Genomic DNA, 144,179 nt, shown 5'->3' with positions numbered 1-144,179 from the left:
AAATAAATAAAAGGAAGAAAATGAAAATCTGCATGTCCACATCTATTTTTTTAGTCTTTTTTCTTAGCTTATAGTCTGTCTATTTGAATGTGCTTTCTTCACCAAAGAATTTTTTCATATTATTGAACATTCTTTAACAATACAGTTTTTGATGGTGGGTTGGTATTTTGTTGTGAAAATGACATGATTCATTTAAATAATTCCGAATGTTCAATAGAGACTGTTTCCCACATTTCTTTCTTGTTCTTTTTTCTTTTTCTTTCTTCCTCCATTCCTGTCTTGTTTTTGTCTTGGCTTATTTTGAAGCAGGTCTCAGTGCTCTGACTTGTTTCCAAATGCAACCAACTCCACTGTCAATTATAAGGTTTGAATACTTCATGGGAAAACAGTACAAACTCAGAATCATTAGCCTTTTGATATTTGTGTTCTCTACCCTCTATTCTTTCCAGACAGTAGCCTCTTCTCTCTTCTTTCTCTTTCTCAGACATGGTTTCCAACTGTCTCCTGAGATGCCCAAGAGTTCACAATTATTCATCTCTGCACACTTACCCTGCAAAGCAAAAAAGTTCTGTGGTCAGCAGAACTAAGCATCTTGACACAGCAGTTCAGGGGCCATCTGTTTCAACTCAAACATGTCCCTTGAAAGTTTCAGCGATGATTTATCAAAGGGTTATGTAGTCTATAACTATTTCCTTGAGATAAATTCCTGGGTAGAATGGCTGGATCAGAGCAAAGTGTGCATTCTTGACGACTGTTAAGAAGGAGCTGTGCTGATTTACTTTCTGCCAGGGCTCCTGAGGAGTGTGCTTTGACTGAAATAATTAATGAGCTAGATTTGGAGAAACATTTCTCTGGTTCATTTGTCATTCTGTTCCCTGTCAGCTCACATTGCAGTAAAGAATCAAAGTTCAGTCTGGGTAGCCAGACCAATATGGATGGTGCTATGCTTTGAAGTGTTCCCCAAAAGTTCATGGTATTGGAAACTTAATTCCCAAATTCATATATTAATGGTATCTGGAGTGAGGCTTCTGGGAGGTAATTATGGTTAGAGGCGGTCATTGGGTGGGACCCTATTATGGCATCAGTAGCTAGCTTTGTGAGAGGAGGAAGAGGAGAGACCCAAGCTAGCATGCTTGCTCTGTCTCATGCTGTGTGGCCCTCTGCCATGTTTTGATGGAACCAGAAGCTCTCACCAGACACTAACCAGATGCTCAGGCTCTTGGATCTTCCATCCTCCAGAACCATAAGCCAAATAAACTTCTTTTTTATTTTTTTTAAACTGGACTAGGTATTTTGTTATAGCAACAGAAAACAGACTTAAAAAATGGAATCTAGAGAGACCAGACTCTGTATAAATGTGATGGAAGAGCTAAGGAAGTGCAGTTCTGGAAGAAGTTGGTTAGAAGATCAGAGCGGGGTTACCTGCCAGGGACCCTGAAGGGGAACTGTCTGGCGGGTGGCCAGAAGCTGGCGTAGATCAGATCAGTAGCACAGGCAGTTGGGCAGAAAAACTGGATGTGAAGCAGAGGAAAATGGACAGATAGAGTACAAGAAGGTGAACTGGACCCTGAATCTGTCTTTCACTGTATCTGATGCCAGGGGTGCTGGAGACCTGTTGAAGTTGGTGCCTCTGGCAGTGGAGTCCTGAACATTCACAGACAGGTCTAGGAGGTGATCTGGTGGGAACTGAGGGAGATGCATATCCTGCTGGGGTATGGAACAAGATGAGCCAGCATCAGCCTAAGGCCTGCACTGAACTTCCAGACATGATGGCTGCTTTTTAACTTGAAGCTTCCAAACCTCATTTAAATTTCCCTGGCAGATAGATAATCCCAACTTGGAGCCATAGAGGGAAAGGACTTTGGGAAGCCTAGTTCCAGCTTAGCTAAATTCACATGGAACTATTTCCACATACTACTACTGCAAGTAGTGCTGAAGGACTTAGTTGGCACAAGATAGAAAAATGAATCTACATATGGAAATCCGTATAAAAGATATGAAAATACTTCCAATCAACAATTAGAAGCCATTGATAATGAAGCTGTTGTGTCATGAAGAATTTATACATTTACAGTACTTGAACTTGTCTGTCACACCAATTCCCCTCTAAACCCAAGGAACCTATTTTATTGCTATCATAGGATACTTGTCATATGTTCCAAACATGGGTAATAAATATTGTGTTTTAAGAAGGGCATTATGATAAATGAAGTAAGTCAGGCACATTTTAAAAGACAAATGCCATATGTTCTCACTAACAAAGTTGATCTCATAGAAATAAAAGGTAGAACAGTGGTTACCAGAGGCTGGGAAGGCAAGGAGGGGAGATGGACAGCAGATAGTTAATGGGTAGTGGCACAGTTGTATAGAAGGAATAACTTCTAAGAGTCTATGACACAGGAAGGGTAACTATGGTTGGCAATAATTAATCGTACATTCCTAACTAACTAGTAAGGTCTTGGGATATAGCTCAAGTGGTAGACTGCTTGCTGAGCATGTGTGAGGTCCTGAATTCAAACCCCAGTACCTCCAAAAACAAAAAAAAAAAGACAGCTATTAGACAGTTTTTTTGAGTGTTGCCAACTCAAAGAAATGATAACTGTTTGAGGTAATGGACACACCAAATACTGAAACATTATACATCACATATGAACACTAATAATTCACACTGTACCTCATCAATATATACAATTATTATGTGTAAATTACAAATAAAAATATATTTTAAAAGTCTGCTTTATAATATTAAAGAACTCAAAGTTGTATTAAAGATCCCTGCTGTGGAAAACACCTCCAGGGGCAAACACAAATATTTCCAACTTTTTCCTGTTTTAAGGCATAATTTTTTAAGCTTTGTTAGTAACAGTGACAGTGTGAGATCCATAGTGATAGAAGTGAATGAGAGAAAGACAGAACCAGCATAATATGGGAGTGGGAGATAATTTAAGGCCTCTGTCTTTGTGTACTTTTTCTTATTAGGATGGTTAAATCCCACATTATTACCAGGATCAGTGACAGAGATTCCTGCAGGTAGCAATGACTATCTACAATGATTCTTTAATATTTTTCTAAACACAATTTTGTTCATGATTTTGTCATGAGGAATCCCAAAGGGAGTCAGGTATTACTGGCACAATTCTAGGAAGATTTTTGTTGTTCTCACACGAAGTTATGAAACATACAAATGATCATGATTGCTTTCAAGTGAGATGCACTGGCCAGACTTCTGCAGGGAATGACCCTAGACCAAGATTTAAGGTTAAGGTCGAAAGTCACACCACCAAACTGGGTTACCAAAGGAGCTGCTGCCCACACAAGTAGACCCATTGCCTCAGAGAGCCGGCTTCTTCAGCCTTTCGAACCATTTTGTGAGCCCTCTGTATCCTTAAGAGCCATCTCTGCATTTACACTAATTATGGTGTACATACAGTAAAGACCCTGCCTACTGCACGACTGCACTAGAATCTGGGGAGAGCAGCAGTTGAGTTTTTCAGCTCTGAGAGTTAACTAGGACAACGTAGATTAAGGGGTTCAGCTGAAAGCACCTGGCTCGGGGTCACTCTATTTCCCCTCTCTGTATTCAAACCAGTCAATCTCACCTAACTTCATTGTTGTTGCGTCTTCCCCATGGTCTAAGGAGCAGCCAACTCTTGCCACAACTGCATGTTTTTCTCTAAAGCTACAACCAACTGTAGTTTGCACCTTTCATTAAATTTCCCAAAGCAGGGGGAAAGTAGGAGCTTGGTCCACCCAGGCCTGTCTCTCCTCTAGTCCAGAATCTCCTGGACAATTGAGTCTTCTCTCCTTTGGGCAAAGGATAATGTCTTGCTAATGTTTGGCCTTGATTGACAGGGCATAAAAAGCATATGAAACTGTGTGAACTGCTTCCTGTGTGGATCCAGAGTTGGGGCCTGAAGTTTATGCAATTCAGGAGCCTTTTTGAAGAAAAATAATGCAAAATTACAAAAACAAAATTTTTTATTAAAATGAACACTTAGAATTGGAAAAGAAATCACAACAAAGTACAAAATTTCACAAGCTGACAAGTATCAGAAACTTCACATGTCTAAAATACCTTTCCTCCTATTTTTAGCTACTTATTGTAAAGTACCTGTGGCAAAGTCACCACATTTATTAAAATGAAGCAGCGTTTGTGCAAATCACATTTTATTTACCATAATTTCCATCTTTCTTTCCTGTTTTAGGGTATTTCAGTTTTCTTACTCATCTTTATCTTTTCTATTTTAATTTTCATGTTTTGTTAGCTATTGTGGTTCTTTTTATAATCTGTCTTCAGCAAAGGATTTAGTTTCTGTTATAATAACAAGAGAGTTTTTGACAAGTTGAAGTTTCTGCTAATTCTTATTTTTGATTTATATTATTGGCTTTCACCAGGTTATTTCCTTCCTGTGATATTTATTCTGTATGACCAGTGATTCTGAAAACAATATATAAAATTAATCTGAAAGTAAGGCCTGCATGAGCCATTCAGATACATTTGGAAATTGTTACTAAGTTATGTTACATAATTGGGCAATCAAATTATACTTAAACTACTATTGACCTATGAATGAATATGTACAGTTTTTCTTTTTTAAAAAATGAAATGCTTCACGAATTTGCTTGTCATCCTTGCTCAGAGGCCATGCTAATCTCCTCTGTATTGTTCCAATTTTAGTAAATGTGCTGCCCAAGCGAGCAATGAATATGTATAGTTTGTCTCTGAAATACTGTTTACTTTTTTTTCCCCCTCTCTCTAGGCCATTTCTGAGCATGGGTGGCAACTTTGCATAACATCTCATCAGAAGCTGACACACTTCCTCATGATGAGAGATGAAATTTGACACTTTGGATTGCATAAAACATGAGACCTCACAAAGCAACTGTTTGTACTATTATTTGTACCCTATAAACATAAAAATTCTGACACATTCCATTTTGCACAATTTCCAACAAACATGAGAAAATTGAATGACAGATTGATTATTGTAAATACTGCAGTGTGTGTTGCTAATAACAGGAATTTTACTTGAGGGTCCTCTGCTGACAATTTTACAGACCTGATGACTGGAAAAATGTCCCACAGACAGTCATTGTTTTTTCTCTACTACCCTCATCCTTGCAGTGCCAGGTGCTGTGGGGCCCTTTCATTTCCTGGGGTCTCTGGTCAGGGTCTTTATGCCTCAGTGTTAGGTGCAGTGGTATTCCTGGAAGCCATCTATACACATACATGCACGGATGTGACTGTGAAATGTGTAACTGTGTCCTGAGCTCAGCCAATGTACATGTAACCTTAAGTCTCCTTCACGGGTGCCCCAGAATATCTGTGGCCACTCCAAAGCTCTCCTAAATTAAGGAAAATGTGAGTGAGGAAAAGTCAGAGTAGAAAGAGATGGTGGAATTGACCAATGGAGGTTAAAAATCTTATTTTTGCAAACTTCACCAAACATGTTAAAGACATTGCAAGAACCCTTCCCAGGGCCTTTGGAAGGATTGAGGTAGTGAGAGCTCTGAGAGCTTAAGCTTTATTAACTACATAGTAAACCTCCCTCTACCTGTCTCTGTCTTTAGTGTCCTGAAATTTCAGGATTTAAAAGAAATGAGGTATAGGTACAGCCTATCCCAGAGAGGAGATACTTGCAAACTTGTCAGGTTCTGCAACAGTAGGATAACAATATAAGAGGCTCATTATGTCCATGAATGAGGGTAATCACTCCAGCAGCAAAACTCTTTCTTCTTCTTGCCTATCTGGCCTCATTTTCAACACGAAAGGGAAGAAGTCAAAGCTTGGAACAATCCGAGATTTTACTCCACTATAGCAGATGACACAAGACTCCTGGGCTAGAGACAAAAGACTTCTCTACTCACTGCACAGGAAGCAACATATGCACCATCATGCATCAGTGTACATTGCCCCATGTTCCATTGGTGAGATAGAGGAACTTGGATGGATGTCTGCATCCAGTAAAACAGATGTAGTGTTTGTGTTACAGGAAAGGAACTCTGAGCTTAGGGAAGGCAAATCCCTTGTAATGGACAGAAAGAAGCTGCCTGTTCTTTGCTCCAGATAATGGTGCTATCTCTGTCTTCCAAGGTTGTTCACTAGACAGTATTACTGAAAAGATAGACTGGAACAAAAGGTGACCTGTGTCGTGATCATAAAATACCCAATTCATTAGGTTCATGGAAAATCATCTCCTGACGTAGTTAAAAGCCCTTTTGGTAGCAAGAAGAAAAGCCCAAGATGACTCTATATAAAACAACTATTATTTTCCAGTTGACTGAAATTAGTCAACTCATTACTGAAAGAGGAAATGTAAAATGGGAGCATGAAAGAACTCCTTTACTTCAATGTGAGTGTTGGGAATATATCCCTCAGATATGTTAGTGTTTAGGATTTCAGGATTAAAGAATCCTATATGACCCTGAAATGTCCAAATCAATACTATCTTTAATTTTTAAAAAGCTTATAGTCAGGCAAATTACGCTTTAGTTTGGGTAGAATCCGTAAACCAACTACTTGCTTCATGAAGTATGACTTATTTTTATTTTTTTAAATCTTATATTTTCCAAATCTCTGTTGCTAGGTGCAAATCTCAGTTCAGCCACTAACTAGTTATGTGATGCTAAGAAAATTATGTAACATCTTTTGGCCTCAATATTTCCATTTTCTAATGGAAATTGGCCTAGATGAAATGCCAAGGCTTCTTCCAGGTCCCAAAGTCTATGACATGTTTGCTGTTCAATTTTGGAGACTATGTCTTTTGTGTGTGTGTGTGTGTGTGTGTGTGTGTGTGTGTGTGTGTGCATGCGGGCACATATGCACACACGCCTGCATGCTGGGGATTAAATGCAAGGCCATGCATGTGCTAGGCAAGTGATCCACCACTGAACTACATCCCTCTTTTTTGGATCATGTTGGGGTTCTTTAGAGAACAGAACTAATAAAATGTATATATAAAAGGAGATTTATAGATTGATGAGAGGCTGAATGGTTCTATGATGGTGTCGGTAGGCTGAAGAACTGGGGAAACCAGGGGCAGCTCAGTCCAAGATACTGGAAGCCTGGGAACAGGGGGAATGAATGATGCAACCCCAGTCTGAGGCTGAGGCTTACAATTCCCCTGGTGAGTCACTGGTGAAAGTCCTGTTCAAAGGCTGAGGAATCTGCAGTCTAAAGTCCACCTATGATGGGCGCTCCTGCGTGATCCAGCGTGTATAAGAGTGAGCTTTACCCTTCTTTTGCAATTTGTTCCATCTGGGTCCCTGCCCTATTGGATGGTGCCATTCACATTCCATTCACTGACCCACATGTCAACTGTCTCTGGAAACCACAGACACACCCAGAAGTGTGACTTATCAGTTTTCTAGGTATTTCTCAGTCAAGTTGATGACCAAGAATAATCATCACAAGGATTTGCCATGTTTATCTTAGGGTTTTCATTTTATTATCAACAACAAATATCAAGAGTTTTTCATGTTTAAAGCCCTCTGATTTCAGCCTAAAATCTAAAGATGAATGAGACATATGTTCTGTCCATAGAGGATAGCTGAAGATTCTGGCTATCTATTGATGCTTAACAAGCCGTCCCCAAACCTAGTAGTTTAAAACAACAGTTATTTATTTTGCTCATGCATCTGCAATTTGAGCCAGCTGGGCTGGCTCAACTGGGGCCAGAGGACTCATTTGTAAACAGGCCCACTGACCAGCAAATTGCTGCTGGCTGTCACCTGAAAGTTTAGCTCCTTCCCTCTGGCAACTCAGCCTTCTTCACAGTATGGTGGATCCCAAAAGGGAACATCTGCATTAGTCAGCTTTCCTTTACTGTGACAAATTACCTGAGATAATGACATATATGGAGGAAAAGGTTATTTTGGCTTACAGTTTCAGAGGTTTCAGTTCCTGGTCACTTGGCCCTGTCAGGTTTGAGTCTCTGATGAGCTAACATATCATGACAGGGAGTGCAGAGAAGAGCAACCTACTCACCTCCTGGTAGGGAGAAAGCAAAGAGAGACAGTAAGGGACCAGAGTCCCAATATCCACTTCAAGGACATGTTCCCAATGACCTAAAGACTTCCCACCAGGCCCCACCTCTTTTTTTAAATTTTTTTAATTGTTTTATTATTTATATGTGCATACAAGGCTTGGGTCATTTCCCCCCCTGCACCCAGGCCCCACCTCTTAAAGTTTCCATCATCTCCCAATAGTGCCATGCTGAGGACACATGGGACTTAGGAGGAATCCAGGTCCAAACTATAGGAGCATCCAGAGAGAACAAAGAGCTGTGCAGCTGCTATAGTTTGGATTTTGAATATCCTGCAAAGGCACATGTGATGAAGGTTTTATCACCAGCCTGATGTTATTGGGAAGTGATGGAAACTAAGAGGTAGTTCCTGGCAGAAGGTATTTAGATCATTGGGGCATGCCTTTGAAGGGGGTTATAGGAGCCTGGTTTCTGTCTGTGTCTCTGTCTTCCTGTCTCCCTCTCCCCCGTCCCTAGCTGTGAGCAGTTTTGCTCCACCACATGCTTCCGCCATGGTGTGCAGCTTTGTGTGATGAAAACCTCCAAAACTGTGAGCCAAAAACCCTTTCTTTTTTATAAGTTACTTATCTCAGGCATCTGTTACATTAACAGAAAAACTAACACAATATCCTTTTTTTTTTTTTTTGTAGGACTGGGGTTTGAACTCAAACTCAGGGCTTCATACTTGCAAAGCAGGCACTCAGCTGCTTGAGCCATGCCCCCGGTCCATTTTGCTCTGGTTACTTTGGAGATGGGATCTTGAGAAATATTTGCCTGGGCTGGCCTCGAACCTCGATCCTCCGGATTACATTCTCCTAAGTGGCTAGGATTACAGGTGTGAGCTACCAGCACCTGGCTGACAACAGCCTTTAATAATATAGCCTCAGAAGTCATATCATGTTATTTCTGCCTTATTCACAACCTGCCTGGATTCAAGTGAAAAACATGAGTGAAGAAATGATAGGCATAGACCTGATTTCTCAGTGGGAGGAATTTTTAAATCTCATCATATTGGAAAATGACCACAAGACTTCAGTGTCCCAGAGATGCCAGACCCTAACTGGACTGAAGTGAAATTTTACTGACCAAGGAAAAATGGACTATTTTAACTAGTGTACAAACGTATGGCTCCTTTCATCCTCTGCAGAGTTTTCAATTTGTAGTTAGCATAACCACCTGGAAACCTCCTTTATCGTACTTTATTTTTTATTTATTTATTTTTATTATTTTTTTTTAATTCACATATGCATACATTATTTGGGTCATTTCTCCCCCCCTGCCCCCCTCCCCCACTATCTACTCCCTTTCCCCCTTCAGTTCCAGGCAGGTCCTGTTCTGCCTTTATCACTAGTTTTGTTGATGAAAAGAGACAAGCATAATAAGGAAGACAACATGTTTTTGCTAGTTGAGTTGAGGATAGCTATACAGAAATATTCCTAGCATTGCTTTCATGTACACGTGTTATGACCCATGTTGATTCATCTCTAATTGATCTTTACCCTGGTTACTGATCCCCTTCTCATGATAACTTCTGTTGCTTTAAAGTTTCTGTATTAGCTCCTCTGGAGTGGGGACATCAAACGCTTTCATGTTTTGGGTTTTCTACCTATTTCTATATCACCAACATGTGCTCTCCCCTTATCATGTGATCCAAGTCCAACCACATTGCTGCATTTGCCCTAGATCTAAAGTCCACATATGAGAGAATATGCAATTTTTGGTTTTCTGAGCTTGGCTGACCTCACTCAGAATGATGTTCTCTAGTTCCATCCATTTACCAGTGAATGATAACATTTCATTCTTCTTCATGGCTGAGTAAAATTCCATTGTGTACAAGTACCACATTTTCTTGATCCATTCGTCAGTAGTGGGGCATCTTGGTTGTTTCCATAACTTGGCTATTGTGAATAGCGCTGCAATAAACATGGGTGTGCAGGTGCCTCTGGAGTAACCTGTGTTGTATTTCTTTGGGTATATCCCCGGGAGTGGGATTGCTGGATCATATGGCAGGTCTATGTTTAGATTTTTAAGGAGTCTCCAAATTTTTTTCCAGAGTGGGTATACCAGCTTGCATTCCCACCAGCAGTGGATTAGGGTTCCTTTTTCCCCACATCCTCACCAACACATGTTGTTGGTGGTGTTTTTGATGATGGCTATTCTAACAGGGGTGAGGTGGAATCTTAGTGTGGTTTTGATTTGCATTTCCTTTATGGCTAGAGATGGTGAGCATTTTTTCATGTGTTTTTTGCTATTTGAATTTCTTCTTTTGAAAAAGTTTTATTAAATTCAGTTGCCCATTTTTAATTGGTTCATTAATTTTAGGAGAGTTTAGTTTCTTAAGTTCCCTGTATTTTCTGGTTATCAGTCCCTTGTCTGATGTATAGGTGGCAAATATTTTCTCCTACTCTGTGGGTGGTCTTTTCTGTTTAGAGACCATTTCTTTTGTTGTGCAGAAGCCTTTTAATTTTATGAAGTCCCATTTCCATCCTTTTTCTTAGTTGCTGGGCTGCTGGAGTTCTATTGAGGAAGTCCTTGCCTATACCTACTAGTTCCAGAGCGTTTCCTGCTCCTTCCTTTAGTAACTTCAGAGTTTCAGGTCTGATATTTAGGTCCTTAATCCATTTTGAGTTGATACTAGTATAGGGTGATAGACATGGATCTAATTTCAGTTTCTTGCAGATGGATAACCACTTTTCCCAGCTGTTGAAGAGGCTGTCTTTTCTCCATCGTATGTTTTTGGCACCTATGTAAAAAATGAGGTGGGTATAGTTGTGTGGATTCATATCTGGATCTTCTATTCTGTTCGACTGGTCTTCAGGTCTGTTTTTATGCCAGTTCCACTGGTCTTCAGGTCTGTTTTTATGCCAGTACCATGCTGTTTTTATTGCTATTGCTTTGTAATATAGTTTGAAGTCAGGTATTGTGATACCTCCTGCATTGCTTTTTTTGCTGAGTATTGCCTTGGCTATTAGCGGTCTCTTGTGTTTCCAAATGAACTATAGAGTAGATTTTTCAATCTCTGTGATGAAAGTCATTAGGATTTTGATGGGAATTGCATTAAACATGTACATTGCTTTTGGTAGTATAGCCATTTTTACTATGTTGATTCTACCAACCCATGAGCATGGGAGATCTATCCATCTTCTGTAATCTTCCTCGATCTCTTTCTTCAGGAGTTTGTAGTTCTCCTTATAGAGTTCATTCACATCTTTTGTTAAATTTACTCCTAGGTATTTGATTTTTTTTTGAGGCTATTGTAAATGGAATTGTTTTCTTATATTTCCTCTCAGTTTGTTCATTGTTGGTGTATAGAAAAGCTAATTATTTTTGTAGGTTGATTTTGTATCCTGCCACCTTACTGTAGCTGTTCATGGTGTTTAAGAGGTTTTGGGTGGAGTTTTTTGGGTCTTTAAGGTATAGGATCATATCATCTGCAAATAAGGATATTTTGACAGCTTCTTTACCTATTGTATTCCTTTTATTTCTTCTCCTTGCCTAATTGCTCTGGCTAGGAATTCCAGTACTATGTTGAATAGGAGTGGGGGTAGTGGGCACCCTTGTCTCGTTCCTGATTTTAGGGGGAAATGGTTTCAGTTTTTCACCATTAAGTATGATGTTGGCTATAGGTTTGTCATAAATAGCCTTTACAATGTTGAGGTACATTCCTTCTGTTCCTAGTTTTCTTAGAGCTTTTATCATGAAGTGGTGTTGGATCTTGCTGAGGGCTTTTTCTGCATCTATTGAGATGATCAAGTGGTTTTTGTCTTTGCTTCTGTTAATGTGTTGTATTACATTTATAGATTTGCGCATGTTGAACTACCCCTGCATCCCTGGGATGAAGCCGACTTGGTCATGGTGTATGATCTTTCTGATGTGTTGTTGGATTCGGTTTGCCATTATTTTATTAAGGATTTTTGCATCGATATTTATTAAGGAAATTGGCCTATAATTCTCCTTTTTGGAAGTGTCTTTGTCTGGTTTTGGGATGAGAGTTATATTGGCTTCATAGAATGAGTTAGGCAGTGTTCCTTCCCTTTCTATTTTGTATAAGGAGAGTTGGTATTAGTTCTTCTTTAAATGTCTGATAGAATTCAGCAGTGAATACATCAGGTTTATCATACTTTAAATCCCCTGACATCTCCCTTCGGTAAGTTCCTCAGTTAATTTATTTGCTGGTGTGTATGCCCTTGCCTGGCATTTTCTCCCTAAGGTTCGGTAGTCTTTGTTTTGTCCTTTGACAGGTAGAAAAACAATTGCTAGGCAGTGTTATTAACTTTAAGTGCTATTTACAACTGAGTTTTCCTCAGGGGATGAGTGAGGTGAGGGTGACAGGGGCTGACTTACAGGGGACCATGATTCCATTTTCTGTGCCTCAGTTCCCTGTAACCACCTTGCTTCAGTGCACAAACCTAGAATCAGAGGGAAAAATGGGTTGCTTGGAACTTGTACCAGTTTGGGCTCCCTATTTAAGGGAAAGAATAGAAATTCTCTCCATGGGGCTGGAGATGTAGCTCAATGGTAAGCACTTGGCTAGCAAGGGTAAGGTCCTGGGTTCAATTCCCAGTACTGCCAAAAACAAAATAAAACACCTTCAAATTTTTATTGCAAACAGCAAATATTTATTTAGAATGAGAAAACAGATCCCAACCAATTACAAATATAAAGTAAGTGAGGAATCCTACCTACTAGTTGGAAGTGTTCATGCAAGTGCTAGCCAGCTTGAAGCTGAAGCTTTCTTAGATTCCAAGCAAATTTCACTCCACAATGACCCCAGCCTTTCACACCTCCAGCAGCTCAATGCTTCCAACTTTCTTTGAGGAACAGGAAGCTTTGTGACTGAGGAGTAAGCAATTGCTTATGTAGGCAAATGGTTCACCAATGAGAGACTAGACCTTTTTCCCTGTGGATTAGCCCCTTCCACGGAAATTAATTAACTTCTCTGTTTTTTTTTTTACCTTCTTTCTTTATCAAATGTAATCCTGGGACTTGTAGGCTTGCCACCTGTAATTATGTAAGAGGTATCAAGTGATGTGAGTGATGAAATTTTAAATTCTATAGTTGTTAAGTCTGTGAAAACTCCTGTGATTATTGATGTTGGGTATTAGCTGTCTTTACGCTAAGGAAATCCTATCTACAATCCTCTCATTAAAAAGTAGAGTAACCAGCATGGAAATATATGCTATGTGCCTACGGCATTAAGTGGTTTTAAATGATGACAAGCAAGTTTTCATCATGGTGAGTGGAAGGAGTCTCTTTGATGGTTGCTTTTAATACCTTCAGAGTCCTGCCTTGAGGGTAGATTTTGTATCTCATCTATATGCCTTTCCCTTAGCATTTTGCTGAGTTAATAGCAGGCTCCATAAATGTTTGATGAATAAACATACACATTACAAAAGAATTCCATTTTGTAGAAGAGGTACCTAAAATTGCACTTACAATGCACTTAAGCTGATCCTATTTATTGTCCTTCCTCCCTTAAAAAAACATAAAAAACTTTTTCTGCAGTCTGGCCTTTGCGACCATTAAATGTTTCCTCACTGGAAATTAAGCCCGTTTATTAAAGAAAACTAAGTGAATAATGGCTTTGTATTCCAGGATTGGGAGAGCAGCCTGGATCATCTGACCCCATAGGGGTTGGTGATAGGGAAGGAGTTGGAGTGTGGAGGATTGTGAAGCCCTGGACAAGTCTTGTGATTTTGATTTAGGATATAGGGAGGAGTCAGAGGAAGGTTTTAATCACCGTCTGCCAGGCTATGGAGGATTTGGAAGCAAGTTCAGGTGCACCAGTTTGTTCTGGGAGCTATTATAACTTATACCATAAAATCTCTGGTGTGGATTTATGCCCTGCAAGCTGGTACTCCTCTCTTCTGGGGCTTCCAGTGCCTGTAGGGTTCTTTCGAGCCTTCCCTTGTCCTGGGACCATGTGAATCATGTGAAGGCCCCTCGTGAAAGCTTCTGAATAAGGAGACTAGGGGATCCATTTCTGGACTGGTTCAGCCATCTTTCCAGACCCCTGGGCCCAAGATACTCTAGGATCAGTGCTCTTGAGTATTAAACTAGAGTTTAGAGGGACAGTCTGCAGTCCCAGGTACCTACTCCAGACAGCCTTATATCCTTGAAAGTCACCCGAGATCTCAGGGCATTCTCAAAGTCTCCCTGAAAGTTAGACCATGCTGTTATATGGTGACTTGGGGACTACAGTAGGATGACCCAGAAATCTGCCCTCTACTCTTGAACAGGAATTTTGGTATCCCTTTAAGGGCACTCCTTGGCCCTGGAATTCTGTACCCCACAGTCATGCCTTCCTTTTGTTCTGAGAGTGGATGATTTCTTGCCTTTGTTGTGCTGTGGGGTATCAGGCAGTCAGCTCGGCTTTGTCATAGCCCTTTGTAGCTGTGATTCAAGTAACATTTCATTTTGAGAAATGGCATTTCTTTAAGACCCTGCCATAAGATGAAATGAGATGACAATGTGTTTTTAAAGTACTTAAAGAGAGTTAGATACACAAGTGAGGTCACATATGTTAAATGTTACATGGAGCCGTTGACAGTCTACGTTAAGATTTTTGGCCTTTAAGTAAATTACAAGTGAGGGAAGAGGTTCAATCACATCACCTCCTGACATAAAACTCCCTGACATCCTGTGCAGAGCAGCCGTGCTATGGATTCAGAAAGGCAGAATGAGTCACTTGTGGGGTCTCTGGGTTGTTTTTCCTGGCTCATTGTACATGGAGGACAGTTTCGCCACCACTTCGCCTTGTTTCTTTTCCTGTCATCTTGGAATTATACTGGGGTGGGGGTGTTGGGGGGAGCAGATTTGTTTCTATCCATTTTATGTTGTCACATACTATATTTTTATCACATGCAACAGTGTTTAGGTAACAGTATTTCTAGTCCTCATATGCCCTATCGATTTTGATTATGTTTGATAAAAGTCCCAGCTGAACAAAATATATGAAATAAATTCTTTTGTAATATGTTATGGTGGATTTGAGTCACTTAGAAAAAATCCATATTCTGTGATACAGGATTTTTTTTCCCTTTTTAAAAAAATTAATTGTCCTCCTTTCAATTCTTCCTTTTTTATTTATTTAAGCCAAGCTAGTATCTAAATCTACTTTTAAAACCCAATTATGTTACCAAGGCCTTTTAAAAATCTTCTTTTAATTTTTTTGCTTTTTATAAAAGCAATTAATTTTATTTGAAGAAACTGTATAAAAATGGAAAAAAACTCTAAAGGAAAATCTTTTTTTTTTTTTTCATTTTTCTTTTATTATTCATATGTGCATACAAGGCTCAATACCCAGCAGAAACTATTTTGCCCTTATCTCTAATTTTGTTGTAGAGAGAGTATAAGCAATAATAGGAAGGAACAAGGGGTTTTTTCTTGCTAAAGGAAAATCTTTAAACTTAACCTCCCTCTTGTAACACTCAAGCAATAACTTCCCTTCTAACTTTAAACACAAGAAATATTGAGGCCATAAGGCACACATATACAGTTGGGAAATTAATTCATATGATGTATTTATACTAAATAAAATTGCTTTAGTTGTATATGCTTTAAGGTTTCTTTTATATCTTATCATACATAATATCCCATATTTCATATTATAACATACATGCAAGCATCTTTTAAAAATCATTAACACCTGAATTCTTGAAATCCAAAACAAGGCCTACCTCATTTATTTGGGATTGGTAGTCTTCTTCTAGACTTCTTGTTAGTCAGCTTTTTTTTTTTTTGCATATAATTAAAAGTAATAAAATTTTATTCATAATGTATTAAAAATTAGGTAGTACTAAAATTTCCCATCCTTCTCCACCCATGTGCCACTTCCCAAAGGAAAGAAAGAAAGGAAAGACCTAAGAGAAATACTTTTTAAAAATCTTTAAGGACTGGAGAAGAGGCTCAAATGGTAGAGTGCCTGCCTAGCAAGCATGAGGCCCTGAGTTCAAACCCCAGTACTGAAAAGAAAAAAAAATCTTTAACTGTTTATTTCCATTTTTTGCTGTCATTTAACTAAAGAACATTCTAGACATTTTCTATTGTCTCCCTGTGAGTCTTTAAATCCTAATGAGAATTTATCTTTTGTACACCATGCCTCCCTACTTCCCCTCATTACACATACTTTATCTTTTCTCATTTTATTTGTTTCAAGATCTTTTTCTTACTGAATATCTGCCTTCAGAAAACTGAAACTAGATCCATGTTTGTCACCCTGTACAAGTATCAACTCAAAGTGGATTAAGGGCCTTAATGTCAGACCTGAAACCTTGAAGCTAAGCAGGGAATACACTGGAAGTAATAGGCATAGGCAAGGACTTTCTCAGTAGAACTCAAGTTCTACTAAGAGTAAATATCAACAAATGGAACTACATGAAATTAAAAAACTTCTGTACAACAAAATAAATGGTCTCTAAATTGAAGAGTCCATCCACAAGAGTGGGAGAAAATCTTTGCTAACTATACATCAGACAAGAGACTGATAATCAGAATATACAGGGAGCTCAAAAAACTAAACTCCCTCCAAATCAATGACCCAAGAAAGAAATGGGTAACTGAACAGAAAATTTTCAAAGTAATAAATCCAAATGGCCAAAAACACATGAAAAATGCTCACCATCCCTGGCCATAAAGGAAATGCAAATCAAATTCACTCACCTCACTTCTGTTAGAATAGCTACCATCAAGAACACCAGTGACAAAAAATTATGGTGAGGATGCTGGGGGTAAAAGGAACCCTTATACACTGCTGGTGAGAATGTAAGCTAGTACAACCACTGTGGAAAACAATATGGAGGCCCCTTAAAAAACTAAACATAGATCTGCCATATGATCCAGCAATCCCACTCCTAGGGATATACCTGAAGGAATGTGAGTCAGCTTACAACAATAAACACCCATGTTTATTGCAGCATTATTCACAATAGCCAAGTTGTGGAAGCAGTTAAGATGTCCCACTATCAATGAATGGATTAAGGAAATGTGGTAATTATACACAATGGAATTTTACTCAGCCACAAAGAAGAATGAAATCATTTGCAGGTAAATGGATGGAATTGGAGAACATCATCTTAAGTGAAATTAATCAGGCTCAGAAAGCAAAAAGCCAAATGTTCTCCCTCATATGCATATTATAGACCTGAAACAAATGCAGCGATATTATGGGACATAGGTCACACTAACAGAAGGTTGTGCAATGGGAGGGATAGGGAGAGGGAAGGAGACCAAAAACCTGAATTTGGTTGATGTGCTCTCTGTACAGGAATGAATATAGAAATCTTAAACTGGCCAGGGCCGCCATGGGAAGGGGACTAGGGAGGAGTGAAGAGGACTAGAAGAGATGAACCAATTGCAGTTGTAACACATATATGCATGGAAACAACACAAGGAAACTCTCTTTATCTCAAACTAGCAAAAAGGAGGGAGAAGGGAGGGATGGGGAAAGGGGTAGGAAGATGAATGTGGTACAAACAATGTATACATAAGAATGTAATTACAAAAATTATACCTGTTGAAACTGTTCCACGAATTAGGGGAGAGGGGATGAAGGAGAGTAGTGGAGAGGGTGAATACAGTATGATATATTTGATACATTGTAAGAACCTTTGTAAATGCCACAATGTACCCCCAACCAGCACAATAATAAAGGGAATAAAAACATTCAATATCTTTCTTTTTTCCACTGTAGCAGGGATTGAACCCAGGGCCTCACTCATGCTAGGTCAGCACTCTATCACTAAGTCATGCCTCCAGCCTTTTCCTTTATATTTTAATTTCTGCTTCTATTTCCCAATATTAAAACTTTTTTTTTTACAAAATCAATCAGCATTTATATTATTATGTTCTTAGCTATAGAGATATATCCATCCAGTCTGTCACACATTGATCAATTTTACTTTCCATATACGTGTGTGTGTGTGTGTGTGTGTGTGTGTGTGTGTGTGTGTGTGTGTGTGTGTGTGTGTGTGTGTGACAATCAACCCGGGAAGCCGAGCATCCAATGGATAGAAATTCTAAAATATAGGTTTGAGGCTGGCCCTAGCAAAAAGTTAACAAGACCCCATCTAAACCAACAAGTCGAGTGTGATTGCCTGCACCTGTGGTCCCAGTTAGGTCCCAGTTAGTATAAGGTCAACCTGGGCAAAAATTTGAGACCCTACTCAAAAAAATAACTAAAAGCAAAAAATGGTTGGGGGCATGAGTTCAAACCTCAGGACCACCCAATTTTTTTTTTCTAAAAAAAGAACAGGAAAAGTAGAGAGGATGAAATTATGAGTAACTATGACAATAATGGTAATACATTCAAGATGGAAAACTTCCAACAAAATGAATGAGAGAATCACAAATAATATTCCCAAACTGAACCTTAAAATTCAAATAGCTCTCAGAGAAAAATAATGACTCCTGTGCAAAGGGGATAATATCAGAATAACATCAGCTTGCAGATAGAAAATGGAACACTGCCTTCAAAATTCTAAATGAAAATTGTCCTCAAGCTAGAACTGTATTTAGTCAAATGATCAGTCAAGGAAAATTGAGGAAGTGACATTTAAGGGAGCTTCTCAAAAACCTATTTCCCATGCACCCCATTAGGGAAGCTAATGGAGACGTTATCCTAACAAAGTAGCAGACACTGTGTGGATACTTCCAGCGCTAGACACCATTCAAAGTGCTTTACAAATACTGTATTCCTCACCACACTCCCAGGAGGTGAGTATGATCACTGTCTCCATGTTACTGACAGAGATTGGGCACAGTTTGGTAAGGTGGTTTACTCATACCTTGCAAGTAGCATGTGGAACTTAGTAGGCACAAAGCTAAGAATGAAGATATGGGACCCAGGAAAAGGACACCAGAAGCATGGCATAGACAAGTCTCAGGATGATCCAAGGGCAGCCCCAAGATGCCCAGTTTTAGCACAGCTGGCCCAATTAGGAGCTGAAGGATGAAACTCACAGGAAATCTACAAGAAAGGGAAGTGATCCATAAATGTCTTTCATTTTGGTACACCATGGACAATTTTCATGACTCTGTCTTTGAGTATTTCTGATTAATTTTAGTTTATACTTTGGTCTTGTTAGCAACTGAGTGCTGTAAAAAGCAGCCTTCTGATGGCTCAGGCACCATTCTCACCTCAGATAAGCTACGGCTCATTTTTTTAGAATGAGCTAACCAAGGTTTGCCTTCTACTCCTTTTATGAAGGTTTTTGCTTTTAAGTTGCAATCACACACGTATTGAGAATAACATGTGTGTTTTATTTAAATGAAGTAACAGTTGAAGTAATTGTGCATAATTAATTTAAATGATAAGATCCAGAGAAGGTCCCCAGAGGGGCAGCTGTAACAGTTTAGTATGTCAACATCTATGCAGGAGGTGTGAGTGCTGTGGAGAACCTATTCCCTCTAGGTTTACCTGATGCCTGAAGGGTCAGCTCCCCAGGGTTGCTCAGTGTAGATTGGCTGCTTCCAAAGCTTTCTGAGGTGGGTTCCTGAAGAGCTCACTTGGTTACTGCTTCCATTTATAAAAAGGGCTGGAAAGGGAGGCAGAGGACAGGCTGCAGGATTCTTGGGGTAGTAATATTTTTCCTCTAGCCTTTGAGGTGGGATGTTTGATATGTTACCCCTCAGGAGAATAGTGGCCAAAATTGTTCCTGAGGTTTGAGTAACCCTGAGTATCTAGAGGAACGGAGATAACAGGTGTGTATATGTTTTACATATATGCACACACATTGAGTTATAAGGGTTGGCTCACGTGATTATGGGTGCCGGCCAGTCTCAAGATCTGTAGGCTGAGTGAGCATGGTGGATACCCAAGGGCTGGTAGTTAGTTCCAGTCTGAAGACCAGAGGCTTAAAAAGAAGCTGACAACCCAGGTCAAAGGTATCAGGCAGGAAGGATTGTCTCTTACTTGCAGGAAAGCAAGTTTCTCTGTTTTTTTTTCCATGCCTTCAGCTGACAAGATGAGACATAACCCACAGCAGGGAGGGCCATCTGCTTTACTTAGTTTAAAAGTCAATCTAACCCCGACCACTCTCACAGAAAAATATTTAGCCACGTATCTGTGTTACAGGAATCTTGAACAGAGACACGGGACACCAAGGCTTTTCAGGAAGCAATGTGGTTCAGCAGATTTACAGCCAAAGACTGAACCCCAAGAACAAAGGGGTCTCCCCTTATATACCCTTGCAAGCAGGTTACAGAAGCAAAAAGCAAGGTTTCACCCATATATGGTTGCATGCAACTCTATTGGCTACTTCACCCCCAGTGCTATGTGACCTTCTTCACATTTAGATTTTTTTAAGTTTTATCTCCCTTCCATGCCATTCCCTCCCTGCTGCTACATTATCAGAACACAGACTTCCTTGTTTCTTTTTTTTTTTTTTTGGCCCTCCTACCTGCTACGTCTGGACACCACATAGCCTAGTGACTAAGTTGACACATATAATTAACTGTCATACCCTGGAACCTAGAACAATGGTCCCATGGCTTCCAGAGCTGCTGATGGTTCAACTGACAAAGCCTTTTGTTCTGTGGTGTTGGAGGTGCTGGGTGAGACCTCTGCTTACCCACCTGGTGCCCAGAAAAGCAGATGTCAGGTTCCATGGTAGAGGTGAGGAGGCTGGATGAGAGAAGGCATCCCAGCCAGGTGGGAAGGCATACACTTCTGAGGGGGTACAGCATCTGCTCTGGAGGGACCTAGAGGAGGAGGATCAATGTTGCCATGTCCTGACCACTGCTTGGCTGTCCATCTGCATAACCAAGAAGACGCTGGGCAGTAGTCTTCACAGTGGAAAAACAGTCCAATAGGCCACAGCAGCATTCAACTCTTCCATCTGCCCAGAAAGGGAACTGTACCCTCAAAATGAGCTTGTGCACACATGCCCACACATCAACACAAGCAGTGCTGAAAGAGAGAAGCCAGTCTGAAAAGGCAGGTCTCAGACTTCCTTCTCTTTCTTAAGCATCCAGCTTCTCTTGGATAAGGTGCAAGCCCAGAACTGACATTAGGAATTCACTTCCTGAATTTCATTTTTAACTAGGAAGAGGGAGAGTCAGTTTAAACCTGGTGAGATTTACACATTACTGGCTGACTGAGTGTCACTGATTAGGCTAAATTCCTAACCATCTTTGCAATGAGGAGTGGGATCAGAAAGCCTGTCAAAGGACATAAACCAGCTTTAGGCTGGCTGGTTGCCCAACTGAGATTTTTTCAAGCAACCTGTCACACAGGTTAGTCATCAAACTGAACAGTGGTTATGTACAGGAGTATAGAAAATGACAAGAACCTTCTAAATATTTGACCTTATGGATTATTGTAATATTTTATTTTTATAATTAGTGTGCTGGTTGTGTAATTATACAATGACAACAATAAAATTTAATTTAAAAATGCAGAACTAGATTAACTGATGGCCCGTCATTTCCAGTAGGTCTATGGAGGTGGGCACACGGTCAGTGGTGCTTGCTGACGGAGCCACTGCTCATCAGGAGGACAGGGAAAGGCCAGGGAGCAGAGGCTGCAGATCAATGCAAGCTCATTACCACTACTAGAAAATCAATTGGAGCCTCTTCTTGACAGGTGATGAGTGCGTAGCTTCATCCTGGCAGGTAAGACTTTCAGAGGGTGGCCATTCAATGTATTATCCCAACCAGACACTTTGAGGGGAAGCAGGCAAACTAGTGATAATTCCACTGCGAACAGGCCGTGGCCAGGCACACAACCTTGAGTATCTGCTGAGCTCAAGAAATGGGGGTCACCTCATAGCTGGACCCTTGTGCTTCAAGAGGGGCTGAGCACCTGAAATGGTCCATGTAGTGACTTTTAAGGATTAGAAAAGGCTCTAGGTAAGAACTGCCAATAGAAATGCAAAGTAAGAAGCATGTAATTCAAAAATTTTACAGTAGATGCATTGAAAAAGGAAAAGAAACTGTGAAATTAATTTTATTTTTCAGTGCCAGAGATTGAATGTAGGACCTGGAATGTGCTAGATAAGTGCTCTACCACTGAGCTACATTATCAGCCCTGAAATTAATATCTCTCTCTTTTTGACTGTTCTGGGGTTTGAACTCAGAGTTTTGTGCTTGCTAGGAAGGTTACTCTGCCACTTAAGCCATGTCCCAACCCTTTTTGCTATTGCTATTTTGGAGATAGGATTTTTGTTTTTCTTTTTAGTGGGACTGGGGTTTGAACTCAAGTCTTCCCATTTGCAAAGTAGGTGCTGTACTGCTGGAGCCACACCTCTAGCCCATTTTGCTTTGGCTATTTTGGAGATGGGATCTTGCAAACTATTTGCCCAGACTGGCCTCAGACCATGATCCTCCTGATCTCACACTCCCAAGTAGCTAGGATCACAGACATGAGTCACTGGCACCCAGCTTGGAGATAGGGTCTTGCTTTTTCCCCTGGGCCTATTTGGAGTGTGATCCTTCTATTTATACTTCCTGCTGTGGCTGGGATAGGCATGTACCACCATGCCCAGCTTTTTTCTGTTTAGATGGGATTCTTACAAACTTTTTTTCTGGAACTGTAATCTTCCTAAACTCAGCCTCTTATGTAGCTTGGGATGACAGGTGTGTGCCACTGCACCCAGCTATTGGTTGAGATGGAGTTTCATTAACTTGTTGCCCAGGCTGGCCTCAAACTGCAGTCCTCCCAATTTCAGCTTCCCAAGTAGCTAGGCTTTCAGGTATGAGCCACTGTCACCAGGCTCATGAAATTAATCTTAATAGTATGCTGTATTTAACCTAATCTATCCATGTGGCAAACAGACTTTCATCCTGCAAAGATGTACGCACCCTAATTTCTGCCATTTGTGAATGTTACCTGATATGGTCAACGTGCAGATGTGGTTAAGATAAAGGTCTTACCAGGGGCTAGTGGCTCATTCCTGTAATCCTAGCTATTTGGGAGGCTGAGATTGGGAGGATTGCAGTTTGAGGCCAGCAGGGGCAAATAGTTCTTGAGACCCCCATCGCCAAAATAACAAGAGTAAAATGGACTGGAGGTGTGGCTCAAGTGGTAGAGCCCCTGATTTGCAAGCACAAAACTTTGAATTCAAATTCAAGTCCCATAAAAAAATTAAAATAATAAAAATAAAGATCTTGAGATGGGGAGACAATTCTGAATTATTCTGTATTATCTGGGCCCAGTCTAATCACAAAAATGGTTAAAAGCAAATCCTTTTCTGGCTATAGTCAGAGGAAGATGTGAGGACAGAAGAATGGTCATGTCAGTGGAATGTTGCTGGTTTTGAAGATGCCGGTGGTGGGGAGGAACACAAGCCAAGGGGTGCAGGTGGCCTCTGGAGATTGAGCTGAGTAATTCTCCCCCATGCCTCCAAGCAGGGAACACAGCCCTGTCAATGCCTTGCTGTGAAATTGCTGAGGTGCATTTGAGACATCTTGAACTGTGAGTTAATACATTTGTGTTTTAATAAACCACAAAATTTGTGGTAATTTGTGATACTAGCAGTTGGTAGTAAATATAATCCAACACATTCTCTTTGTAACATTTTGTCCTTATAAATATTGTTAATGAGGTTCTTTACATTCTTCGGTTTTGTAGTCTTCCAGCTTACGTGTATCTTAAACTTAAAGCACGCCTAGGATCTCAGTTCAAGCCAGCCACAGGTGACAAGTGCTGCTATATTAAACAGGACATTTGCCCCAGAATTCTGAAATCTGGCTCCTCAGGATTGACTCAATCCAGCTGCAAGCATCCACGCAGAGCACCCTTCTACAGTAGCCCCATTTCCAGCCAGTGGCAGTTTGCGTGTGGATTTGTGTGTACATGTCCATGTATGTGCTGATGGTGGGGGAGGAGGGGAAGAGGGGGATATTGCCATAAGCATTTATGCTGGGCATGTGCTGCCATGGGCCAGCAGCCTTGGTAGATATCTCGGATGCCCTGGGGGTGGGCAAGAAAGGACAGCTTTTACATGGGCTAGTTGTGCCCAGGAGGAGCCAGCTTGCCCACCACCTCCCCCAAAAGACCCCTTATTGCTGTCCTTCGTTTTGTGGCCTTGGCCAGCAGCTATTTCTGGGTCTTCACAGAGTCCTGTTGACTTGTGGAAGGCTGACATTCCTTTTTGATCTCCGTTCCTTTGCATCTGCTTTGGAGCTGCCCCAGGGCACAGGGCACAATTTGGAAATAGAACTGAAAGAGGAATGACAACACCACTCTGTTCCTCTGAGGCAGGGCAGGAGGCATCTTTGTCTGCATCCTCCTTGGATCAGATTTTCACTGAGGGGTTGGTTGCATTTCCTTCCGGATTCTTCATTAGATTGTGGAGAAATATCACAATTTGGTAGACTCCCATCGAATTCAGGCTATGTCCAAGAAGTGGGCACCATTCATACAAAGGGTTAGCAAGCATGCTAGAGAGCACTCCTCGGCTTTCTGAGAGCATGACCCACAATGGTCAGGTCATACAAGGAACGGGCCAGCCTGGCTGCAGGACTGAGCAGCCAATACATCTGTTTAATTTACTGGCATATTCTCTTCACCAGGAGGAACATCAGCAGTCAGCAGTGGATGCTGTATTCCTACTTCTCTTATAATGACTGTTAATAATATTGGATGTGCAAAAAAGACCACACAGGACATATTGCACTTGCTACAGTCGTGCCGCCATCACAAAGTAAGCAGAAAATCCCTCCTTCCCTCTCCCTTCCTTGCAAAGTATATACTATTCACCTCTGATTAGGTTTCCTGAGAAATGACCCACCGCCTACCGTCCACTTGCTTCTCCTGGGTCCTCCCCTTCTGATTGCAATTCATTTATCTCTGGCACTTGTTGTTTCATATTTCTGATTAGACTCAGGTGAAAAATAGCGTGGCAGCTGAATTTACTCATGCATTTTTCTCCTGTAATCTGTGCTGTGGATGATTCTGAAGTGCATTCAAAGGCATTAGCCCCCTAATTATGCATTTCCACAGGATCCTCTGATATGCAGATAAACAGCCCCTGTGTGGGGGAAACCTCTGTCTGGGGGCGGGGGTAGCAGCACACTGGAGATGAAACTCTTATGACTGCAGAAAGAATGAATGGTTAGTGTTTGTGGTCTGGTCCTTCCCTGGGCAGATTAGTAGGTAGTCTATAAAGAATCATATACAATGGTTTACATATAAATAAAACACATTCATTAAATGGTGTGGGAAATTTCACCGGAAAAGCAATCTTAATACCACCGCATCTTTATTTTTCAGCCTATGAGTTGAGTATAGGTGGCTCCCTTAAATTCTCTCTCTTTCTTTCTCTCTCTCTCTCTCTCTCTCTCTGTGTGTGTTTGAGCACACCTGGAGAATAGAGGTGTTCTCAAGAGGATAAAAGTGTGAGAGCATGGAACACTCTTGCTCACCCTGCCATTTTTTCTCATCCTTCATCTCAAGGAGCACTTACAGGCTTTGTGAGGCTGTGACCCACAGGTAAAAGCTCCAGCCCTGTTTGTCATTACTGGGTTGCTACAAGACAAGGTGTGATCTTACACTGATTATCTTATTCTGAGGAACAGTGGGTTGTAGGGTGGAGGGGTCCTTCTAGGAGGAGCTTAGTAAATTTTCTCCCCTCCTTGGGTAAATGCCCAGGGTCCCCATGGTGCTTCACTCTAAGGTGCTTGGGGCTCAGATTGAGCAGTGGTGCAAGTAGCCCCAAGCACCTTAGAGCAGCTGGTTACAAGCTTATACTTGTAACCAGATTCTCTGGTTTGTCTAACGCCCTCCAGGCTCTGGCTGCAAGGCTCTTCTCCGGGCTCTGGCACTCCAGGCTCCAGGCAAATTCATGACTTGCTTTTCACACAGGCCCTCGAATGTCCCCACTGTGACTTTACCTGCCCCACCATGTTTCAGATGCCTCCTGCTGTCTACCTCCACATATACCATGAATACCAAGCAATCTGTCAGATTTAACTCATCTCACCTCTCCATAAAGTCACACCTCATCCTGCTAGCTCACTGCTACCTCTTTCTCCTCTGAACTCCTGTAACATGTTACCTGTCCCTCTCATGGCAACTTCTTACTCCCTTTTGTAACCATTTCTACACCAGAGGCCCAACTCCAGGGGTCCCACATGTCAAGTCCAGCCACCTGCGTCAATATGCCAAATAAGCAGACCAATGGTGAAGGGCAGAGAAAGGAAATTTATTATGCAATATGGGTGCACCATGGGACGAGGCAAAGTAAGCACTTCAGCTCATATTCAGGGTACAGCATGAGCTTGAGGTTTAAATAGAGGAAAAATTGGTGCAAGGGGAGAAAGGCATAATTAAATAGGCAAAGCATGGCCTGGTTGATCATTATTATCTCAGTTCTGGTTCTGCAAGGGATTCCAGAGAAGTTATCTCTGTTTTCACTTGAGGGAAGCAATCTGGTTCCCATGAGATGATTACTCTTGCTCTAGGATGCAGCCTTATCATTTATAGGTAATCGTCCTCATTTGGGGGCTGTCTGCCCTGCAAGGCTCTGCTGTTTCTTTTCTTGGGGGTAGTTTGAATCCCTGGTTATAAAGGTGCTATCGATCAGTCCTATTCTTCCTTGAATCCAAGGTGACTGCAGAGGAGAGAGACTCAGGGTAAAGGAGGGAGAATAAAATGGAGGCAAAGATGCCAAGCTTTTCTTCTGCTTTCAGTGATGTGATGCAGTGGACAGGGCTCTTACTAGAACTGAACACCCCAAAACTTGGAGCAAAACAAGCCTCTTTTTTTTCACAAATACCCTGCATCAGGTATTTCAATATAGTGATTAAAAAGCTAATACAGGGGTCCAGGGAAATTTCATCTTGCTGACATTCCAATGATACCAGAGAGGGCGTTTGTACTAGCTTTTAAGCAAGAAAAGGCAAGTGGAGACTAACATTAGTTATGACTTGTGAAAAGCCTGTCATTTATTACAGAGAATCCTTTTAAGTCATGGACAAAAATACATCCTGGGCAGACAATTAATTTGTGTGTGTCCATCAACCAGTGTTGGTTCCAGCTTCAGAAGAGATGTATGTTTGAAAATTCAAAGGTTACTGCTTTATTGAACAGAACCAAGTGTTCACTTATTAATTAAAATTTTATTTTAAGTGAGTGAAGTAACTAAGGAAAACCAGCAAGGCTGTAGTTCTCACAGTAAAGAAAGAAATTAATTTGGGATGCAAAGGAAAACATACACCATACAGGTGAATATTTAAAATGCTTGATTTAAAATTTAATAGGAAATAGACAATGGATTCTGTGGACTTTAGTCACTATGGACAGTGAGTAACTAAGGAAAAATCTGTACTAATTTTTTTTTATTCATTTATGTACTAATTTTTGGAGGTGATTTTAACTAAGCATAAAAGCTATCAAGATTTTTTTTTTTTAAGTAGCATCCCTAGCTGTATAGGAAGAAAGGAAATAAAAAGGAAATCACTTCACTCTTTACATAGAAAGTCTTTCCTGAAGAAAAGTAGTACAGTGGTTGGGGGTGTCAAGACAAAAGAGGAGAGTACTTTAAAAACAATAGTGTAACTGGACTGCTGCTAATATTTAGAAAGACAGTGAATTACAGGAGTTGAGCTGCAGAAAAAATGGCTCAAGATTCTATTTTCAGCTTTTCCACAGGTCACAGTCTGCTAATGAGAGCTGTTGGCAGGGCATGGGCAAGCTTCCAGCTGAACTGCTTGTATGAGGCTCTTGTACAAAAAAGCAGAGGCCAGGCGAACTTCTCAGAGTTGAAGCAGCAGGTGGAACAGCCTCTGGGACACATTTTCCTACATACTGTGCTTTTGTTTTTCCTTTCAATTTTCAATTTGATGTCCATTAGGAGAAAATTTACCTGGTTGGATCATTTATTTTATTTTATTTCATTATAGTGTTGGAAATGGAACCCAAGGCCTTGCACATGCTAGGCAAGACTCTACCATTGAGCTACATCTCCGGCTCCTAGTTGGATCATTTAGACAGAAGTTATTAAATTTCATTTGACTAAAGGCTGTGTGTCTACTAGCCATGCAAAATCTCTTTTCTTTCTTTCTTTCCTTCCCTCCCTCTTTTCTTCCCTCTTTCCTTCCTTCCTTCCTTCCTTCCTCCCTCCCTCCTTCCTTCTTCCCTCCCTCCTTCCCTCCCTCTTCCTTCCTTCCTTCCTTCCTTCCTTCTTTCCTTCCTTCTTTCCTTTCTTTCTTTCTTTCATATTGGGGATTGGACCCAGGGCCTTGTACATTCTAGGCAGGCACTCTACCACCAAGCTACATCTCCCTATTCTTCCCCTCCCACACTTTTTAAATGTATTTTGGGCAGGGTCTTGCTAAGTTGCCCAGGCTGGTTTTGAACTTGAGATCCTCCTGTCTCAGCCTCCTGAGTAGTTGGATTTAAAGGAGAATTACCACCATGCTTAGTTTGAGAAGTGTCTTTTCTCTCAGCACTCAGAAGGCTACTGTGGTCTGATGTTTGCCTTTTGAGTCTTTGCTCTATGTGGTCTTCTTTCTGAACCAGCTAGACCTATATCCTCCCTCCCTGAGGCCAAATTCTGGCTCTGAGTGTGTATGTGTTTATGTGACCTTAGGGATATGCAGTGTTAATTTTATCTCCTTCTAGTGTCCTGAGTCAATTGGCCTTGTCCAGGTTAATTTCACATCTTGATTATTATTCTGGAAATTGGGTCACCCTAGCAGTCTCAGACAGAGCCACCTCAGCTCCAGTTTATTGTGGAACTGTTTTGCTCAGGGACACAGAGGCAAAGGACTGCAAAGGCATCTTTCTTCTGAGTTTCCAGTGGTACTTAGAGGACTGGCAACATCAGGCTTTGCCTGCTGTGCCCTCTTATCCCAAAAAAGCAAACAGCATAACGTGGACTGTGCATGGCTAGCAAGACCACAAGATCGTAGTGGTAGCCTGGTGGTACACTGGTGCACGTAACTGAAAGGGCCCTATTTGATGTCCCAAAGAACACCACCTGCATTGGGTCCTTGTCACAAAGTCACTGTCCGTGGGTGGGGAGATAGATCAAAGCTCTAGCTGCTGCCTAGTTGCGGGAGAACACCCAGCCCCATGGGATTGCAGCTCAAGCAGGTGCTTAGATGGGGATCCTCGGAAGTTCTGATTTCTGAAGAACTTGCATATGGGAGCTTGGCATTATTACTTTGAGTAATGATTATAAAAGAGAAGCCAAAATCCTGGACAATCTCCTATGAAGAGCTTCACAGAAAGAAATAAATGACAAAATGCCAAATGTTGACTTTCCAGTTGTTTAGTTCTACCCGAGTCCTTGGGCTTATGAGTTTAGCCAGGCTTCCCTGGTACTATCAACAGTTCCTGTCAGGAGCACTAGGCAAAAGTCTTGCTTTCACTTTTCCTTGGCTCTTACTCTCAAATTCGTCTAGTCTGTTCCTTGTTATTTATTGATGATATGTGTTTTCAATCAGCATATTGGTTATAAAGATTTAGAGTCTGGAAAACAATTTGCCAATTTGAGGTTATTTCCTGGCTGGATACATCAGACTATCACTCCCCCTAATCCAGTGGGTAATTGTAGCAGCACTAATAGCACCAGCTGCTTCCGTCTCCTGGTGTGGTACAATACAAATATGTATATCATCTCTGATGGCGTCTAGCCAAGAAATGATTGGACCTAATCCTTTGGATCTTATTTCCAGTTCAAAAGGAATATGGGAATGGGGGAACAAGCTTAATGACAGATGGCCTAAGGACAACAGGCGAATAAATCCAGAGGATGGGACTTCAACTAGATTAGTGGTATGTTTTCTTAAAAGATCCACCAATGTGCAATCAAGAACATTATTCCATGGGGGGAAAGGGGGAGAAATGACCCAAACATTGTATGCACATATGAATATAATAAAAAAAGGAAAAAAAAAACCCAGAACATTATTCCAGAGATTAAAAGAGATTTATGGAACACAACAACCTGATATAATGGTCATGAATTGGATGCTGGTTTAGTTAAATTTGAAATAACAGGCATTTGGGAGACAATGGGAGGTATTCAAAAGGCATTAGGGGAAATTTACTGTGGAAAGATGACTGACATATTATTTTATATTATATACATATAATAATATATGTGCAGAGGGAAAATATGGAAAGATATATAGGCATTATCTGTGATAATTTCAGATTATGTTTTAAGTTTTTTTCCTTAACAACAGAAGGATGGTCAAAAAAAAAAAAAACACACATGAAATACCTTTCTGGGCAGCAGTAATGAAAAGGCACCTTGAAGTGGGGCAGCTTGGTGACTGGTGAGCTGACACAAAGGACTTGCCAATACTTGGCCGCCTTGCAGGGGACATACAGGAAAACCCCGCAGAGACTATAATTCTACAGCCTCGTTGCCTCACGCTTTTCAATTTGAGGCACAGGTGAACACTTTACAATTTGCCACAATATAATTGAATGGGCAGAGTGACTCCCCACCCATGATGGTGGCTGAAAAGGAGAGAGGAAGGGGGTAGAGCCTGCTGGGGTGGGGGTGGGGGAGCACAGTTTTTCTGATGGGAAATACCCAGCCAGTCTCTTCAACACAGAGTCCTGACTTCGCTGGTCACCTGGTAAATCTTTTGGACAGATTTTTATCAGCAATGCTTAGTTGGGAGGAATACGAGGTAAATAAATGGCACATGGCTTTTCTCCATCCACTCAAACATTAAATGACATCTGTACATTGAAATAACCAATAATGTTTTGATGATAAACGTAAGCTAGGGAAGAAGCTAACAGCAAAGGGGGGCCAGGGGGGGAAGATGGCTTGCTGCACTGTAATTTCTACTCTGATTTACTGGGTCACATGTCACATGTGCCCTGCAGGAGGGAGGTGGGAAGGCCATCGAGACACATTGTTCCTTAGTGAAATTGCTTAGGCACAAATCAGATAATCTGGCCTGTCTGGTTGAGTCCCAGAACCTAGAGGTACCAAAATGGCAAAACTGCTCCCAAATATTGTATGTAGATAATCAGATTTGTGTCTTCACTTAGTGTAAAACTAGCGATGTTTTCCATGAAATAGCCTTGTTTGTGAAAGGCTGTTTGTTGTTGTGCTTTGCAGATTGTTTTATACCCTCAAAATGTACAGTGTAAATGAGATGGTGGAAAAACTTACATGTGTAAAAAGTGGAACTCTGAGGGGAAAAAACTGACATCATGTGCTCTGGAAATTCAACACTGAGGTTTAGTGTTGTCAGTCTCAGCGTGGTGATGTCAGCTAGCACTATTGAGCTCCATTTTTCACCAGTGTATAATACATAAAGAAGTTAAACATGTTAGCTTGAACATTTATACATCAAATATGGTTGAATGGCAGCAGTTTCATGGATGTGATCTGAGAAGTATCTCTCTATCTCCTTCTCTTTCTCTGAAAGTATTGGGTTTGAACTCAAAGCCTTATGCTAACTAGGCAGGCATTCTACCACTTGAACCACACCCCAGCACTTTTTGCTTTAGTTATTTTTTGGATAGGATCTTGGGTTTTTTTCCAGGGTTGGCCTCAGACCTGGCTCAGACCAAAATCTTACTTACACCTCTCTCCTAGCTGGGCTCACAGGTGTGTACCACTATGCTTATTTTTGTTGAGATAGAATCTCACTATCTTTTTGCCTGAGCTGTACTCAAACCACGATCCTCCTGATCTCTGCCTCCCAAGTAACTGGGATTACAGGTGTGAGCCACTGAGTCTGACCTTGTGGCTTTCTCTTTAGAGGAACTTAGACATGAAAGTCCTATTTAGAGGACTTAAACAAAAGAATAGCTTATCAATACTTGCAAAATGATCAAGACCAAGAATTAAGAGGATTTTATTTTGAAGTCAGTAACAAAAACATTGGTTAGGACCTTAAGGTTTTTTTTGATTGACTACATAGGGTGAGTCTTTCCTACCAGATGAACCATATATTCAAAAATTTAAGCCACAAGGAGGAAATCAACCTAATGACTACGCACAACTCACTTTTATCCTCAAATATGATTTTAGTCATAATGATGGCGATACTTTCAGAGAAACGTGTTGTTAGGCGATTTTGGTGTTGTGCATCACAGAGAGTGTTCACACAGCACTCAGTGAGGTCCCTTGATGCAATCAGGCGACGTGGTAAACATGAGACAGATGCAGCTGCTGCTGGTGCTGCATGGCATACTGTTTTAGAGAGAGAGAGAGAGAACTCTAAAAGAATGATTAAAAAGTATACCATAGGGCTGGCGGAGTGGCTCCCTAGCAAGCATGAGGCCCTGAGTTCAAACCAAAAAAAAAAGTAAAAGTGTAGTGTAGTAAATACATAAACCAGCAATGGCTGTTGTTTATTGTCATCATCAAGCATTATGCAGTGTACATAATGATATATGCTATACTTTTATATGACAGCCAGTGCAGCAGGCTTGTCACAAACATGTGAGTGATGTACTGTGCTGTATTAGGATGGCTATTGTCACTGGGAGATGGGGTTTTCAACTGTATTGTAGTCCTGTGGGACTGTCGTGGTTTATGCAGTCTGTTGCACAGACTGCTGTATGCAGCACGTTGATGTGCATGTTGAAGCTGCCTGTGATTGTATCTACCTTCATCACCCACCTTTTTCTTGAAAGTTGACTCTGGAGGTTTTCCAGAAACTATGTGCCCTCAGACAGCGACACGTGAGATTTAGATGAGCATGTGAACAATGAAGACAACTCCCACAGACCAATCCGTGTCCGGGCAGCCACAGCATCCCTGGCACAAACAGACAACTGCTCAAAGCCACTGCTTTGGAGGACACAGGGATCACTTAGGTGGGTAAGCTCTGGCTGTGTTCCTTTTAAAATAAGACACATTACTTTATAGTCACACCTTGGGAGAGGGCTTGGGGCTTAGAATCCCCAGAGAGACATTTGTCCCTTCTGCCTGAATTTCACTCAGTCTCATTTCCTGATTGAGTGGTTGTGGCCTGCAAGGTTCTTTTGCAGGCTCTAAAGAGACTTTCTCTTTAATCAGTTAGGGATCTTATTTTATTTTATCTACTCTTTAGTGATCACCATGCTTCTCAGATGGTCTGTGTTCCACTCGCCGTGTCTAGTACAGAGATGAACTGTACTGTTCAAGACACACAGCACAATACTGCTACTTTCTCTCCATGCTAGTGGCTTTCTGTTCTCAAAGGTAAAGGAAAAATCATGACTTTGTGGGTACAGTTAAATAAAAGATCAAAACTAGTGCCAACAGTCCCGAGAGTGACGAAAGTTTGGGTCTTGGTCCTGAACTAACTTGCCAGGCCATCCTAGCTAACTTCATTACCCTTTGGCAACACAAATTAGGGTATTATTTAAATTATTCTGTCATTCTTAAATATTTGATTTTATGGAGAGGGAAAAAGAGAGAAGATAATTCAGAAATGGGTAGTTGAGACCGAGAAAGACAAATATCGCATGCTCTCTCTCATATGAAAAATCTAGTCCTTAAAAATGAATGACATCAATTAAAGCAAGTTCTGTTTAAGGGTGAATTCTAGCTGGAGTAGGGAAGGTGAAAGGAGAGGGGGGAGGAGAGTGCACATGGTTGAAGTACTTTATACACATACATGAAAATAGAACAATAAAATCTGTTGAAATTGTTTTAAGAAGAGGTGAATTTGATTTCTAGTTTACATTGTATGTATGGAAATATCACAATGACACTTAATATATACTAGTAAAAATGAAAAATAAAAAGAAGAAGAACGAAATGGGTAGGTTAGTAGGAAAATGCAGGTTTTAAAATGGTTGTAGCAGCTGGTTGCAGGTGGCTCACACATGCCTATAATCCTAGCTACTTATGAGGCAGAGATCAGAAGGATGGAGGTTCTGAAGCCAGCCCAGGCAAATAGTTTGAGAGACCCTATCTCACAAATATCTAACCCCCCCAAAAAGGCTGAAGAACTGCTCAAGTGGTACAGCACCTGCCTAGCAAGTGTGAGACCCTGAGTTCAAACCTCAGTACCTCCACCACTCAAAAAAAAAAAAAAAAAAAGGTTGTGGTAGTAGAGTTATAATTTTGGTTGGAATATTTTAAAAGCTATTTTCCTCTTTATGAGAAAATATTCTAATAGAAGGACAGCTCTGAAGTGTTGCTCTCAACACCTAACTTTTCTTAATTCTGTTATACATTTGGACATTAGAATTCATGCAGAGTTAGTTATTTGTGTTGGCATAAGTTCATGGTCACCTTGAAGTATGTGAAGATTGGTTGATAAAGTGTCTGCGTCACTGTGTTGAATGAGAGTTGAGCAATTAGGCAAAAGAATGGCATTCACATGCAAATTAAAACAACACTAAGATTCCACCTCACCCCTGTTAGAATAGCCATCATTAGCAACACCACCAACAGGTGTTGGCGAGGATGTGGGGGGGGGGGTGGGGGGCGGGGGGGTGGGGAAAGAACCCTCTTACACTGCTGGTGGGAATGTAAACTAGTACAACCACTCTGGAAAAAAATTTGGAGGCTACTGAAAAAGCTAAACATTGATCTACCATTTCATCCAGCAATACCACTCTTGGGGATATACCCAAAAGACTGTGACACAGGTTACTCCAGAGGCACCTGCACACCCATGTTTATTGCGGCACTATTCACAATAGCCAAGTTATGGAAACAGCCAAGATGCCCCACCACTGACGAATGGAGCAAGAAAATGTAGTATCTATACACAATGGAATTTTATGCAGCCATGAAGAAGAATGAAATGTTATCATTTGCTGGTAAATGGATGGAATTGGAGAATATCATTCTGAGTGAGGTTAGCCTGGCCCAAAAGACCAAAAATCGTATGTTCTCCCTCATATGTGGACATTAGATCAAGGGCAAACAGAACAAGGGGATTGGACTTTGATCACATGATAAAAGCGAGAGCACACAAGGGAGATCTGAGGATAGGTAAGACACTTAAAAAATTAGATAGCATTTGTTGCCCTCAATGCAGAGAAACTAAAGCAGATACCTTAAAGCAACTGAGGCCAATAGGAAAAGGGGACCAGGAACTAGAGAAAAGGTGAGATCAAGAAGAATTAACCTAGAAGGTAACACACATGCACAGGAAATTAATGTGAGTCAACTCCCTGTATAGCCATCCTTATCTCAACCAGCAAAAACCCTTGTTCCTTCCTATTATTGCTTATACTCTCTCTTCAACAAAATTAGAGATAAGGGCAAAATAGTTTCTGCTGGGTATCGGAGGGGGGGGTGGGGGGGGGAGAGAGAGGGGGCGGGGTGGGTGATAAGGGAAGGGGTGGGGGGAGGGAGGAGAAATGACCCAAGCATTGTATGCACATATGAATAATTAAAAAGAAAAAGAAAAGAAAAGAAAAAAAATGGCATTCACAGAATTTTGGAGTTAACATGGTTTTCGGGCTAATGTTGACTGGGGTATTTGGTTTGTTCATTTTGGGTGTCAGACATCAGTTAGCATCTAGCCTGGGCCAGACTAAGATTGCTCCTTAGTGAAGTTGGGGTATGAGAGCCCTCACTGGTGACATTCTGCCACCTTGTGGCCAGCTGTGGACTTCAGCATTGTGCATGGTCCCCTAAGTTAGGCAGGCTGTCTTTGGGTGAACTGACAGAAGCAGGATGTGCCAGGCATTCTCAGGTTTCAGGATTGAAAGCATCATTCCTTGGGTTCTCTTCATTATTTAGACCTTTGTGTGATTATAAATTGCTTGTGTTGCACCCCTGCCCCAAAGGAGAGTCCATATTCCTCTCATTCTTTAAGAATGCTCACAGAGTTGATGGGGTGACAGAAACAGAGAGAGGCTAAGTGTTGGAAGTATGGATGTTGCTTCTGCTCCTAAATCAATTCCTGTGTCAGGTAAACCCCAGATCTGAAGGTAAGAGACAGGGTTCTCCCTGGTTCTGCAGATTAAACTGCTTATCCCTGGGAAAATGAACTAAACCCCTCTGTCCTCAACAAATTGAGTCTCTTACCAGTGTTACCTAATTCTGCTATTGCATTTCTCAGCATCTGTCTGCGGTAGATAATATTTGCATCCTCGTTTTATAGATTATTGAGATTCATGAATATTGAGTAATTTGTCAAAGGCCAGTCAGGTGAGAATCAGCCAAACTGACTTCCAAACCTAAGCCCCTGACTCCTTTTAACTCTCTGCCCTACACACATGAAGCAAGAGTAAGATCAAAGAAGATAAAACATACAAAAATGAAAGCATTTCATAAGGAGAAATATCTGCCCAGATGTTGGGTGAATTAAAAAAAAATTACAGTCATTACTACTATTATGCATACTGTTAAGATTATTGCTAATGGCAGGCAAAAATATTCTATTTGCTACATGGAAGAGAAGGGTGACTTCTTGAAGGGAAATATCCAAAACTGATTTGCAGTTTTTATTAATGATCTCTCTAAACCACTCATTTTTCCATTTGATATACAGTTTCAAATAAAGAGGATCCTAATTAGAGATTCCATTTTTGGGGAAAATAACTAGTTTGTGAACTAAATATATATGTGAAAAGGGGGACTTGGATGGTTGGGGAGATGACAGCTACACCAGTGGGATAAAGTTCTGAGATTTTAATCTGTCTGCAGTTGCCTAGGTGAACTGAGCAGCCAATGTAGATTAAAGAGGGGCAGTGCTCAGTTGTCCTTTCTGAGGTATACAGGACTTTGCTTTGTGTTCTGTGGGGTGGGGCTGAAGTTACGTGGAATTACGGGGAGTCCTGCAGAGATCCACACATCCCTCTAGTCTACCAATGTAAATCAGCATTTGCATCAAGGAAGTAAGTGATGTTTGGGGTAAGAAACAAACAAAAAATGGATATATCCTCCTTGTCTCAGAGTCAATGTTGAGTTATAAGAACAAATTTGTTTAAGAAAAACTGGCTATAAATTACAAAGGGACCCCATTGAACGCAAAGTATCTAATGGTGTAACTTAGGTAGTGCACACTCACACTCATTTCCCACACAGTATGCTCATAAATCATCTCTTCAACAGGTGAAATCCAGAAAGAGACCCAGCTGTGACCAGCAAGTCTTGGGGACAGATCCTGTTTGAGATGCTGTGACTCAGTGGAGCAGGCATGAGGGTCTATCAGTCAAGATGGCATCTCACTGGCCATCTTGAAAATGTATCCCCATGGTTTCAGGGATGCCTGCTTTGCCACCTCTGTGTTGGAAACCCAGATAAAAATTCTTTTATAAGATAAAAATTGCTGACATTTGTAGTCACAGCTGGGACTGCATGAGCAATAAGTTAAATATTTACATTTTTGCTCTTATGAACTGAATCTGTATCTGATTCTGTATCTAAATTTTGTCCATTATCTATCCAGATTGTGTATTCAGAGATATTCAGGGACTAGAGGTTGAAAAATGTACATTGAGTGCCTTCCCCTCCTACACACACACACACACACACACACACACACACACACACACACTCACTCACTTTTACTTCCTACTGACCAAACCTTAATCACCTGTCTTCACCTAGTTGTAAGGGCAGCTAGGAAATGTGGGCAGCCATGCTATTTTAGCTGAAAATGAGTATTCTCAATACTGCAGAGGAAGGAGAGATGGATTATTAGGAGACAGGTAGCAGGCTGGGCTCCATCTATTTATAATTCAGAATATTTTATGGATCTTTACAAATTAAATTCTACTCATAAGTAATGATTCCTTAGAAGGAGGATGAATCCTGTCTTTGCTTTTATCTAACTTGAGTCTGCAGGATCTCAGAACAGGATCTTTCTGCCAAGGGATTCTTCAACAGTTTCTGTAGATCTCCACTGGGATGACCAGATCATTGGCTGCCCAGAAAGGTGGTCCTTGTGGTCTTGAGCTATTTTCCTTGTCTCTGAAAGTCTAATGAGCAATATACATTCATCTGAGCTGAATCTACAAGCTAATCATCCTTTGAAATGAATTCTTATTAATACAATAGGTAACACTGCTTCTCACATTCAATCAGGCTGGCAGTTACTTAAGTCTTTGATTTTAAAAAGTGGGGAAAGAATATCATTATTTATTCAATACATGCAATTTATTTGGCAAAGAAATAACTAAAAAAAATGAGATTCTTGGGGTGCCATGGGGAAAGAAGGACACAACAAAAAGGGTCTGGATGAGTGAAAAGTTTGGATGCTAGGTAGCTAGGCTAGGACTGTGCTTTTCTAACTTGCTTTGCCTAGAAATGACCTTAGAGATGAAGATAAAATTACAAATATCTGGCATTGAAGAGGAAGATAGCCTTGAAACAGGGTTGTAAAACATGGTAAACTGTCAATTAAAAGCTGTAACCTCAGACAGAGCTGTGAGGAATTGCCCATTAGAGCCATGCAAAAGTTCAGGACCAAGATGAAAGGCACCATGCAGAGATAAGCACCCATTCCTGCCTTTCTTTGTGTCCACTTGTAAATAAACTTTACAAAGCAGGCCTCCCCTGCTGCTCTTATCTAAACCTTAGGTCTCTAACCCACTACTAGCCCTACTTTATGGGAGAGCACATTCCTTGTAACCTGATACCCTGCACTGCCTTTTAAATATCCTGTGAATCCTTTGTTCGGGGCTCAGACACTGGTACACGTCTGGGCCCGCTAGCGTAAAAATTAAAATCTGAGTTCTCCACTCCTCCGAGTGTTGCTTGGTTTCTCCTCTGACAATATTGCCACAACAGCGTCACCCCCAGAAATTCTGACTCCACATAGGGATTGGGATAGCATTTTGGGTTTTTTTTTTTTTTTCTCAGTACTGGGGTTTGAACTCAGGGCTTCAAGCTTGCAAAGCAGGTGCTCTACCATTTGAGCCACACCTGTAGTCCTTGGGATAGCATTTTCACAAATATTGGACTAATGGATACTAATGGCCCAAAGTCAAACAGAATTTCAAAATGGAGTTAAATTTTCCTTTGAAAAACAATATGAGCAAGTCATTAAAAAATACAAGGTTTGCTCTAAACGCTTTATTTTCTAGGTTGCTGACAGATCCAACATTTCTCTTCTTCCTTCTGGATTTTTTTGTACAGCAGGGCCCTGAGACTTCTTGCACACAATTGAATATGAACTCAGAGGTTAATGATTTGATGAAGGGCTCTTAGCACTCTCTGGCAGTTCTGATCACATGACATGCCAGGCACCAATGGGCATGGAGAAAATACTCTTAGTTTCCTCCTTACCATGGCAACCAATGCATACTGAAAACTGCCTGTTAGTTTCTGGGCTAGCAGCTATATGAGTCCACCTGTGTCATAGCAACAGGAGAAAGCTGCAGATGACTTTGGCTTTCCATGCTGTTTCCTGGGTACAAAACTGGACTCCAGAAGTTGGCCATCAGAGATAAATGGGATGGGAGGGGAGAATCTGGGACTTAGCAATGTCAATGGCAGGACATCAGTGTGAACTGAGCTATCAGTGGGACCAGTAGGGAATGAGATGTGTGAATCTTTGGGGAAGGGAGTGGATCACATTCACAAGGTAGCTGGAAAGACAAGCCAGTAGGTGAACTATAGGTTCTTCATTCTACATGGAAAATCAAGATTTAAGGAAATCTTATCATACTTTGTCTTCCAATGCTGGGGTGCTGTGGATGGATGGATCAGTATTGCAGCCTGACTTCCATGCTGGTTCCTTCTGAAGTTTATCGAGCTCTTCTGTGAGCCTAGCAGTCCACATTCATTTAATTCCTAAGACTAATTCTGTGAGAAAGACATTACAATCCCTGTTAGTGATCAAACAAATGCTCACAGGAATAGATAGAACAATGGAACAGAAAGATCAATGGAACAGAACAGATGGGTCCACATAACCCTAACACATGGGACTTTATTATATGACAAAAGTGGCATCTCTACCCAACACACATATGGATGAAGGATCAGATTTGACTGTTCCTAGAAGAAGAAATACAAAATGGCTCTTATATGTACAAAAAGATTCTCAGCCTCATTGAACAAGAGAAATATAAATATAAACAACACTGAGATACCACTTATTTTGTAAAATCTTAAAAGGTTAATAATATACTGCACTTGTGGATGTCCGGTGGGATTATTAATCAGTCAAATCTCCATGGAGGGTAATTTGTCAATATCTTTCAAAATTATAAATGTATGTGGCTAAGTTTTGGCAATTCCATTTCTACAAACGTTTCCTACAAGTACACTCATACATGTGTGAAGTGACGTATGATGAGGCTGTTTGCTGCATCATTGTTTATGTTTAGCAAAAAATGTACACTACATAAATAGAAGACTACCAAATAAACTATAGTAAAGGGCTATGACATATACAAAATAGCAAAAATACTCTATGTGGGATTTTTCAAAGAGCCCCAGGATATATTATTAGAAGAAAAGAGCAAGGTATGGAACAGTGTATATTCTTTGCTGCCATTTGCGAGTCATGAGTACAGAGGGTTGATTCCCCTCCCCACAAGGCAGAAACTATGGCTGCTTCTGAGTAGTTTGTGGGCGTAGGACACAATCTGTATTTGCCTTTTGCTCATGAAATTGCTGGCCATCCCCTGATTAGCTGAATAAACCCTCTTCCTCAGGGACATACAGAGCGTCCACCTTTCTTACACTTGCCATTAGTTCTGCTTCTAACTGTACTGATAAGAACTCTGATTTTTGATTCTTTGTGAACTAGGATTCCTCCTTTCCTCCTGTGGGACATTAGCATTCAAAGTTGCTTTATTCATACCTGGGCTTTGGGTTCAATCTCCAGTACTGAAAAACATGTTGGTAGTATAAAAGTACACTGAAGACATAAAGAAATCCTGTTTAGTTCTGACTGTGGAGCTAGACAATTCATCTTTAGTTAGTCAAAAATACCTGATATGTCATTTAAAGGCTTTTTACAAAGTAGACCTAAGTGGTTAGTGTATGAAATCCTGCACAAGCCTTCACAAGCTTGCTGTCATGGCTCAACTACCTTTGTTATCTCCATTGGAACCTGGACTTGCGATTACTGGAAATAGAATGACTTTGTAGTGGGAACATGTCACTGGTTTAATGATTCATTATTTGCCTTTGCCCAGAGATCAAACATAAGATAGGAAACATAGAAATACAAACCATTATGTATCTCTCACATTTTTTGCTCAATTTTCCGTTATTCTAACGAAATGCCTGAGGCTAAGTACTTTATTAAAAAGTGGTGCATCTAGCTCAAGCTCTGGAAGTTGAAGAGCACAGTGCTGGCACCATCTCAGCTCTGGAGAGGCCTCATGGCTGATGGAGAAGCGTGAGCAAGAGGACACATGGCAAGGTGAAAGCCAGAGAGCAAGGGGAGGGCCAGGCTTGCTCTTTTATGACAACTCTCTCACCAGAACCAACTCAGGGGTCCCACAAGAGCAACATTAATCCCTTCTGAGGGCATGCTCTCAATGACCCAAAGACCTCCCTCTAGGTCCCACCACCTCTCACATCGCCAGACTGAGAATTAAGCCTCTAACACATGAACCCAGATCACAGCATAAGTCCTTCAAGGAGCTAATCAAGAGTTGGTCTACAGATTTCACTACAACATTTATTTCACATTTGTTAGTCACAAAAAAAACGTGAAACATTCATAATGGCCGACTATAGGGGATAATTTAAATGATGGTACATCCATAAAATGGAATGTTCTGTAGCAATTTTAGAATGAAGATATAGAAGAATATTTAACATGGAAAAAAGTTCATGATGTATGACAGGATGAGAGGAAAAGCTGGCCTTAAATAAATCACGACAGTGGTCTCATTTAAAAAGTACTACAGACACTGACTGGCTATATACCTCAGATTGTTAGTACTCGTAGTTGTTTTATTCTTTTGGTTTTTTGAGACAGAGTCCCACTATGTAGCCCAGGAACTCACTATATAGCCAAGGCTACCTAGTCTTAAACTCCTGATTCTCTTGCCTCAGCCTCCCAAGAACTGGTATTACCGCCATATGCCACCACCCTGGCTTTAGTATTCATTTTTCTAATGGGAAATGCATAAAGTCATATTTTTCTTTTTAAGATTATTAAAAGTTTCCCAGGTGTGGTGGCATACACCTGTAATCCCATCACCTTGAAGGCTGAGGCTGGAGGACCAAGAGTTCAAGATCAGCCTGGGCTACATAATGAGATTCTGTCTCAAAAAAATAAAAAGAAGACTGGAGAAGTAGTGGTAAAGCCCTGCCTAGCATTCACAAGGCCTTGGGTTCAATCCCCAGTACTGAAAAACAAAAACAAAAATGAAAACAAACCTGGGGTATTGGTTCAAGTGTTAAGTGCCTGCCTGGCAAACGTGAGGCCCTGGGTTTTTCTATAGTAGACATGATTTCTTTTGCAGCGAAGCATCTTGTAAAATCTACGAAAACACCTTCCTGAGCTCCTCTCTCAGTCCTCTTGTAGTGGTACACACAAGGGACTGGGAAGTCAACTCCTGGGCCCAAATCCCTGCCTTGTCCTTCCAGACCCACTCCAATTCTGGGTCAATTGCTGGGAAAACTCTGCACCTCTGTGGAGAACCTTGAGTTGGTGTCTGTACTCTACACCTGAGCAGAGGTGTGGTGGAAACCTTTACCTGGAAATTCCCCTTAAGCATATTACTAGTATTACTGGCAAGAGGGAGGAGAAGGCTTTGAAAAAATTAATTTCATCCTCATGTCATTTACAGGACTGGAAAAGAGCACCCCACCTACTGCCAGTTTTAAGTGGAATTTTGATTGCATTCTTTCTAAATACTTCAGTAGCATTTAAGAAAGAGTGAAAGAGAAAGCAAAAGAAAACTTTTTCGAGTATCCAGGTGCAGCCTCTGTGAGCAGATTGTGTTCTGCACATCTCCCTCACTGGAGGACTCCATAGTCTGTTGCTATGGAAACAGTAGTCAAGTGAGACTGCGACAGGGGACCTCGCCTGAGTCCCCAGGAACATACTGTTTCCTTCTGCGTGATTCCGTCTGGGTTAAATAGCTGTGAACCCCTCACCTTGTGGATAACCTGCCTCTGTGGCCAGACATTGACAAACAGATGGTTAGAGAGCAAATAACTCTCACCGGTGTGAGTGGTCCCTATCAGAATGGGCTACAGATATTTTGACGGGTAAGAATTAGGGACTTTCACACAAGTGTTTTCAATAACTAGCCAAGCTTTCCCATTAGTGGGATTAAATTAATTATAAAACTGAGTAGCGAAATTATTCAGTTGATGGATGCTTCCGTAATTTACAAGCTACTGGAGGCACTATCTGTATTGGAGCAAAGCTCAATGCGCCGCGCATGTGCAACAGGCTTTCCCACTGTACCTTCAAACTGCTGAGTGTTTTTACATTTCCGTTTCTCAATTCATGTTCCTGTCCCACAGCCATCTGAGGTCAGATGCTAACGCTACTCTCATTCGGAGACTTAGAAAAGCCAAGTGATTTTTCTCAAACTGCAGCAAAGTTTTTTTTTATGTAGCAAGCGCAGAGCCAGCAAATCACATCCTATTCAATGGCGTGACCTCATGGTACTCTGACTACTCTGTCATTACCTTTATCACTGCGTTCTTCCACTTTGTGGCCTGAAGTCAACAATATTCTAATCCTCTGTGGGGAACAATAGCTAAGAAGTTCCCCAAGACTGTGAGGGAGAGAAAGGGTCCACCACACCCATACATTCCTGTTCATATTTTCTATGAGAAAATATTCTGAAATATATAAAGAATGGGTGACACCTAGAATTTTTCACAAATATTCTGAAAAAACTGAAAACAACCTAGATGTCCATCAATAGTAAAAATGGATGCATGAAGGCTGGTGGAGTGCATCATGCCATAGAGCCTGCCTAGCAAGTGTGAGGCCCTGAGTTCAAACCATAAAAAAAAAAGTGTAAAATGGATGCATGGCTGATTGAGAAAAGCAAGAGACAAAAAGTACTTGCATTGAGTGCATTCATAATTCCACTTATATGGTGCTCTACTTGAACCATTTGTCTGAACTAATCCCATAAGGCAAAGAAAATCAGTCAGGCTTGCCTGGCAGGATGAGGATGGGGGGGATGACAGGACACTAGAGAGTTTTCTGAGATGATGGAAATGAGCTACATTTGATTGGAGTGATAGTTACGTGGGCTTATACATTAGTCAGGACATCCAATTGTACATTAGGATCTGTGTGCTTGTGCTAAATTATACCTGGATGAAGTCCAGTCCTACCTTAGGACTATTCAGCGTCCTCACCAAGGAGAAGGACTTCACCAGGTGCATGTTATTGAACTTCCTGGTCTTCAGAACTGTGAGCTGAATAAACTTTTATTCTCTTTCTTTTTTTTTGGCCAGCCATACAGAATTTTATTTTATTTTTACTTTCTTTAATAGTTTGAAGTTTTTATTTATTTATTGATTGATTAATTGGTTGGTATTGTGCCTGATGGGGGTTTACTGTGGCATTTACAAAAGTTCTTACAATATATCAAATATATCATACTTGAATTCACCCCCTCCATCATTCTCCTTTATCCCTCCTTCCCCCATTCCTGGAAGTTTCAACAGGTCTCATTTTTCTGTTTATGCACATGTTCATCCTCCTACACCCTTTCTCCACATCCTTTCCCTCCCACTGATACCAAACCCCCAGAATGGACCCATTCTGTCCTCCTGTTCTCCACTTTTGTAAAAGAAATAAAGAAGACATTTTTGTTTGTATAAGATACAAGATACAAGATACAGGCAGTTTCCTTGTGACGTTTCCATGTATATATGTATTATAACTCAAATTGGTTCATCTCCTCTACTTTTCTCCTTTCTGCCTCAGTCCCCTTCTTATGGTGATTTCAAGTTTTAAGATTCTACATTCATTCTTGTATAGGAAGTACATCAACCATATTCACCTTCTTAACTTCTTTTTTTAATCCTCCCTCTCTCATATGTGACCTCCCCTGTTTTTCACAATATTTCTGTATTTGTATTAGGTCTATGTTCCACATTTGAGAGGAAACATGTGGCCTTTGGCTTTCTGAACCTGGCTAACTTCACTTAAGATGATGTCCTCCAGTTCTACCCATTTACCTGCAAAATTTCATTCTTCTTTATGACTGAATAAAATTCCAATGTATATAAATACCACATTTTCTTAATCCATTCATTAGTAGTGGGGCTTCTTGGCTGTTTCCATAACCTAGCTACTGTGAATAATGCTGCAATAAACATGGGTGTGCAGGTGCCTTTATTGTAACCTGGCTTACTCCTTTAAGTTTAGCACTAAGAGTGATATTACTGGATCGTATAGCAGTTCCGTTTTTAGTTTTTTTGAGGAGCCTCCATACTGTTTTCCATAAACCTTTATTCTTTGCTCAGGTTTTGGTATTCAGTGGTAGCAACAGAAAACAGACAAAGACACTGGCTCACTTAATCCTCACAAAAATGTGGAGGAGATATATTTATGTGTATTTACTTATGGAGAAACAGGCACAGAGAGGTTACATAAAATTCCAAGATAATGGAACTAGCAAGTGGTGGGACCAAGATTTCAATCCTGGCAGGTAGTTCATCTCCAGATTTGGACTCTTGGCTGCTGAATTGTACTTTCATACCTACCAGAAGTAGCAACCAGCTTGTTTTTAATTTGTAGTTTCACTGGAGCTTTTCCAAATAGGATATCAGAACAATTGCTCATATTCACAGAAAGAGCATTAATGCTTAAAATATGCCTATTTATGCCAAGTCTGGTGGCTCATGCCTGCAATCATAGCTTCTTGGGAGGCTGAGATCCGGAGGATTGAGATTTGAGGCCAGCCCAGGCAAATAGTTCATGAGACCCTAAACAACCACAGCAAAAATGGACTGGAAATGAGGCTTAAGCAGTAGAGGGCCTGCCTTGTAAGTGTGAAGCCCTGAGTTCAAACCCCACTCCCACCAAAAAAAAAGTCTGTGTTAAGTATTGGGATGCCTTCACTAGTTTCATTTAGCTTTAGTGTAGTCAGCACTACTGCATTGTAGATGATCAAAATGTCAGTCTTGCCTTGGAGGTGGCTCAAGTGGTAGAGTGCCTGCCTAGCAAGCACAAGGTCCTGAGTTCAAACCCCAGCACCACACACAAAAATACAGACCAGACTCCTAAACTTTGCTAATTATTATACAAGACAGGCAAATGAAAAAGTGAAAGTGATCCAGTCATTAGGATTGAGGAAAGACTTATCCACTCTACTGTGGTAGTTGTAACTCCCTGCATTGTTAGGTATAGAGAAGAACTAACAGGGGCACAAAGTATTAACTTTCACTGCAGGGAATGGGTGTAAGGTGGAAGATTTCCAATTCCTATATTATATCCTTACCTAAGTATGCATTTTGATGTGATGAGGTTTTGTAACAGTGATGCAGTCTTGCTTATGTGAAGGTTAGTCATTTTGCAGTCTTCATTCACTCCTTCATTTAATAAGCAAATATTCACAGAAAGTTTACTGGATGCCAGGGACCAGGTACTGGGGATACATAGGGGCTGGTATTCTAGTGGTCAGATAGGCATGTAGGAAGCAATTATGGAATGAGGTATGTGCCCTGGAGTGGAAGGGTTTTAGATTAGACCAGGAAATACTGCCCCATACTCTCCTCTTAGCCATATCTTGGGTTTCAAACTCTGCCCATCTCATCCTGCCCACCCGCTCTGGATTGGATGATCCTAAGTGATTAGAAGGTGAGAGGAGATGAAACATTTCCGAATGGCCTAAAGTTTTTCCATCCTTTTATTTTATGGCTATCACTAGAAATAGGCCCAGCACATGGTAAACACAGGCCCTGATCCTGCATGGTGTGTGTGTGTGGGGGGAGGGCACTGGGGTTTGAACGCAGGGCCTGCACCTTGAGCCACTCCACCAGCCCTTTTTTGTGATAGGTCTTTTCGAGATAGGGTCTCACTAACTATTTGCCCAGGCTGGCTTCGAACTGCTATCCTCCTGATCTCTGCCTCCTGAGTAGCTAGGATTACAGGAGTGAGCCACCTGCTCCTGGCATGATCCTGCATGTTAACATGGCTTGTCAGACACGAAGTTTTTCATAACCTTGGTTTCTCATGGTAAAGTTAATATCATCAGTAGCCATAGGACTAAACTTTAAAGTTGCCATTTGAGTATTTCCTCTGTTCCATGTCTCCTGGTCTTCATGCCATCATTGTCCTTCAATTTTTAGAAAATACAGAATGGTTAGGAAGGGCTGACTCAGGTAGATTTACTTTTTTATTTTCCAGGGTCTCTTGAAATGAAAATGCAGTGTAGCTCACTACTGAGCAGGGTTGAAAATATTTGCTCTACAGGTGGGGCAGTCACATTGCCCATGTGTTATAAAGGAAAACACAATTTTTATCCCAAGCTTGTATGCGCTTTAGTGCCACAAAAGGAATGAGTAAGTATATACCTTTCTTCTTGCATGATCTTAAAACAAAATTAAGTAACAGGCTATAAAGAGTCTTTCTCAGAATCTTATGGCTCGTTAGCACCACAGCGTGCACTGGAACCATTCTTGGGTGTCCTGTGCTCCTGCCAGTTTAAAAGAGGAATGATCACCTCCCTTTCCCTTTCTCTAGTACATTCAGAGCAGGTTAATCCTTCCTGGCACTCTGTGTCCTGACTGGCCTTTAATACCTTCTAGAAGCAAGCCTGATTTTTGGAATTGTTCTGTAAACGGAAGTCAGCCTCACTGAGCAAGTGCACATACAAGCTCTTCATAATGTCCTACCAGCTTAATTAAACTGCAGAAGCAGAAAAGTAGTTAGGCGCCAGCAAAATGAATGGATGTAAGTCATCTGCGTAGTTAGAGATCTTGTCACATAAACCTAACAGCTTGGGTATGCTGATTTTCCAACTGAAAAAAAAAAAATCAAAGAAAATTCTCACATATCTCCACTCTAATTTTGGTTCAGACCCTGAGTCATCTTCAGAGTCAGAGAATTTGTTTATAATCATACAGAAACACCATTTCTGCCCTCATACTATGTTTTTGTAAACCAACAGAAAACAAGGAGAACAAGATCAGTACAGCAAAATTTCATCTTCACTGAAATTAGGAAATGCTCAGATCTGAAACCATAATCCTGTGTGTGATAAGGGGCTTTCAGATTAGTGAAAACTGTACCGGGGTGAAGACAGAGGGAGAAGTCTGGAGACTTTGAACTTTGAGGGGGCAGAATTCTCCAAAGGAAACATCAGAGCTTGAAACAAGGTCAGGATGCATCACTTGAGAACAGCGTGTTGTCCGCACTGAGTGGCCTCAGATACATAAGAATGTACAGCCATCTTTGTTGATAATGGGCAGGTAGGTGGAGGATGAACTGTGTGTGAGAACGAGTAGCCCTCTAGCTTCTACATCTGCCCAAGAGGAGCGAAGAAATGAACTGTGTACCAAAAACTCCATCAGGTGGTTTCACTGGGAGGAGGGCAACATTCAGCCAGCCCAGAGCCACTCAATATACACAGGTACTAATGGGAAGGTTTCTGGAGGCAACAGTTCAAAGTGTCTGTTTGCCTAGTCCTTAGCCTCACTATCCTTTCTTCAGTGACTCAGGAATAACATCGCTCCTCTCAGTTCAAGGATGGACAATTAAAAGAGAGTCAATGAGAGACCTATGTGAACATTTAAAAACATCTCTCTTTCCAGGCATGGTGGTTCATGCCTGTAATCCCAGTACTTGGGAGGCTGGGAAAAGAGGATCATAAGTTCAAGTCCAGTCTCAAACCAAACCAAACGAACAAAAAAACCCCCAAAAGCATCTCATATGCAAACAGAGATAGATGAATAAAACACATTAGAAATCTTGCCAAAGCAAGTGACAATTAAGGCATCATATTTCTCCAAAAGGCAACGTGGCATCATATATTAATACCAAAAATACACTTCACCTAACCTAGGCGATCATCCTACAGAACTTTATCCATCAAAGTAGCCACAAGTACTTGAAATATGGAGCAACTTAGTAACTAAATTTTTGTATTAATTTAAAAATTGATATTCATTTCAATTATTGGAAAACTTAAGCATGTTTATAATAACTTTTCAGCTTAAGTATTGCCAATAAACACACAGTGCCTTGATGAGATGTGCAGCATCCCACTGGAGTGATACTTTTCATAAATATATTATGAAAGTTGTGGCTAATGGAGTGGTTCAAGTGGTAGAGGGCCTGCCTAGCAAACGTGAGGCCCTGATGCTTTTTTAGTACCACCAAAACACCTCCCAAAACAAATGTATTATGAAAATTAATCTTACTCTTTTCTTTTTTGCTTTTTTTACATGGCTAATAGGAAATGTTAAATTATAATAGAAAACAAAAGAACTGGTTTATTTAAAAAAATGTACACACGGTTCAAAGTAGGAAAACACAAAACCCAAAATCAAAAACCAATAAATCCCAAATCCAAACCTGCAAACAGATATTCAGTGAATGTATATTCATACAGGAATGTTTTAACATATATACATAATGTGAAATGGGCTAGAGTGAATTAAGTTTTGTCAGTGGGATTGAGGGATTGAGGAAATAGCCACAAAGACTGTTATAGAAAGAAGCGTGCATAGAAATGTCAGTAAACTCAGTTTTGTCAAACTGCCATTCCAATTCTACATAGATGCATGTATTTGGAAAATATATCCTGAAACCGAAATTAACAAAAGAACAGTGATTACATCTCAGGTTTTTTAAGCTGGGTTGTGTGTACGTGGGAATTGGGGACCATGAAAAGAAGGAAAGGAAGTAGAAAGAAAAAAATCTGTCAGTCACCTTTTTGTTACAGTGACAAAATACTAAAGATAATCAGCTTTTAAAGAAGAAAGGTTTATTTTGGCGTACAATTTCCAGACGTTTCAGTCAGTGATCACTTGTCTCTGTTGGCTTGGCCTGTGGTGGTACAGTATATCATGATGCGAGTGTGTTCACTTTGTGCTGGCTCAAAAGTAGAAAGAAAGAGCAGGGGCTGTCCTAACATCCCCCCTGAGGGCACACCCTTAGTGACCTAACTTCTACTAGGCCCGATCTCCTAAAAGATCTACCGCCTCCCAGCTCGCTACAGGCTGGGGGTCAAGCCTTCAACACAGGGGCCCTTGGGGAACATTCAAGATCAAACTTCAACAAATGTCCACCTCTCCTCTTCCCCTAGCATATATATTATCTCCTTTATGTTGAATTGTACACATGTGTGCATACACCTATAATAAGCAAGGAAGAAGGGAAGGATAAAGCTAGAACTATAATGGTTTGCAGGAATGTCCACGATCTATTACAGCTAAAAAGAAGGAAGGTGAAGGTAATAAGTAAATAAACTTATTCTATTTGTGTAGCAGTAACAAAGTCCCCAATTATCTATGTTTACACAAGCAAGGAAAAAGGAGAGTGTGCTGGTCAGTTAACAGGAACAAAATGGGGTGTGTAAGACTGGCAAGACAGCCAGTGTGAACAGGGTGGGGAGAAAGCTGTTTAGTCATATTTATATATACATCTTTGCATTTTCTTTTCTTTTCTTTTTTTGCTGTACTGGGGGGGGTCACACTCAGGGCCTTGAACTTGTTAGGCAGGTGCTCCACCACAACCATCAGCCATTTTTACATTTTTTTTTTTTTGAGGTAGGGTCTTGTTCTATGCCTGGGCTGGCCTGGACTGTGCTTCTCCTAGTTTTGTTTCCATGGCTAGATGGGATGACAGCATGAACCACTGTGTGTAGCCATTGGTTGAGATAGGAGTCTTATGAACTTTTCCCTTGGCTGGCCTGGAACTGAGGTCCTTCCGATGTCTGCCTCTAGGTAGAATTGCAGGTTTGAGCCACTGTGGACAGCCTTTCTACTCCATTTTTTACAATATGCATTTAAAAATTATAAATGGCTATTACCCTTTTACTATTTGAAAAGAAAACTTAATAAATAGGGTAGCAATTGTTTTCCTTGAAACAAGCAAAGAAGCTCAGAGAAGAGTGACAAACATTCAGGAACAGTAATGACAAAAGACAGAATTTAAAAATTAGTTTGCCAGACAGACACTCTAGAAGCAGCAAAGAGCTTCTTAGGTTAAAATGGAATAAAAAAATTCAAAGAGTCAAAAAGGATTAGAGAGAAAATAGCAGCTATAGAAGACAAAGAGAAGCAAAATATGAATAATTGGCACTCTTGATATACTACCATAGGCTATAATAAAGTCACAGAGCAAAAAAGACAGGCAAATATACATTCCTAATGACTAAAAACCAAAAAGGTACAAGAAAATCTGATACAATCAAAGTTTTAATATATCTTTTTTCTTTTGTGCAATATTGGGGATTGAACCCAGAACTTTGTGCATGCTAGGCAAGCACTCTACCACTTGAGCCACACCCACAGCCCTTTTTTTTTTTTTTTTTGTATTTTGTTTTTTGAGATAGGGTCTTGCTGACTTTGTCCAGGCTGGCCTTGAACTTTCCTCCTGCCTTCATCTCCCGAGTAGCTGGGATTAGAAACATGTGCCATCATGCCCAGCCTAAAAATTAGAAATATCTACTAGACTATCTAATTAGAAATATTTACTTTGAGAATAAAGAATCTTTGGAGTTTTAGCTCTCTCTTTCACCATCAAAAAAAAAAAACAAAATAAAACCAACAAAAACACTCAAGCTTTTACACATTTTTTAAGAAAAATTACTTTTGTACACGAACAGAAGAGAAACAAAATAAACATAAGGTATTGCAGAACCATTTTCACATTTAGTGTTTCTTCCTTGTGAATCACTGACTCAGAGGCATCAATGTCGTTCCCCCCACAGCCCATGGCACAATGTGGTCTTTATACTGTTAAGAGTAATGGCGATGAACCTTTCATTAAAGAGCACTCCACTGACATCTCTGGCATTTTCTTCTGAGACACTGACACCTGGTAAACAAGTTTGTTACTGATGTCTTCCTAGTCAATGAAAGAATCAATGGAAGGTGTTCAGATCTCAGTCAGGACTTATTTTTCTTCTTCAATTGGTCTTTATATGGCTTTTTGACTGAGGGGTAGTTGTTTTCCAGTCTTGTTGCCAGGAATATGACCAAATTTGCACATGGACAGGACTGCAATTGTGCTCTATCACAGGTGGACTCCTTGAAGACAGACACAAATATTGTGTGCCTTTGTAGCATAGTATTATTTCTATAAGGTGTTCACAATCTCTCCCTATGACAAGACATTCATCTATGACAAGACATTCATCTATGGTCACTGACATCATGCTTGTCACAGGACTTGCTTTGGTTAATGGAATGTAGTGGAAGTGAAGATGTCACTATCCACAGAAGTTTTAAGAGCCATCATGTTGTCTCATCTTTCTTATCCTTAAGACCAGCATAGCCTACACAGGGCTGCTTTTTTATCCTGGGTCCTTGAAATGTGGACAACAGCCAAAATTGACCACTATAAACATGTAATATGAGTGAAACATAAATTTGCAAACTGCTTTTCTGAAGGACTCTTGGTTTGTGCAGGACTTCTGGAGGGTAGCTGATGGCTGCTGATTAGCTTTCCTTCATGTGAGGTTCAAGTTCAAGGTATTGCAGGTAAGTGAGGTCACCCTAGCTTATCACCATAGCAGTGACCTCACCTGAGATGAGTTTAAAATAAGCCACTCTTGCTAGACATGGTGGTACATGCTTGAAGCCCAGCACTCAAGAGGTCAAGGCAGAAGGATGTCAAGTTTAAGATCAGGCTGGGCTACATCGTGAGACTGTCTCAAAACAAAAACACACAAATGAACACAAAAAATCACTCTGGACTACCTATAGACAAATTAAGCACTAGGAGGACATGGCTGAGTCATAGCCCAGCTATTGGGAGTGACAATTTATACCTGCATTCTCATTAAATGCCTTGAAAAAAATCTGAAGTCAGAAACCATTGTTGGGACTGTAGACAATGCCTCACTTTGGGACATCATAGGAGTTTTTAGTGGAAAAGGATGGGTTGAAGAGGGAAGAGGTGGAGGAAAATGGTGTAGCTCTGAAGTGTTTGCTCTTGTTTTTCTTCTTTCCTTGTGATTAAAGCTGATTTCATGAAAGAAGTTATCAATCTGTGGACAATAGCTTCTTCTTTTTCCTCCAAAGCAGGAAATTCAGCATCTGCATCCAGAGTTTCATCAGAGAAGTGGCTGAACTCAAAATATATTAGGGATCTGACTGCAGTTAAGTGTTGGTGGATTCAGCAGTTGGCAACAGCCCTTCAAGGAGTACAGGCTGTGGTTTCCTCCTGGGATGACCTCACCAGGCCCCATGATTACAGTACTGGTGAAAAGTAGAAAGAAGCAGTTAGTTGAGTCTTAGACGGCAGAAACAGTAGGTAAATAGAAGATGCCACATTAAAAATGGCACAGGACGGAAAGCTGATTTCCATTCTTCACATTCTAGTTAGGGAGGGTTAAAGGCAGGCACCACACAGGTAGTTCTGGCCCTCAAATTCTGGGTTCCCTGAAAGGTTCCTCCCTATCCTCCAGAATAAACAAAGGGATAGAATTAATCCTTATAAAACAGCTAATCCTTATAAAACACTTATACATTAAGGAGAGTAGCTGGGGTGAGGATATTGATTTTGTGACTGGAAACTGTAGAGGGTGGAGGTGACTGGCATGGGCCACCGGTGGCATCTCACCTACCACAGCCCATCCTACATGCTCAGGACAGCCTTAGTCCCCTTAAAAGGAGGCAGTAGACAGTAGTAATTAAGGGTGTCGACTTTTGCTGCAGGCAGACCTGATTTCACATCTCAATTGTGCTGAAACTAATTTTGCTTCAGTGGACATAGTCCCCTCATCCCCATTATATCAAATGCGAAAAAATGTTGACAGTGCCCAGTTTACACGGTGATTACAATGCTGAAGTGAACTATTTCCTACCAAGTGCCTAATGCACAGCTGGGCACATTAAATACTTGAGCAGTACTATTAGGTTTTTGGTTCCTAGTTTTATCAGCGAAAAGTCAAAGGGAAAGGTTGTTAGAATTGCTGTGCAAGTTCTTATATGAAAATAAATTTAGTTATAAAGTTGTGAAACTAAGTGGATGGGGTCTTTGGGTCAGATTAGATTATTACTAAGGGATCATAAAGAAGTTTTAATCAAGAATACAATACCCGTTCAACAGACTTTGGCAACAAGGTAATACTGTGGCTGTGTTGCCAGGTGAACTAGAGTTGAACGCATTCTCTAGAATGTGATGGCAGTTGACATCCACAGGGGTGCCGGAGAGTAAGCCTGGAAATGGAACAGAGCACCATTTGTTTTCATAATTAACGAAGTCTCAGAACTCGCCTTCTGTTCTTAGCTTCTCTGCCCTGCTCCACAGCCTTCACTTTCCAATCTGCTCAGCAGTACTCTGACTCTCAGCTTTCTGTGGCAGCGTACGCTGTACATGCAGGCTGGACATCTTACTTCCCCAAAAGCTGTCGTCCTGTGGGAACCAGGACACAAGGGACAGGATGTAGTACCGGCAATGCAGGCTGTCATGAAGCAGGCAGTCGTCCCCGCAATCAGGGCTCTCACTGCTCCGGAGGCGATGTCACGCTTTCTGGAAGGAGCGATGGAAGCTGGGAAACATGGAAGAGGGTGCGTGAGATTAGTGTTGAGGCTATCGATTAGAAAGCCTACTTCGAGTCTCTGACAACTGCTTCACCAATGGCGTCTCGAGTCAGTTGAAAAGAAGTGAGTCCTAAGTGTCTTCCAAAAGACTCACAGAGAATTGAGGGCATGGCAAAGCAAATGAGTTGCCAGAAGGGATCAGCCAATCTGATATCTCCAGCTCACCTGTCACCATCAACTTTGATGCCCATGGCAGACAGCATAATAAATCACAGCATTTTCCCATTGCCCTCAGAATCCTTTCCTAGGTGGCTGTTGTAAATGTATTAACACTGGTATACAGGTGAGACCTCTGTGTCACCCTTGGGTTGAGAAGCAGCTGTATGTGAGAGCACATTCTTCCTGAGGTAAGCCTGGATACACATAGGAGCACTAGGGTTTGGTGGGGGGCGGGGGATGGGGGGGGAGAGAAACTACTGTTGAAGAGCCACTTCCCCTCGACATGAATAATCTTACAGAGCAAGACGGAGATCCAAAGTGTGTGTATGCCACATCTGTTGTTGAAGAATATTCTTGTCACTTACTGAGTCCGCCGATCACTATTCCTAGGGAACCGATATTGGCAAAACCACAGAGGGCATAAGTGGCAATTGTCTCAGAACGAATCTGTAAGCAAGCATAAAGCACCGATGTGTACATGATCTGATCCAGCTTAAGAAACCTGAAAACCCAGGCTGGGGTTGTGGTTCAAGTGGTAGTGTGCTTGTCTGGTAATCACAAGGCCCTGAGTTCAAGCCCCAGTACCACCAAAAAAAAAAAAAAAAAAAAAAAAGGAAAGAAATCTGAAAACCCAATTGGGCCTCATATTTTGACTTCAGAATTAATATTGACAAATAAATATACAGTGTATGGTATCAAGTGCCCATGGTTTCTTGGACTTTTTTTTCTACCATTTTCCATTTTTTTGAGGGAGTGTGGAAAGGGGCTGTGTGGATTTAAGAAACATTCTACAGTGGATTTGGAATTAGTGGTCTTGGCATCTAGAAATGGTCCTTCTTGCTCATTGATTACTCCTAATATTCCATATGACCCGGCCTTCTGCTGTAATATGCCAGGCACAGTACTAGCTGCTGGAGATATAAAATTGGTCCCAGAAAATATTCATATTATATTGATCTGACAAAGGACTTATTGAAATTATATAAAGAACTGCAAATAACTCAATAGGAAGACAAACACCCAAGGGAAGATGGATAAAGACATTTGAATATTTCACAAAAGATATGCAAATGGCACAAGATCCCCAATAACACAAAAAGATGATTAACATCATTAGTTGCCAGGGAAACGCAAATTAAACACAATGAGACACCACTCTACACTTACTGAAATGGTTAACATTTAAGAAGTGACAACACTAAGGGCGATAAGGATGTAAAGCAACTGGAACTCTTAGGGCTTGCTGGTAGGAATGTAAAATGGCACAGGCTGGGCTGTGTGGCACACTGTCACCAAGTTAATGCACACTCCCTGTATGACCCAGCAGTTTTTCTAGGAGAGACAAAACTCATGCTCACAAAAAGACTGTTCATGAATATTTCTAGCCGCTTTACTCATAATAGCCCTGCACTTAAAGCAACTTGAATGTCCTGCAACAGGAAAACGGATAAACAAATTGTGGAGCTCTGTGAAATAGAGTACTACTCTGCAAGAAAAAGCAAAACAACATTTACAGCGGCATGAATGCTAAGGGAATCCATTTGCTGAAACAGGCAAAAGTAATTGCCATGGTTTCGATCTTAAACATTCCCCAAAAGCTCCTGTGTCAAGGCTTGGTCCCCAATGCAGCAGTGTTTAGAGGCCTGTGGGAGGTAACAGATCATGAGGACTTTGAGCTCATGACTAGATTAATCCAGTTAAGGATTCATAGCTTGATGGACTATGGGGGAGGGGCTCTCTTTTGCTTCCTGGCTGCCATGAGGTAGGCAGCTTTCCTCTGCCATGTGCTTATCCAATGGTGCTCTACCTCACCACAGGTCTAAAAGCAACTGGACCATGTGACCATGGACTGAAACCATGAAACCAAAGAAACCTTTCCTCCTTTAAGTATCTGAGTTACCACATATATTTTGCCACAGCTACAAAATGCTAACAGTAATCTACAGTGAAAGAAAGATCATTGGTTGTCTGAGACTCTGTAGGAACATGAGGGAAATCAAGGCATTGTATCAGTGAAAAGGAAATTCATTCTCAGGTATCAATCTGGCCATGGAATGTGCTTGCCTTTGTCAGCTCTGATCGTTCTGTGGGGATGTCAACATGCACACTTGGAAGTGCGAGAATGAGCAGGTCTTTCTCAGGTTAGGTGAATTTATAAAAGCATGCATGTGGCCTACTAGCTCTGTTCCAACAGTTGAGCACTGCTTAGGGCTTAGTCATTCTCCCTCAGGTTGAAGGCAAGAGGCACACTCAGTCTGGCAAAATACCCACACAACCAGGATGACAAGTTTCTTTTCCAATATCCTAAACATGTACGATTTGATTCAAAGAACAAACCAAGCAAATGCTATGTTCAAAAGTAGCAGTTTTTTTTGTGCTATCTTGATTTTTGAAAGCCTACATTCAAGGATCAAGTGGTTGAGGCAAGTTTTTTTTTTTTTTTTTTTTGCTGATTATAAGGCCCTTTCTTCTCTCATGGGTTCTAAGAACTTCTGTGTTGATATTTTCAAACAGCATGCATACAGCAGGCAAGAAAAAAAAATATCGAGTGTTTGTGCAGTCCGCAGTTCCTGGAAAAGCTCATCCTCATCCCCTACCCTTTCTAAGTGCTTTTCATTTTGTTCAATTGGCTTCAAAACCAGGCATGCTTATTAAGAGACTCTGGGCAGAATGATGGCACAAAGGGCTTGCATTTACTCTTCCTTATTTGGGGGTGGGGATGGGGTGATGCACAGATATAGTCATGTGTGGTTTTATCAGAAGAGGCAAAAGAGGCTGGGATGATTCCATTTTGCATTTGTCCACAAATGTGGAAGATTAAGCAATGGAAAGAGATGCACTGCACTAGGAAACTAACAACACATCCCATGACTCTCCTTTGTGTGTGAGTGAAGATCTACATACATGAGCAAGGATGGTCATTGCTAAGAGTGTTCATCAGCAAGGGACTAGTAAGATGAGTTGTGTGCTAGCTATGCAACACAAAGTGATGCCACAGGCGCTGATGTGGAAAGGTATCTGAGACGCTACTGAGTGCAAAGTGCAAGGTCAGCAACTGCTCGAGGGGGAAAAGCTGGCTGGCAGAGAGATAGGGAGGAAGACTTATTTCCCCTGTATGCATCATTACTTGTAAATGAAAAATAAACATGCAAAGCATTATCTTTAAGAAAGAGGAACTGGCGGAGTCACAAAGAGCTTATTGTCTGGATGTGGGTGCTGTATACATGCTCTAACCCAGGTCAGCAGTGTGCTTCAGTCAGGTGGCAGATTTTCTAGGGCAATGTTGGGACACATCCCATACTCATGGTTGGCAAGCAGAAATCACTGGGACTCTTCCCCACTCTGTTGATTGGAAATTAGAAATTTGGAGTAACAAATGCTGATTTCATCACGACTCAACAATAGCAAAGGCCATTGGGCTTGTGTTTCCACATGGATTCTGTGTACCTGCCTTGGGCTGGGCTAACCCCCAAACCAAATCAGTTCTACAGTTCATCTCCACCTTCCTAACAATCTTTTCACAAGACTGCTTGGTATTGCCAGAACTGGCAGCTTGCTTTACTCATTAACAAAACTATTTTCTCCTGGCAACTGACAGTTGGGGATAGAAAACATTTCACTTAATTTAGCCTATTGTTTACTTTTGGCAGGGAAACAAACCGGTTTAAGTGGCATCCAAACAATGAGACAATTGGCCGAGTTCCACCCTGAGGTTAGCTGAAAAATAAGCATGAGAAACAGGAGCCCCACAGAGTCCCTGTTCACATCAGGTGTGGGTCAAAGTGCCCCTGACCACAAAATATGTCAGTACTCTCCTGGGGTAGGCTGTTATTCTGGTGTGATATGTGGGAGGAAATTGGCTTGCTTGGTCTTTGGGAAGCTGGAGTGGTGGTGGTGGTGTTTGGGATGAGCAGTCTCATGCCTAGGCAGCATGTTTTTCCTCTCCTTTCCTTGCAAAACTCAATACGTGCCTGAGATATTAATGTCAAGTAGGTATTTCAATGAGTAATGGTGGTGGTCAGAAATGTCTGTTATTTCCCTTAAGTTTCCTTGTGTGACAATTCTGTTCTTCAGGGGAAAGAAGTAGGAGATTCAGTAGCAAATACAGCCTCGCTCAACTTCCTCATCCCAACAAAGTCCAGGCAGATGAAAACAGCTCTTTGCAGGCTCTTGATCTGAGCTTTTTACCCCCTCATCCCCTTGGACAGTAGCAATGGTATCTTACTATCTCTTGAGGATGGCCAGACGCTATGTGGCACGTAGGCAGTTTCTCGGAGCTCATAAAAGTCCCTTAAGCAGAAAGGCAGAGCTCATCATGATCACTAGACTATTAGCTCCATGAGGCTAGGGCCTGCTGTAGTTTGGTTCCTCAATATTCACAAAAGGCCTATATACTAACAGGTTTGGTCCCCAGAGGTGGTGCAACCTTTAGGAGGTTGGGGCCAGTAAAAGGAAGTAAGGTCATTGGGGATGTGCCCTTGAAGGGGATATTGGGACCCCAGCCCCACTCTTCCTCTGTCTTTGCTTCTCAGTGGCCATTTGGAAAGCAGGCTTTCTCTACAATATGTTCTCACCTTCATATTCTGCCTTACCACAGGCTTAAAAGCTACAGCACCAATGGACCATGCATGGACTGAAATCTCTGCGACCACAAGGCAAGATAAACAACTCCTTATTTTAAGTTGATTAAGTCAGGTATTTTGTCCCTGTAACACAAATCTGACTAACAGAGGGTTTCCTAACTAGTTTAATGCTGTAGCCTCAGTATCTACCATGTTGCCATAGAAGGTATTTGATAAATATTTGTTGACTGATTGAGTCTAGTCCCAGGTCATATGACTCTAGCTTTGTATCTATAGTTCTTCAAAGTAAATTATCATAGTGGTATGAATTAGCACGCTCTCACTCTCTCTCTTTCCCTCTTCCTCCCCCACATACACACATCATTAATTCAATGTAACTGAAAAATTACAAGGTGCTATGTGCACTATAAGCTCTACAAGATCAGGAATTTTTGGATTGTTTTGTTCTAATATAATTCAAGTGACTGGCATAGTGCCTGACACAGAGACACAAGTAACAGGGTAACAGACATACTTATAACACGAAGGCATGTACTGAAAAATCAGACTATTTACTCACCGACATATACTGCTGCACACCATTTACAAATTTGGGTCCAGCCTCTTTTCTCAAATTGATCAACTTTGAGAGGTGCTCATAAGCCACGAATTCATTGAAGAATGTCTTATAACCTATGAGTTTGGCAACCATAAAGCTGTCTTGCCAGTCTACTCCCATCATGAAAGAAAAGGGCATGAAGATGTAGGAGCATATGAGCTGCAAAACCAGAGGTAGATACTTTGTTAGAAGAGTGGTTTTCTTCTAGGTCTTCTGCTTCAACCTCAGTGACAAGATGGTTCCTGCCACCTCTGTCTCCTCAAGGCAAAAAAATTCCTCTCACATTCAGTTGCACATTTTTATCTATCAGGTGTTGCTATGGTTTGGTTTTTACTCACCCAAACTCCTGTTTGTTGGTTGAGCCTTAGCTGCCAATGTAATTGGCCAAATTGAGAGGTGATGGGGCCTTATGGTGGATTAACAGCTTTCTTGTAAGGCTGCATCAGTTCTCCCTGGAATGGTTTAGTACTTGAGAGAGCAGGTTGTTATAATGTGAACCAGCTCCTCTGTCTTTCTTCACTCCCTTTGCATGTGTCTGCTTGACCTTTCTGCTTTTCTACCATACCATGCCGATGCAAGGAGCAGCACATTGCCTACACCAAAGTTTGGGCAGAGGCAGCCACCTGACATTGGCTTTCCAGTCTTCAGAACTGTGACCTAAATAAGCTTCTTTATAAATTACCCAGTCAGGTGTTCTATTATAGCAACAGAGAACAGACTTATCGAGGAGTCAAAGCTGGAATTGGGTCATTTGAAGTGACCTGGATTCTTCAAGAAAGGGTCAGGAGAGAATGACTGTTTGGAGGAAGATAGAAAAGCTGGGGTGCAGACAGATGGGGACTACCAGAGACACTCCTAGAGTGGCTAAGAGTATGCCACAGGTAGTTAGGGAAGGCTGTCCAAAAACTAATTTTTAAACAAAGATAGGCAGAAATAAAACAGAGGGTGGAAGTATGGTGGAATTATACCTCAAAACTCAGCTGTGGGAAGTCAAGCATGCTTCCAAACCAGGACAGGGCCGAATTCAGAAATGACAAGAGGGCCAGGAAGGCAATCAGATTCGCAGCGATGTTGGCCACCAGAGGGATGGATGAAGACGCTCCCTGTGTTGCAGCTTCTAGGAGATTCCTTGAATCACTTTAGCAAAAAATAGCAATTCTAGAATTATCAGGAGTGTTGATGGGTGGTGTCACAGAGGAAGAAATGGCATAATCAGAGCTGCTTGGGTGAAAGGCCAGCCCTCAACCTGTGCCTTGGTCAAAATGCTCACCAGATCCCAAAAATCATCACGGGGCTAATTGCTGAATATAGGTAATGAGAATGTGGGATCTGTTATATTATCTCTTTGGATGTTTTTGGTGGCCCTAGAGATTGAAACTAGGGCCTCATGAATGCTAAGCCTCACCCAACCTCTGAGCTACATGCCCAGCCCCAAATGTACTTTTAAAATCAAAATTGGGAAATGATAAAATAATATAGGTTTAAAATTATTTATTAAAATTAGCTATCAGAGAATCTAAAATATTCATGGCATAAAAACTAACAACTTGGGCTGGTGGAGTGGCTCAAACAGTACAGCGCCTGCCTAGCATGCATGTGGCCCTGAGTTCAAACCCAGTGCCACTAAAAAAACCCCCAAAACCAAAAAACAACAATAGCAACAAAAAACTAACAACTTAAGGAAGGCCTTTACTTCATTTAAGAAACAGAATGTGGCCGGTGGCTCACACGTGTAATCCTAGTTACTTGGGAGACTGGGATAGGGAAAACAGTGGTTTGAGGCCAGCCTGGGCAAATAGTTTGAGACCCTGTCTTGAAAACATACAACACAAAAAAGGGCTATCGGAGTGTCTCAAGTGGTAGAGTGCCTGCCAAGCAAGCCTGAGGCCCTGAGTTCAAATGCTATTACTGCCAAAAATATTAAAACTAAAAAAATTTGCATGGCTGCTGACTTTATAAGTGGATCTACAGGTTGAATATATTTTATCTGAAATGCTTGCGACAAGTTTCAGATTTCAGTTCTGGAATATTTGCATATACATAACAAGCTATCTTGGGGGTGAGATCAAGTCTAAACATGAACTTAACTTGTATTTCATATATACTTTATATACATGGCTTGAAAGTAATTTTATATAATATTTTAAATAATTTTGTGCATGAGATAAAGTTTAATGGCATGGAATTTTCCACTTGTGGCACCGTGTCAGCACTCAAAAAGTTTTGGATTTTGGAACATTTTGGATTTTACATTTCTGGGTTAGGGATGCTTAACCTTGATTTGTATTTTTTGGTAACTTGCTTTTTTACTCAGGATGACTTTATTTCCATGCAATTGAGGGAGGAATCTCAGACACATGTTAACAGATGAATTATGCAAGTTAATGAAATATTTTACACATCTTAAATCCCAGCCCTTCCCCCTTTTTCCTTCTTTTTCAAAGGAAAAGAAAATGAGGCAAGTTTCTTATTTTTTGAGACAAAATTCTAACAGTCTCAATCCAAGGCTCAGTGAACACTATGCTGTACGTACAGTGAACTACTTTACAGGGAACAGGTAAGGAAGCGTGTGAGTCTACATGAAAGGCTGTCCCTGAGTGTTGAAACAAGGTTGTTTGGTAAGGTCTAAGAGTCTGGGAAATTAACAATATCATAATTCATAATTTGATTATGAATTCAATTCAATCATTATAATTCAAATTGATGATATCATAATATCATAATTCACTGTGATTTCTTGTTATCAGTTTTTTCTGTGCTTTGAACTTGGATTCACTGCCCCAGCTTGTGTAGTCACAAACTAAGCACTGTGAACCACTTACCCACTTTCCATTTTCATGGCATTCTTGAGCGTTATTTTGGGTTTCTCTGTCTCAGGCCACAGGAGTTTGGCAACAGCTAGTGATGCAGGTGCTGACATGACTGAGGCCGTTAGCAAGTGGGTCGATGACACCTGCAGTTTCAGAGGAAGGCAAACAGGCTTAGCTTTTTTTTCTCTTGTGCCCAGAGAAATGGTCCAAAAGCCTCACAGGAAAGAGATGGGGCAGGAGTTGAATCTGTGCCAGAGAGCAATGTTTCCTTGGAGGTTTGGAAGGTCAGCTTTTCTCAGTGAGCTGTCATGGCATCACCTGAGAGCAAAAGGATAGGGAGGAATTCCTGTCAACTGGCCTCAGCCTTGGAGAAAAGCACAAAACCATAACCTGATCACTTCAGAAGAGAATTAATTCTGCACTGTAAGAACTTTCAAAGAAGACTCCTCAACCTCTCTGCTGTCTTCTGGAATACTCAACTGTCTCTGAAGCTGCTGTTTCATTACATCATCAGTTCAGATAGGGGACACCTGGGCTGGAATGGGCATGGAGAGGACTTCTGACCTACAGGCAGGCACAGATAATCCCTCTCTACCTGTCTTTTGCGTTCCTGAAATTCTTTGTGCCTTTACATAATATTCATTCATGCAGAGTCTTTTTGATCTGGATGTTATTTCTATTTTCCCCACTGCAAGTCTGTTGTTGGTCTGTGCCTTGCCTCTCCTCCCCCTTCCCCCAAATTATTTCTGGATTATCTTCCCTACATTTTCAGAATTCCAGAATCAGTGCCTCCCTCCCAATCCCATAACACCTAGCACATTTCTGAAGGCAGCAGTCTTACAGTGGGGACCGTGAGTTATCTGGGAATCACTCACTCACTCTGCTATTCCTAAGGTAGCTTTACTTCTTCTTCCCTCTTCCTAGGAACTGGCTCTCCCAGGTCTGTATGGAGACCCCAGTGAAGTTCAATTGTCTTGTAAGAAATCCTAGCCAGGTGCTGGTGGCTCATATCTATAATCCTAGCTACTCAGGAGGCAGAGATCAGGAGGATTGTGATTCGAAGCCAGCCAGAGGCAAGTAGTTTATGAGACCCTATCTTGAGAAAAATCCATCACATAAAAAGGCTGGTGGAGTGGCTCAAGGTGTAGGCCCTGAGTTCAAGCCCCAGTACTAAGAAAAGAAAGAAAAGAAAGGAAAGAAAGAAAGAAAGAAATCCTAGAGACCTGATTCACACAGAGTTGACTGTGTTATTAAATTTCTCCACTGGGGACTGTATCAATCCTGCACTAGTAAACTGTATACCTGGGGACAGACACATCATTCACAGCATTCCCCAGCCCTACAGGGCAGACCACCAGTTCTCAAACTTCATTCTACATTGGAAGCTGAGAAGTTTTTAAGCTGGGCATTGGTGGTTCATGCCTATAATCCTAGCTACTTGGGACTATTCGAGGCCAAAACAGGCAAATAATTCACAAGACCCCGTCTCCAAAAGAACCAGAGCAAAATGGACTGGAGATGTGGCTCAAGCAGTAGAGCACTTGCTTTGTAAGAGAAAAGCCCTGAGTTCAAACCCCAGGCTACTAAAAAAGAAAAGACGTTTTTAAAAATACTGCTGGCTGAATCTCATTCCAAGAAATTCTGATTTAATTTGTTAGGCATATGGGTCTGGAAATTAGGGCTTTAAGAACTCCCAGGTGCAGTAGGTTTGAGAATCACTGCTTCAGATTAATTGCCCATAATCTTTTCTATAAAGGGCCAGAGAGCAAATAATTTTGATTTTGCTGGCCACCACTAGATTTGTCTTTGCTGGCCACTGAAGACAAATGAAAGTAGCTAATTTCTAATAAAACCTTAACAGAAACAAAGGCTAATCTGGATTTGGCTTGTGGGCCATAGTTTGCTAGCCCTGGCTTTTGATCACCTTTATTAATATCAGTAATAGTTTTGTTTTTCTTCGCACGTGAAAAATTTCAGACCTACAATTTTACTTTTGTGTGGTGGGATATAATTCACATTTCGGTAGCAGGAAAATGAAAGTGAAGTCCCAAATTCCTTGGGGTCACTATGTTCAAATGATAAAACAACTGTGAGTGGGCAACTTTTGCCACGCTGCAAAAGGGAGACTTTTTTGGCTGCACTAGGGTTTAAACGCATGGCCTCACGCTTGCTAGGCAGGTGCCCTACCACTTGAGCCACTCCACCAACCCTTTTTTCATGTTGGGTATTTTCAAGATAGGGTCTCTTGAACTATTTGCCCAGGCTGGTTTTGAACCATGATTCTCTTGATTTCTGCTTCCTGAGTAGCTAGGATTGCAGGCGTAAGCCACCAGTGCCTGGCAAAAGGGTCACTCTTGTGGCCTCCTTTTCCACCAGCAATGGGAAACAAAAAATTAGAAACAAAAGAGAAATAGCAACAAAAGAAGAGGTTAATTTGGTATAACTTAATTCCAAAACATTCTTACCCCAAAAGAAATGTATGCACCCAAGACACTTCCAGCAATTGTTGCAAAGCCAGCTGTCATGATGGCATGGAGTTCCGACTTGGTGACATGTGGTAAATATGGTCGAACCAGTAGTGGAGACTCCGTCTGGGGATGGAGAAGGGTGATTTTAGGGGATTGTGCTAATCTACTCAACAACACATTCTCTAAAACAGTGTTTCGGGTGATTTATCCTAAAGCAGAGTTTTAGGGTGATTTATCATAAGGCTCCATCAGACCACGTGGGAGCTCTTTAGAAATGCAAATTCTACAATTTACCAATCAGAAACAGGTAGGGTTAGCAATCTGTATTTTAACAAGCTTTCAGGTGATCTGATGCAGGCTGAAATTTGAGAACTTACAGCATTGACATCTGGGTCATTTAAACTCTAGGTCAGTGCGAATATATAGTCATGGGTAAATCTTGCAATTGGTGAGGCTCATCCTACAGTGCCTCCACCCAGGCTGGCACTGAACGCTCTGAGGACGGATGCAGTGTACTTTTCTCAGGGTTGATCAAGTCACTCTGCCCAGTAGCCTGGCCTTGGGCACTAGGGATTTCTAAACTACCATGTTCATCTTGAACAAAATCTCAGCCTGTTTCCTTAGAGAAACAGAGACACCTCAGTACACACACACACACACACACACACACAAAACCATCAATAACAAGAACAGGTGCCCGCAGGTCCTTTCATAATTGAGAATCAGAGACCCTTGTCTGATGCATGAAAAGGAACTGGACAGGCTTGAATCTCATTAAGGAGGACAGGCAGCCTGCAGTGTGGGCTCTCCATCAATAATAGCAGTACTTTTAGCATATTAAGTATCAATTTGAGCACCACAGAAGCATGTGTGCAATTTTACAATTTTCTCCTCATTATTTCTAATTGTTCCATAAGATTGAATGGTTGTGCCTCAATTTATAGACTAAATAGGAACGCAGTATGTGAGCCCTCTTACCCCACAGGTACTAGTAATCAACTCAAGACGGTGCCCTAATTAGTCCCAAGAGATTTTATGACTATAATTATTATAATTTCAACTCCTATGGAAGGAAGTGTACCCTCCCACATATCACTAAAGACAGCTCCAAGCTAGCGAGCCAGGCTTAACAGGAAGGCTCAGCCTGCCTGGAGCAATTGTAAGTCTGGGATTTGGGGCCAGATGTTTTTCTGGGTGAGTTGATTTTTGTTTCAAGTCCAATTCCTTTGGGCGGTGGTGCTAGTGAGTATTCCCACTTGGCTTCTTTGGCGTGTGATTCTATTCTCCCTGAAGCTGTGTATCCCGAGTGATGAGTACCTCATTACCATTTCCTACTTATCCACCCCTTAGGAATGCTGCCATTTTGAGGGACATCCCCTGGCATCACATTTCTTTGTTTAAATGTACTTCCGGCAAAAGAATATTTATTCATGTCAGGGAAGTGAAAAGTGGAGCTTAAAAGCTTATCTTGGATGAGAAGGAAAACCTCAAAACATTTTCTTCAGGCTCAGCAGACAGACCACTGGGCAGTTCAGACAATCTGAGAATGAGCGGTGCATACAGCTGAATGTGTGTTGGTGGGAAGCCTTTCCTTGTCTCCTTCATTGCCATAGGCATTGCAGTATAGGTCAGAGGCTGCCTGCTTCCTGTTTACAGCTTCAAGATAGTGAAATTGATTCAGTGAAGAGCTACTGGCCTCTGAGGATTGACCAGAGACCACAATAATTCAATAAACCCAGAAAAGATTTGCTGAGAATTTGTACATGAGATGTCCTATGCTTTAATAAAATGACTAACTCTCCTCTCCATAAATGTTCAAGAACCCAACTCTACACTAGCGTACCCAGACTTTTGGAAGGGATTTCTCTCTTTCTCTCTCTCTGGAATCTGGACATTGCCAGTACTAGGGGTTCCTTATTTTATACCCTTCTCTCCACACTGAAAGAAATGATAATGCCCCAATATTTCTTTATTCTGTGTTTTGGAAGGAGGCTGTCCATTTCAGCAGGTGCTTTTCTTTTGTTTTTTGATATTTCAACTTACCTGTCCAACAAATATATTGCCAGCAGCAACTACAGACTCAATAGGAGATGAACCCATAGTAACGAACATTGCCCATCCGACCTAAAGGAAGAAAGGTCAGGGAAAAACTATTCGTATATTAAGAAAAACATCAAAGTAGGCATAAAAATCTTTTAAATACAGTAAAACATGGAGGCCTTGCACCAATTGTTGGCAGGTTAGTGACAGTGCTAAATGTAACTCATTTAGCTCATAGAACATGCCAGTTAAATTCTCTTGTTTGAGTGGTAACTCTGGGTCATTGTATATATTTTTGAACAATATACAAATGAGTTTCTATAGGTATCTTATATGAAAGTAATAAATGATAGTTGCTAACATTCATGGGAGGCTTTTCTGCATTCCAGGCACTGTTGTACCCTTGATCTGGGTAATGCATTTAATTTTGATTATGTGATATGAGTTTTATAATAAGTCCATTTTATGGGTGAGAAAGTCGAGGCTCAGAAAGAACAGTTGTTTTGTCAAAAGTCAGACAACTAAAAAATACTGGGACACAGTTGAAGTGTGATTTTTGTACTTCATTCTAATGAATATGGTTCATGGGTTCCAATTTTTGAATTAATCTTTTGCAATAGTTTGGAACTGGAATGTCCCTCAAGGCCCATGTGTTAAAGGTGTGGCTGTCACCACATAGTGCTATCATAGTGCTATGGTGGAAACTTTGAGAGGTGGAGCCTAGTGGGAGAGGGTGTGTCCTCAATGGGGATTGTGGAACCTTCTTTTCACATCCTGGACATCAGGGGAATGGCTTTGTTTCACCACACTCAGCCTGCCATGATGTGCTGCCTTACCACACCCAAAAACAACAGGGTGAATGGACTGTGGACTGAAACCACTAAAACTGTGAGCCAAAACAAGCCTTTCAGCTTGATAAGTTGATTATTGCAGATATCTGTCACAGCAATGTAAAGCTGACTACCACACCTTTCAACCAGAGTCCACTTCAGGATGTAGATTTCCTGTTGCATTCTCTCTCTTTTCTTTTTGCTTAGACATGCGTGCAGTAATTCTAGATGTTAAAATCAACAATCAGAAAATTGTGAGCCCCAGACCTCTTGCTGTAATTTTGAATTCTGCTGCATTGTTTTTCTCTCTCCCCTACCTTTTCTTCTCTTTCTGTGTATACAATGATTTATTTATAGGATCAAAGGGGAGTTGTAGCTGTCCCCCAAGTTCTGTTTGCACCTCTTTGCTCTCATGAGCATCCAAAGTAGCTTACAAATGTCCTTGTTTCCTGATCTAACTCGAGGTAGTATTCATTTGCTTGGTCAGCAAGAATGAGATTAACTGTTCCCCTTTTTCCTCCCAATACTGAGGATTGAATCCAGGGACTTACCTTATTAGGCAAGTGCTCTACCACTTGAACCCTTTTGATTTTAAGAAATGGTCTTGCTAACTTTGCCTGGGCAGCCTCTAACTCATGATTCTCCTGCCTCTGCCTCGTGATTTTCCTGCCTCTGTCTTCTGAGTTGCTGGGACTGCATGGGTGCACAATACCCAGTAAATGCTTCCTTTTTAAAAAAATCATGTGCTTATAAAACTCCCTCCAGGACAAAAAGCAACTTCTTGCTTTGATTTCTCTAGCAACTCCAAGACTCAGAGCACCTACTTTGTTCACTTCCTGAAGATAAACAGTGACTGTGTAAGACAAGGTGGGCAGCCACAAGGAAGGACTGATGCTGCCTTCCCCTGGTATCTGACTTCAGTTCCTTAGCTAAAGAAGTAGCTGCTCTGGTGAGTTACAAGTCCAAGTCCTATTATAAGTCCCTGAGATAAGATTCCCTATGCGGATACATGCAGAATTTTGGGGTTTGAATGTAACTTGGATGGTGATGGAAGTGATTCTTTGTAGGAAGAGAAAGGCATTCTGAAATGCCTGGATACAAGGCATTTAAGACTTTGTACCTGAAACAATCAGCTCCACACCTGCCACTCAGTCCCTCCCACTGCAGTACCTTCTTGATGATCCATTGCATCAGTCCTAGGTAGTAGAGCATGGACATCACGGTGCTGAAGAAAACCACGATTGGCAGGACCTGTGGGTAGGGTAAGAGGACAAAAGTGACCACAGGTCAGTGTTGAATCCAGTGGTACTGCAAGTCTCCCACTAGGTCTCCTCTCTGCCTCCTTTTCTCCACCAGAAATATCACACAACACAGAAATGCCTCTTGAATTAAACAACACTTTTATCGGCATTATCCTTTTCTACAGTCTCTTATTCTAATTGCTTCTGGACAGGCTTGAGTATTGCAATGGTTTGAGTGTGTGCCCTAAACATGGTGAAAACTTAACCCCCAAGTTCATGTTAATGTTGGGGTCTTTGGGAAATTTTAGGATTAGATGGGTGGGTCCCTAGGATGGCAGTATTGGCATATTTTATTTTTTGTGGTTCTAGGGCTTAAACCCAGGGCTCCATCCATGCTAGAGCACGTTCCTAGCAAGTGCTTGAGGATTGAGCAACATCCTCAGCCTCTATATGAGGAAGAGAGGAAGAGGGACTGAGCTAGCACACTTTCTCTGCCTCACCATGTGATGCTCTCCACCATGTTATGATGCAGAAAGAGGCCCTCACCAATATTGGCACTTTGATAATGGACTTCCTAGCTTCAGAACTGTGAGCTACATAAGCTTCTGTTCTTTATAAATTACCCAGTCTCAGGTATTTTGTTATAATAACAGAAAACAGACTAAGACAAATATATTTCATAGGAAACTTGACATTTCCGTCTTCTGTCATGAGCTTCTTACTAAGAGAAAGAATGCAGTTTTGGGAAAATTTATAACAACTAGATTGACAATTTGAAGTCCATTGACAAATATTCTTATTGTTTTGATATTAAAAAGACATGGGCTTCACCACTAATTGGCAGAGTAACCTGGGTCACAATTAATTGTAAGCCACCTCAGATCCTTATGTACAGTATCTCTGAAGGTCAGATAAAGCAGGCTGGTGCTTGCACATAATACTTCTACAGAGTGAATTTGAAAATAAGAATTCTTTTACCTATAGATTTTTGAATCACTAAAAAAATTACATTTTGGAGACTAGCTTAGCTCTGTGTTAAAGTATTGTGTTTTCCTAGATCCTGTTTTCTGGTGCTCTTTGGGAGCCTTCAGTGCAGCCTGTGTTTCTACAGGGAACAATGTCCACCCTGCACAGACCTCACAGAACTGGGGGCTGGGTCTCTGCTCAGCCTCACCCTACTTTACCCTTCCCCACTGTTCTCCAGCTAAATGGCCAGAGACAAGGTGCACCAGAGGCACTGAATGACCAGGGACAATTTGTACAGGATCTGATTTAGAAAACTCTATTAATAATTTATATTAAAAGACATTTTGTGCCAGTAGTCAGAGCTTGCTCACTACAAGTCTTTTATTAGCTTTAATGGGTAGACAGAGCTTTCCTGAAGCAGGAAGGAGTTCCAGGTGCTTTTCCAGGGCTTCAGCATTGGTAGAAAAGAATAGAGGCCACTGCTGGGGGGTGGGGGAGATGACAAGGTCTGAAGATGCTCCTGTAGTCTCGGTAGCAAGTTACTCCTTTGTGACTTTGTTTTTTCTTTTCCAATTCTGAATTCAATTCACAATATGAGCATATTTCTGTATCACTCTGTGTGAGTTGACCTTTCAGATATGGCTTAGTTATCTCAGCACCAAAGCATCAGATCAATAGTGTTAGAAAAGATTCAGACCCTGATAGGATTATTATACATTATATACTGTATTATACACTATACCCCCAAGACTATGGAAGATTATTGTGTGTCATTAAAAATAAAAAATATATAAGAATATCTAGCATAAAAGTTGGCCTAACTGAAGCCAGGGTAATTTGGAGTCTGGAAGGGAGAAAACAATTTAGAAATGGAGAAGCTAAAACACCACAAAAAAAGAAAGCTGGAGTAAAAGTCAAATGCAACTTTCTGACTCAGACACATATTTGTAGGGGCATCCCAGATGAGGGGAACTTTCTGGGGTTTGTGGGAGCCCTGAGAGGGAACTGTGTCTGGACAGGAACCAGGTTGCCTCTCCTCTGTAACTGATTAGGGGAAGGCCTAACCAGGCAATGACTACTGTGCTGAAGGAGAGATGAGAAAGGGTCAGTGTAGGGATGGCTGTAGAAGAGCAGAGGCTGAGGTGGTTGACTGGCTGTCCCAGTTATCCTGGGATGGAAGACTTTTCTGAATGTAGAGTTGTTGCTGACGTTGTACGTGGACGCTATTGGGGGCCTCATGCCTGCGCATTTCCAGGTATACATTGTTCTTTTCCCTGAAGTCCCAAATACTATTACCCCATAGGATTTTAGGCAATACTACAAACCCCCCTCCCACCAAATATTTGAATGTTTCTGACCTCTAGATGCTTCCCTTAAGGCTATACAGGAGCAACACAGTACACTGAGTTCAGATAATATTATAAGTGAAAAAGGACAGTGATGTGTTACAAACCTGTAACACACCCAGCAGTATGCACCTGGTTTTGGGCCGGTCTGCTTATCTACAAACACTGAGAAGCTAGAAAAGGCAGAGACTACATAGAAAAGGGGTCTGGATTTACCTTAAATGCAAAGAAGTGGTCTGTGTATTTCTCACCAAAGACAAATACAGCACCAGCATCAGTGTACTCCAGAAAAGTCTGAGGTTAAGAAAGAAAGAGTTCATTATAACTAGTGAAGTGACATCATAAGCCCAGGGACATTAGGCTCTGCAGAGGATGAGGACCCTGCAAACTTCTAGATAGACTTGGAAAGTTAATATTTTCTGATTTGCCCATCCAATGGGCATGGAAGCATATTTTTAAATCATACCTGCATACAAATTTCCTGTTATTTCTGACATTCTCTCTTACTCCAGGATGCCAAAGGGATGAGCCGAGTGTGGCAATTTGCTCTAGCAAGCCATAACTGGTACATGGGTAGCACCAGTTACTACTGGATGTAAATGAAGCCAATTTCTTAGAATTCTGGTGCCCCTAGGGCAGGATAATGGGGTAAAAGGGGTAGGGTGGTGCTGAAGTAGAGGATACAGGTCAAGGGTAGCAATAATATTAATAAACTAGACAGACTACATATTTGACATCAACAGGTATTTGTCTAATTCATGCTATGGAATTAAAACTGAGGTCAAACACTGCAAACAAATTAAACTATTTCTGACATGTTTTGAGGATTACATCCAAATGTTAAAAGTGCTATAAAAGCAAAGTATTCTTTTGAGCCACTTACCTGAACTTGTTTGCCCAACCAATCAAAAGCAATAAATCCAGGCTTAGTTCTTAGAATTAAGAGCCCAAGAAGAAACTGCAATCCAATTCCCCAAAAGACAGGTCTCCAGTAAACCTATGCAAAAAGATGAAGATCATCCCTTATTGTGCTAACATAAGCAATAAGTGCAATGAGGCCTAAACTAACAAACAAAAAGTGCTAACAAGAGCAACACACCCAGATGTCCAAGAGGCCACTGCTTCCTTGTAGGCATTTTCCAAGGTGGCCTGTGACTGGCCTTCAGGAAGTCCAAACAGCCACAGCAGAGAATTTTTTGATGGAACCATACCTTAAAAAACTCAAGATTGCATTCACTTTTCCTAAATCTGAGTGGAAACCTTCAGTCTTGGGAAAGTATGTAACTACTAAGTCATGATAAATAACTTAGACACAGACAGTAAACTAAGAAGCATCGCTAGAGGAGGAAGGCCCTGGCTGTCCCAGTCATACTGTAATATATATATATATTGCACATTATGTAAGTATAAAAAATTATTTCTCCCAGTTAAAATGGAAAGGCAGAATATGACTTCTTTGTGTTCAAGGCTTGTTGATTTAACAACATATAAGTGAATTAAATGAAATTCTTCCTGGGTGAAGGGCTCTTGTTTCACTACAGAAGGAGTCAGTGATCTTGAATGCAGACCCAGGATGAACTCTAGAAATGGATACTCATTTGAGTTCATTTTCACTGCAGAAATAAATGGCCTGAATGGTATCGAAGGCACAGGAAATGGAGATGTTCACCTGCACAGGCCAAATCATTTGGATCATATGAGATGAACTTGGTCTCTGATTAATGCTTTTTCTTTGGGTCAACCTTTTAGCCAGAAAAGTCTTCCAGAGCTGGCCATTGTGACTCATGTGTAAGAGCTGCTAGATTTCAGAGTTCCTGTCCATTTCATGGGTTATAGAACAAAGATGAGAATTGAGTTCAATGGGAAAAAGCTGTGTAAGGACAAAGTTTGAGACCAAAAGCCCAATTGTAAATGGAACTTTGATAAACCTCAGGATTGAATGTAGAATACTGTAATAGGTAACTTACAGTCTGGGAAAATCTGGGTCAAAATGAATGAGTTTTTTTCTATATGTGTTTGATGGGCAGGGGTACACAAGTAGAAACTGAATTTGTCAGGGGAAGAAGGTTTCACTGATTGTGTAACTGGGAATTACTGAGACAGGAACATGAGATAGTAACAGATAATACTTTTGAAAGTTCCAGAAGAAGGGCACTCTCGCCACCTTGAATAATAACAGCAAAGTAAGAAAAATATTGAAGAGTTAAATTATTTCAGTTATTATTTTGAACTATTTACTCCTGGAAGCAAAAAAAAAAAAAATTCCCCTCCCCCCAAAACCAATCAGTTTCATACTTACTCTGGTTGGGTGCTTGGAAAACAGAAATGACAGGATAAGGAACATTACAAGCCCACCGAAGGACACCAACTGCTGTTTACCCAATTTGGCAGTGTCAAGGATCAGCCAGAAAATAATCCCCAGGATCAGTAAGCTCCAGATCACCCTGGGAGACAGAAGGAGGCACTGGCATCATTTGTTGTGTTAACCTGAGCATTGTAACAAAGAGAAAAATGCTAATGAAAGCAACACACCTTGACTTTACCTCAGCCTAACTTTTTTGGTTGTGGTGATAATGACAAATAGCCAAAAAAAAAAAAAAAAAAAAGGCAATGTGTCTCTCTCACTCTATGACTCCAGACCCTATATGAGTTCAAGGATACACAAAGGGGCGAGAGAGGAGGCCTGGTGAGTTCTTTGACAGAGCTACTGTGATTCTTTTTTTTTTTTTGCAGTACTGGGGCTTGAACTCAGGGTCTACACATTGAGCCACTTCACTAGCCCTTTTTTGTGATAGGATTTTTCTAGAGGGTATTGCAAATCATTTTCTCGGGCTGGCTTTGAACCTCAATCCTCCTGATCTCTGCCCCCTGAGTAGCTAGGATTACAGGTGTGAGCCACTGGTGCCTGGCTCTCCTTTTCTTCCCTCCCTCCCTTCTTCCTTCCTTCCTTTCTTACTGTTATGTATCCCAGATTGGCCTGGGACTCAACCTTGCCTTCTGCCTCTTGAATACTGGGATTACAGACAGGTATCACCATACTCAGACTGCTACAGGAATTCTTCACCTTGCTCTGGGGGCTGGGTGAGGTGTTGCTTTCTTCCCTGTTTGGGAGAACTTAAAATGTGTTCCCTGTAGTTGGGGGATCTCAACAGCTAAATCTGACTTTGGGTTTCGCCTTCCCTGGGGAGTCTAGCAGATGTGACAAGACTGACTTACTTTTTGATGGCAAAACCAGAAAGACCACTGTAAGGGGATTGCACAATCCTGATTTATTAGGATGAGGATTTGTGAAGTGTTTTGGTAGATTCCATGTGGGTATCTCAGTCCTGGGACCCACCAAGTAGGGCCACCTGGAGGGAGAGGAAATTCCACAGAAAGAGGCCAAAGGGAAAGTCTTTGGCAGTCACTGCAGGACATGGAGCTCTCTAGAGAGTGTCTGCTTTAATAGTTCCCAAGACCCTTACTCCCTAGGGGGCCAGTCCCTCCGGAGTCAGACCTGTTCTGGCTCTGATCTCTGTTTGGCTTTGACTCTGGTAGAGAAACAAACAGCAGGGAGAAAGGAGAAATGCAATCTAAAGCTGACAGGAAGGAAGGGGCACTTGGGCAAATTGCTGGCTTTCATTATTGTAGGGGATGAGACATTTTTAATATTAAAAATATGACTGTGACTATTAGACCATCAATTAAAACTGAGCAGAAAGGTCATGGAATTTTGGGCACTTTTATACACAGTATTGAATAGATAGTACCTACTGAATAAAATGGGAAGAATGATGGATGGGAAGTTACATTATATTTTAATCACTATCTATGGGTAATACATTGGTTACACACTCAAGTGTTCTTAACCTCCAGGCAATTCCTAACACTCTAAAGTTGTTTGTTTGTTTCTAAAATCCTAATTTTTGTTTTGGTTATGATGAATATTCAAACAACATTAATTTTTCCAGTCCTTGGGGAAAAAAAAAATCCTAATTTTCTTTTTCTTTTTTTGGTGGTACTGTTTGAATTCAGGGCTTCACAGTTGCTAGGTGGCTGCTCAACTGCTTGAGCCAGTCCCTCAGTCCACCAAATCCTAATTTTTAGGTAGCAAAAGTCATGGAAACAAATAAGAGGAACTGAAAGCCTAACTGAAAAACTATTGGATTCATTATCCAATAAAGAAATGAAAAGGCCAGGCGGCTCAGGCCTGCAATCCTAGCTACTTGGGAAGCAGAGATTGGAAGGATCTTGGTTTCAGGCTAGCCAAGGCATAAAGTTAGCAAGACTGCATTTCAACCAGTGAGTTGGGCATGGTGGTGCATGCTGCTCATCCCAGCTGTGCTGGAAATCTAAATGGGAGGATTGTGGTCGGGCCAGCCTGGGCAAAGACTCAACACCCTGTTCAAAAATAACTGAAGCAGAAAGGAGTGCACACCTGGCTCAAGTGGTAAAGCACCTGCTGAGCAAGTGTGGAGCTCTAAGTTTAAACCCCAGTACCACACACACAAAATAAATAAATAAATAAATAAGAAACAAAGAAAAGAAGATAATGAGATGACAGTTGACTTGAATTAGCCAAAAATAGATTAAAAAAATGTTTAAGCTCATCACAAGGAGAAAAAAAAATATATATATATAAGTATATATATGTAAATATATATATGTAAAAAAATAGTCAACCATAGAGGAACTATAAACTTAAAAAACTGAGATTGGATATATTCTATAGTCCTCATTTTGTAAATAAATTTTAAAGGGACTACATATGACTGGTACAAGAAAAAAATGTCACAACAATGAAATTTCTTTGCAGACATGTCAGCTATCTCCATCATCTTGTACTTATAAACCAGCCCTTCTATTTTTTTTATTTCTTTTTTTAATTCGTTTATTCACATATGCAGCATATGTTGTTTGGTTCATTTCTCCCCCCATTCCCAGCCCCCTGTCTCTCCCCCGCCCTTGCTTCCAGGCAGAATCTGTTCTGCCCTTTTCTCTAATTTTGTTGAAAGAAAACATAAGCAATAATAAGGAAGGCAAAGCATTTTTGCTAGTTGAGATAAGGATAGCAATACAGAGAGATCCTACCATTGCTTCCACGTACAAATGAAACTAGCCCTTTAAACAGGGGCTGAGATCAGATTTGATTCGTATTGCTGATCGCTGTCCTGTGCCAGGATGGACATTGCTGATTGATCCTGATGTCATTCCTCTGACAAGCCAAAAGGAGAGCTTAAGCCTTCTCTGCCATGACTAAAACCTTGCACTATTCTATATTCTTCACTGCTTCATGATAGGAACAGAGGTGTCTAATATAGTACATAGACGGTTATTCAATTAATGTGTTTTGGACAGCATTTTATCCTTTAGTAGTCTTGAATTAAGATGATTGTAGGGACACTTGAACACATTTCATATGAGTCATCACTTCATCTAAGTCTTAATTTCCTGTTTGTAAAATGAAGCATTAGATGCCTCCCAAGGTTGTTCCTAGCTTCAAAATCCCATAAATGAGGAAGCAATTTTAAAACAAATTTTTGTAACAGTGTTGGAAAGGACTAATAACCCCCTCAATTGCAATAAGAGAACCAATTGCATTTACCACTTCAGCCAGAACCAGTGGTTGTTCAGAAGCCTTCGCCCTGGAGACAGGAACTCATCAATTCGATGTTCATATTTGGCCATCAGGTGGTCCCAGACAACAAAGAAGATGGCAGCCACCGTGATCACAAAAAGAGGAAGGGCTCTATGAAAGTTCAGCACACAGGCTGTAATCACCAGGGCCAAGAAACCTGTCCAGGAGGCAAAGCAGAATTAAATATCACCAAGGCCAGCTAAACTTGATCTGACTCAGGCAAGGGGAGGTTTCACCAAAACCCCATTGAATGCTGGGATGCTTTATATGGTCCTGGTTTCTCTCCAGAGAGATTTTGCCCTCTTCCCCCATCAAGTCCTTAAATTTTCACAAGGAATGCTAAGGGAAAGAGTACCTTCTGAGTTCTGAATCCTGATTCTTGATCACTAGACCTCTTTCTTAGCACTAATTTTTGTTCCCCTTGTATTCAGACTCAACAGGTGAGTTACTATCAGAGAAAGGCCAAGCATTGGAGCAACCACTGGCAAAGAGGTACTGATTTTCCTGCAGCTCAAGTTTGGCCTAAGCTTAAAAGCAAAATAGACCAACCAACAATCTGTAAGTGCCACACTGTCTAAGGAAGGAGGCAGGGCAATAACTATGGTGGGTGCTTTAGAAGAGCACATTCATGGATAAGAATAAGGTCTCGAATTCCGAAAGGTCAGTGCACAATCGTCTCCGAGTCAAGTCTGGCCTGCCTCTTGGTTTTGTAGATGGCATTCACAATTGCAATTTATCCATTTATATTTGCACCCCACAAGTATGTTGTACTGGAACATAGCCGCGTCTTTCTGCTCACACAGTCTATGGCTCTAAGTACTACAACGGCAGGAGCGGCATGGTGTTGATGGCGAGCTCAGTATAGCGCTGCGTCTAAAATACTGCTGGACTGGTATGGGAAAGATGACAACCCTACCGTTTCCTGCGTTGGCTGGCTGGGCACCAGCAAAACCCTTGACCTTAGTGGTTTAGCAATCTTGGACTAATGTCTGTGGGCTTGGGGAGGCGTTCATTTTGTAGTCTGAGTGTTATCCTCCTCTCACCTCACCCCCACCGCATATTAGGGATTGAACCCAGGACCTCACCCTTGCCAGGCAAAGTTCTCTACCACCTGAGCTACATCCCCAGCCCTTTTGTTTTAATTTTATTTTGAGATAGGGCCTTGTTAACTTTCCTGTGCTGGCCTCAAAGTCACAATCCTCCTATCTCCTACTTCTGAGTAGCTAGAATTACTGGCATGAACCACCATGTCTGGTTACAGACAGAAGGTTCTCTGCAATGGGCTGTGGAGCACTTTGCTTTGGAGAGAGTAGAAACCAAAGACATTCTTGTCTTGCCTGTAGGCAAGAGGAGGGGACCAAATGGCCTAAGCTGTTTATATGTGTTCACTTCCTCCAATTAGATTTTTGCCTGATGATGATCACCAGGTCTGCCAGTTACCCAGATTTTCTAGGTTTTCATTAACCAATGCACTCCTCCAAAATCAGATCACAAGAAAGGTGCTATGGTTTGAATGTGTCTCCCCAAAGTTCATGTGTTGGACGCTTAATGCTCACATTTATATCTTAATAGTGTTTGGAGGTGGGCTCTTTGGAGGTGATTAGGATTAGGTGAGGTCATGAGGGTGGGGCCCTTATGACATTATTAGTGGTTGTAAAAAAAGGGAAAGAGACTTTGATGCTGGCTAGCATGCTTGCTCTGCCTCATGACCTCCATGTTGGGTTTTTTTAGGGGGGGGTTGGTGGCACTGGGATCTGAACTCAGGGCCTGATGCTTGCTAGGCAGGCACTCTACCACTTGAGCCACTCCACCAGCCCCTCCCCCTCCATGTTGTGACACAGTGAGAAAGTCTTCATCAATTCTTGCACCTTGATTTAGATTTCTCAGCCTCAGAATTGTGAACTAAATAAATCTCTATTTTTTATAAATTGGCTAGTCTGAGTTATTCAGTTATAGCAGCAGAAAATGGACTAAATAGGTGACTTGAAAAAATGACCTGTTGGCCTCATAAATGGGGCAGGGAAGTAATTGGATTTCTTGATTTATTTTTTGAGATGCTTTGGTGAGGTCCATGGAAGGGAAAAGTTTATTTTCTTTCTGCAGAAAGCTAATACTTGGAAGAGTCCTGAAAAACTCCATTACCCTTTGGTATTTACCAGTTAATAAAATGCCCCCGATGATGTAACGAAGAATAGTTTTGTGTTTTCTACAAAAATCACAAACTGTTTCGTACTTCCTTTCCAAACACCTGCAACATAAAAGCAAAGTCAGGCTAAAGTAGACACTCAAAACATGAAATAAACTGACATGCTCAGGCTAGATTAGGTCTGTAAAACAATCAAACGATCTGCCCTCATTTATGGACCAAAATTCAGTCAAATGGCCACATTAAAAATTGCCTCAGCAATGTCCTCTTCCTGTGGGTCCAGAAAGAGAAAATGATGCTATGAACATATGACATTTTTTCTTATATAAGGTCCTTTTATGTTTTTATCATCTCTAGTTTCTGAAGTTGTACTTGACACAATCTGTATTCACTACATACTTATCCATGATTTGAGGAAAGGAATTAAAAAAGATGTTTTGGGGATGATGTTATGTGAGGGTGTATATCCCTGTTCGAAAAAAATGTGGTCAGTGATATAATGCTGCTTCACTTTGGTGTCATTTTCTTAGAATAAAAATGAAGTTCCCATTAATCTAAAAAGGAAAGAAGCTTTGGACTTTCCTCTTTTTAAAATGAAGGCGACAAGAAAAAGGGTGAAGGGCTGGCAGAGTGGCTCAAGTGATAGAGTCCCTACCTAGCAAGTGTCAGACCCTGAGTTCAAACTCCAGTACTGCAAAGCAGAGCAAAATAAAACAAAACAAAGAAAGAGGGTGCGATATTTTTGTATGTGCTATGCTTCCATGACCTCTTTTCCTATGGGTGAATTTGTATTGAATATAACTGGATCACATCCCCTTTATTTTTATTAATATTATTAGTTTGGTATAACTGCTAGTTGCTGTTACTACTGACAAAATGTTTATTGTTGAAATGATAAATTTGTATTTTATACTTACTAGTAGGAAATGTCACTGTACCATTAAAAAGGGAGCAGTAGTTTTCAAAGTATAGTTTTCTCTTGTCAGTCCATACCTTTTACACTTGATTTTTTCCCTTAGATATCTGAATGTCAATTGTTTCTATAGTTTCACTATATGCTGAATTTAAGTTTAAAAAACAAAAGAAAAAAATCAAGCAAACAACAAACAGATTTAGGAAGTCCCTTGTCTTACAAAATAGAAATGGAGAATTTATTCATTGTAGACTAACATCAGCCATGGCTTGGTTAGCCTTCACTAACTGAGTGTGCCAAGGTCCAAGGGAACAGAGAGTGGAACACAAAGCAGGGAAGACGGATGCTGAAGTAAACTGCAGGACGAGCGTGCCTCACAATAGGAAGTGTCAGCATGCCACACACAGTGACAGGCATTGCCATGTGCACTGTCTGCATGTATGTCTGTGGTAAGTTCTGAGACCAGGTATGCTACTCCAGAAGATATGGGTGAATAAAAGAGTAGTGAAGGACTGGAGGTGTGGCTCAAGCAGTAGAACACCTGCTTTGCAAATGTGAAGCCCTGAGTTCAAATCCCATTCCCACCAAAACCACAAAACAAAACAAAAAGTGTAGTGAAGACCAAGTTTCAGGGGGTAAATATGATCAGAGAACATTATATGTAAATATCACAATGAAACCCCTTTGTATAATTAATACATGCTAGCAAAATAAAAACAGCTTAGTTACAAGGATAGAAAACAGAAAGAAAAGCAGAAAATGCTCATACTGGGTAAAAGACTCATTATTCTTAGGTGCTTTCAAAGAATGGAAGCTTGTGCCACATTTTCAGCATATAGCTAACTAAACTGGTTATAGAACTTAATAAAAACAAAGGACTAAAGTTTTGTGGTTTGATTTAGGAAAAGCTAATAATGCATTACCCTCAGTTGCAGATAGAGTGTTTAAAAAAAATGTAGCAGTTGGAGGGGAGTGACATTTAATAGGCACATCCATCTACTGTAGGTGACTTTATCAGATCTTTTAATTGCAGGGAATGTGTGCAGTCCATTACAGTAATTTGACTCTATAAAGCAAAGTAGCTGGAAATTGACTCTTGGGTCACTGTGGTTGTCTAGGCTGAACCCCCTGGTGGTCGTTTCAGTGCCATTAACATTAGTGAAACCAGAGTATTCCTGACCACTCCAGAGAACCTCAGTCCCCTCTGGCGCAGACGCTCATAAAATAAAATGAGGGATGAAATTCAGCTCTGTTTCTTTCTTTTTTTCCCAACTCCATTTCTGGGGTTGTAAATATTCTTGGTAGTATATATGTGACAAGACCTTGCAACCCTAATTCTGACTGACTTCAGAGATATCTTCTGATACATAAAAATAAACTTCCTTTGAGGTGTACCAATTTAAATTAAATTTAAATAGGAATTTGGTAAATGGATAAATATTGTAGTGTCATGATAAGAGTACCAGACAATTTTGGAGTGGGAATCAGAGGCTAAAATTCCAGACTCGCTCTAATACTCCAGCTGACTGACCTTTGGTAGGTCACTTCTTTGAGCTTCATTCTCCTGGTCCAAAAATAAAGGTAACAATCTTGCCTCTCCAACCTTACGGGATTGCAAATGCTTGGAATAATTTCAGGGTACTACAAGGTAAGAAAAGCAATAGTTTGTTGAGATTTAAGGTGGATTGAGCTTTGAGAAATCAACTGTTATTTATTGATGTTGAGAAGATAAATTAACTACTTTTGTATGGACTGGAGCAATTAGTAGGTAATTCACATCTTTAATGAGAAGAGTGTCCTGGGTGAATTTAAATCCAGATACTGGATTCCTAAGACATCAGCAGTTTGAATTGACCACATTGATTATTCTAGAGCTCCATTAATTTTTCTGAAAGTGTTGTTGGTTGGGTAGGTGAGGTGGTGACAATTTCTAATGAATCATAAGAAGTTTTAAAAATAGACAAGGATAAAACAAAGGGATAAAACAAAGGGGTGAACAGATAGGAGGTAGATGTGGTTATTTTCCCGACTTAAAAACTATACCCTTTTTGCTGCCCATCGTGGTCATCTTCCATGTCTTCTTCTTTGTTTCTTAGAGACTCTTGCTCTATTGTGACCTGCTCTTCACTCTGGAGATCAAACATTGGAGCAGAGATGGGACAGTGAGAACCCTGGGCACTGTGGAACCGGTCTCCTTTGCTCAGAATTCAACAGGCCCTTCTACATTATTATGCACGAGACAGCTCCTATTATCTACTGCACATTTTTTTCCCTCTTATAATCATAAGAAACTCAGGATCACACTTATCTGTCCCTTTTGTCCCAGAGAAGCCACTAACATTTTTTTCTTTTTTAAAGGGAACAGGCTCACATTTCTGCTTTTTGCTCCTGTCTACTTGTAATCATTCAACACTACCTCTATCTTCAGGCAAGCGTTAAATAAAGTTGATACCAGAGGCTGCATAAACCTCCCCTCCTATTACACCAGCCCCAGGTTCCAAAGTACTGAAACCAAAAGTGGTTTTATTTTTCTGGCAGCCAAAGCTTGGTCTGCAGATATCAATCCTAGCCACTTGCCTTCAAGAATGGACAAACCTCCCTACCCCCCAACCCCCCACCCCGCCCCAGGGACATAGCATCTTTCTGTCATCTGTACTAAAGAGGGGAAATAATTCCCCTGCCCAGCTAGTCCTTGCTTAATTACTTGAGTGCAATGGACACCTGGGCCATGTTTAGCGGACAGTCTTTCTGGGTAAAGTGTGAGCTCTCAAATGTCCGTGGTCCATCCTGTTCCCAGAACAGCACAGAGGACTTTCACTGTCCATTCTAAATGATAGGTCTGGTCATTGACACCAACAGCAGGGGAAGCTGGGGAGGCAGTACACAGAAGTGGAAGAGTGTAGAACATGCATCAACAGGTGTAACATCAAATTGCAACTTTTGTTTCCTGTATATCCAGTGACATTTGATTCTCGGTATTTTAACTAAATCATAAAGGATCCTGAAAGATCACATTGTCCTTCAAGGCCAAACTGCATGATACTTCTGACTCAGATTGCCTGTTTTCTGGAATGGAACCTGAGAACTAGGAAAGTGAGATGAGAATTGGAAGAGAGACCAGCTGGGTCCAAGCTGCAGCTGCAGAGTATGGGGCCCACCATTTATTTCTGTCTAGCATCTAGCTTGGCAACAGTCCATGTTTCCTTGCAGTGAAAATGCTATAAATTATCTACCATGGAGTGTCTAGCATTACTGTTCTTTTCTTTGTCGTCCTTTCTCATTTTTTAAAAACAACAAAGCACCTCCGTAGTCCCCCCAGTCATGAGATCTCTTCCCTTCTCCCTTCACCGCCAGACTACCAAAAGCTGTCTTTTCTTTTTGTGACCACTGCTCACAACCTGCTCACCATTCCACCCATTGCGACTAAGCTCCTACTGAACGCTTTTGCCAGGGTCACCGAAGCCCACTGTTGCCAAATTTAGTAGCTACTCCTCAGCCTTCACTTCTGTTTACAATGGTAAAATACCTAAATTTCATCTTGTTCTTTTGTGAGACAATTTTAAAAATACGTTTTAGAGCAGTTTTAGGTTCATAGCAAAGCTGAGCTCAAAGTACAGAGATTTCCCATGTATCCTCACATACAGCCTCCCTCATTGACAGCCTCCCTCATCGACATCCTGCACCACAGTGGTCCCTTTATTATAATCAATGAATTTACGCTGACACATCACTGCCACCTGAACCCACAGCTTACATTTGAGTTCACTTTTGGTGCTGTGCAACCTGTGGGTTTAGACAAATGTATTTAAATCTGTCCACCACTGTAACATCATACAGAGTAGTTTCACTGCTCTAAAAATTGTCCTATTCTTCCCTACCCCTGGACATTACTGATTATTCATTTTTGTGGTATTGAGGTTTGAACTCAAGGCCTACACCTTGAACCACTCCACCAGCCCTTTTTTTGCGATGGGTTTTTTTGAGAGAAGGTCTCATGAACTATTTGTCCGAGCTGGCTTTGAACTGTGATTCTCATGATTTCTGTCTCCTGAATAGTGAGGATTATAGGCTTGAGCCACCAGCACACGGCTACCATTGATCTTTTTACTGTTTTATAGATTTGCCTTTTCTAGAGTATCATGCATCAGGAATGGTACAGCATGTTACCAGTTTAGATTGGCTTCTTTCACTCAGTAATGTGTTTAAGATTCCTCTCATTCTTTTCATGGCTTGATTGTTTCTTTCTCCTGCTGAAAAATATTGTATTGTCTGGATATACCATTATTTATTTAGCCATTCACCTACTGAAGAAACATTTGGGCTGCTTCCAGGTTTTGGTGATTATGAATAAATAAAACTTGGCAATAAATATCTGTGAATATCTTTTTTTTTGCGGTACTGGGGCTTGAACTCAGGGCCTTGACCTTGAGCTACTCTGCCAGCACTTTTTTGTGATGGGTTTTTTCGAGATAGGGTCTCTTGAACTATTTGCCTGTGCTGGCTTTGAACCTTGATTCTCCTGATCTCTGCCTCCTGAGTTACTAGGATTACAGGCGTGAGCCACTGGGCCTGGCTGTGTGCAAGTTTTTATATGGACATAGTTTTATATTTTTTGAAGACTAATAATGTGAAAACTTTTTACAATGAATTAAGTGAAATAGATAGCTACCACATAATATACATTGTATGATCCCAATACAGATGACATGTGTGTGTAGGCATGTTTGCATAAACATATGCTAAGTTCCAAGATGTTAGGCACTGATTTTTTTCCCCTTGAGTTAGAGGTCAATTTTCTTGTTCTAAATTTTGCTTCAGTAATTTTCCAAATATTCTACTTTAAGTTATTCTTTTGCCATGAGGAAACACCCCACAATAGGGTATAATTGCAGGAACTCAGAGTTAGTATTTTAAAGAATAATCTATTTTTTTTCAGTAGTGGGGTTTTAGACTCCAGGCCTTGTACTTGCGAGGCAGGCACTTGACCATCAGGGCCATGCCTCCTGCCTTTTTTTGCTTTAATTATTTTTCAGATAAGGTCTTGCACCTTTTGCCCTGACCAGCCTGGGATGAATCCTTCAATCTTCTGGAATTGCAGGGGTGAGCTGCTACACCCGGTCTTTAAAGGATGGTCTACATGAACAATTAGTTGCTCAGTTTTAGCAGCAGAAAGATTTCTTTAAGGGAAATCCCATCCAGAGTTTAATATATAATGAAATCAAACAGAGCTGCTAAGACTGGTGCCAACTAAGGTACCCAGAAGGGACTCCAGGGCATGCTGATGTCATGTAGAACCACGCTGAGCCTCCCTCGTGTCTGTCTCATTCACCTTAAAATTCAGGTGCTTTCTGTTCAAGCCAAAGCTTTCCTCCCTCACTCCCTGCCTTTCTTCTTTTGCTTTTTCCTTCCTTCCTTTCCCTCCCTCCCTCCTTCTTACTTTTTTTTTTTTAATTTAAGACAAGGTCTCACTCTTGTCCAAGTTGGCCTGGCCTGGATCTCCTGGGCTCAAATGATCCTTTGGAGTAGCTGAGACTACAGGATTGTACTACCACGTGGGTTCTAAACTAGTGCATTTTGCCTTGGGATGGAACTTGCTGTTAGGGAACTCTTTAAAACCAAAGTCTCTTTTCTTGGATGCATCTGTCTTCTTAATCACCCTTTAACTCATTCTGCTAGTGCCTAGGGAACATCAGGCTTGGCTTTGTCTCCACCAACAGATGCAAGTTTTTGTGGTAACAGTCCTCGACGATCCTCCAGCCCTACCTGTTTGGCGTTTCCTTGTTCCTCGTCTTGCACAGCTCTACTCCTTATTGAGTTGTTTCCTGATGTGCTCTGATTTTCAAGAAAGTCTTCATCCTAGGAAAAAAGAGCAGAGTGTAAAAATAAAATGTCAGAGCCCAAATACTGAAGGACTTCAGTGAATGATACCTAGAAGAATTTTGAAGGATGAGCTAAAATTAGGTGTTCACAAGGGGCATCTGATTCAAACTGCCATGGATCTTGGGCTCATAAAGAAGAACAGATGATTTTTGCTTTCTGTTTTTAATTTTATTATTTTGTTGTAGTTGTCTGCTTTGTTTTGTTTTGATAGGAAAGATTAATGTGTTCGCTGGGCACTGGTGGCTCATGCCTGTAATCCTAGCTACTCAGGAGGCAGAGATTAGGAGGATTGTGGTTCGAGGCCAGCCTGGTCAAACAGTTTGTGAGACCCTATCTTTTAATTCCAACATAAAACAGGGCTGGTACACATCAGACAAAGGACTGATAACCAGAATATATAGGGAACTCAAAAAACTAAATTCTCCCAAAACTAATGAACCAATAAAGAAATGGGAAAGTGGACTAAACAGAACTTTCTCAAAAGAAGAAATTCAAATGGCCAAAAAACACATGAAAAAATGCTCACCATCTCTAGCAATAAAGGAAATGCAAATTAAAACCACACTAAGATTCCACCTCACCTGTTAGAATAGCCATCATTAGCAACACCACTAACAACAGGTGTTGGCGAGGATGTGGGGGAAAAGGTAACCCTTTTACACTTCTGGTAGGAATGCAAACTAGTACAACCACTCTAAAAAAAAATTTGGAGGCTTCTTAAAAATCTAAACATTGATCTACCATATGATCCAGCAATACCACTCTTGGGGATATACCCAAAAGACTGTGACACAGGTTACTCCAGAGGCACCTGCACACCCATGTTTATTGAGGCACTATTCACAATAGCCAAGTTATGGAAACAGCCAAGATGCCCCACTACTGAAGAATGGATTGAGAAAATGTGGTATCTATACACAATGGAATTGTATGCAGCCATGAAGAAGAATGAAATGTTATCATTTGCAAGTAAATGGATGGTACTGGAGAACATCATTCTGAGTGAGGTTAGTCTGGCCCAAAAGACCAAAAATCATATGTTCTCCCTCATATGTGGACATTAGATCAAGGGCAAACACAACAAGGGGATTGGACTTTGATCACATGATAAAGCGAGAGCACACAAGGGAGATATGAGGATAGGTAAGACACCCAAAAAACTAGAGAGTATTTGTTTCCCTCAATGCAGAGAAACTAATGCAGATGCTTTAAAGCGAAAGAGGCCAATAGGAGAAGGGGACCAGGAACTAGAGAAAAGGTTAGTTCGAGAAGAATTAATTTAGAAGATAACACACACGCATAGGAAATCAATGCATGTCAACTCCCGGTATAGCTATCCTTATCTCAACTAGCAAAAACCCTGTTCTTTCCTATTATTGCTTATACTCTCTCTTCAACAAAATTATAGATAAGGACAAAATAGTTTCTGCCTGGTATTGAAGGGGTAGGAGGGGATAGAGAGGGGGTTGAGGGGCAAGGGAGGGGATGGGGGGAAGGGGGTAGAAATGACTCAAACATTGTATGCACATATGAATAAAGAAAAAAAATAAAAAATAAATAAAACAGGGCTGGTGGAGTGACTCAAGTGGTAGAACACCTGCCTAGCAAGCATGAGACCCTGAATTCAAATCCCAGTACTGCCCCCCCAAAAAATCAAAGATTAAAAAGAAAGAAAACTTAAAGAACTGAGTAAAGTTGCTCCTTGGAGGCTCTCCTGACCCCTCAGGGGCTGCTTCCTGATGTGACAAACACCTGGCTCACTGTGCTTTGATCTTTTTGGGGGATGTCTAGTCTTCAGTCCATCTTGTCCCAACCTGCCTTTTTCTCGGGTTAGACAACCAGCAAATAGTGTCAGCAAGTGCCCTGTGCTGGCTGAAAGGCTGTGGCTGTGTCTTGTAGAATCTCCCATGGCATTTTCTACGTTTTTGAAACATGAGCCTCTATCAACATGAATAAGATCTTACAGCACACACATGATTTATGCACAAAATATTGTTGCCATGTTTTTTTTTAATGTTATAATTGTTTTGTCTGTTTTTTATGTTATAGTTGTTTTGTTTGTTTGGTTTTGCACACCAATGACATAACGCTTATGAATTATCAATTGAATTAATGAACTGTAATGACTTCAATGCTGTCCTAGGATAGTAATGCAGTACCTTTGGACATTTGACATAAAAACACAGTGTGAAAGGAAAAATATACTTAGTATTGGAAGTGACACAATGTTGATAATTATTGGAACAGACTGATAGGTACTTAGGGACTCATTTTACTATTCTCCTATTTTGATGGATGCTTAAATTTTCCTTAATATCAAGTTGAAAAGAAAACTGAACTCAAGTGCTGAAAAACCAGGACACAAGTCACTGAGGAGCTGCTCCTTAGGATCCCTAATTATGTGTGTGACACTCAGCAGGTCACATCTTCTCAAGTCTCAGCCTCCCCACTCACACAACACAATTTCTATTCTGGTGTTCTTGTAGCTCCTTCCAGAATCCTGACATTCTCTGGCTCCCTTAGAAGCTCCAGCTTCTTGACATTGATTGTTCCTGCCATCTGGTGGCAGGACCTGAAACTTACTTGTGAAACAATGATGGGTCCTGGACGCCTTTTATTTATTTATTTAATATGAGCCGGTAGCCTGTGGCTCACGCCTGTAATCCTAGCTACTCAGGAGGCAGAAACCAGGAGGATCGAGGTTTGAAGCCAACTTGGGCAAATAGTTTGTGAGACCTTATCTCAAAAAAACCCATCACAAAAAAGGGCTGACAGTGACTCAAGGTGTAGAATTTGAGTTCAAATGCTAGTACTGCAATACATAAATAAATAAATAAAAATTTAAAAAATAAAGTTAATGTGGAAAGGGTATGTGTGGGTGTGTTTTGGGGGAGAGAGTGGGTGCTCCTTTGAATGCTGACAGGAGCACCTGTCACTAGGTAATTTTTTTTCCCCAGCAGAGTACAGACCATGGCTTTTTTTCTACTTTTAGGAAGAACAATGTCTCTCACTCCAGGATTTTCAACAGAAATAATGGGGTTCTTGTGGGAGTTGATTGATGCCTGGAAAATGACCATCACCGTACCTGTTTTTGTTTCTTTTTAAATTGGAGTCCTGGGGCTATAATTGGGCTTATAATTATTCTTTAGCCTGTGTTTTCTTTCCATCTATTTAGTAATTTGGATTACTAGATACCTTTGTGCCTCCAATACCTATTACCATGACTGTTCTCAGGGTGAAGCAGAGCACACTGCTGGATGGGTGAGGAAGTTGGGGGAGTGGCACTTGTGTTTTTAAGCAGTGTGCAGCATGGCTCCATTTCTCTAGTTAGCTTTAGTTTCTGGATGTGCTCAAGGGTGGTGGTCCTGGATAGAGTCCCCTTTCCAGGGCACATCCTTATTGCTGGGAATACATTGTGCCTGGGCTTGTTTCCCACTGGCTCTTTGATCTTGCACTTTTTAATGCTTCTAGGATGAATATAGGTCGACAGTGGCTGTTACTCTATCTTGATGCCTGGTGTGTGTATGATTCTGTCCAGGCCATGAACACAGAGCCACATCGTAGTGACGTTAAAGTGGTGAATTAGAGGGAAGGTAGAACACTAACACTCCTGAGCAGCATGCTCATGCTGTCTCCTCTGTACCGCCCTCCTCTTCATTTGTGCACAGATGAAACTAACTTCTCCTTGTTACTCTTGGTTTTTGCTTTTATGTTGCCTGAATGATACAGTAGTTAGTAGATACAGACACTGTGTTAAATCCTTTTCAAAACTTAGTATTTGATCTCCATAAGAGGGCTATTAGGTAGGTTCTGATCTTCATTTTTAGAAATGAAGAAACTGAGGCAAAGATAAGTAAAATCACTCTGCTTTTTGTTCAGCCAGAAGTGACTGAGGTAGGATCTAAGCTCAGACTGTTCACCCCCAATCCATAGTGTGCCTGTTGAGGCTGACCCTTTGGACATAACCAATAGCAGCACACCTTTGGATTAAATTCCTTTTAACTCCTTTTTTTTCCTTTAAATTTGGAAACCTGATTCGAATGCTAGATGTTAAAGACAAGAGCAGAAATGACAGAAGTGTTGAAAGCTATTGAAATGCTTATGGCCACTTTTAAGCTACATTTGGGGTCTGGTGGTCATTTCTCACAGTGTACACTGGTTTAAGTGGAATCTATCCTTTAAATAACAGAAGACAGGCACTTCTGGTTTGAGGACCTGTCTTCACTAGTGGTTTGAAATCCTTAACCTTTCCCTCCCACTGTGCTCTGGTTGTTCAATATGGCTTCAGTTCTCAGTTCTTGTAGCTTGGGTTTCTCTGACATAGACCTGACATCACCTTGCCAGGGCAGCCTTTCTTCTTTATAGAATCTGCTCTGGCCAGGTTGCTCTGACTGTAGGAGTAATTTTGGAAGGGGGCACAGTCTGACTGTGAGGCCAGAGGCAAGAAATTGAAAACTAAAAAAAAAAGAAAGAAAGAAAGAAAGAAAATGAAGAAAAAAGAGAGAGAGAGAAGAAAGAAAGAAATGAAAACCTAAACTGCCTAGGAGCATCTGTCCTCACCTTTTATGGGATGTCATTTAGGTTCATGCAGATGGACATCGCCCATGAGGCAATGTTGATGAGGACCCTGAAGAGTTGCGATGAAGATCTTTAAATAACTTTGGAGCCCGACACTTTACAGTGAGGAGTTCTGTGAAGTATTTGGTAATATACCTTGACCAGACAGCTTTATATTAAGAGAGCAGATTTACATTGATGACTATAGTTTCCTTCCATCCTTAATCTCCTCCTCTGCCTCCTCCTTCTTCTCCTTTCCTCCTCCTTCCTTCTTTTCATCTATCTATGTAAAGGTGTACACACTGTGTACACCTTTAAAGCAGTTCTCCTAGGAATAGTCAATATGGTACATTCTGAGAAGTAAGTGGTGCCTTAAATATTGCTATGGATATTAGGCTCCCCATGCCTGGGATGACAATGGGAACTGTGACACTAATTGGACTTGCTATGCAAATCTGTAAATCTGTTTTACCCAGTTCTCTGTATAAGCTAAGAAGCTGAATACTCTGTCCCTTGTTTTCTGCTGAATACAATATGTGCATATAGCCCAGTGCCAAGATGACTGTTTTTGAATGAATGGAAAAGACATTCCTAGGGCTCAAGTGATAACTTCCCTGCCTAGCAAGTGCAGCGCCCTGAGTCCAAACCCTAGTACCACAGGAAAAAATAAAAAGATTTTCCTAGAAGCTATTGAACTTTATAGTAGTGGCTAAAACTATCTCTACAACTGAGTAGCGACCAAATGGTATGTGCTATGGATTGAATATGGTTTGTTTCCTCCAAAATACCTCATTGAGTAGTAATTAATATCTCACAATATCTCCTAAGAGATAGGATGAAGTGGACCTTTCTGAGGTGACTGAGGCTTGGTCCTCATGAGTAGACCCCATTTAGGAAATTAATGGATTCACTGGTTGTTTAGAGTGTGTCTTCTGTAAAAGCCAGTTTGGTGAGGTCTCTTATGTCTCACAGATGCCCTGCACTGCCTCAGCACCCTGCCAACAAGAAGGCCATCACCAGATGTAGCACCTTGACCTTACACCAGAGCCAAGAGCCATAGTAAATCTCTTTTCTTCAGAATTTACCCAACAGGTAAGTTAGCAACAGAAAACATTCTAAGACAGCATGGACTGCTGCTTTAGACAGTTCCCTGTGCTAATACTCTAAGCCTTGGATGCTCAAATGAAGGTATCAGAAATACATCTCAAATTACTGTTGCTTTTCTAAGCTTCTTCAGGTGACCTACCCTTTCTGTAACCATTTTTCTGAACAAGGAATAAGACTAGAATAGAGAATCTTCCTTAAATGGTAATTTAAATTTCAATTTAAAATTTCAAAATGCAGTACTAACAGATTGTGAGAAGTGGGCTTAAGGGAGCTGGAGGCATGGCTAAGCTGTATTGTGCCTGCTTATCAAGTGTAAAGCCCTGAGTTCAAATCCCAGTACCAACAACAACAACAAAAAAAAGAAAGAAAGAAAAGAAAAAGAAAAAAGAAGAGTAGATTTAACATAAACCCTATGATCACTGTTTCTTTGAGTATCGTCAAATTATCTGAATTAATTGTTGTTGTATAGCGCTCCATGGTCCTTCCTAGGTTCAAATCTTAAGGCTGCATACCCCAGTATGTGAGGTATATCTCCTTTGTGGGGCTGTGCAGCCTGCCCAACGCTGTGCACAGTCAGTGTGCATTGGCTTCTGTGTTAATTGTGTGGTTTGATTTGCTTCTTACTTGCTCTGGGGCATTTACAGTCATATTTACCTCTATCGTAAAATACAACATCTGTTTGGTGAATTTGATCTCTCTAAATTGTTTGGGATCATCTTCCTTCCTTCCCCAATTTTTAAAAAAACCTTTACAATCTACAAGTGTCAGTTGTTTTAAGGCCATTTTTCTTTCTTTCTTTTTTGCAGTACTAGTGTTTGAACTCAGTGCCTATACCTTGAACCACTCCACCAGCCCTTTTTTTGTGATTTTTTTTTTTTGAGATAGGGTCTCTCGAACTATCTGCTGACTTTGAACAGTGATCCTCCTGATCTCTGCCTCCTGAGTAGCTAGAATTACAGGCGTGAACCACCAGTGCCCAGCTTAAGGCCATTTTTCTGATTGCTCAGGCTTTGCCTAGGAATGATTGCATTTTCAAAGACAACATTCTGGAAGCCCTTGGTCTTTACTTATTGCTCTTAGCCCTCTTGGCTCTTGTAACTTTCTTGCTCAAGTCTTGGGTTTGTACAAATCCTTTAGCGTGAGTTAACGGGCACTAGCTAGCTGGACTGTCCCTTCCTGGGACATTCCTGGCTTTCTACCCACCCATGAGGGTTTAGAGGCTGGGTAAAATGCAGCAGTACTAAGGGCAGGACCCACATGGTGAGCTGAGGCTCACTGGCACACTTCTCTCTTACAATCTCTGAGTGCCCTGGGAGGTTTGAGTTGGGCACAAGGAGTTAGGCCTCTGCATTTTGCTGTGAGTGGCAGTAACTAGGAATGCTTCAGAACACATGGCTTCAAAACACTGCTGACATCCTTTCTTCCTGTGATCTTTGAAAACAAGGGCCAGAGGAGACCCCCAAGAATAAGGGATGTTAGGAAAAGGGAGAAGAAGTAGAGTTCTGTACCCAAGGAATTAAAGGAAAGTTTATGACCAGATTTTTAAGAAAAAAGTTTAACATGCAAGTACTCATAGTTTCAATGAGTTTTCTTGAAGAAACTGCTAGAAGAAGCAGCCAAATAAAAGATGTGCCGTGCCGGGTGCTGGTCGCTCACGCCTATAATCCTAGCTACTCAGGAGGCAGAGATCAGGAAGATGGAGGTTCAAAGCCAGCCCAGGCAAATAGTTCGTGAGACCCTATCTTGAAAAAATCTTTCACAAAAATAGGGCTGGTGGAGGGGCTCAAGGTGAAAGCCCTGAGTTCAAGCCCCAGAACTGCAAAAAAAAAAAAAAAAAGATGGGGAAATTATGACAAAAGAAGTGAGAGTACATTTTGAATTTAATGAATTAGAATCTAAGCTCCAGGGACTCTGGTTCTAGAACAAATTACAAATAGACCATATAGAAATGAGCATCAGATTGCTACTTGAAGGTAGGTCGGGGGTGAAAGAAAATGTAAAAAAAAAAAAAAGTAGGATAAAGTAGGCCATTTCATCGTTTAGTGTCTTGGAGTGGTATTATAAATAGCGGTGTAAGATAAAAGGTAAACATTAAAAAATAAAATACCCAACTAAAATCAAGTAGTGGAGGAGAAAGGAAGAAAATAATGGAAGGTGGAAAAGTAATAATTTTGGGATTAGTCGCAGTCTTAAGCTAGTTATAAAAGAGGACCATTAAAACAAAAAAATTAACTCTTCAGAAGAACTCATTGGAAGAAACTGAACAGATATAAAAATCCAGGAAAACCATACTGTGAAAAGATTTTTAGAAACAAGACATTAAAGTAGCTAAGAACAAACATTCCCACCAAATCAGTCAATGGACTTGACTGAATCAGATGGAACAGCAAAGAGCACAGCTATAGGCTGAAAAGGATTCACTGACTCAGAAAGGAAAGAAAGTGGCCATGCTCTTACCCTTCCACAGCTGAACTGTGGGCAAAAAGGAATCATTCATATGTGTCCAAAAGAAGCAATCAACAGGGCGTGATCTCACAGTCAAGGAAGCTTGGCTATCTGTTTACAAATGGCATAGAATAACATAAGGATATATAGAGAGAGGTTCTCTAACCTTTCAGGCCACAAAAAGTAGACTGAAAATGGCAAAAAATAAGGACACAGAGAACCAAAAATAATAACAACATGATGTAATCAGCATTGACTGAACTCTGTAACCTGGACAGAGAATATATTGTGCTCAAGAAGCTACTTATTCCCCAAATCTGTTCTCCTCCATTTCCTTTTGACAGAATTCTGATGGGCTGGGGACATGGCTCAAGTGGCAAGGCCCTGAGTTTAAACCCTAATACGAAAAAAACCCAAACCAGACCAAAAAACCCTCTGAATTTTAGCAAGCCCTAACCCTGCCAGCATAAAGATTATTCCCAACTTCCCTTGTGGCTGTTGGACAGTGGCCCAAAGCAGGGCAGTCAGTGAAGTCTGTGGACCTCTTTCGGAATGTTTTAAAACATAAAATCAAAGGCATAGGAGTAAAAGGAAACCCGTTATAGATAAAGTTATTAAAATATTACCACAAATTTTTATATATGTATCTCTATAAGCATATGTATCTCTATTAGCCAAGTTTTAAAAACCAAACAAAATAAGGCCCAATGGTAAGTTCAAGTAACTACATCAATTTCAATGTCCTGTGAATTATATTTGCAACAGATATGAATTCATTTCGCTTTTTGCATATGTTGCTTAATGTAGTGAGGGCCCTTCTGTCTTTTGAATCTTTTTCAGGCAAGGAGCTCAGTCTCCTTCTGGTCTTAGGGAATGAATGTGCCCCTCTCCAGCTCAGGCCCTCTGGTAGGCCTCCCTATCTATCCCCCTGCCCATCTCTTAGGAAATAACCATAAGAGGATACACCTGGGAGAGTATGAGCCCTGGTGCATTGATTTATATGTAGTTGGAGAGCTTCATTCACTTCTGGATCTGTCTATATCATTGTCTAGTAAATCTAGTAGAAGAGATAAAAGAGTATCCAAAACTAAAGGCATTGTGTTCATTTGCACTGTGGCCATTTAGATTCTTGAAATATATAGCAAGTAAATGATATAAGAGTTCTGTTTACTTGTCTAAAAACTGATGTCATGATTTTTCTAAAACTGTTTTTTTTCCTGCACAGTGGAATGCACGAGTCCTGGTTATATTTAGAAGATGAAATGTATAGCTTCCAACCTTATTCTGAAGGCTCCTGGAGGCCCCAGCGTGATTGGTGTGCACAGTGTCCACGTGGTGGCGCCACTCCACCAGGGTTGTCAGATAACAGCTGAGTTGAAGGCCAAGCTCTGGGCCCAGCAGGCTATTGGCTCTGGGAGCAGGAAACTGATTAAAACTATTAATATTCTAAGCCATAATTTTAATTTTATATATTATAATTGTTTGCTTCACACATTGTCTAGGGTGGTTATATCTAGTAAGTAAATGTGATCCTTGTCAAAAAGCACTCTGACATCACTGGCCAAATCTGAGACAAATTGAGAGCCTGCTCCTTACTTAGGTTAAAAAAAAAGAAAACCCAAATAAAAAACAGTGATAACAAAAGATGGATTGATGGATGATTGGAGGGTGACATAGATGAGTAAATATGCAATAAGACAATTATAATAAAATGTTAACTATAGAATGCAGATGCTGGGTATATAGGTACTCACTATGAAATTGTTTGAACTTTTCCATGTTTGAGAATTCTTATAAAATGCAAGAAGAATCAAATAATGTTGGTAGTTGATTATAAAAATGTTAATTAAAAGATAATATTACAAACTGAGTTTTATCCCCCTAAAATTAGCATGTTGAAGCCCCAATTCTCAGTGTGACTGTATTAGGAGAGAAGACTTTTATGGAGGTCATTAAGGTGACCCTCTCTGTCACGTGAAGAGTAGGCAGCCTATAGGTCAAGAGAGGAGGCCTGAGGATGAAACCACCTTGCTAGCATCTTGAACATGGACTTCCAATCCTCAGAACTGTGAGAAATGAACGAGGCTACTCAGTCTATAGTATTTTGCTTTGCCAAAGAGAACAGGGAAATTCACAAATCTACTCTTTTCAGAAGAATGTGAGTTAATACTGAAGAAGTAAAATCATCATTTTGTAATTTTCAAATAATTCAGTTATTAAGTCATGAATGGATGCTAAAATAATTTGAGTGAACTGTGCTGAGGAACTGGATGTTCATCTAGTCCAAATATCACTCCTCAGATTACTCAGCAATCAAAGGAGAAAAACCACACCATTATAATGGAGTGATCCGCCCAGCCTAACCAACTCTTCACTATACGGGACCAATGGACCTGTATAGGTCAGATTCGTCCTGACGTGAATGCAATTAAAACACACGCCATCATCTATATGAGGTCTGTCACAAATGTTGCATCTGAATCAAATCCTGAGAAACAACCATTCAAATGCTGAAAGTGAGACATTTCAATAAGGCATCTGAGCTGAACCACTCAAAATGCCACTGTTGGGCTAGTGGTGGGGGGGATGGCTCAAGTGGCAGAGCATCTGCCTAGCCAACATCAGGCTCTGAGTTCAAAACCCATACCACCAAAAAAGAAAAGAGCCACTGTCATGAAAAACAAATACAAACAAATGCTGCAAGAGAATAAAGAGAAACAAACAAAATTTTTTTTAAAGTTGTAAAAGATACTTGAGACATTGTAGCACTAACAATATACAAGATGAAACTGAACCAATGTTAATTTTCTGAGTGGGGAAAGAATCAGCCACTCTTGTGACATGATGATAAACCCGGAAGGAACTCCAGAGAGATGAGTAAACTAGGGCAAAATCAGAAGTGAGAGTTTGTGTGCATGCGTACAGTCTGTGCATGTGTACAAAAGCTCAATAACAAGGGCTCTCTCCTTGACCGGGCTCTAGTCAGGTTCTTCTAAGTCCTCCTCTCATTGAGACCTTTGACCTCTAAAAATTGCACTCTCAGAACAAATGATTTCACCCACCCTCCCACAATAAGAGATTTGAACAAACACTGATATAGCTTCTAAAAGCTCAAGGCTTCATCCCTGTGACAGGCCCAGGTCCCCTTAAAATGCCTGTCTGAGAAAGCTCAGTGCTGCCTGGAGAATTTACTAAATCTTGAGAAAGGCAGACTCCAGACCCCTTAGAGCAGTGACTTTGCAAAGCTTACCATGCAATACTTTCTCTGCCCCTTTGAGATGTGAGTCTTCTCCTACCCAGCTCTGTCTTCCAGACTCTTTGAAATGCAGACATTCAAGAAACTCTCTCTTGCTTCAATCTGCCTGGAAGGGCAGGAGCCCGGCTTGCATAAGTGCCAGTTAGCAAACCAGTAGGTTTCACCCTGATCAGTCTCCCACCCCTTAGTGCTTTTTGCAACTTCCACTCTTCTGACACCACAGCTTCTCACTCACCCCTCCCCATTTCCTCGTTCTTCCTCCAAAAGCCCACTGACTTCTGTGCCGAGTGAAATCTGCCCCATTACTTTTACGGAAGTTAACATCTGCCTTTGTTCTTCGACAATGACCATGTTTGGGATAAGACTGAAAGGTCCGAGCCAAAATTTTCCATTTCTCTGATTTTTAAGATTTCTCCCAAGTCAGGAACTTGCTAAAAAATCATATAAATGCAGAATTGTCCACTTGACAAGCTATCACTGCCACAGAAGTTTGAACTTGGGGCTTTGTACATACAAGGCAGGTGCTTTACCACATAAGCCACATCAACAGCACTTTTTGTTTTAAGGCATTTTTCAAATAGGGTCTTGCAGAGGGCTGTCCTGGACTGTGATCTTTCTATTTATGCTTCCTACATAGTTGGGATTGACAGCTTTTTATTGGTTGAGATGGAGTCTCGTGAATGTTTGGTCCAGGTTGGCTCCTAACCAGTCTTCCTGATCTCTACCTCCCAAGTAGCTAGGAGTACAGACTCAAGCCACCAGGCTGGCATCTTTCATTCTTACTGAGGGCTCACACTTGTGATGATACTTCTTGTTGGATTGTGTGTGATTATTTCAGCCTGATTCCAATTTCTCATTATTGTTTCTTGCCTTTTTCTGACTTAGGTCAGATTGTCTGACTTAGAGGAAGAACTTCTACAATCCAGAGAGAGAAAGATCACCTGTGATGTCACCCATGTCTTGAGAAGCTGATCCTGAGAGCAATAATGCCTTCACCCCTCACACTGTGCCAGCCACAGCGGGCTGCACTTCCCAAGTGACACCGCTTAACCTTCATGCGGTGGTCTGGTGTGTCCCCCAAAGTTCATGTGCTGGAAACTTAACCCCCAAAACAACAGAGTCAAAAGGTGGGAACTTCAGCCCTGGCTAGGGCCTCACTCATGAGGGCTGTGCCATTTCGAAGAGATTAATGCTATTATTGAGGTAGTGGGTTCTTTCTCAAGAGAGTAGATTTGCTGTAAAAGTGAATCTGGCCCCTCTTGCTCTCTTGCCCACTTTCTGCCATGGGATGACATAGAAAGATGTTTGCCAAATGGAGTGCTGTGATCTTGACTTTCCGGCCTTCAGAACTGTGAGCAATATATTTCTTTGCTTTATAAGTTACCCTGTCTCTGATATTTTGTTATAGTAGTGCAAAATGGACTAAGACTCTCCTTCTTTTGATTCTTCAATATTTGCATTACTATTAATTTTTTTTATTTCTTTTATTCATATGTGGATACAATGTTTGGGTAATTTCTCCCCCCTTCCCCCCCCATTCCCTCCCTTTCCCCTCCCCACTCCCTTGCTACCAGGCAGAAACTATTTTGCCCTTGTCTCTAATTTTGTTGAAGAGAGAGTATAAGCAATAATAGGAAGGAATAAGGGTCTTTGCTAGTTGAGATAAGGATAGCTATACAGGGAGTTTACAAACATTGTTTTCCTGTACATATGTGTTACCTTCTAAATTAATTCTTCTCAAACTAACCTTTTCTCTAGTTCCTGGTCCCCTTCTCCTATTGGCTCTGTCGCTTTAAAGTTTCTGCATTAGTTCCTTTGCATTGAGGACATCAAATGCTATCTTGTTTTTTGGGGGGTTTCTTGCCTATCCTCATACCTCCCTTGTGTGCTCTCACCTTGTCATGTGATCAAAGTCCAATCTCCTTGTTGTGTTTGCCCTAGATCTAAAAGTCCACATATGAGGGAGAACATACGATTTTTGGTCTTCTGGGCCTGGCTAACCTCGCTCAGGATGATGTTCTCCAATTCCATCCATTTACCTGCAAATGATAAGATTTCATTCTTCTTCATGGCTGAGTCATTACTATTAATTTTGATTGTCGCTATGCCAAGAATTTATCGATAGGCATCTTTTCACATTGAAAAAACAAAAACAAAAATGAATCTTCTCTCTGCACTCACTGCTTCCATTGTCTTCCTTAGATTTTCTCTTCAGCTCCTTCTAATTTGACTTCCACTCCTTCCACTTCATGGACATCACTGTTGCCGAAGTCATGGGTGGTTTCCATGTCCCTAAAGCCAGTTTCCATCATGCTCAGTGGGCCACTTCCTCTGTGAAACACTCTTGTCCCAGACTGCAGTGACAGTGCACTTTGCTACTTTCCTCCTCTCACCCACACTGCTTCTCTTCCCCTTTTGGGCTGTAGCCTTTTCTACACAACCTTGAATACATTGGGGCTTTGTCCTAGATGCCCCCATTCATTCCTTGAACAAATATTTACTGTGTCCTGACTATGGGATAGTCGGTCTGTGCTGAGTGCTGGGGATGGCATGTATGGCCCCTATTCTCAAAGAGTTTAAGAAGAAAAGCTGTCAGCCCCAAATTACACAATTGATTTATATAGCTGTGATGAGAACTATTAGTTCAATGCGCTACTTTTACAGGTTAACTGCAATGAACTTGACTGTAGTTGAAATTCCAGAAATGTAACCTGTTTACTCTTCAGGTTACAGGGGGATGGGAAATACTCTTACCAGCAAATCATGTTTCTACTTGTGAGAAAAAAAATACAACGATATAATCCTTTTGAATCTGTCGATCTGAATTTTTACTCTCATTCCTTTCAGACTTGTTTTTTTAAAATTTATTTATTTATTTATTCACATTCAGACTTGTTTTTAATTTTTAAAACATTTTTGGTGAATTCAGGGCCTCTGCTTGCTAGACAGGCCCTCTAGTACTTGAGCCACACCCCCAGCCCTCTGACTCGTTTTTAACAGAAAGCCTGAGTGTGTCTGAAGGGACAAAGTTTAGACTGCAAAATGATTATAGATTGTTCTTTGTTCATAAAAGGACTTTAACCCTGAGCCAATGGAGAGAAGCCTTTTTTCCTTTAGGACTCCTGATCCTCCACATTTGAGCTTAAGAAACCATGTATGCTGCATAATATTTGTGGTATACAAAAAGATATGAAGGGGCTGGTGTGGCTGAAGCAGTAGAGTGCCTGCCTAGCAAGCGTGAAGCCCTGAGTTTAAACCCCAGTACGGCTGAAATTTGGCCAGACAGATCATGAAATGATATGTTTCTAAAATCGAGAACAAAAAACATGACTTCAATTTTTTTTTTTGTGGGACCAGGGTTTGAACTCAGGGATTCATGCTTACAAAGCAGGTGCTCTACTGTGTGAGCCACTCTTCCAGGCCATTTTGCTCTGGATATTTTGGAGATGGGGTCTAACAAACTATTTGCTGGGTTGCCCTTGAACCGTGATCCTCCCAATCTAGCCTCCCAAGTAGCTAAGATTACAGTCATGAGCCACTAGCGCCTGGTGGTTTTTGTTTTTTAGTTTGGGGTTTTTTTTTTTTGAGACATGGACTCACTGTGTTGTCATGCTTACCTTGAGCTCTAATCTTCCTGCCTCTGCCTCCTTAATGCTGAGATTATAGTTCCTGTACCATCATACCTGCTATAGTTTCAGTTCTTTACTAAAGTCTGTTATTGGAACATGATAGAAAAAGGAGGAAAGGGAGGGAGAAATAAAGGGAGGGTCAAAAGACACTCATTAATATCTTTATCTTTTAGCTTTGACTTGGGCTTGGAACTTTTTTTTTTTTTTTTGCTATACTGAGATAGCAAAACTATTCCAGGGGATAGTTTGAACTCAGGGCTTGTGCTTGCTAGGCAGGTGCTCTACCACTTGAGTCACACACCCAGTCCTGAAACATCTTGAATAGGCCCTAAACTATGCAAATCATGTCTTCTTCTGTAATCATTGGCTTATTCAGATATCACAATTTGGGATCTTCCTGCACATTCAATGAAATTGACCTCAAGTCTACACTTGGAAAATTGTTGCTTTGTGGAGATTCTAAAATCAGCCTGGCCATCAAGCATTTCTTTCAAAACAGTGCTGATTAAACAGATGTAAACTAATTAGAAACACATGGAAGTGTACAGCATGAAAAATTTTAAGAAGTACATTTGCCTAAATAGGAAATGGATCAAAATAAACCAAAACCTCTGAAAAGTAACTTTATAAAGTTCTCTGATGAGACACAGGGGAGGCCAAGCTCGGCCTGCCAGGCAGGGACCTAAGGCCTGGAGGTTGCATTCTACCAGCTAGGTAGGTTGCATTCTACCAGCAATTCAGAGCTGCGTGTGGTATCTCCCATAAGCATCACATCAGCAGATTGCAGGGTTTGCTACAAGAAGAGAGATTTCACACCTGGATTTTCCAAGTTGCCTATACCAAAATAGTATCCTCACCCCAATGGTGTAATTAATTGTTGCTGATATTTGAACACTGGCTGAATGCCAGAGCTTTACCATATTTTCTGATTTATGATGCAGGGTGTTACTGTACCTATTTTTGGATTAGGAAACAGGTAGAGAGAAGTTAGAAAACTTGCCTAAATGGTGGGCCCAGCAGGTTTAGGCTGTCTGACTCTTGACGACTCAGCTCTGCCTGAAGAATCTATGTTTTGCCTGCCTGATAGCCATCTGTGACACCCCTTCCTCCTCCTGGCCTTTTTCCGAAGCTCATGATTGCTTTCTGTGTCTCTTTCCCCCCTTAACAAGAGGCCACTTGTTATCTCCAGCCAAGGTCTAGGCCACACAAAGTACAGTGAGTACTTGGAGCACTATAGCAACCTCTCTTGCTCCCAGGAGATCTGTCTCAACTCTATCACTCCTAGATCTTACTTCCTCTTCTCTGACATAAAGATTTTGTGCTTTGCAGGGGAATAAGGAAGTGGTGATGTGGCTCCAACAGGAAGCCTAGTGTTGGCTGACTCCTGGAAGTCTCTGTTGGCCCACTGTCTCTCTTTCCCCTACTTGCTGTGTTTAACTCACGACGCACTGGACCTTTGATCCCATTTGCTTTATCTGTGTGGGTCTGGGCCTCAGTTAAGCAATTTTCCCCTTCAAAGCTGCCTGACTGCACAAATTAGACCAGTGTTCTCTAACTTCCCTCTTGTAAATTTTTCTGAACCAACAGACTGGTGGATGAGAAATTTGTGCTCAGTAAGTTTAATTAGAAACATAAACATTGTTTAAAAGCTGCCAAAACTGTCAAGTGATAAAATTGAAAGCAAGGGACAGTGATTGGGCATCAGGGCCCTTCCATCAGTGGACAACTGTACAACTTAATAGCTAGTATTGTTTGGTGTCCTCCCAAAGTTGAACAGATCAGGAAACTAAGGCAATTTATGGTCCACGAGTGGGGCAGATTTGTCTGGGTTGCCCCTCTGACTATACTTTCCCATGGTATAAAGAACTTTGCCTCCGTTTAACAGGTTGCTTTCTGACTATGTTTCATGAAGGAATTTATACCATTACTTTAGTTCTAACTTCTTATAATATGGCTGGCCAGTTTATTCTGGAATGTTCCTGAGCCCACAGATTACAGAAATTCAGTCTTAAACCTAAATTTATTACTGATTTGGGATTCTTGGGACCAGAATTTTGCAGTCAGAAAAGTGCGTGTGGTTAAGTCGGAGGACTATCCTCTATTCCTATCTGCCTGTCTTTACCACTCTGTCTCCTGGCTTATGCCTCTCCTACCTTCCTGAGGCAGGCTAGAACATAAGAACACAGGCCACGGAACTCCTCAGACCTCACATAACTTATTCTCAGTACATTTCATGCTGAATTCCTTGTCTCAGCCCAATGCTGTGCTTTGCTGTTGGAAACTGTAAGACCAAAGGCCTTGGGGTGATTCTGCCCTTCATTAGCCCTCGGAAAGAAACACAAATATTGACCACACGCTAGCCCAGGGACAGCTCAAATCTCTCCCACTGGATCATTGGTGATAGAGAACAGACTAGGCTTTTCCCCTTCCACAGGTTAGCACAGGTTTTAAAAAACACCTTGAAACGGAGAGAGTTCTGTCTCTCTGCTGCTTCCTGCTTCTCCAACCCACCTGGCTCACCTGGCCAGGTGGGGCCACCATTGACTTTTGTGGTGCCTTTCCTTTCCTTTTAATAAACCTTACTACCTCTTTTATTACTGCCATGTGTTCCGCCTGAATTCTTCCACATGGAACACAAAGAATCTAGGAATCTTCTGATCAGAGACTACAGGAAACCGCAACACTCTCACTTAGGACCTTGATTCCTCCACATAACATATAGTATGGCAAATAGTTCCTGACATGGCAGGGCAATTAGAACCTTGCACCCTCCTGAGCATTTTCCTTCTGCCTCTTACAGAGTTGAATGAATGAGAGAACAAAATGTTCATTTGGAAAACAGTGATTTCCTGACCCCCTGATTAAGTGAGTCACCTTCTATTCCATGAATAGTGCCTTTCACACCCTGCCTTGTGTGAGTTTGTCATTGTTCGATTCTAACCAAATAGTACCTTTCTACTTCTAGCTCCCGGCATAATGAGCACCTGGCACAATGTCAGAGATCAATAAAGTTCTGTTGAATCAATGCATTATGCTTTATGTCCAATAGTCTTGGCTCTCAGAGGAAAAGAAAACCAGTAACAACGCTTTGAATGAATAGAACCCGGAGATGTAAGACGGAGGAGTCTTCGGTGCACTTCCCTGCTTCCGGACTCAGCCTTTCCTGGTAACTATGCACTTCATGCCTGAACCCCAAGGTGGTTCCGTAACCACAGGATTTCCCTAAGAAATGTCTTCCTTTATTTCCAAAGAGCCACAAGACACACATACCACCCTTTCCTTTCTTTTCTTTTCTTTTTTTTTTTTTAATTCCTCTTTCTATCCCTTTCCCAGGAAAAAGAAAAGAGCATTTATCATGCCCGGCCTGTGAGTGGCTTCTGGCCATCACCTAGCTATCTAGCTTACATAGGGAGTAGAATTAGATACTACCAAACACCTAGAATCCTGGCTGTGAGTAAAATTGTGCTCCACAAATCATGAGACCCTGAGTTCAACCCCTAGTACCTCCACAAAGAAAACTGTGCTACCCTAGGTCTGCCTGTATCTGCAAACTGAAGACAGATCCAAACTTCTATAGAGCAGTAGACTTGGGTTTCATGCCCAGAATAATCCTTTCTATATAAAACTCTGGACACTCTCACCTTTGATTTTTTTTTTTTCCAATTTGACAAATTAACAGTTTAGCCAGCATTCAGGGCCCAGCTTTTCCAATCAACACCAAGTGTGCCTGGAGGAGACCGGTTTGCAGGGATTATTACAGAGCCTGGGAACTGGTCATGGTTCTGTCCTAGCTGAGGTAAGAGTTTCCCTCAAACCTCTGCAAGCCTGTCCTCTGAGGGCTGGGGACATGCTTGCAGGATGCATTGCCTTAGGAGCCAATTACAACTGGTGACCTTGTGACTGATAAGGATTTTCCAGTCATTACTACCATTCCAGCTGTGTGGCAATCCATCTAGATTTAGGATGGATAATAAACCAGGTCTTTTTTAAAGTTTTTATTGGTATATAATAGTTATACAAGGGGTTTTGTTGTGACATTTCCATACATACATTTCTTATACCCCAGAATAAACCAGGTCTTATCCCATGCAATCCAAATGTACAGCCCCAAAAGAAGCTTCTCGGAATGGGGGAGCATCTTATTAAAGACATTCATGGTAACAACAATAACAAAAAACAGCATTCAGTCTTCTCCTTTCCTTTCTCTGTGACCATTAGCTAGCTAAACTCTTTCTCTACTTTTGCTAAAAGGCAACAGCAATGGCTGGAAGCCTCAGAACCTCAGCTTTATTCTGCTCCTGACATTATACAGTGCATTCCAGCCTAGAGATGTGGCCAGTACCATGACCACGTCTACAAAACTGTCAAAATTACCTTTTCAGAATTCTAGGAAAAAAAAAAAGGTTTACAACAATCCAGAAAGTGCTTTTTCAATTAAAATGAGTCTCAGAACAGTGAGATTTGTGGTATCTTATTTTGCTCTAGTTCTGTTCCCCTCTCCCCAGATTCAGGAGTCATAAAGAAATGATCCTGAGTTGGTGGAGTGGGCCAAGTGGTACAGCGCCTGCCTAGCAAGTGTCAGGCCCTGAGTTCAAACCCCAGTGCCACCAAAAACAAACAATAAAAATGATCCTGCAATTAAAGTGAAAACTAGTAACTCAGCAGCCTATGGTGGACCGAAAGTTCAGTTCCCAGATAACTGATCTGACTCAGAGTTCTTCCAGTATTATTTCTCTGAGGGCATCTGTTTAAAGGGCAAGCTGCCTGCGGGAGTAGTGATAACAGGTGGAGAGAGTAACAAGCTAAGCAAATCTTAAAAATCTGGGGAATGAGACATCTATAAGGAGCTTTGAGAAGCACTACAAATTCCTGGCAATGTCAAGTATTAACACATGACAAAGCATACAGACTAAAACTGCTTCAGTTAAGTCATTAAACAAACAGTGACAACAACCAAAGTAGCACCAAATGGCAAAACAACAAGTCGTGGGGAAGAGGGGCAGTCTTTTCCAGAGTTGTCACATTGTATTTTAAGAAGTTCAGTTTCAACAAGAAATTACAAGACAGGCAAAGAAGTGAGAAAGACTCGTACAAAAGAAAACCTCGGTAGACAGAAACAGCCCGTGAGGAAGATTCAGTGTGCTTAGTAGACAAAGACTTTAAATCATCCACTTTAAAATTTTATTTTATTTTTACAGTACTGGGGTTTGAACTCAGTTACCTTGAGCCACTCCATCCATCCTTTTTTGGGATGGATTTTTTCAAGATAGGGTTTTTCAAACTATTTGTCCAGGCTAACTTTGAACTGTGGTCCTCCTGATCTTTGCCTCCTGAGAAGCTAGGATTACAGGAATGAGCCACTGGCACCCCATGTAAACCACCTATTTTAAATAGGTTCAAATAACTAAAGGAAAGTACGAGGATAATATTCTAACTAGAGAATTTCAATAAAGCCTCAAAGACCTGTGGAACACTATCAAGCATGACATAGGGATAGTCATACATGGAGAAAACAACAAGGCAAAAGAATATTTGAAGAAATAATTATTGAAGCCAAGCGCCAGTGGCTCACACCTATTTGAGAGTCTGAGATCTGAGATTGGGAAGATCAAGGTTCGAGGCTAGCCCTGGAAAATAGTTCATGAGAACCCATCTCCCAAATAACCAGACCAAAATGGACTGGAGGTGTGGCTCAAGTGGTAGAGAGCCAACTTTGCAAGAACAAAGCCCTAAGTTCAAACCCCAGTCCCATCAAAAAACAAAAGAGAAATAATTATTGAAAACTCCTAAATTTGATGAAAACTCTGAAGCTTTGACTTATCACATATGTGAAATCTTAATAAGATTAACAACTAAAGTGTCCAGTGGCTTATGCCTTATAATCTTAGTTATTTGGGAAGCAGATATCCAGAGGACTAGGAGGCAGTTTGAAGCCAGCACAGGCAAATAGTTCTCAAGACCCTATCTTGGAAAAACCCATCACAAAGATAGAGCTGGTGGAGTGGCTCAAGGTGAAGGCCCTGAGTTCAAGCCCCAGTACCACAATAAATCAATAAAAAAGATTAACAACTGATTACTCATCAGAAACATATTCAAAGTGCTATAGGAAAAAGATTGATAATTGGAAATTCCATGTTTAGCAAAACAATTCTTTGAAAAATAGGAGAAGACATTATCAGACTAGAAACAATTTGCTAACAGACCTTCCCTATAAGAAAAACTAAAGGAACCCTTCAGGCTAAATAAAAGGACACATATAGTAACTCAAAATAAGAAGGGACAACTTCTTGTTCCTTCTTTACTGGTAAGAATACTAATAAAGCTAATTACACAGGTAAGTAGGATGCATGTTTATCTATACTCTTTTTCTTCTATATGATTCAAAATGCAATTGTGTCATAAAGCAATAATTTAAAGAATGTATTGATGGGCTTACAATATATAAAAATGTAATTTGTATGACACTACCATAAAGAAGAGGAAAGGAATGGACTGTGTTAAGTTTTTACAAACTACTGAAATTAATTTGGTATTAGTTCTAATGAGATATTTATAAATTGTGATGTTAATAGTAATCCCCAGGACAACCTTCAAGAAAATAATCTGAAGAAATATACTAAAAAATGAAGAAGACTGTTATAGTAGAAAATATACACTTAACACAAGACCTGATGGTGAGGGAAAAGACATTTTATATACATCCCTCTACATTTATGGATTCTGAATCCCATAGATTCAACCAATCATGGGTTGAAATGTTTAGAAAAATGACTATACTGCATATATATGACTTTTTAAATGTCATTATTAACTAAACAACACAGTATAGCAACTATTTACACAACAGTTACATTGTATTGGTATTAAAAGTAATATAGAGACAAGTTAAAGAATAAGAGAGAATGTGTCTATGTTATATGCAACTACTACATCATTTTACATAAGGACTTGGACATTTAGACTGTGGTATCTATGGCAGATCTGCAACCAATATGCAACAGATATCAAGGAACAACTATACAGATATGTGTATGTGTATTATATACACAAAACAGCAGGAGTAAGTCCTACCTTATTAGTAATTACATTAAATATAAATGGATTAAGCCCCTGAATTAAATGGAAGAGAATGGCTGAATAGAGAAAAAACATGATGGACCTATATACTGTCTATAAGACACACTTTAGATTCAAAGACCTAAATAGGTTAAAAGGATAGGAAAATATATGCCATGAAAATAGTAACTAAAGAGAGCTTAAGTGGCTATACCATCAGATAAAACGGATTTTAAGAAAAATTGTCATGCTGGGCACCAGCAGCTCACGCCTGTAATGCTAGCTACTCAGGAGGCAGAGATCAGGAGGATTATGGTTGGAAGCCAGTCTAGGCAAATAGTTCGAGAGACCCTATCTTGAAAAAAACCCATCACAAAAAGGCTGGTGGAGTGGCTCAAGGTGTAGGAACTGAGTTCATATCCCAGTGTTGCAAAAAAAAAAAAAAAAAAAAGAAAGAAAAATTGTCATTAGAGACAAAAGATACTTTATAATGGTAAATGTATCATCAAATTCATCAAAGAACTAACAATTGAAAGCATATAGGAACTTAATAACAGAGCTCTCAGACACATTAATAAAAAATTGACAGAATCCAGGGGAGAAATAGAGAATTAAACAATGTTAGATATTTCGATCTCTTACCCTTAATACTGGATAGAACAAATAGACTGGTGATCAGAAAGGGAACAGAGGAATTGAACAATAAACCAATTAGCTCTAACAAACACATACAGACGCTACCAACAGCGGATACACATTCTTCTCAAGTGTACTTGGAAATGTCCTTCTGGTTAGACCATATATTAGGACAAATCTCAATAAATTAAAAAACAATGAAATCGTACAGAAATGAATAACAAAAGGAAATTTGGAACAAACTTACACAACATATGCAAAGTAAACATACTCCTCAATAATCCATGGATTAAGGAAGAAGTCATAGGGAAATTACTTTCTGTAATTTGGTATGAATAAAAGTGAAAATGTACAAATATTTATGAGCTGCTGCTAAAGTAGTGCTTAGAGGGAAATTAAGAGGTGTAATGGCTTATATTACTGAAGGAAAAAGTTCTCAAATCAATAATTTAAACTTCTTCAGAAAACTAGAAAAAAAAAGCGACCTAGTGGCTGGAAGTGTGGCTCAGTGGTAGAGGGATTGTGTAGCAAGCATGAGGCCCTGAGTTCAAACTCCAGTACTGCCAAAATTATACATAATGAAATAAAAAAGAAATATCTCAATGGACTGGAGGTATGGCTCAATGCTTGAGCACCTGCTTTGCAAGTGTGAAGCCCTGAATTCAAACCCTGGTCCCACCAAAACTAAAATCAAAACAAACCAGTAAACTAAACCAGCAAAAGGAAGGAAATAATAAAGATTCGAGTATAGACAAATGAAATAGAGACTAGTAAAGCAGAGTAAAAATTGATGAAACAAGAAATTAGAAGGCTAGTGGGGTGGCTCAAGCTATAGAGTGCCTGCCTAGCAACCGTGAAATCCTGAGTTCAAACCCCAGTACCGCAAAATGAAACAAAAGAAAACAAAACAAAAAAACCCAAATTAGTTATTTGAAAAGAACAACAGAATGGATAAATCTTTAGCTAGGCTAACAAAGAAAAAAAAAGAAGGTAGAAAAAACTAAAATAAAAAATATGAGTGGCTCCATTATTACCAACCTTACTTAAATAAAAAAATGATATTAAGAGAATATAATAAACAAATGAACGCACCGAATTAGATAGTTCAAGTGAAATGGACAAATTCCTAAAAATAATCACGAACTTCCTAACAAAAACTGTCCAGAAAAAAGAAGAGATGATAGAAAAAGAAGACAAATGACTAAAATGAGGACTAAAAAGGGAATATTACTACTGGTTTTGCAGAAATCATTCTAAGGTTGTTAGCTGGCTTTTAGTTTTGTAGCGTGAATCTGATGGTCAGGTCCTTCAAGGGCAAGGGTAATCAGAGTTCTTTTAAACTCCCAAAGTATAAACTTTACTTAAGTCATCCAGAACATAGCACCAGCCATAAATGGGTAATGAGTACTTGACATGTGAATAGTGGACTTGAATTTAATTTTAACTAACCAAAATTTAAATAGAAAAATATGCGGTAGATTCATTTACTGGAAGTATGTTTGGGACATACTTGGCTATGAATCTACTTTTTCAACTATAAATTTAATGAAGTCTAAATACAGATCAAGCATTTCTGATAAAAATTTCAGCAGTTCATTTGATACATATTTTAAATATAAAACACTCTCTAACTATTCCAAAAGAATGGAAGAGCTGGGTGCTGGCAGTTCACGCCTGTAATCCTAGCTACTCAGGAGACAGAGATCAGGAGGATCATGGTTCCAAGCCACTTAGTCTTCCTTTCAGAAATTTGGTCTGCAGCATAATTTAGTTACTTCTGATTTTCACCAGTACTTCTAAAGTTTATACAAAGGGAATTATAAAACTACAAGGAAACCAGGGATCCCCAGTCTAGCTGAGGAAATAAGACTAACCACTAAGGAATCATTATAAACAAGGTAAGAAAAGTGGAATACAGGGCTGAATTATGTGGCTCTAACAGAGATTGTGGATTTCAGAGACAAGAAAGAGATAGGAGCCCGGGCAAATAGTTCACGAGAACTTATCTCAAAAAACCCTTCACAAAAATAGGACTGGTGGAGTGGTTCAAGGTGAAGGCCCTGAGTTCAAGCCCCAGCATTGTAAAAAAAAAAAAGAAAAAAAAACCAAACAACAACACTCTAGATTTCAAAGGCTGGATATGAAATGAAGAATGTAAAATATGACATTGATTTTGATATGTTAGGTTAAATATAGGTAAAATCAGTCACACTTGTTTCATTTGATATTTTTAATGGAGGGCTGGGGGGCGTAGCTTAAGTGGTCAAATACCAACCTAATTTTTAATGGACTTGTAGAAAAAACTTAAATTGTTTATGTTGCTTGTGCTACTTATCTATTAGACATTTCTGCCTCAGTCCTCAGCGACTATCTTCATCCATCCATGTCGTTAGTGATTTCCTGTTCTCTCACTGCCTCAACTGTTGGTGACAAAGTGGCTCATTTTGTAAAGAAAACCACTTCAGAAATGTATGAATGAGCCAGATGCTGGTGGCTCACGCCTGTAATCCTGGCTACTCAGGAGGCAGAGGTCAGGAGGATTGAGGTTTGAAGCTAGGCCTGGGCAAATATTTTGTGAGAAATCCTATCTCAAAAATACCCAACACAAAAACAAGATTGTCAGAATGGCTCAAGTGGTAGAGTGCCTCCCTGGAGAGTGTGTGGCCAAGTTCAAACCCTGGTACCACCAATAAATATGTATGAATAAGGCAAAACTAAAACCGCTAAATGCTTTTCTTCTAAAATGTCACAGATGTGACCTAATTCCCTAGGTTCTTTTCCCCTGGAGATAAATAATTGTCGGCATAATCATGCACGTGTGAGGAAAGAGTAGGTATCTTTTAAGTTTTCTTCACAAAAGCAAATTAGTGTGTGTGTTTTCTCTATTTTAATTCACTTGTGGAAAGGCATCTCAGTAGCTTCAGTCAAGCTAGTCCTGAGCTACGTGCAATAACCTGAGTGTGATTCCAGTTGACCTCCAGACGTCAGGAGAGACAATGCTCCTCCTCTTTACTCTGCATAATTACTTCCAGCCTCAGTATTTATGTATTCAAAGTATCTGGCTGAAGTCTATGGCAATGTTCCAGAACGTTTTGTTTGTTGGGCAGTCCTGGTACTCAGGGTTTCCAGATTGTGAGCGAGGTGCTCTTCTGCCTCCGCTTGAGACACACCTTCAGCCCTTTGTGCTCTGTTATTTTGGAGATGGGGTCTTGCTCTTTACCCAGGAGGGTCTGGACCGTGATCTTCCTATTTTAAGCTTCCCAAGTAGCTGGAATGACAGGTGTGCATCACCACACTCAGCTTTTAACCATTGAGATGGGGTCTCATGAACTTTTTGCCTGGGATACCCCCAGAACCACAATCCTCCTGATTTTAGCCTCCCAAGTAGTTAAGATTAGAGGTGTGGGCTACTGGTGCCCTGCTTCAGCAGGTTTTGACCTGACACACGATCTCCTCAATTTTTAGCTCTCTAAACCTGCCTGGCTGGCTCACCAGGAAATCCATAGTCACTCAGCTTTTTGCCTATGTTTGTGCTGAGTGGAGGCCCATTTCCCCATTCTACTCCTGGCCCAAGATTTCCTAAGTGGGTTCCACCCAACTGTCCTCAGAGCAAGATCAGGCTCTGTGCCTGTGAGGGCCACCGGTGGCAAGGCTATTGCTTATTCTTGGGGAGAAAACTTGAGTTGGGATACCAAGGGGCACCCAAACTGTTATTTCAGAAAGTTGCTTGAGTTTCCACCTTTAGAGATCCTCAGCTTTGGGTGACCTCTCCTCCTGTCAAGGTCATCTCTTCCTTTTTTCTGGATCCTTTAACACATCCTTTGAGTTTGGAAAAACCCTCCAGTTACCTTATTCCAAAAGACCTCCTAAATATGGATACTTGACAAATGTATTTATCAAGCAGAGAAAAGATGGTCTTTTTAAAAAAAGTGATGCTGAAATTATTGGATGTCTGTAGGGAAAAACCAAAAAACTTGACTCCCATCTTACATTATTTATTAAACTCAGATTCAGGGGACTAGAGATCTTTTTTTCTTTTCTTTTTTTTCTCTGCTTTTATTTTCTCATTTTTACATTTATTTACATGTGTATATTTTCTTTCTTTTTTCTTTTTGTGGTACTGGGGTTTGAATTCAGGGCATCATGGTTGCTGGGTGGGTGTCTACCGCTTGAGTCACACCCCTAGCCCAAGACTAGAGACCTTTAAAGGAGGGATTGTCATGATTTTACAGGGTAGGTTTCTTTCCTTTCTTTTTTTGATGTACTGGGGTTTGAACTCAGGGCCCTTGGAACTTGCTAGGCAGGTACTATTCCACTTGAACCATGCTGGCAGTCCCAGGGTTGTTTTCTTAAACAAAATACAAAAAAACTGAATTGAGACCACAATATGATTAACTTTTGTTTATCAAAATGCATGATTAAAGAATGAAAGACATGCCGGGTGCTGGTGATTCATGCCTATAATCCTAGGTACTCAGGAGGTAGACATCAGAAGGATTGCAGTTTGACACCAGCCTGGGCAAACAGTTCCTGAGACCGTGTCTCGAAAAAAAAATAACCCATCACTAAAAAGGGCTAGTGGAGTGGCTCAAGGTGTAGGCCCTGAATTCAAGCCTCAATACTCAAAAAAAAAAAGAAAGACTGCCAAGAGGTGTGGTTCACGCCTGTAATCCTAGCTATTTGGGAGGCTGACATTGGGAGAATTGTGGTTCCAGGCCAGCCCAGGCAAATAGTTCGTGAGACCCCATCTCCAAAATAACCAGAGCAAAATGGACTGGAGGAGTGGCTCAAGCAGTATAGCGCCTGCTTTGCAAGCACAAAGTCCTGAGTTCAAGTCCCAGTCCCTACCACCCAAAAAAGAGTAAAGAGTGAAAGACAAATTCAGAGTGTTAGAAAGCACTCAGAAATCATAATGGACAAAGGGCTTGTAACCAGAAAGTTTATAGAACTTTTAAATCAATAAGAAAAAGGCAAACTCCAGTAAAGAAAATGGACAAAAACTTGAACAGGTATTTCATAAAATTGACATTGCATAACCAATAACATAAGAAATCTTGAGTTAAACCTCAATGATGTGTAGTCATGTGCTGCATAATGCCTTTTCTTTTTTTTTTTGAGACAGGATATCCCTATGTAGCTCAGGTTAGTGAACTTGCACTCCTCCTGCCTCAGCTTCCAGAGTGCTGGGATCCTGGCTATATTGACATTTTGGTCAGTGACAGACCCTATGTCATGGTGGTCCCTTAAGATCATAATGGAGCTGAAAAAAATCCTATCACCTGGTGACGTGAAGCTGTTGTGATGTCATAGTACAGTACAGGATTCACACGTTCCTGGTGATGCTGGTGAAAACAAACCACTGCATGGCCAGTTGTAGAAGGGCACAGCATACTTGATTATGCATAGTGTATAGGACTTGCTAATGATAATAAATGATGGTTAATGGTTTATATATTTACTAGACTTTACTTTTTTGTTCTTTTAGACAGATCTGTTGCTACCTACAAAAAAGTTTGTTGGTGGACAGTATGGCATGTTACACTGGCAGTAACCTCTTACAGTTCATATTTACTGCATTTCTTTTGAGGTACTGGGGTTTGCACTCAGGGTCTCTAGGCAGATACTTTACCACTTGAGCCACTCCACCAGCCTTACTGCATCTCCCGAATAAATCAACAGGTGACATTGAGTGGCAGTCCTATACTACCTAGGTTCATGTAAGTATACTCTATGATGTTTTCACAAAAACAAAATCACCCCACAATGCATCTCTCAGAATGTACCCATTAATTCATGCATGACTGTACTGCTTTACATCCACCAGAATGGTTGAAATTAAAAAGCCAGCTGAGTACTGGTGAAGATTGGGAGGAGAAACAAGGACTAACACTCTGCTGTTGGGAGACCACATTGGCACAATCATTTAGGAAACCAGTTTGGTACAGTTAGTGAAAGTTGAAAATATATGCATATTGCAATAACCTAGCACCACTCCCATGTATGACCCATTGTTCTGGGGGTTTTGGGGGCATGAACTAGAGTGCCCATTCCTGCATTGTTTTTAGAAACTCCAAAAATACTCCACACATGGAAACACAAAGGTCCACTAACAACAGTTTTTCTACCTCTGGCCTAGTTTGGATGATTATACTAACCTCCTAGATGAGTGTCCCAGCCACACCCAAATCTCACTCCATCTTCATCTGCTTTCAACAGGGCCACCACAAGCATCTTAATATTAATGGGATAATGTAAATTTCCATCAGTTTCATCTCAAATGCCTTAGCACACACAGAGGCCATGTGATGTGGCACAAGCCTATCCCCGTTCCTACCCTCTGTTCCCCACCTCCATCCCAGGCACAGGCTCTTCTCTTTTAGGCTCTGGGCCTGGGCGCAGGCTGTCTTTGCTTGTGATGCTCTTCTGACCCTCTCCTGCTTTATCTGGGAAGTTGCTGTTCCCCTCTGTGGGGCTGTCATAGGCTCCCAGCCGGCCAGCTCTCACTGCAGTGTGTCTCATTATGCTGTAATTGCTTGCTCCTCCCTGCTGTGCTTCTTGAGGGCAAACACTGTGATCTACTTCTCCTGCAATTGCTGTCCATTCTAGGAGGAGACATCTCCAGGGGGTGGTTAATGATTCTGCTGAGCAAATAAGCTCTCCAGAAAATCTCGTTCAAAAGCAACTTTGGAAGAAATAACCCAGCTACTGCTTGCTGGTGAGGGACTCTGCTGGGTCTGGAATGCCCTGCTTAGAATCACAAAGCCTGAGGTGTTCTGTCTTGAAACAAGAGTGAAGGACATAGCTGGGCACCAGCAGCTCACACCTGTAATCTTAGCTACTCAGGAGGCAGAGATCAGGAAGATCGCAGTTTGAAGCCAGCCCAGGCAAATAGTTTGCAAGACCCAATTTCGAAAAAACCCATTACAAAAAAGGGCTGGTGGAGGGACTCGAGGTGTAGGCCCTGAATTCAAACCCCAGTACCGCAAAAAAAAAAAAGAATGAGGGACAGAAAATAGGGACCCCAGTGTGTGCCCTCCTCTCTGCCTATGCCCAGCCAGCTGCTGGTGAACCTGGACCATCCTCCATTACTCCATTACAGACTCCTCACTTCCATCCTCACTTTGACTTTATCCTATTCTATCCCTTCCATTCTCTTGAATCATAACAGGTCCCATGCTTGATGCTAACCCCTCTCCATTTATCACTTATGAGAGAAGCAGGATATGCCACCTTCAAAATATGCTACTCTTGCATCAAAGTATTTTGAACTGAAGGCAACTGAGAAAAAGCAGATACAGAAAGAACCCTCTGCACTCCTCATCTTTCTATAAGCAAGGCATTGATTTCCCTCACACAGGAGACCCTCCCCCATACAAGGAAGAGAACCTTGTCACCAAGATGGAGGTGGCCCTGAGATGAGTCTGCATAAACAAACATTAGCTGTATGTCAGTGGCACACGCCTATAATCCTAGCTACTCAGGAGGCAGAGATTGGGAAGATCATGATTTGAAGCGAGCCCAGGCAAATAGTTCATAAGACCCTGTCTTGAAAAACCCATCACAAAAAAGGGCTGATGGAGTGACTCAAGGTATAGGCCCTGAGTTCAAACCCCAGTACCACACACACACACACACACATACACACCAAAAAAAGCCCCCCAAAGCCTTAGTACACTAACCTTTTCTTCCATTATCTCCCCATATATGTCCTAGCCCCTTTCCCATAATTTCTAGGTCCTAAGAGCCCCTACCCTCTCTTCTTTGTTTAGTCATTTTTCTACAGTGTGTTCCTCTATGTTAAAATGGTGGGTAAGTCTCTAAGTCTAACCACACATGGGTTTTTTACTTCTTTTCTGTGAGGCTCCCATACTCATGAGAGGTAAATCCTACTAATGTGTGTATGCCTTTTCTCCTGTTAAGCTTCTTTTAAAATTCAGGACTTCATGCTTGGTAGGCAAATGTTCTACTGCTTGAGCTGTACCTCCAGTCCCAGTTAGCTTGTCTTTTTTCAAAAGATTCATTCTTAGGCCTCAATTCCTGAGGAAGTCTTTTCCTCCCTACACTTATAAACGGTGAGATGGGCACCACTGTGACTTGCACAGACCTCAAACTGGGGCTCGGGAGACATAAGAAGGAAGACACAGGAACCTGTGGGTGGAAGGGTCAGGACCCAGGTCAAAACCCTTTCATTTTGCTTTCCTCTTGCCTATCTCGTGACCATGAAGTCCATGGGTTGCTGACACCTGCTCACGTGGGCTTTGTGTCTTTTCCAAAGCTGTCCCGTTGGGTATCCAGTCAGGACAGGAAGCACACCTAAGAACAGCTCTGCAAAGCCCCATCCCACACCCAGGCAGGGTAGCCTGGCGTCTTTGCCAGGCTTCTCTCTGCATGAGGCACCCAGCCCTGGGCCAAGCAGCATTAATCACACAGTGAGTTTTGGTGGAGGAGACGAGACTGGCTTGCATAACCTGCTGTTCTGCAGCAGGCACCTGGGCCACCATCGGACAAGGGCTGTGGGACCTGGCTTAAGAGAAAGGAATTCTGAGCGGCTAACTCTGTCCGGGATCCGAATTCCCCTCATTCTTTCCTTTCAGTTCTTTGGAAAGATGCCTGCAAAAAAATAAATATGGTAACTCTGCTGTGAGCACACAGAAAAAAAAAAGAAAAGAAAAAAGAAGGCAGTTCTGTTTGTGAGTGACAGCAAGTCTGGATCCATAATTCATTCAAAGAGACTTTTCAGGTTTGTCAACTCAGAGAAGCTCAAAACTGAAAAACAAGGGGCTAAAAGCATGCCATTGGAACGTGTAGCCCAATAATCCCACTACTTTAGTTAAGAAACTTGCCAGAAGGTAAAGAATACGCATTGTTTCCATGTACTTGGTCTCAAACAGAAGAAATCTGCTCACCTGGAAGGCAGTGTTGTGGTAGCCCTCAGCTCTGTGGGACTTGGAGGCTGCTGGACTCATCAGCTCCATGTTCTTTTTTGCTGCTGGCTGGGCTCTGTATTTTTTTTCTGACCTGGAGGTCCTACCTGAGCAAAAGAACAGAGCTTCTGTTGATGTCAGGCCACCTGCTGTTGTGGAGACCTGAGCATTGCTTCAGTTTGGAAACTTCTACAATAATCACCTGAATGTCTTGGGCTGAAACCAGGTTAGGGTGGAGCTGGAGGGGCCAGAGGGGCGGGGTGGAAGCCTCCAGCTCAGCCCCACCCACCTCCTTTAGATTTCCCATCCTTCCTACTATTGCTTTCCCATTTTCACTCCCGGGGACAAAACTTTTGTAGTGTACCAACAGAAAATGACACTTTCTCTGTAGTCCTTAGTGAAATAGTCTATTTCCTGTGAATGATGTTGGGGACTAGGAGGGTGTTGGGTGGGGGCAGGGAACATAAGGGTTGGTTCCCACTGAGTCATCACTTCCTCTGTGACAGGCACATGTTAGGTACAATATACATATCTCTGTTTTCCATTTGGACAAACTGAGGAGTGAGAAAAGGTGAAAAAGGGACAATGAGAAGTCACACTTGGTTCTGGTCATTCCAAAGCCTTTTCAACACACCCTGCTTCAGACTGTGATCTAAAAGAATCCAACCTAAAGGAATACAGACATGTGGCAGATAAATGAAAGGAGACCAACAAAACTTAATAAAAGGATCCTGTTTGTGAAAATACTAGCTGTAGAATTCTTTTGAAATAGGGATTTCTCCTTAGTACATTTGAAATGAACTTCTGGTTGGCAGAGTGGCTCAAGTGGTAGAGCGTCTGCCTAGCAAGCGTGAGTCCTTGAGTTCAAACCCCAGTGCCACCAAAAAAAAAAAAAAAATTAAAATGAGTTTCTGTGTATCTAATTATAATTGTATGGTTTCAGTGAAAACATAGAATGTGCTTTTGATAAGTGAGTTATAAAATTGAATACTGCAAAACAGTGAACAAAAAAATGGAAGAGTGGGCATTGGTGGCTCATGCCTGTATTCCTAGCTGCTCAGGAGGCAAAGATCAGGAGGATCGTGGTTCAAGCCAGCCTGAGCAAATAGTTCGAAAGACCCCCATCTCCAAAATAACCGGAGCTAAATGTGCTGGAGATGTGGCTCAAGCAGTAGAGTGCCTGGTTTGCAAGTGTGAACCCTGAGTTCAAACACCAGTCCCACCCCCCAAAAAAGTAAAAAGTTACTAAAATAAAAAACACTTGCAATAGTGCCCAATACGTACTCAGCACCATCCAAACTTTCTTTATACTTTTGTTCTTTAGCGCTTTTTACTGATGAATAAGACTTGGGAATTTTCATTAGTTCTCGGTAATGGCAATATGCGTAATTAGTGGTCACTGTGTTATCAAAGGTAAAGAATCCAACAGGAAGAGATCAAGAGAGATGCAGATAAATAGAAGCGAGTTTCTGGGAAACTTTTATTGTGAAATTGTTGGAAGAAACTATTGCTCAAGACTCCATGTAGTCTAAGGTCATGGTCTGGAAGAAAAGAAGAATCTTCACTCTACCATTTGTGATCATAATTGACTCAAATGGCTGACATTGCTGCATTGGGGCTGTAGCTCAGTGGTAGAGCGCTTGTCTAGCATGTGTAAGACCCTGAGTGTGAGTCCCAGCACCACAAAACAAACAAACAATAAAAAACAAAAACAACAACAAAAAAAGCAAGCAAGCAACAGCCCGATGTGTTTTTTGCTCGTTGGCTACAGGAATATTTGAGAGCATGTCGCTGTGCAAGCAAGAGTAGGTACAGTGTTGATTAAAGGAGACAGCGTCTCCCCTATTCTCTGACTCTACCAGCTAAAAGGAAAAACTGGGATGCCGGTGACCCAAATCTGTAATCTTAGCTACTCAGGAGGTAGAGATAGGGAGGCTCGAGGTTCAAAGTCAGCCTTGCCAGACCCTACCTTGAAAAAACCCATCACAAAAAAGGGCTGGTGGAGTGGATCAAGGTACAGGCCCCGAGTTCAAGCCCCAGTACCACAATAAACAAATAAAATAAAAGATAAATAAAAGGGAAAATTGAAACTAAAGAAAATTGCACACACAACCATGATCCTAAAATGCCAAAACAATGGTTATATTCAGGTAAGTTGTAAGTTAAAATAATATGTGTTGGAAGCTTGTAGCTAAAGAGTTTCTCAGAACTTATAAAAATTCAGTTTTCTTGCAAGACCAGAATTAATTTGAATTTTGTGGCTATCGTTTAAACGGTGGTACTGCTGGTTAGCTCCAGCAGGCAGGAAGGGATGAGCAAGAATAAGGAAAGGCCCCAGGCTACCAGATTCCATTCTAAAACCCCAGATAGCCCATGCCCTGGCCAATGATTAAGGTAATGACCTATGTCCTTATGGAGCCCCCTTCCCATATCAAGGTTAAACCAGGAAGGGCAAAAAGGATCAAATGTGCCGGTGTATGACTTCCCATACCCTGGGAGCCTCTGTGCAGTGGCCAAACCATTTGGCAGGGGAGGGGGGAGGATGTTCACAGAAGAGGACCCTGATTTTGCATCACTTACAAACCCCACTCTATTGGATAAAACCCCAAGTCCAGACAGCTTCTAGGTAGTCAATCCTTACTGCTGAGCTTCACACCGCATCCCTTGAGGTGTACTTTTGCTTTGATAATAAATTACTAGTTGCTGTCTTAATTTATACTTTCACTGCATGGTTCTTTCTGTTGTTGTTGTTCTGGTGCCACTGGGGTTTGAACTCAGGGGCTCATGCTTGAGCCACTCCACCAGCCCTTTTTTTTTTTGATGGGTTTTTTCAAGATAGAGTCTAGTGAACAATTTGCCCAGGGCTGACTTTGAACCATGATCCTCCTGAACTCTGCCTCCTGAGTAGCTAGGATTATAGGAATGAGCCTATGTCACTTGGGTACTGTGTGGTTCTTTTGCTGCATCTGGAATAATGTCCTAGTCTTAGACACTGTACCTAAGAACCTGGGAACATCTGGAATACTCCATCCACCAGTAACAGTGCCTTGAACAAACTATGGTTCATTTTGCCTGACTTGGAAACAGACAACTTTATAAGACTAAATTTTAAATCACTCCCCAGTTATGTAAAGTCATTATTTGTAAGGAATAGCTGTGCCAATAACTAAGTTTTCTCTTAGCTCCTCTGAGTTACTTTCATTGAAGTGTCCCTCAAACGCAGTTTTAAACTTTGAAATTTGTGTACCAACCAAATCATTGGGTGTTTTAGTCAAAGGATTCCCGTATCTTATTCTGTTCTTGAGAGCTGGCTCACAAACTGAGAACAGATGGACTCTGCTTTGCATGAACTCATTGAAGAAAACCACAACCAAACTTCTCTATATTTATTGAAAGTATGAAAGAAAAAGAATTTTTTGTTTTGGCAGTACTGGGGTCTGAACTCAGGGCTTTCTACTTGCTAGGAAGGTGTTCTACTACTTGAGCCAGGCCCCATCCCTTTTTGCTTTGATTATGTTTGAGATATGGTCTTACTTTATGATCTGGCTAACCCGACCCCAGTCCTCCTATTCACACTTCCCACATACCTGGGATGACAAGTGTGAGCCACAATGACAGGCTTATTGAATGAGATGTGCTCTTACCCTTTTTGCACAGGCTGACCTTGAACTATGATCTTCCCAATCTTTGCCTCTGAAGTAGCTATGATTATAAGCGTGAGCCACTGTGCCTGACTATGAGATCACTCTTTTGGTGACAGTATTTCCAAGAGGAGTAAAATGAATTAAAAGTTGTGTGTAATGCTTGCTTTGCGTTGAGCCAGATGTGTTATGTTACAGTATGATTTTTATCTACCCCTGCTATCCTCTCCTCTGAAGAACATTTCATGGATCACACATTAATATTTGTCTATACAGTTTGAAGTAGTTTAATAAATAGATTAGTAATAGTAATATTAAAAATAAGTAATAAAAATGTACCAGGATGGTGATGGATGCATTCCTATAATCTCAGCACTTAAGAGGCAGAGTCAGGAAGATTCCAAGTTTGAGGCTACCCTGGGCTGCAATAATGAGATCCTGTTTCAAAAACAAAAAAATCCTGGGTGGTTTATAAGTTGTTTGATTCAGTTAACTAACTTTAATTTCTCATCCAAGAGAAAAGAAGAAGCAATAAAAAATAAAAGGCAGGGGACATAGCTCAGTGCTTAGTATGTGCTTAGTGTGTGAGGCCCTATGTTCAATCTCTAGCACCAAAATAATAAATAAACATATGCACACATATTTAAAAATAAAATTTAAAATAAGAAAATGAATATTCAAAATTAGAAATACTTTGGAATTTGTTTTTCCAACAAAATTATCATTGCAGTTAGGTTTTACTTTTTTTTTGGTGGGACTGGGGTTTTGAAGGAAGGACTTTATTCTCTATTGCTTGAGCCACACCTCCAGTCCAATTTGCTGTGGTTATTTTGGAGATGGGATCTTTCAAACTATTTGCCAGGGTAGGCCTCAAACCAAGATCCTTCTGATCTCAGGCTCCCAAGTAGCTAGGATTATAGGCATGAGCCACTGGTGCCTGGCTCAGGTTTTTCTTTCTTTTTTTGCAGTACTAATTTTTTTTTTTTTCAGCAGTCCAGAGTCTTTGATTTTTTGACATCCTTTATACAATGAATTCATAAGGAATAGGTTCCAGCAGCTCAGGCTCCTTTCCATTGGTTCTCATAAAGTGTGCTTCTCTGGGTGGAGCAGGCTGGCACTTTAGCCGAACCCAGGTTCCTTTCTCTTTGGCTGGCTCTTTTTCTGATCATTTTCCCTCATGCGTTTCAGGAAGCCATCCTGGCTCTTAGAGGGCTTCATCTACGCAATACGCACATGAATTCTCTTGGCAAGAATCTTGCCCTTAACTTGCTTGTTCACAACAATGCCGTGGTAGCAGTCGTGGGGGATTCCTTTTTGAACAGTTCCCATGCCCTTGATATCACTATGTCATCCTTCTTGTAGATTTGCATGCATGTGGCCAAAGGAACGCTCCATGTTTCCTAAAAGGCCTAGGGTTCCTCTCCTATTTGTGTTCATCGTTTTGGTGAATTACTGGAAGATTGCGGTTCCAGCTGAAAGGCAGCAGTACTGAGGTTTAAACTCAGGGCTTATACCTTGAGCCATACTCCATCAGCTTTTTTTTGTGTGTGCGTGATGTGTTTTTTTTTTTTTTTTTTTTTTTGAGATAGGGTCTCATGAACTATTTGTCTGGGCAGGCTTTGCACTATGATCCTCCTGATTTCTGCCTCCTAAGTAGCTAGGATTACAGGTGTGAGCCTCTGGTACTCAGAAAGGTTTTACTTTTCAATGTTTCTGTTATATCCCAGTATCTCAGGTCTCAGGAAAGGCCAGCCAGAGCGATTATAGCCGCCAGACTCTGGCCTTAGCTTCTGCAACCTGGATAATGCCTACTGAGCAAAGGCATGTTTGGCTGTCTGCATCATGTCAGTTAGAATTCTGGGAAGGATGATCTTGGCAGCCAGGGTGACCAATAACTAAGGGAAGGGAACTAACATCTGCAGAGCACTACAGCACATACCTGTTAGGTACTTATGCTGTTTCCATTGCATTCTCATGACAACTCTTCACATGAGGGATAATATCCCCACAAAGTGGCTTTTCCAGGAACCCAGCTCATAAGTGGCAAAGTCATAGTTTGAGCCCATGCCTATGAAACCAATCCTGGTAAGAGCCAAGTTCTGGAAAGAAAGGTTAAGGGAAACACAACTGAGTTACTACTCGAAAGTATTCACTCTGTTTACAGGGAAGCAAACCATAGCAAGGTAAATAAGAAAGGTTAACAGAATGGAACATCAATGGGGTTGCCATGGAAGCAGAGTTTAATCCATCTGCGTGCTTTTTATTTACTTATTTTTTGTGGCACTGGAAATTAAACCCAGGGAGTCATGCATGCTAGGCAAGCACTCTTCCACTAAGCCATACCCCCAAACCATCAGTGTCCTTTAAAATCCTCAAAAAACTTGCCAATACTTAGTTAAGCATTTTTTTTAATTAGGTACTGGAATCAAACCCACAGCTTCATGCATGGTAGGTGAGTGCTCTACTACTGAGCTACACTCCCAGTTCATGAGATCCATTCTCAACCAATAGATAATGTGGTGGCACATACCTGTCACCCCCCACTACTTGGGAAGCATAAGCAGAAAGATCACAGCCTAGACTGGCTGGGGCAAAAAACGGGAGACCCTATCCCAAAATAACTAAAGCAAAATGGGCTAGAGATGTGGCTCAAGTGGTAGAGTACCAGCCAGGCAAGCAGGAGGCCTTGAGTTCAACCCCAGTACTGCCAAACATACACAAACAAAGGAAGATAACTGAAATCTCCAAGGGCCAGGGTGTAGTTCAGTGGTAAAGCACTTTCTTGGCATGGTGGAGGCCCTGGGCTCAGTACTCAGCATGGCAGAGAGAACAAAACAAAACAGCACCAAAGGCTCTACATTACCAGGGCTATGTGTGGGTTACTAAATGAGCTGCTGGGAGTCTGAGTACACTGGCCAGTTTGCCCCAAGAACCAGACTGGGACTAAGGTGAAGGAAGCAAAGAGATTGGTGTGCAAGATTTCAGGGAGCACTCACTTTCTGGTCAAGTGCAGGGTCAGCACCTGAGAGTAAGTAGTAACTGCAGAAGTTTTGCATAGTTGGCACCTTGACAACATCGCCCTACTTCTGGCACTGTTAAGAACAATTTATGGCTCTACCATAGAGTTTCATAGTTTCATAGATTCCAAGATGACAACTACAGGGAGGAAGCAGAAAGCATGCCTCCTAAAGTAAAATCTTGGAGAGACACTGGAGACACACCTTGCAGGCAAAACCACCGAGAAGAGGCAAAACTTTGACTCCTCCACACCTCCAGCCTGCGCATAGCATCTCCACTTCACATTAAAAGGAGAAACCAGGAGGGCCCCCAGGCCACCACCAGTCATGCGCACCCAGACGGCTTGGGAAGATGCGGACCACAAGGTGAGCTAAGTGGTACGCAGTACTCCCACAGACAACCCTGGGCCAGATCAGCATAGCCCCCTGGGCAGACCAACTCCCACCCAGGGAAAAAAAAGAAACTGAGTAATAAGCAATAAGAACAATAAAGACATGTAGCAAAGAGGGTGGGGTGCACTGAGAACCAAAGAGTGGGGGAGGGGATCACTCACAGAACTGTAAATAAACAAGCCGGGCTGGAGAAGGCAGGAATGGCGGCACACGCCCAGCAATCGGGAACAGGAAAGCTTGTAAAAGGGGCAGAGGGAGGAAAACTCCACAGGAAAGGGGGGGAAGACCCACTTCCCACGTGAGCTGTACACAAACAAGCCAGGCTGGAGAAGGCAGGAACAGCAGCAGCACATGCCCAGCAAGCAAGAGTGGGAAAGCTTATAAAAGTGGCAGTGGGAGGAAAACTCCACAGGAGAAGGAGGAAGATCCACTTCCCAGGTGAGCTGTAAATAAACACACAGGCCTGAGAAAGCAGGTGCAGTGTCACCTCCCCCAGTGTGCATGGAAAGGGGAAAGCTTGTAACAGTGGCATCGTGCACAGAACTCTGAGTAAACAAAGTCTGCAGGGCCAGGTGAGTGCTAAGCTCACCCCTGAGATCTGCATAAATAATGCCTCCAGCAAGAGCAGGCTGACAGCAGTGGGCAGGCAAGCCACAGCCGCAGAGAGCCATTCACAGACCTGTCTCCAGACTCTTTTTTTCCTCTCTCCCTACCTTTGATGAGAAAACAACCAAACTACACCTGCATGCTGAAAAACTTACTGAAACTGTATTGCATTTGAACTTGGGACACTTGGTGGGCTTTTTTGTTTTGTTTTGTGTGGTTTTGTTTTATTTTATTTTTCCCCTTTGATGAGACAACTACAGAACACTATCTGAGGCATCATCTCCAGGATTGGAGGCTGAGGGACAAACACCAAAATTATTAAGACTGAAACTTTATTGCATTTGAACTTGGAGACTTTTTATTTTTATTTTTTATTTTATATTATTTTTAAAATTTATATATATATATATATATATATATCTTTTCATTTATTTATTTTTTATTTTCAATCCTCTCTCTGTCTCTCTAATGCCTTTTCAGCTTACGGTTGATTAGTACATAGTCTCTCCCTGTTTTTATCTTTGAAACTTTTTTTGTTTGTTTCTTTGTTTTTTTTTCTACTTGTTTATTTGTTTTTCCCTTTTCCTTTAACTTCTTTACTTTCCATCTCCTCTCACCCTTCCATTCTAAATATCACTAGTGCTATTATTACAAGCCAGAAAATACTTAATTGCACACAGTACAGGGACAATAACAACACTAAGGGCAATGATGGGAAGACAGAAAAAACCAGGAAACCAGTTTCCTCACAGCAAAAAATTAGTACAGGAACCAGAGGGAAATGAAGAAAATAGATACTCAGATCCAGACTCCAATAAAATGAAGATAAACTATGCTAAAGAATCCAATGAAGCCCACAAGAATAATTTAAAAGAAGACATACTACAGGTACTCAATGAGAATTTTTTAGAGATGATACTGGATAGGGTCAACCAAAATGTACAGGAGACACTCAAGAAATTCCAAGGGAGGAATTCCAAGATGGCGGCTAGAGGTAGGAAGCAGAAAGCGACCCTCCTACAGTGAAATCTTGGAGAGATGCTGGAGACACACTTTGCAGGCACAATCACCGAGAAAAAGCATAACTTTGACCCCTCCACATCTCCAGCCGGTGCAGAGAATCTCCACTTCATGTTAAACGGAGAAACGAGGAGGGCCCCCGGGGCTGCCAGTGGCCGGCGCCCATACAGCTTGGGAAGATGCGGACCAGATGAGCTTCGCGGTACCGCGGTAGCCCCACAGACAAGCCTGGGCCAGAGCAGCATAGCCCCCTGGACAGACTGATCTCCACCCGGGAAAAAAAAAAAGAGAAACTGAGTACTAAGCAATAAGAACAGTTAAGACACGCTGGAAAGAGGGTGGGGCACCCTGAGCGCTGAAGATTGGGGGAAGGGAATCCTTCCCGGGACTGTAAATAAACAAGCCAGGTGGGCCGGAGAGCCTCTGGCGGGAGCGGGGCGTGCGCCCAGCAACCAGGAGCGGGGATGCTTGTGAGAGGAGGGAAGACCCACTTCCCACATGAACTGTAAACAAACATGGAGGCTGGCAGGAGCAGCAGCACCACCCAGTAAGCAGGAGCAGGAAAGCTGCTGAAAGTGGCAGTGGGAGGAAAACTTCAGAGGAGAGGGGGGAAGACCCACCTCCCACATGAACTGTAAATAAACACGCAGGCCTGACAACGCGGGGGCAGTGTCACCTTTCCCAGTGCTTGGAAAGGGGAAAGCCTGTAGCAGAGGCTCCCGCACAGGAGAACTCTGAGCAAACAAAGCCTGTGGGACCAGGTTAGTGCTAGCTCACCCCAGAGATCTGCATAAATAACGCAGCCAGCTACAGGCTGAGAGCAGCAGGCAGGCAAGCCACAGTTGCAGATACCACTCTCAGAACTGCCTCCAGATGCTTTTTTTTCTTTTTCTCCCTACCTTTGATGAGAGAACAACCGAATTACACCTGCAAGCTGAAAAACTTACTGAAACTGCATTGCATTTGAACTGGGGACACTTGGTGGGGCTTTTTGTGTGTGTGTGTGTGTGTGTGTGTGTGTGTGTGTGTGAGTGTGTAGTTTTGTTCTACTTTATGCATCCCCTTTGATGAGACAACTATAGAACAACATCTGAGGCACCAACTCCAGGACTGGAGATTGAGACGGACACCCAAATTATTAAGACTGAAACTGCATTGCATATAAACTTGGAAGTTTTTTGGTTTTTTTTTTTTAATTTTCTATTTTCCATTTTATTTTAATTCATTTTTATATATAGATATTACTTTCATTTACTTATTTTTTATTTTTTTAATCTTTGATTTTCAATCCTCTCTCTGTCTCTCTAATGTCTGTTCAGCTTACTGTCGATTAGTACACTAACACTCCCTGTTTATACCTTTGAAACTCTCTTGTCTGATACCTTGTTCTGCTTTCTCCCTCTTGTCTGTATATTTGTTTTCCCCTTTTCTTTAACTTCTTGCTTTCCATCTCAGTTCACTCTTCCATTCTAAATATTACCATTGTTATTATTACAAGCTAGTAAATACTTAATTACACACAGTACAGGGACAGTAACAACACCAAGGACAATGATGGGAAGACAGAAAAAACAGGGAAACCAGTTTCCCCACAGCAAAAAATTAGTACAGGAACCAGAGGGGAATCAAGAGAACAGAAACTCAGATCCAGACTCCAACAAAATGAAGATAAACTATGCCAAAGGACCCAATGAAGCCCACAAGAATAATTTAAAAGAAGACATACTACAAGTACTCAATGAGAATTTTATAGAGATGATACTGGATAGGGTCAACCAAAATGTACAGGAGACACTCAAGAAATTCCAAGACAATAAAAATAGAGAATTTGAAAAAGCAAAAGAAGAAATAAAGGAAACCATAGAAGCACTGTATAAACACCAAAGTGAAAGAGAGAACACAATGAATAAATGGATAAATGAACTCAGGACAAAAATAGACAACAATAAAGGAGAAAACTGCCAGGATATGGAAAACCTCAGAAAAAAGAATAAAACAGAACTGCAAAACAAAATGGAAGGCCAATCCAGCAGAATAGAACAAACAGAAGACAGAATCTCAGAACTTGAAGATGAAATGTTAATTAAAGGAAAAACCAAAGAACTATTAATTAAACAACTCAAGACCTGTGAAAAGAAAATGCAAGAACTCACTGACTCCATCAAAAGACCAAACTTGAGAATCATGGGCATCGAAGAAGGAGAAGAGGTGCAAGCGAAGGGAATGTGTAATATATTCAACAAAATAATAACGGAAAATTTCCCAAATCTAGAGAAAGATATTCCCATACACATGCAAGAGGCCTCCAGGATACCAAACGGACCAGATCAAAGTAGAACTACTCCACGACATATCATCATTAAAACAACAAGTTCAGAAACTAAGGAAAGAATATTGAAGGCTGTAAGAGAGAAAAAACAAGTAACATACAAAGGTAAACCCATCAAAATCACAGCAGACTTCTCAACAGAAACATTAAAAGCAAGAAGAGCGTGGGGTGAGATCTTCCGGGCACTGAATGAAAATAACTTCAACCCCAGGATACTCTACCCAGCAAAGCTATCATTCAAAATAGACGGAGCAATAAAAGTCTTCCATGATAAGCAGAAACTAAAACAATATGTGACCACAAAGCCACCATTACAAAAGATTCTGCAAGGGATCCTGCACACAGAAAGTGACACCCACCTTAACCATGAAAAGGCAGGCAGCACCAAACCACAGGATAAGAAAAAGCAAGACAGTAGAGAGTAACATCAAGTTAGGTGCACACAATCAAACCTTCAAACAACTAAGATAACTAAATGGCAGGAATCACCACATACCTATCAGTACTAACACTTAATGTTAATGGACTTAATTCACCCATCAAAAGACACCATTTGACAAAATGGATTAAAAAAGAAGATCCAACAATTTGTTGCTTACAGGAGACCCATCTCACCGACAGAAATAAGCATATGCTTAGGATGAAAGGCTGGAAGAAGATTTACCAAGCCAATGGCCCCCAGAAACAAGCAGGAGTAGCAATACTTATCTCTGACAAAGTAGACTTCAAACCTACATTGATCAAACGAGATAAAGAAGGACATTCCATACTAATAAAAGGGGAAATAGACCAAAAGGAAATAATAATCATCAATCTGTATGCACCCAATGTCAACGCACCCAATTTCACCAAACATACCCTGAAAGACCTAAAAGCATATATAAACGCCAACACAGTGGTTGTGGGAGACTTTAACACTCCATTATCATCAATAGATAGGTCATCCAAACAAAAACTCAATAAAGAAATCCAAGATCTAAAATATGCAATAGATCAAGTGGACCTAGTAGATGTCTACAGAACATTTCATCCAACCTCTACACAATATACATTCTTCTCCGAAGCCCATGGAACCTTCTCCAAAATAGATCATATCCTAGGGCACAAAACAAGCCTCAGCAAATATAAGAAAATAGAAATAATATCGTGCATACTATCTGACCACAATGCAGTAAAAGTAGAACTCAACAACAAAAGTAAAGACAAAAAACATGCAAACAGCTGGAAACTAAATAACTCATTACTTAATGAAGAATGGATCATTGATGCAATAAAAGAGGAAATTAAAAAGTTCCTGGAAGTCAATGAAAATGAAAACACAACCTACCGGAACCCATGGGACACAGCTAAGGCAGTCTTGAGAGGAAAGTTTACAACCATTAGTGCATATATTAAAAAGATTGAAAGATCCCAAATCAATGACCTAATGATACATCTCAAACTCCTAGAAAAACAAGAACAAGCAAATCCCAAAACAAATAGAAGGAGAGAAATAATAAAAATAAGAGCTGAAATCAACAAAATAGAAACCAAAAAAACCATACAAAGAATTAATGAAACAAAAAGTTGGTTCTTTGAAAAAATAAACAAGATCGATAGACCCCTGGCAAACCTGACTAAAATGAGGAGAGAAAAAACCCAAATTAGTAGAATCAGGAATGCAAAAGGGGAGATAACAACAAACACATTGGAAGTCCAGGAAATCATCAGAGACTACTTTGAGAACCTATATTCAAATAAATTTGAAAATCTAAAAGAAATGGACAGATTTCTAGATACATATGATCATCCAAAACTGAACCAAGAGGAAATTAATCACCTGAATAGACCTATAACACAAAATGAAATTGAAGCAGCAATCAAGAGTCTCCCCAAAAAGAAAAGTCCAGGACCTGATGGATTCGCTGCTGAATTCTATCAGACCTTTAAAGAAGAACTGATACCAACCCTCCTTAAACTGTTCCACGAAATAGAAAGGGAAGGAAAACTGCCAAACACATTTTATGAAGCCACTATTACACTTATCCCAAAACCAGGCAAAGACACCTCCAAAAAGGAGAACTATAGGTTAATCTCCTTAATGAACATTGATGCAAAAATCCTCAACAAAATAATGGCAAACCGAATTCAGCAACACATCAAAAAGATTATTCACCACGACCAAGTAGGCTTCATCCCAGGGATGCAGGGGTGGTTCAACATACGAAAATCAATAAACGTAATAAACCACATTAACAGAAGCAAAGACAAAAACCACTTGATCATCTCAATAGATGCAGAAAAAGCCTTTGATAAGCTCCAACACCATTTCATGATAAAAGCTCTAAGAAAACTAGGAATAGAAGGAAAGTTCCTCAACATTATAAAAGCTATATATGACAAACCTACAGCCAGCATTATACTTAATGGAGAAAAATTAAAACCATTCCCTCTAAAATCAGGAACCAGACAAGGATGCCCACTATCTCCACTCCTATTCAACGTAGTACTGGAATTCCTAGCCAGAGCAATTAGGCAAGAAGAAGGAATAAAAGGAATACAAATAGTTAAAGAAACTGTCAAAATATCCCTATTTGCAGATGACATGATCCTATACCTTAAAGAGCCAAAAAACTCTACTCAGAAGCTTCTAGACATCATCAATACCTATAGCAAGGTAGCAGGATATAAAATCAACATAGAAAAATCATTAGCATTTCTATACACTAATAATGAACAAACTGAAAAAGAATATATGAAAACAATTCCATTTACAATAGCCTCAAAAAAAATCAAATACCTAGGTGTAAACCTAACAAAGGATGTGAATGACCTCTACAAGGAAAACTATACACTTCTGAAGAAAGAGATTGAGGAAGACTATAGAATGTGGAGAGATCACCCATGCTCATGGATTGGTAGAATCAACATAGTAAAAATGTTGATACTCCCCAAAGTAATCTACATGTTTAATGCAATTCCCATCAAAATTCCAATGACATTCATTAAAGAGATTGAAAAATCTACTGTTAAATTTATATGGAAACACAAGAGGCCACGAATAGCCAAGGCAATACTTAGTCAAAAGAACAATGCAGGAGGTATCACAATACCTGACTTCAAACCAAATTACAAAGCAATAACAATAAAAACAGCATGGTACTGGCACAAAAACAGACATGAAGACCAGCGAAACAGAATAGAGGACTCTGATGTGAAGCCACACAACTATAAACAATTTGTCTTTTACAAAGGTGTTAAAAATATATTATGGAGAAAAAGCCACCTCTTCAACAAAAACTTCTGGGAAAACTGGTTAGCAGTCTGCAAAAAACTGAAACTAGATCCATGTATGTCACCCTATACCAATATTAACTCAAAATGGATCAAGGATCTTAATATAAGACCCCAAACTATAAAGTTGATACAGGAAAGAGTAGGAAATACTCTGGAATTAGTAAGTATAGGTAAGAACTTTCTCAATGGAACCCCAGCAGCACAGCAACTAAGAGATAGCATAGGTAAATGGGACTTCATAAATCTAAAAAGCTTCTGCTCAACAAAAGAAATGGTCTCTAAACTGAAGAGAACACCCACAGAGTGGGAGAAAATATTTGCCAGCTACACATTAGACAAAGGACTGATAATCAGAATATATAGGGAACTTAAAAAACTAAATTCTCCCAAAACTAATGAACCAATAAAGAAATGGGCAAGTGAACTAAACAGAACTTTCTCAAAAGAAGAAATTCAAATGGCCAGAAAACACATGAAAAAATGCTCACCATCTCTAGCAATAAAGGAAATGCAAATTAAAACCACACTAAGATTCCACCTCACCCCTGTTAGAATAGCCATCATCAGCAACACCACCAACAACAGGTGTTGGCGAGGATGCGGGGAAAAAGGAACCCTCTTACACTGTTGGTGGGAATGTAGACTAGTACAACCACTCTGGAAAAAAATTTGGAGGCTATTGAAAAAGCTAAACATTCATCTACCATATGATCCAGCAATACCACTCTTGGGGATATACCCAAAGACTGTGACACAGGTTACTCCAGAGGCACCTGCACACCCATGTTTATTGAGGCACTATTCACAATAGCCAAGTTATGGAAACAGCCAAGATGCCCCACCACCGACGAATGGATTAAGAAAATGTGGTATCTATACACAATGGAATTTTATGTAGCCATGAAGAAGAACGAAATGTTATCATTCGCTGGTAAATGGATGGAATTGGAGAACATCATTCTGAGTGAGGTTAGCCTGGCCCAAAAGACCAAAAATTGTATGTTCTCCCTCATATGAGGACATTAGATCAAGGGCAAACACAACAAGGGGATTGGACTTTCAGCACACGATAAAAGCGAGAGCACACAAGGAAGGGGTGAGGATAGGTAAGACACCTAAAAAATTAGCTAGCATTTTTTGCCCTCAATGCAGAGAAACTAAAGCAGATACCTTAAAGCAACTGAGGCCAACAGGAGAAGGGGACCAGGAACTAGAGAAAAGGTGAGATCAAAAAGAATTAACCTAGAAGGTAACACCCACGCACAGGAAATCAATGTGAGTCAATGCCCTGTATAGCTATCCTTATCTCAACCAGCAAAACCCCTTGTTCCCTCCTATTATTGCTTATACTCTCTCTACAACAAAATTAGAGATAAGGGCAAAATAGTTTCTGCTGGGTATTGAGGGGGTGGGGGGATCGGGAGGGGGTGGAGTGGGTGGTAAGGGAGGGGGTGGGGGCAGGGGGGAGAAATGACCCAAGCATTGTATGCACATATGAATAATAAAAAAATTAAAAGAAAAAAAAAGAAGCAGTCTACGGGCCACGTGCTGATGGCTCATGCCTAGCTACTTGCGAGGCGGAGTTCAGGAGGAATCGTGGCTCAAACCAACCCCAGGCAAGACCCTATCTCAAAAAAACCCACCAAGGATTGGTTAGGGGCTCAAGTGGTAAGACTGCTTGCCTAACAAGTGTGTGCACCTTATACTGCAAAAATAAAATAAAATAAAATAAAACAAGTAGAGGCTCTGTACTCCCACTCACTTCCAAGGCAAGCTGTGTTTATACCATACCTGGATGGAACTTCAGGCAAGTGACTTGCTTTTTTTTTTTCTTCTTTTCTTTTTTTGTTAATTTTGTTGGCAAGTTACTTAATAGTAGCTCTGTTGCAAAATGAAGTTAATAGTTACACTTATCCTATAGGTCTGCTATGAGAGTAAATGAGGGGCTTCCTGGAGAGTGTCTAGCACCTTGTAGCAAGAATCTACACATCAAGACTCTAGTTCAATCAAATCAAAACAAAACAAGACTCCAGGGTCAACCTGCCAGCAGCTGCCTTTGTAGGTAGATCCTTGACACCAGAGTTGACCCCCTAGGGCTCAGCCTGTGTCTATTGGGGTAAGTAGGTCAGCATTACACCTAGTTGGACAAGATTGACAGAGGAATGGGAGAATAAAGATTGATTTGGCCTGGGTAAGATAGCTTTTGAATAGTTTTATTATCTGCCCGTAATGCTCAGAGGACAGACAACAGAAACTGCATTGGAAGAACTGGTTTGCAGTTACATTTTCCCCAAGTCCACGAAAAGGGTTAGCAGTAGTGCTAGCTGCCATGCTCAGGAGTGACTGGGTGGGTCAAGCTCGTGTAATTTAAACCTCTGCAGACTCAGTGAAAGATTTGAGCTCTTTAGGATTCATTTCCTCAGCACTACAGCACTGGTTATTCTGTTATAAGAGATACTTGTCCCTTTTCAAAGTGGTTTCAGATGGTCAGCTACATAAGGCCAATATAGGATAGAGACATGGCTCAAGCGGTAGAGCACCTGCCTAGCAAGTGTGAAGCTCTGAGTTCAAATCCCAGTATTATCAAGAAAGGAAAGAAGGAAAGACAGAAAGAAAGACAGACAGAAGGAAAGGAAGAGTACGTATAAGGCTGCTATTGGAAAACAAAATATTGCTACCTTTGGAAAACAGAACACTAAAATATAGATTTTCTATATCTTTTGTGACTATTGTGGTAAGAATTATGAATGGCTGGGTGCTGATAGCTCATGACTGTAATCCTAGCCACTGAGGAGGCAGAGATCAGGAGGATTGTTTGTCAAGGCCAGCTGGGTAAAAAGTGAGACTATCTCAAAAACGCACACAATGAAAGGACTGGTGGAGTGAATCAAGCGGTAGAGCATCTGCCTAGCAAGTGTGAGACCTGAGTTCAAACCCTAGTGCTGCCAGAAAAACAAAATTATGAATGGATGCTAAAACTAACAGCAGAAAAGATTTGATGGCCAGGAAGTTTGCATAGACTCTTTCTTCCCACAATTTACACAATATTAACCAAAAAAGGAACTAAAATGGCTTCTTGGTCTTTTGGCTTAGATAAAGTGTAAAAAGGGAATAACATACTTTCTAATGGGGAGACCTGGAAAAGACCATCTTAACCAAATGGTCACCAAAAACAGGACAAAGTAAGAGCATGTGCCCCTGACATGGTGCACTGAGAAGGATGCTCACTGTGTTATTCCTCCCAAAAAGGCATAAAGGGACATTGGACCCATTTGAGGAATATTTGAAAATATTCGTATTCTCCAAGTATAAGACCTTGAAAGACAAAGAAGCCCAAAAGACTTCCAGCTTACAGACATGACAAATAAATGCAATGCACCCACCTCTAGGAGGCCCTGGACCAGAGGAAATGTTTGTTATAATGCAATGCAAACTACAGATCCTCAGGCTTGCAGACACTTCAGTGGCTCTCAGGCTCCCAGGCCTTCACACACACCACCCCTTTTTCCTGAGTCTCTGGCTTGCAGACAGCAGTTCCTGGCACTTAACAGCTTCCATGATCTTGTGAGACAATCCTCCATACTGAATATATAAGAAAGAGGGAGAGAGACAGACAGACAGACAGAGATGGAGTACATATATCCTATATATATCTTATTGCTTTTGTTTCTCTGGAGAACTCTGATAAATACAGATAGTGACATACCCATTTTATAAATGAGAAAACTGGGACATAGGGTTTTAGTGATTTAGTGATTTCTTCAACTCCAACACCACATCAGGAAATAACTCTGTAACTCTAAACCCCATAGACTGTACATGAACCCACACTGCTTCTCAGAAGACAATGTAGGGACAATCAACCAAATTTAAATTTGAACAGAAGTAATGTATTAAATTCCTAGATCTTGATAATTGTGCTGTGATTATGTTAGAGATGCCCTTAGGAATTAGATTGTATTTAGAAGAAAACTGGAAGCTGGGTGGTGATGGCTCACGCCTGTAATCCTAGCTACTGGGGAGTCAGAGATCAGGAGGATTGGGGTTGAAGCCAGCCTGGGCAAATAGTCCATGAGACCCTATCTTGAAAAACCCATCACAAAAAAAGGGCTGGCAGAGTAGCTCAAGTGGTAAGAGCACCTGCCTAGCAAGAGTGAGCCCCTGGGTTCAAACCCCAGTGCTGCCAAATAAAACAAAAGAAGAGGCAAGAGGCATAGTATATCATTTATCCCCCAAAACAATCACGAAATCAACAAAACCTCATACCATGGAAATACGTGAGCATGAGAGAAGATGAATAATGCATATGAGGCACTACATCAAAGGTGAATCTATTGTGAGCTGTGGCTCACACCTGTAATCCTAGCTACTTGGGAGGCTGAGATGGGGAGGATCACAGTTCGAGTCCCAGGCTGGGCAAATAGCTCACGAGACCCCCATCTCCAAAATAACCAGAGGAAAATGGACTGGAGATGTGGCTCAAGCAGTAGAGGACCTGCTGCTTCAAACCCCAGTCCATCTCTCTGACAAAAAAGATGAATCTGTTAATGGCAGCTTTGTGTCATTCTTGAAACTTTTCTACAAGTTTGAAATTATATCAAAATAAAAAGTCGCAAAAGTGATGCTTCTTGAATTAATCACCTATATAAATGTGTACATTTAGCATTTTACCAGTCATTTATGTGACTCAAGTCATATGACTCAGAGCTGTAAAAATTCCCAAGTATTAGTGATAGTAAATTGAAAGAACTTAGGGATTTACCCCAAAATGTAAGTTGTCCTTAAAATTTACCAGAAGTCAAAGAATGCTTCAAACTACATTCTGAGCTAATATATTTATTATTATTATTATTATTATTGGTGGTTCTGATTTTTTCTTTTTTGGCAGTTCTGGGGTTTGAACTCAGGGCCTCACACTTGCTAGGCAGGTGCCCTACCACTTGAACCACTCCACCAACCTGCTAATGCTTATTATCTTTCATCTCTACCTAATTGCTTCACTTATTAGCAGAACGTTGAGGTAGAAATGTCTTGGCTCTTGAATTAAATGGAAGAATATCTGGAAGATGAAGAATTGTGAACATTAGGAAATATGAACACTTTTTTTTGTGTGTGTGGTACTGGGGCTTGAACTCAGGGCCTACACCTTGAGCCACTCCACCAGTCACTTGTGATTGGTTTTTTTGAGATAGGGTCTCAAGAACTACTTGTCCAGGCTGTCTTTGAACCTTGATCCTCCTGATCTCTGCCTCCTGTGTAGGATTACAGGCATGAGCCACCAGCACTGGGCTCCACAATTTTTTTCTGAGACAGGTCTTTGCTATATAGTCTAGGCTAGTCTCAAATTCACTATCCTCTTGCCTCAGTCTTGGGAATGTGATGACTATAGACATGTACCGCCACACCTGGTCACACCATTACATATGGATATTTTTAATTCCTTCTATTTTTTTCCCTTTTGCAGTACTGGGGATTGAACTTGGGGCTTGTGGACTTTGCTGGCATTCACTAGCATGATTCAAAAGCAGTCATTTGGACTGGTGGAGTGGCTCAAGTGGTAGAGTGTCTGTCTAGCAAAAGCATGAGGCCCTGAGTTCAAGCCCCAGACCACACACACACACACAAAAGCAGCAGTCATTCTAGGTAACTTCCATTCATTAACTCAACAGAAAATGTAACTACTAAGGGAAAAAAGCCAGCTTCCTCTTGTGGTGCTGTGTGCACTGAATCTCTGCATCACTGCTTTTTCTTAGTGGAGGAGTATGGTGTCACACTTGGCTGTCACCTCCACCTTCCACTCTCTCTTCCTCGTGGAGAATCCTCCAGACTCTCTGGATTGTGTTCTAGCCTCAGCATTTTCACTTGAACTTGGACTGACCCCTGGGTAGTACTTTGTCATTGCTTGAGTCTTAGCTCTACAGTGTGGTATCCTAGACCACTCAACCTTCTTGTCACCCACCTTCAGTGAAGAACACTGTTTTATACACCACACACTCCTGTGCTGGAAACAGGACTGGGCATGGAGGAAGCACAGAGAGTGGGAACTTGCTTCCTCAAGACCACCCTATTAACAGGAACCTGACAGGTTGCACCTAGGACCTCTTTTTCCAGAAACAAGGAGGTTTAAAAATTGCCTGATGTTGTATTTAAAGGATATAGAAGTGATCTTGGAAAGAACAAGTTGTAGAATAAACTGAAACACTGGGGTTTGAACTCAGTACCTACACCTTGAGCCACTCACCAGCCCCATTTTTTGTGATAGGGTTTTCAAGATAGTGTCTCACAAACTTTTTGCCTGGGCTGGCTTTGAACCTCGATCCTCCTGATCTCTCACTCCTTAGTAGCTAGGATTACAGGTGTGAGCCACTGGCGTCTGGCCAAATCTATGAACATTCTTAAGTCCATAATGATTCTTAAAAAAAAAAAAAGATTTAGAAAAACCTAACAGGGGAAAAATAAACATTTATATTTTCTATGAGGAATTGTGTTTTGGGGTAACCAAATAGCTCCAGTTGGTAAGAAGCTTTTCCTTCTAGTAATGTCAGCAGTAAACATTAAGGGGGATGACAGATTTGATAGTAAGCATGATTTTGAGACCTCTCGAACAAGGATTACCAGCTGGTATTAAGCCATTGGCTAGGTGGTGGGTGGGGTCGCATGGAGCCACAGTCACAGCGTGCAGTTGACATCCTGGACAGGGGAAAACAGTGAGACAGCATGAGAAAGAAGTCAGGCCAACCCCAGTCCAAACGGGCAAGCTGCTTCAATGGGTATGTCAGATGTTAGGAGCCTCTGATGCACATATTATAATTTCTGATTTTGTGTATGTATGCTTGTTTTTGCTTGTTTCTGATCGTGAACCAAGTGGTTCCCCCACTTCTGGGTTAGGATCTTGAGTAGTTTATGTAACCTTTCACAGCTTTTTAGGATCATACATGGGTCTAATGAGAATCCCACTTGTGAAATTGTTGGAATGGGACCTGACATAACACGCGGTCAACTAGCTGTCACTGCAAATGCTTGATTATTTCCTGAATAAATAAATGCATGCCACAGTCATAATAAACATATATAGTTATTAATACACCCTCTCCCAGCTCAGGTCATGGGATTCTAGATTTCTGGCAGGGGCAATTTGAGAGGTACCAAGGCATCTGGACCCACGTTCCAGGCGCTCCCATCAGCCCATCTGTAGGGCCTGAGTAAGGCGCTTAAGGGCTCTAATCCTCAGTGTCCTCACTGTGATCAGAGAAGACAGGAGGGTAGGATGGAGAGGGCCTCAAAGGTGACACATGTACATGAGCAGGAAGGTATTATTCACTGTGACAGTGTTCTCAGTCCTGGGAAACCACACGTTAGGGAAAACACCATGACTGCTCCTCTCTGTGGGCAACACATGGACTCTATCTTAATTAAATTTACCAAAATAAAACTGGGGAATGCCCTGATTTTACTTCTTCCCAGACTCAAGGAATATTTGCCTGCCGAATCCTTTACATTTCCCATTTTGTATCATCATAACGCTTCCAGTATAAAAATTCCATAGCCTTAATGTCCTGAGAAGATACCATACTTTCTTATTTACTTCATGAGTGTGTATGTCCCCTGCTGGACTGTGAGCTCCAGGAGGCAGTTGGTGTTTTTGGTCACTGATATGTCCTGAGCATCTTTTTTTTTTTTTTGGTGACATTGAAGTTTGAACTGAGGGCTTTGAGCTTGCAAAGCAAGTGCTCTTCTGCTTGAGCCATGCCTCCAGTCCATTTTGCTTGGTTATTTTTAGAGATGGGGTCTCCTGAACTGTGGGTTGGCCTCGAACCATGATCCTCCCAATCTCAGCCTCAAGAAGCTAGGATTACAGGTATGAGCTATCTGTACCCGGCCTGAGCATCTTTAATATTCCTGGTGCATAAAATATGTTCAATAAATATCAGGGCTTTATCTTTGTGTTGCTGGCAACAGAACCCAGAGCCTTATACGTGCTAGACAAGCTGTCTACCACTAAGTCACACCCTCAGCCCAAATATCAGTTTAATTGTACAAAAGTCCTTTCTGAGTTATCAGCTTGAATACTGATTTCTAGTTGTTCACTAAATGAGAACTGGTGTTTTACTTGATGCTATACCCCTGATAACAAGAAGTAAATCTGGGGTTCAGGTCTGCAGCCCATACAATGATTGTATTTATTTATCTTCATCCAAGACTGCTGAGTCAGGGAAATGTCAAAGCTGTTGAAAGCTTGGGTGAGGCCTGGCATAAGGTATGTGTCACCCTTCACAGCAAGGCTGAGATTTCCTTATACCTCTCCCTCTGCTTGCAGTACTTACAGGAAGTGGGGTAGGAATCCCATCCCCAGCCCTGCCTGGCTTTGTTGGTTCATCATAAAGGAGTCAACCAAGGCTAAGAACCAAGTCATCTGGAGCAGGGAGGCAAGGGGGTGAGAGAGTTGAGACTGTGCTTAACACAGCCCTGCCAGACAGAGCAAGCCCAAGGCATCACTGCTGCCACCTTCAGTGGGAGTCCATTCAAAGAGCAGATGGCGTACCCACCCTGCTCAGGCCCCAAATAGTCCAGGAGGCTCAGAAGTTAAATACCATGGCTGGGGTGTAGCTCTGCTGTTGAACTCTTGCCTTGTATGCTTGAGGTGTTAGGTTCGATCCCCAGGACCGCACACACAAACACAAAAGTTGTACATCCAGTCCTGGGTCATATTGCCAGTACTTTTGGAGCCAGGTAACACAAGACAGGACAGTCAACCTTGAAGACTTGGGCTTTCTCCACTCTTCTGTCTGCCTTTGGCATCTCAAATATTTCCTGAGTGCTTCTGATGAGCCAAGCACTATTCTAAGCCCCTGGAAGAAGCAAAGATCTCCAATCTGGTGGACGGGCTGTAGAATGAAAGAGTTGAGAGTCACATCAAGAATTTTGTCTGGGCTCCTGGATGGAGTTGCCAAGCCTCCCACGGGGAATGTGAGGATGGGCAGCTTTGGGAGCAGTAGGGAAATAGGGAAGTGCCCCGTCTACATCCCTTCGGAGCACCCTTCACTTTGGTCCTATGTCAGAATGCCAAGCATTAAAACCCGTTCTTGGCTGGTGGAGTGGCTCAAGCAATAAGAGTACTTGCCTAGCAAGCGTGAGGGCTTGAGTTCAAACCCCAGTGCCGCAGAGAGAAAGAGAGAGAGAGAGAGAGAATCTGTTCTCCAAGTGGATTCCTACCAGTCTCTGGCCCTCAGTGTGCTGTGCTGCAGAGGCTGGTTCAAGGAACCAGATTTCAAACCCAATCACCAAGGTCAGGGTCTTGGAGGAGAAAAGGTGGCAGTCTAGCATCTGAAACAGCACACAGTCAGGTAGCAATAAAAGGGATTGTTTCACCTGTAAGCATCCATGGCCTAACTAAAAAAGACAATACATAGATACATATGTAGAAGATAAAAGAAATTATAAATCAGACTGGAAGAATAGGAATTGAATTTGTGACAGGAATTGAATTTGTGACAGTGACAACAGAAGGAAGACTGTGCCAGTGTCCAGAGAGGATCAGATCACATATCACTAGCTTGGGAAAAGACAGAAATTCACAAACTTTGAAGTACAGTTTTTGCTGAATATTTATCACTTTCACACCATTGTAAAGCAAAGGTTATTAAGTCCAAGCATCCTGAACAGGGACTGTCTGCACACAGATTAGAATGAGGTGTTCTGGCTAACGACAGACTTCCTGGTCAAATTCCCAGTTCTGTCACTTCCTAGCTGGGTGACTCTGGGCAATGAGTCAGCCAAGCTCTTTTCTCAGATGTTGTAAGCACCTGAATGAGTTCATATAAGGAGCGTTTAGACTAGTGCTGGGCACCCAGTGAGAACTATGAAGGACTAGCTGTTACTGTTTCCATAAGTAGAAATAGTTGTAAATTATATAATTATAAACTCATCAATAAAAAGAACATAGGACTCTATATTATAATCCTAACCATAGGGTTGTGTAACTACATAGCAGTCTAACAGGCTTGATCAAAGAAGCTTGTGAGGCCCTGTGCTCCTTCCAAGGGGCCTAGGGTATGAAGGGCACCAAGAGAAAAGCAGGAAGTGATGCATCACAGCCCTGGGACATTTGCTGGAGTCCACTACAGGGGCACCCCAGAGAAAAAGGTTCCTCCCCTGTGGCTCCAGGAAGAATTAGCAATTTATATCTTGGAAGCATGAATTCTAAGAAGCAAGGTACAGGGTCATTTCCATACCCTTCCATATTTGTGGGCTTTTTATTTTTATTGTTTTCTTGTTGCCCATATCATTTGTCTTTTTAATTATAACCCTTGCTATCCACCTGTGTCTGGATTAGGGAGATTGTAGATTGGTTATTTAAATGCATGTATATATATTTTTAAAAAGTTTACCACTTATTTTATGAATCAAATGCATTTCTGCCATCTTTTCCAAGAGGAAATATTTTGTTTGTACATAATCTATAAATGAAATGATGCTTTTCCCACCAAGTTTATTAGTTTCTGATTTCACTTATATGTATAGCAATATAAATAACTCAGAATCTAGTCTTTTTTTTTTTTTTTTTTGGCAATACTGGAGTTTGAACTCAAGGCCTACACCTTGAGCCACTCCAGCAGCCCCATTTTTTGTGATAGGTTTCTCAAGATAGGATCTCAAGGAACTATTTGCCCAGGCTGGCTTCGAACTGCGATCCTCCTGATCTCTGCTTTCTAGTAGCTAGGATTATAGGCGTGAGCCACCGGTACCAGGGCCTTGTGTATACTAGGCAAACACTTAACCACTGAGCTACTTCACCAGCCTCAGTTTCTAGTCTTTAAAGGAAAAAAATTTAACTAGTCCATGGAGACAGTCATATTCTTTTATTATTAACTCCATGTCTGTGTGTCTGGTCTTTTCCCCCCTATGTCCCTCTTGGATTCCTTAACTTCTTATCCAGAGTATTCTAGTATCATATTTGACTTTCATTTTTAAAGGGACTTTACCTAAATAAGTATTGGTTATTGCTTTCTTGAAACTGGTAGAGGAAGTTACAGTATGCAGAGCTCTGTGAATAATCTCAGATCTGATCAAACCCTTACTGATGACAGGGGCCACACTTGCTTAGTCTATTTTGTCACCTGCAAATCACTTATCAGCTCTTGTGCTCTAATAACTCCATGGATCTGCATCCTTTAAGGTTGTGAGGACTTGCTGCTGCAGGTCCATGAGCCTTGGCAGTTCTTGTTCTGATCCTGACACTTGACTCTCCATTGGTTGCAATGATCGCCTTTCTCGTTGTCTTTCTGCCTGTGCCTTAGTTACTTTCGTGGCAACTCTTGCTTCACCAACCTAGGAGCATTAATGTCCCAGGTTACCCTCTTCCTCTTCTGGGGCTTTGTGCTTAGAGTTTCTCAGATAAGGTCCATGAATCCTCTGAAATCATTTAATTATTTTGCATGTTTATCCATATATTTTTCTGAGACGGGCCTTTTTTTTCCATTATTTTTTAAAATTAGGACAGATTCATTGTGACGATTCCAAACAGGCTTATACTACACATTGGTTAGATCAAACCCACTGTCTCTTCCCCTTGACCTCTTCCCCGCCAGACTTAAAACTATTGCAAGGGATTTCTTTGGTCTATTTTGTACATGTATATGAAGTCCATCAACCATATCTCTCACATTAATCTCTTTCATTCACCCTCCCTCCTCCCACAAGCACCTCTCCCAGCGTACCTATTTTATAGTCCTATCTTTCCTTATTAATATCTAAGTCGGTGTTAGATGTGGGGGGGGGTGGAGATTACTTTTTTCATCAATTTTAATGCTTCAATGATTTTTTGTTTTTGGCAGTACTGGGGTTTGAACTTAGGGCCTCCTGATCTCCGCCTCCTAAGTAGGCAGAGACTTGAGCCGTTAGAGCTCAGCTACTTGAATGATTTTTAAAATTAAATTAAAAAATTTAAGTAAAAAAAGCACCCATAGGTTATTTTTTAAAGTCGATTACTTACATTAATTGCCCTTTCTTGCTTGTCTCCTGTCAACATCCATGTTTTAATTTCTGCCTTCAACAGAGTAGTTGCAGGTTCTGGGATCCCAGCCTGAAGGCCGTCTTCCATGGCTATAGCTCCAAGTCACTGTGAATTCTTCTGTAGCAAAATGTTAAAATTTAAGTTAAAAAAATTACTTTTA

The 144,179-nt window shown here is 41.1% G+C and overlaps 1 protein-coding gene and 1 non-coding gene across 7 annotated transcripts; both read right to left on the bottom strand.

The window, feature by feature from the left end:
- Nucleotides 1-4,595: 4,595 nt before the first annotated feature.
- On the bottom strand, nt 4,596-4,702 carry LOC141415897 (U6 spliceosomal RNA). Its single transcript, XR_012440848.1, has one exon. It is a non-coding gene; the product is annotated as a U6 spliceosomal RNA (small nuclear RNA).
- A 44,514-nt stretch (nt 4,703-49,216) lies between these two features.
- Nucleotides 49,217-117,931, bottom strand: Slc28a3 (solute carrier family 28 member 3). Of its 6 annotated transcripts, none has more exons than XM_074052272.1 (18): nt 117,707-117,931; nt 85,998-86,090; nt 82,278-82,363; nt 79,332-79,423; nt 77,143-77,332; nt 73,858-74,002; nt 72,442-72,555; nt 71,775-71,852; nt 69,176-69,256; nt 67,179-67,259; nt 65,133-65,258; nt 62,680-62,810; nt 60,826-60,994; nt 59,819-60,016; nt 55,042-55,123; nt 54,367-54,465; nt 54,013-54,133; nt 49,217-53,170 (listed from the first exon to the last, which is right to left on the bottom strand). In XM_074052272.1, exons 1-18 carry the CDS (start codon nt 117,773-117,775, stop codon nt 53,044-53,046), a joined length of 2,082 nt encoding a protein of 693 aa, XP_073908373.1. In that variant the 5' UTR covers nt 117,776-117,931; the 3' UTR covers nt 49,217-53,043. The 6 variants fall into 6 exon arrangements, 5 of the variants coding, with proteins under 5 accessions (XP_073908373.1, XP_020039463.1, XP_020039464.1 ...); XM_020183874.2 differs by lacking the exon at nt 117,707-117,931 and adding an exon at nt 97,474-97,693; XM_020183875.2 differs by lacking the exon at nt 117,707-117,931 and adding an exon at nt 81,766-81,875 and having other exon boundaries at nt 85,998-86,048.
- Between the last annotated feature and the right edge of the window lie 26,248 nt (nt 117,932-144,179).

The sequence above is a fragment of the Castor canadensis genome, chromosome 13 (genome assembly GCF_047511655.1).
Source record: "Castor canadensis chromosome 13, mCasCan1.hap1v2, whole genome shotgun sequence".
Taxonomy (NCBI): Eukaryota; Metazoa; Chordata; class Mammalia; order Rodentia; family Castoridae; genus Castor; species Castor canadensis.
The sequence above is the reverse complement of the archived record's forward strand: the minus strand, read 5'-3'. Positions and strand labels throughout refer to the sequence as shown.

Excerpts from the sequence above, each read along its gene's own strand:
- Slc28a3 (XM_074052272.1), bottom strand. The coding sequence starts at position 117,775 with ATGGAGCTGATGAGTCCAGCAGCCTCCAAGTCCCACAGAGCTGAGGGC. Across the intron at positions 62,811-65,132 it reads GTGCATACATTTCTTTTGGG|GTGTCATCGACCCACTTGCT; the intron begins GTAAGAATGTTT and ends CTGAAACTGCAG. Across the intron at positions 53,171-54,012 it reads TGCCAAAGTCTGTTGAACGG|TACTGTAATCATGGGGCCTG; the intron begins GTATTGTATTCT and ends ACTTTTCACCAG.